This window comes from Condylostylus longicornis, unplaced genomic scaffold (genome assembly GCF_029603195.1).
Source record: "Condylostylus longicornis isolate FDR11 unplaced genomic scaffold, ASM2960319v2 ptg000055l, whole genome shotgun sequence".
Classification (NCBI taxonomy): Eukaryota; Metazoa; Arthropoda; class Insecta; order Diptera; family Dolichopodidae; genus Condylostylus; species Condylostylus longicornis.
Genome location: NW_026578024.1, coordinates 6662299 through 6794658, shown reverse-complemented (window position 1 = coordinate 6794658; position 132360 = coordinate 6662299). Strand labels below are relative to the sequence as shown.

The 132360-nt window shown below is 24.8% G+C and overlaps 9 protein-coding genes across 10 annotated transcripts; 3 read left to right on the top strand and 6 right to left on the bottom strand.

The window, feature by feature from the left end:
- Window positions 1-34908: 34908 nt before the first annotated feature.
- Window positions 34909-40310, bottom strand: LOC129611671 (protein phosphatase Slingshot). Of its 2 annotated transcripts, none has more exons than XM_055524931.1 (9): window positions 40175-40310; window positions 39834-39874; window positions 39582-39774; window positions 39078-39475; window positions 38940-39005; window positions 38684-38878; window positions 38355-38624; window positions 37262-38295; window positions 34909-36651 (listed from the first exon to the last, which is right to left on the bottom strand). In XM_055524931.1, exons 1-9 carry the CDS (start codon window positions 40235-40237, stop codon window positions 35123-35125), a joined length of 3789 nt encoding a protein of 1262 aa, XP_055380906.1. In that variant the 5' UTR covers window positions 40238-40310; the 3' UTR covers window positions 34909-35122. The 2 variants fall into 2 exon arrangements, with proteins under 2 accessions (XP_055380906.1, XP_055380907.1); XM_055524932.1 differs by having other exon boundaries at window positions 40103-40223.
- A 1291-nt stretch (window positions 40311-41601) lies between these two features.
- Window positions 41602-43537, bottom strand: LOC129612082 (uncharacterized). The gene is made up of 3 exons (XM_055525573.1): window positions 43399-43537; window positions 42931-43284; window positions 41602-41876 (listed from the first exon to the last, which is right to left on the bottom strand). Exons 1-3 carry the CDS (start codon window positions 43454-43456, stop codon window positions 41725-41727), a joined length of 564 nt encoding a protein of 187 aa, XP_055381548.1. The 5' UTR covers window positions 43457-43537; the 3' UTR covers window positions 41602-41724.
- A 1430-nt stretch (window positions 43538-44967) lies between these two features.
- On the bottom strand, window positions 44968-46717 carry LOC129612060 (serine protease snake-like). The gene is made up of 7 exons (XM_055525510.1): window positions 46603-46717; window positions 46294-46506; window positions 46096-46226; window positions 45926-46035; window positions 45614-45852; window positions 45398-45555; window positions 44968-45289 (listed from the first exon to the last, which is right to left on the bottom strand). Exons 1-7 carry the CDS (start codon window positions 46655-46657, stop codon window positions 45131-45133), a joined length of 1065 nt encoding a protein of 354 aa, XP_055381485.1. The 5' UTR covers window positions 46658-46717; the 3' UTR covers window positions 44968-45130.
- Window positions 46718-50698: 3981 nt separating this feature from the next.
- LOC129612065 (serine protease snake-like) lies at window positions 50699-52339 on the bottom strand. Its single transcript, XM_055525520.1, has 8 exons — window positions 52215-52339; window positions 51962-52156; window positions 51805-51896; window positions 51638-51744; window positions 51422-51574; window positions 51260-51351; window positions 51021-51187; window positions 50699-50936 (listed from the first exon to the last, which is right to left on the bottom strand). Exons 1-8 carry the CDS (start codon window positions 52270-52272, stop codon window positions 50742-50744), a joined length of 1059 nt encoding a protein of 352 aa, XP_055381495.1. The 5' UTR covers window positions 52273-52339; the 3' UTR covers window positions 50699-50741.
- A 5538-nt stretch (window positions 52340-57877) lies between these two features.
- Window positions 57878-60563, bottom strand: LOC129611734 (trypsin-like). The gene is made up of 8 exons (XM_055525025.1): window positions 60410-60563; window positions 59211-59387; window positions 59054-59154; window positions 58864-58970; window positions 58653-58808; window positions 58482-58570; window positions 58232-58395; window positions 57878-58165 (listed from the first exon to the last, which is right to left on the bottom strand). The coding sequence occupies exons 1-8, from the start codon at window positions 60459-60461 to the stop codon at window positions 58019-58021; spliced, it is 993 nt and encodes a 330-aa protein (XP_055381000.1). The 5' UTR covers window positions 60462-60563; the 3' UTR covers window positions 57878-58018.
- Window positions 60564-69298: 8735 nt separating this feature from the next.
- On the top strand, window positions 69299-70042 carry LOC129611735 (serine protease snake-like). The gene is made up of 2 exons (XM_055525026.1): window positions 69299-69551; window positions 69619-70042. The coding sequence occupies exons 1-2, from the start codon at window positions 69361-69363 to the stop codon at window positions 70040-70042; spliced, it is 615 nt and encodes a 204-aa protein (XP_055381001.1). The 5' UTR covers window positions 69299-69360.
- A 6345-nt stretch (window positions 70043-76387) lies between these two features.
- On the top strand, window positions 76388-81163 carry LOC129611967 (serine protease Hayan-like). Its single transcript, XM_055525398.1, has 7 exons — window positions 76388-77189; window positions 79463-79543; window positions 79608-79797; window positions 79879-79920; window positions 79979-80149; window positions 80239-80491; window positions 80948-81163. The coding sequence occupies exons 1-7, from the start codon at window positions 76388-76390 to the stop codon at window positions 81161-81163; spliced, it is 1755 nt and encodes a 584-aa protein (XP_055381373.1).
- Window positions 81164-81727: 564 nt separating this feature from the next.
- LOC129612047 (serine protease snake) lies at window positions 81728-83959 on the top strand. The gene is made up of 5 exons (XM_055525491.1): window positions 81728-82666; window positions 82777-82916; window positions 82978-83087; window positions 83234-83654; window positions 83749-83959. The coding sequence occupies exons 1-5, from the start codon at window positions 81940-81942 to the stop codon at window positions 83914-83916; spliced, it is 1566 nt and encodes a 521-aa protein (XP_055381466.1). The 5' UTR covers window positions 81728-81939; the 3' UTR covers window positions 83917-83959.
- A 1555-nt stretch (window positions 83960-85514) lies between these two features.
- LOC129611824 (cellular tumor antigen p53) lies at window positions 85515-91275 on the bottom strand. The gene is made up of 11 exons (XM_055525199.1): window positions 90722-91275; window positions 90577-90615; window positions 90273-90329; window positions 90040-90082; window positions 89931-89954; window positions 88136-88210; window positions 87793-88060; window positions 87489-87729; window positions 87165-87277; window positions 86694-87090; window positions 85515-86632 (listed from the first exon to the last, which is right to left on the bottom strand). The coding sequence occupies exons 1-10, from the start codon at window positions 90754-90756 to the stop codon at window positions 86735-86737; spliced, it is 1251 nt and encodes a 416-aa protein (XP_055381174.1). The 5' UTR covers window positions 90757-91275; the 3' UTR covers window positions 85515-86632; window positions 86694-86734.
- Window positions 91276-132360: the final 41085 nt, after the last annotated feature.

The window sequence follows — 132360 nt, the reverse complement described above, 5'->3', positions numbered from 1 at the left end:
CATTTAATATAATCATATTCCACCTAAATACTACTCCGATTTATTTTCCTTATTCTATATTAAATGAAAATAACCGTTTGACAGTCAAAATGTTCTATATTGAATATTAATCGAGAATTTTATTTATATCATAAAAAATATTATAATTTAACATACACACATATAACCATACATAATACATATTATATGGTTTAAATTAAAACTAAAAACAAGTAGCAGTAAGAAAACAAGAAAAACACAACACTCACTTTCCACACACTTCGAACAAATTTATTAAGTAAAGTTCATATTTAAATTTTCACAAGAATTATGAGTATATTTTTATACACTCACTTAATAAAAATATGATGGTTATCGCTATATTTGCAAAATTCAACTTAATGTCAATACAAATAAAAAAAAAATAAAAAACAAAAATGTTTGAACTATATTAAACAGTTATATTTGAACATAAGAAGTATACCTATACATAAATACGAGTATAAATAAAATATATGAGCCTCAATATGAGCCTATACTAAATTCATAAAAGTATACGCGATATTTGGTATACGTATACAAGTTAAGCTATAAGTTCAAGTGTTGCATTTTATCACGTCATTGTCTCGTCTAACTGTGGCGTCAAAATAAAACTAGGTTATAAGAAAAAATATAATTATATTGTCTGTTTTATTCTTCTTCATATCAATTTATAATTATGATTTATAATAAATTTTAAAATTTAGAAAAGTTAATTATTTTAGTTCTATGTAAAGAAATTTTCAAAATAATTAAATTTTAATTAAATTTTCATTTAAACTCATATATTATTGCTTCAGTTTTTATTCAATTTTAATAACACAAAAATAATTTGGTATTACGGAGAATAGTGGTAAAAAAAGTGAAAGTAGTTTTAGCTCCGTAATGTGAACATTATTAAACCAAAAATATTACAATTTCTTATTTCAAAATTTGCTTATTTAAATTTTTATTAAATTATTTATTTAAATACCATAAAATTGTATAATATGGGCAAATAAAATTATATTTGTATATTTTTAAAATCAAATTGTGAATTTTCAAACCGATATTGAATAACACAAAAAATTTCTGATTAAAAAACACAAAATTCACGAAAACTTAGTAAAATCTTGAAATATAGAAAAATTTAACTTTTAATACTGAAACAATTATATTTATCGGTTTTAGAACACTAGATGTTATTGTGATTTTTAATTCGTATTGCACAGCAGCAGAGACATCTAATTCTCTTTCTAAAAAAATTCCTCTATTTAAAAAAATTTTTCTAATAAAACCACTAATTTGTAAAACAGCACATTTCTCTTTAAAAATTTTAATTTTTAAATACAAGCCCTTCTTACAAGTCTAAGTAATCTAAGTAATGAAAACGATATATTGAAATAGTTTTCTTATTATCATATAATTTTGCATATATTTAGGAGTAACTGTGAAAATAAAAATTTAAATTAGCTATAAAAATAAAAATTTTCAAATAATTTATACTGATAGCTTAAATGTATTCCACATTAATTTAGTTAAGACATAAGGGAATACATACTTTTGTGTAAGAGGGCAGTTATTATTACATTTTCGCTTTTATAACAGTTCGATTGAGCTTGAATAAGGTAGATGAACTATAAATTTACATTTTCCAAATTTTCAAAGATCATAACAACGCAAAAGTTACATGAGTTGCAAAGAAAAGAAGACAGATAATTTGACCACAGAAATGGAAAAACAGAGTGGAAGTGAAAATTTTTCGAAAAATATCAAGAACATTGCTAAATAAAACCTTAAAATATTAACTGGGTTGCATATTTACCTAGTTCGCAAAGGCACTATCACAAAAACAATTTAATTATATCGAAATCAATTCCATTTTTAATTGAATACAAAATTTCGCTTTGATAAAATTCAAACAAAAATCGGTTTCTTAAAACAATCGATCAAACGTTTACAAAATCGTTTCTATAATCAGCAATCGTTTAGAAAACTACGTTTTTTAGTTATTTGTCTAAAATTACTAAAAAATAGAAAAAAAAATTCTAATATTATTCCTAACAAATAAATTTTATAGCACTGTTTTTTTGCACATTCAAATTTCGAAGCAAAAAAAAAAATTAAATTGAATAAAAAACCAAATAAGTAGCAACAAAAAAAAAACAAAATTGTAAATTTAAACAGAAATTCTTTTATTAAGCATAGAACAGAATAAATAAATAGGAAGTGTGTGGACTAATGTGCAAAATTTTAAATATTCTAGTGTTATTAAAGCGCCATACAAGCATTGTTTACCACATACTACACATACTTAATTATATCTTAGTTTTACATACAAAAATACTTACGCGTTTCGTGTTTAGTCCATGTGAATTTTTGCAAAAAAAAAAAAAAAAAGGTAATTTTTAACATAAAAAAATTTTTGTTCCCCCCTTTTAACATGGCATTTTTTTGTAAAAAGTAAAAGATTTTTTATTTTCTGCTGTTGAATATTTTAAAGTTAATTGCTTGAAAATTAATCTTTACTACTATTTCTTTGTATATATACAACAAGATTACATACACGCACATACACATTAAAATTTGCTGATATTTGAATTTGTTAAAATTCTATTAGTTGTTAATAATATGAATTAGTTGTTTTATTAAAATTTATGAAGCATTTATGAACTTGTATAAATAAAAAGTATCAGTTTTCAAATTAAATTTAAGTGATCAGTTTATACTAAAGTACCTTAGATTTGCTCTTACAATAGAGTTTAAGGAATATTATTTTCAAATTCAATATAGTGACGATGATTACAGAATATTAAAATTTGAGATAATTAGAATTTGAATTGATAAATTATTGATGTTACATTATTGCATGTCTTCGAATTTAGTAGCATTTAAAATTACCTATTAATGCAAGATGAGCATTAGGACTATATTGTATGCTGCACAAACCAAAATTCCTCAATTAATCAATTACAAATAAATGATAATATTTATTTCAAAATAGTCTGGTTTTGCATAATTCTAAAATAAATGTAAGTGTAATAATCTATGCTACTAATTTTATTAGTTTTTAGAGTTTTGATGTTTGAGAAATGTTTTGGAACCAAAATAGAATTTAAATACTTTTTTAAAGTCTTTGCTCCTCCAGTTATGGATCATAAATTTTTGTATATACGTATACGTTACCTATATATTAATAATTTTACAAGAAAATCCTACCTAAGAATTTTTCTTAATAATTCATTTAATTAATGGTGTACACCTTCTTGTTATATTATCACAATGGATCTCTTATGGAATATGGAAAATTATAGAAATTATTTTGAAAAAAGTATATTATAATTAATAGGATAGAAGAGGTTCAGAATGAATATTGCAAAAAAGAAAATTTCATATAAAGAACAAGAGCAAAAGTGTAATGTACACCTCAAAATGGAGACTTAAATATAAAATTAAATATGATAATATTTGCATGCCAAAAGGTAAAATAGTTTAAAATTACGTAGACATGTTTTTAAAAAAGTCAAAAAAGTCGTCACGGTGAATCTTTCATAAAATTGTTTTCTGAAAAAATTCTTTAAAATTAAAAAAATTCAAAAATAAATTTAAATCAAACTAATGGTTTTTGGACCAGCACTTTTTCTTTGAACTTTCAAAAGCAACCTTCTCACTACATTAGTATTCAAAATATTTTCAATTACATACCAAAATATATCAGTTTATTGCGTACATTTGGGATGACCGAAAGAAAAAAATTGGAAGAATCATTAATAGAATAGAATTGTCGAATTCGACGGTTATGTGAGCGAGTTATGATAAGTATTTATATTTTTTTAAGCATGATATTTACCGTTTACTTTCTAATTTTCTAGAAATTCGGAAAAGTTTGCAGTTTTTTAAACTTAAGGAACTAAAAATTCAAATTTTACTAATTTCGAGAGATGATAACTTTGAAAGGAAAAAAAAATTTCTTCTAACGAAGTTAGCTATGATATATTAGGAACTTGTTACTTTTAGAGAGAGGGCACGGTGAATTACTTTTAGAAGTAAAAATGTTTTTGTAGACGACGGATGAACGTACAAACGTTGTGAAACTAGTAAGCACTTTTTACGCCATTTTGTTTTGGAAAAGCGCTAAAAATTTATTTAAAAGTTTTTTTTTAATTAATTGAAAATTATTGAATAAACCCCATTTGAAATCAAAATATGTTATAAAATTGCCAAGCTGTTTTTAATAAATTGTGAACTCATCAACTTGTTAGGTATTTAAAATTTCAATTAGAATCTTCTTATTCTTAACAATTTTACATATTTATATTAAGTTTTCTTATGTGTGTTGAATGTGTTGTACTCTTATTGTTGTGACTGTTCCTACGAGTTTGCAGATCTGCACATATCGCAAAATTACAGTTTTAAAAATATTAAAACCAATTTTACTTGAGAATAATTTTTTTCAGACCCGTGCTTTACGCAAAATGTCATAATCACGCATCACTCCTTCAATTCAAGGTCAAATAACACTCGTAAATCACAGTTATTTAATATGCAAAAATCGTTATATAAATTTCAAATTCCTCAAATAAAGTTAAGGTAATCAATTAATAAATTACTACTTTATTTTCTAAATGTGATCACATATGCATAAATGGAGCCGAAATTTTAATCCTTGTAAATTTAACCAGTATTTATGATACTTAATATATAATGTTTATGAGAATTTACGTAAAATAATAAAGTTATAAAATTTGTATTTAGTTGTAATTTCAATTCATTTCAGACAGAATTTAATGTCTTTATATACGACCAGGGGACCTACATTTATTATATTGTATTTATTTTCAATGTGAAAGTTTCTACAACAATATTATGTGTGTATTGAAAATTGTAGGTGTGATTATTAAAAAAAAAAACAATTTCTTTAACAGTCAATTTTTATTACGGTTATTGTTATTATTACAATATTATTGTATGGTATTTAATAAAAAATTTTATTTAACATCGTAAAATATTAAAGAATTTTAAATTAAAATACTAAATGTATTTGCAGAATTTATAATTCAAAATACCAAAAGAAAAACAACAATTATTATAATATACGTATCCCAAAGATGTCATTAACAACTTTTAAAGTGAGGTTTATATCCAACATGATATCACTAATTTGCATATAAACCTCACTTTAAAGTCTTAAATCTGTTCCTGTGTTAATAACAAAATTCTTAGAAAACAAAAATCATTGCAATTGATCATTGCAAAAGAGTTGTTTTCATGTCTTGTTTGTGTAATACTTATAAATGAGATCCTGTTGGAAAGTTCATACTCCATATTTTGTACTAAACTAAAATATGACTCAAATTAGCAAATATAAGAGACCTATATTATCCTCTCGTAAGTATTCTCTTAATTATTCACTCTCTTTATTATAAGAGCCTTATATTTAACATGTAGTCTATAATTAATTTCCCATTATTTTAAAGTTCAGTTGTGCAGCTTCAAAACTTAAATAAAATATTTTTCACAAAATTAATAAGAATTTAGCATTTGAAATATTTACTGGCATTCTAATTTACTTTTGGTCATTATTAAATATAAAATAGTAAAAGTGATAAACCACTAATACTTTCGGACCATGCATTTTGCGGCTGCCTAAACCACGCTAGCAGTCCCATTCCATGAATTTCAAGTGTTGATATAACTATTTTCAAGTGTTGATAACGCTCAAAATATGACAAATTCCCGTGGTCTTATTATGACATTAACAAGAAAAAAATACAAAATAAAGAAGAAAACAAGTAAGTAACTTACATCATCGCATATCGCCAATATTTTTATTGTATAACTGCATACAATGTGTGTATATTGGGTACTTAATTTGAAGAAGAATTTCCTCGATTGCATTAAAATTTTTTTAATATAACCAACCAAATTTTATTTTTTTAAATTTAAAATTTTTTTAACTATTTCCAATATACAAGAAATTTCAGTGCTTTTTACAATTTAATTGCAATAAGATTACAGAGAATGAGAAATGTGAAAAAAAAACAAATTGATTTTTAAGAGATGACACACATTTGCACTTAAATTTTGCAAGTAAAAATAACTTGAAAGAAATTTTAAGGTTACAATATGATTGAAAAATTGTAAACAAAGGAATTTTATAGTCCATTTTTATTAGTATATGCATTCAACATTTTACTGCTTAAATGTAACAGTATGCTGCATGATATGTGCATATTGTACATATATAATGCACATGTAGAAAAAATATCATTGGCCTAGGTCAGTTTTAATATTAAATTTCAAAAAAAAAAAAAACAAACTAAAATTTAAATAGTATTGATGAGTTTATGTCAAAGTATTTAGAAATAGTGTGATGATTTTCTTACTTGCAATTTTGAATTGGGTTTTTAATACGTGAGCTTTCATATTAAAATTGTAAAATTTTGTAAAATAAAATTATTAAATAAAGTGAAAATGGTGTGTGTTACATAATTTCCAAAAGAAATAATTATATAGTAGTACCTGGCGCTTATCATAGCGCCTACGCATTTCTAAGAACGAGGAATTTCATTGTTTCAGTCCGGATTCACCATACATTTAAACTAAATTGTAAAATGCATCTCGGCGTTAGCGTTATTTAATTAAAAATGCAAATTATGAATTTACAGATTAAAAACTTTGAATGCATACTAAATAGTTTTGAGGATTTCTTTTAACAACACGCTAAATAAGTTCCTAGTTTTATCGAAAAAATTTAAAACATTTTATGGCAAAATAAAAATTAAAAAAGAAAATTAATTACCAAATTACAAAAATTTTAGAGCATACTACCTTGCCTTATCCTATATAATATAAAATAGCTTTCAACACACGAACTTACATAGTACTAAATATTTTAAAAATACTATTATAATTAAAAATTTATCTAAATTACTAAAATTTTAATTAATAGCAACAAACTTTACTTGTTAAAATTTTATTAGACCCAAATGAGAATTTAGTTTAATTCCACACGCAATTAAGAACCTATTTGACTGGTCAACTTTAAAAAGTAATTATCCTGTAATATTTACAAAGAAGATAAACTGTTACTTAAGGCAATAAAACTGTTACTTAATCAATAAAATCATAAAAATAATATACACAAAATAAATAGTTTAATATCTACTTTATTTAATTAAAAATATATTTTGTTAAATTAATTTATACACGTAAAAAATCCTATGATAATAAAACTAATAAAAAGGTTTCAGCCGGTATAAACCGATCATGTTGTAAAAATCTCCGAAAATGTTAAATCTTTATTTTAATTCTTAGTTATTTTAATTTTATTCGAATCAGCCCAGTATGATGTTTATTATTCAATTTTGGAAAACTCATACGTTTTTATAAGATATTAAGCAGTACATTAAGCTATTCCTAACAAAACGGAGAACTATTTACATTGTTCCACAATTAAGGGCATTTAATACATTCATGCTGTATAATATTCTCAATAATGCCCTAGTCTACAACAAGAGAAGTATAGTTACGCAACAATAGTCAAATTTATTAGCTCCAGCAGTTGGCTTCATATTTTTGTATATGCGGTCAAATCAAATATTGATTGTAAGATATTTAATCAATATTTAAATTTATATAAAATAGTTTTCATTTTTATAAAACAGGATTTCTATACAAAATAGCATTCCATTTACAGCCCGAAGTACCTTTAAGTGTTATATTCCTATAGTGGTTTCGAAAGATGTAACTGCCTTCGGCAAAGTGCGGCTCATTCAACTTCAAAATGTGGCCCATCATACTACTTGCAAGCGAAAAATTTATTCAATTGCAATTTGAATTCAATTCAAAAAAATTCAATCATAGATAATAGATATTGGAACATAAAATTCGATACAAATTTATTATTTGTCAAAATTAAACTCAGTTGAAAATGTAATTTTTCTTGTAAGTAGGTAATGTAAGAAACTTGAGCTGCCCATATTCATACTCACATAGTACATATTTCCTCATAGGCCACGAAAGTTTACCGACAGCTGAGGTATACAAACAGAAAATGCAACTAAATCATATTATTCTCTAATGGCAACTCTATAATCGTAACTAAATTTGAATAAATATAATAAAGATTTAGCTCATATCAACACTATAACAATAAATTTCATACCCTTAAATTTAATGGACGAATACTAGGTTTTTTTTTTTACAATTAAAAAATAAAATTTCAACGTTATTACAATCAATCAATTAATCAATTATTCAGAAATTTCTTTGAAATCTTATAAATTGATATAAGATTTCTAAGAACATAATAATATAGAGAATTTTAAATCCTGTACAAAATTCATTTTAATAAACAATATTAAAAAGTTAACATGTCTTAAATTTAACAATAATTATTTTGAAGATCAAATACCCCAATTCAAATTAAACAGTTTAAGCTATACTATACGTCATTGATTTTTCTAAAATTATGACATTAATATAGAGGTAAACAGGTTTCTAATTTTTTTTAAAATAATAGGTAGAGGTTTTTTTTAATTTTACATAAGACGCGCCTGAATAAATCTACCGCATCTCGCATGTATTACATAACAAATCGATATTTTTTTTATTCTTCTCTTATAAACTTAAGTATAAATGTTGTCTTAAATACCTACGTGAGTACAACAATAAAAAAAAATTTCACCTCAAGAAATTATTTTGATGGTAGAAATTTTTCCAAGTAAAAGCATAATTAATCAATAATATTGGTTAGACTTATAATTTTTATAGAAAACAAAATTCTAATAATTTTTTGAGCAAATTATGAAAAACAAAAAAAAATATAATCAAAATTCTTAAATTAAATATTAAATCATATAATATAAATAACAAAATACAAAAAAAAAAATAAAAATAAACGAAATTCTGAATCATTAGAGCTATAAGTCGCCAATTACATGAAACTTATAAAAATTGAAGACCGGAACTTTAAAAATCAAACTTAAAATTCATTATAATTATTGCAAATAGTTAGATTTTTTTTATTTAAGGATTTATGACATCAATTCTTATTTATTATTGTTATATTCTTTTTATTTTTTATTTTTCTAAACAGTCTATCTAAGATTTTAGTATTTCATGAATGGGAAAAGCTTTTTGTTTTCATTAATTACTAATGTGGCGCTACAAAAATTTTATTTTGTTTTAATTTTATAGTTTGATTCATAAGGCCGCCACTATACAGTTTTTTTCTGAATTGATTTGTTTAATTTAATATTTCGATGTTAGAAAAATAAATTGACAAGTAAAATTTTATTACTTACATTTAACCCTTATAGCAAAATTGGTATTAATAATGAGGATAACATTCTTGCTTCATAAACATGAAGATGTTTCTGAGCATCATTCATCCATATTGTAAAAATAACAGATTCTAAACCGTTTTTCAAGAGCCTCTTATGCATATTATTTTTATAAAGAATGCTGCTGCATTAAAACTTTGCAGAGTGTTATGGCCACATTCTTAAACAAATTAGAAATTTAACTTGTCAATGTCGTATGTTTCGATATTCTGATATGATTTTAACGTTTGACAATTTACATATTATGTCAAAACTAACCATCTCAATTACAATTTGTGCATAAATTACAAAAAGTTAAAAATAAGTGGGTTATGACTGAAAAATATAAAATTATTTAAATGCACTACCAACTCGTAACTCTGAATTTTGAAAGTTTATAAAAAGCATTGACTTTTTTCTGGGCGCTGTCTGCTCTTTGCAGGTCTTCCAAAACGGTTATTAAACAATATGGAATTGAATGATTCGTCAAAATTTCTACATAAACAATATGGAAAGGAATATTCCGCTAAATTAATGAAGTTTTTACAATATGGAAGCCACCTTTATTTTTAGCTTTTTTACTTTCTACGATATTTTGATCAACATTAAAAATTTGCGTGATACGTTACATAAAGTCTTTCAGTACTATAATAGATCGGTTTATCCAAAATTAGTTTAAAGTATTTATTCTATTGAATTCGCAATGCGTTCACATAGCTTGCGGCAATTCTCCAACATCTGCTAGTGAATAAAATCACAGGCAAAATAATTGTTTTGTACAGACAAAATAATTTTTCTGTTGAGTAATTTTTCTATGAATGCAGACTTCTAATAAAATTGCTAACGTTTTTTAAAATCCCGTATATGTGATTTTTAAATGTTAAGCGTTGTTCCACTGTAACGCCGAGGTACTTTAAATCCTTTTGCCATGGAATTTCATTATTTTTCAGAGTTACATGTCTCTAAGGTAGACCGAAGCTTTTAAATTACTTATAATGCGAGAACTTGCAAATCACTATACATGCCATATTGAGAAATTTTAAAAATACAAAATTCTTCCATGTTCGTTCTAAACAAATATCAATAGGTTTTTATAAATGGAGGTCATATAAAATAATTTGAAAAAAAAGTAAGCAATATCTTAACAATGCTAATAATAGTTTTTAATTAAATAACATTCTTGTTAAAATCATATTGAAAAATCATTTTCAAGTTTATGGCACGAATGCTTTGCATTAAACAATAAACAAATTATTGTTATGATAATTATTTGCACTTTACTGACAATACCACTTAGTGCCTGTATACTTATTTTAAATTGAATCTGTCTTGTGATCTTATTTTTATGATGTCTTTAATATTTTTTTTAATGTTTTTATATATGATGCAGGCATAACATAATTTTATGATTTTTGATCACATTCCTTTATAGTCCAAGTCGATTATAAATTGGCTTTTCCGCCATCAATAATTTAGATTTCTTTTGTTTACATCTATAAAAACATCTTAAAATAATTGTACAAGCAAAATGATCCTTGATGTTTTATAGGGCATAATAATGTCTATACTCTTATGAAGACGCAAACAAGATGTGTTTTTTTTTAATATATTAACTATTGTGATAATAACGATGATGATATGGTGCAATTGTTAATAGCTTTTTCTCTTTTTTAACGATTAAAATATAAACTATTATAGTAATTGCAATATTTGCAATATTTTCCGTCATGGATGCAATCTAAAAAAAAAATAATAAAGTATCCAAGGGAAATTTTATGTTTACATACTCACTTAAATATTTCAATATTCAAATTTTCCTCTTCTAGAGTATGGAAGAGAATAATATGCCATAAGGGGTGTGGGAGTACTTCGGGTATTCTATTTTGACTTTCAACCAGCAAAAAATTAGAGTTAATTTGAATTAATTTGCTGTGTTTCGTACACATGTTCCAATCAGAAAATATCAGTAAGAAAAAGTTTTGATTATAATGGACACTAAGGTGAGTGCGACCCAATCTACCATCTATGTTCCTTGTTTAATGATTAAAATTGTTTTTGATTAATGAAATTGACACTAAATTAAATCCCAAGTCAAGTTACCGCTTCTAAAGGGCACTATCTTTATAATTTCTGCATGAACATTTCATAAAACACTTTCAATTAAAATTGACATATTAGAAGAGTTCTTCAAAGAATCAAACAATGATATTGTCTTGTTTCGATAATGGACAATAATATTGCCCATTTACAAGAATTGAGTTTTATTTGGCCGCTTTTTGAATAAATTGAAATAGCACACTTCGAGTAGGAATCGAGAAATAAAATTCGTTTAATACCTTTGATCTCTTGAACTTCGTTTCTTGTTTAAAACATTAAATTTACAATATTTTACCAATTAATAACGCTACTATTTCAATATGTTTGTGCATATGTATAATCTTTGCAAGAATGCTGTTAAAGATGAGCATTTAACTGATTTTATATTGTCTAAACATTCTCTATAAAAATAATAACTATCAGTTTCGTTATAATAAACACATATGATAAGATAATAACTATTTAAAAAAAGAATGGATAGTTTACTATCGAAACTGAATTTGTCCTTGAAAAATAATAAACGTTGTAGAATCTTCAATTTTTTTTTTGCTTTACATGTTTTGCGTTTTATTCTGTCCATTTGATCTGTCTAGCCAATAACACATAGCTATAGTTACATATATGTATGTACAGTATACGCTGTATTCAATTTTCAATTAGAAGCTTCTACTACATCACCGTAAATATCTACTAAAAATACTAAATAATTATTAAATTTTTTGTTTTCTTTACATTGATGATTTTAAAATAAAATCGAATAGATAAAATATGTGGAAGAAGGAAAAAACACTTTTTGCTGAAAATCTGCCAACACAAAAAAATTATAAATTTTAGTTTTTATATACAAATAAATAAATAAATTACCAACTATAAAATATTAGCAAAATTTCATTAAAAGAGACAAAAAATGTTTATTAATCAAAACAAAAAAAAAAAATTCTAAATTTATTAAAAACTTTCAAAAAATTTAATTCTTTTACTAATTATTCAATTTATTTGTTAAATAATTTTTGTTAAAATAATTATTTTTAAACCTTTATAAACGGGACAAAATAATATGCTTATAGTGTCCGAAGTTATTCATTGTTCAAAATTCAAATTATTTAATTTTAGGTTGTTCATCTAAGAACATGGGCAATATCTCTTAACTACTGAAAAATGAGATCCAAGAAACGTAAAACTAAAATGGCTCTCAATAGCTTAGATCTATGTCCCGAAATTTAGTGCAACAAAGCTCCAACAAACATAAGATTTATCTTCCTAGGAAATAAGCCTGTTCAGCCTAAAATGTTTAACAATCTGAAAGAACTAAAACAATCCTGGCCCTTTAAAGTATATCCGTGGAAATAGATATGGGTCGGTCCTTGCAATATCAATTCGAATTGGCAAAGTTATGGTAATGGGGCGGGTAGATATGATGAAGCTATAAGAACGGGAGTTTTGTCTGTCAATTTAAATCGGTGTTAAATGTTTCGGATTAATGAGACATACAAAATGCTCCTACAGACATAAACCTACGAAAATGACGGTTGAAAATGCCTGCGTACTGGGGCTGAAACATGGTGAACAGGGAACTGTTTAGACGTTAAATCGGCATGTTAAACTGTAGTTAAGCCTATTTACTCAGACGCCAGAAGAGTCTATCCATCTATAACGACAAGTTCTCGTTACTGAGAATTGAAAAGAATGAAAACGATCTCTACATTTAAATGACATCTAAATTCAGTAAAATTTTGCCAGCAAACATTATGTTTTCATACCGACACCACTCTGATACACAAAGTATTGGCTACGGTAGGCTTTGAATTCGTATTTTCACTGTAACATTTATAACATTTACATTTATATACGTTATTATTATATTATTATTCACAAATTTTTAAATTCTACCCTAAAACTACTAGTGTTAATATGTGTTTTTTTTTTGTTTTAGGTAGCTGTCATAAAGAAATCAATATTTAACTAGGTGCACAATAATATAAACATACAAGTTTACAATTTGGAATACAAAAATATCTAAACACATTTTGATTTTCTCTTCAATAAAATACAAGTTTCCACAAATAAAATAATTTATAATAGTTCTAATGATCATCAATATTAAAAAATTTTTATGTAAAATTAAAAGGGGTACTGCAGACGTGTGATAAATTTATTGATTCAATGAAACTTTTTAAATAATTTTTCGATATTTAATGGTGTTGATTATAGCTCACTTTACGTTATTGATCAGACAAAAAATCTAAAATAATATTAGAAAATTGGGGGAAAAAAATGCGGAATATTCTCGCACATTCTTTTGTTTCAATTTTTGTTTTTTATTCTTTTTTTTTCGAAATCATATTTTAATTTTACTAATTATTAGCTAATAATGATAATCGATTCATCGATCAATCAATTAATTAATTAAGTTTTGTTTTTTACATATAAATGAGCAAATTTTTCAAAGAAACAAAAAAAATTTAATTTTTTTTTTCTAAAATTATAGTAGAACTCTGGTTTTATGTGGCTAGATACTATTTTATAAAAATATTTTTACAATTTTAATTAAAATATTTTAAAAATTTTTTTAAAATCGAAATTGAAAGAATTGATAACTTTTAAAATAATGTGAATTAATGAAATATAGTTCACAATATTTAAATTCCTGTTTTTTAGAAAATAACCTAAAAAATTATTTTTATTTTGAATTTTTTACGTCATGTTTGGTTTAATTTCGAATTTTTTTTATAGTATCGTTGTTTTATTCACATAAAAGAGCATTGCTTATTAAGACATCTATATTAGGATTATGAAAGCTCAAATTTTATGAATTATAGTAAAAGCGCCATCGCAGTAAGTATTATTAAATTATTTTAAGAAATTTTTGGTAGGAATTTAATTAATTGTTTTGTTTTATAAAATTTATATAATAGATATTTCAACAATTCCATAAATTTGACAATATCAAATAATATTTTGTCAACCATCTTAAATCGTATGTAAAAATACCAAATCGTGTAAATTTTTTAATAATTTATAAATAATGAGTACCATGAGATAATTGTAAAATTTTGCTAAATCGGATGTCTATAGCATTAAACGCACTTAAATAGGTGATTATTAATCTCATTCAATAAATTAACTTTAAACTTATTCGGTTATCAAATGACGCTCACAATAAATAACATTCACAATTGTTATAACCATTGTCACAATAGAGTGAGCTTCCAAATAAAGTTTTCGATAACACCTTATTATAAAATTGTAATTATTGGCCTTTTTTTACAACATACATACATACATATATACATATTTATGCATACATTTATATTGCTGACCTTTTGATTGTTAATTTAACCAAAATTTTATTTAAATCAAATAAGTTTTTACTACAACATACCTTCAATACTGTCAAAAAAACAAAACTGTCAAATGAAAACGGTACTTGATTTTAGAATTACTTTACCTACATTTTTATTGCCTACATAATTGTAATTTAAAAAATAATGTTCTTATAGCAATTGACTACATTTTCTTTGATTTTTTTTATTTTCTCTGACAGTTTTTTTTTTCGAAATTTAAAACCCCTTGGTTATTTAGTTTTTTAAGGTGTGATGTGGTGTAAATGTTATTCTTTTCTATATATATTTTATTAAAATAATTAAATATTCAAAATGAATGAGAATCAGAGTACTTGAATATCTTTAGTTTGCTTCTGATTTTTATGTTCTATTGAACTATTCTTGTGCGGGTATGAAAAACAGAAAAAAAAAATTAACCGAGTTTAAGTAAACATTGCGATTTTTTTTTCTTTTTTAATTTTTGTCTGAACTGTTATGATTTCATTCTTAATTTTCATAATCAACTGTTATTTATATAAATAAATAAATATAAAAAAAATTCTTTTTACTTTTTATATAAATAAAAATTATTAGAAAAAAACATCAAATTCAAAATTGGCTGGAGGGCGCTTAAGTTGATTGACCGTTTTCGTATAAAGAGAGGAAAGATGTTATTTTAACACTTCAAGTATTTACTAGACAAAAAAAAGAAGTAAAAATTTTGAAGTACCAAAACTACTGAGGCTTGTGTTTTCTTTTACTTAATTAAAAAATTTATAATAGAAATCATATACGTGTGTGTGTGTGTGTGTGCATAATTACTTTAACAGTTTTCAGCAAACAGTAAGAACTCTATGTACTCTGTGAAATACTTTATTAAAATATTATAATTGAAATTTGCATAAAATCTTATAAAATCTAATTTTAATTTTTTGAAATTTTTGAATGAAGATTTGAATGAACAACGGTATTATTTCAGAATTATGTTTAATATACACATTTGTAATATGTTAATTATTAAAAAAAATTAGACAAGATAAGTTTAGTTTACCCCAGCCAAGCATTCTTATTTAATAATTATTAACAATTTCTGTTAACCATTATTAACAAGATTGAAAAAGATTATTGTTTCAACTTCACATCCTGAAATTTTCATGAATGACTGTTAAGTGTTAAAACTCATTGTTTAATGTAAAAAATCAAACTGAATATAAAATTATGTAGATATAGATTATGTTTTCGGACAACACGCAATCTCTCTTTATACTAACTATGGTAACTCCGTACCTTCAGCTAATCGGGGACACCAGTAGATTATTAAGTTAAATATACAACCTCTATAATATTAATGAAGGCAACACTGCTAAGGAAATACAGGTAATTTTTAAAAGGAAATAGGCTCGTTTAGGCTTTATAAGGCTCTTTTGTTTATTAAGTGTTTAAAACTTTGGCTATTCCATTACGATACATGTAAGCACATAATATAGATGTTGCAAAATCATAATTTAAAATCATTATAGAAAAAATGATGTTCAAACTCAGAAAAAGCAGGCATTGCAAAGCAAAATAACTTTATAAAAAATTCGCATTAAAGAATTAGTGGTTGTTTAGTAATTATTTTAAGTGTATATGTGTACACCGACATTTTTAATTTACTAACTATTGACTACTAACTATTATTGTCTTAGCTTTTGTATTTTAAGATGAACAAAACAAAAAAAGTGTTTGAGAGACAGCTTTTAATTTGATAAAAATTTCTGCCAAATCATCTTTCAACACAACCGCATTATATGAGCTTCTAAACGTATATAGATGTCTAAACTTAAAAAATAATTTTTTTTTTTAATAATTTTTTTAAAAAACAAAAAATAATTTTTTTTTTTTGTATGTTTACTTCATTGTTTTATTTAAAGAACGACCTTGACTTATAAACTTTCACATTAAAATAAAATTCAATATTTTTTGTAAATATTTTTGGAATATTCTAAAAAGGGTGCAATTTTTTTTTTTTTTAAAAATATAATCACATATGAAGTTTTTATTTCCTATTTATGATAAGGTTTAGTAATGAACTCATTGGTTTATGAAATTCTGATAGAAGTCTTCAGTATAAATACAATCATAATTTCATTGTTTGGATAAAAATTTTAATTAAAATTACAACACGACATAAAGGTATTAATAAGTAATTGAAAAAAATTCTGTGGAAAAAAAATTGGAAATATAGAAGATAAATAAATGGTGATACTTGTTTTATACAAAAATTATGAATAAAAATAAAAATAAAAACCTTTCTTAATGTGTTTTCATGCTTGCGGTTTTTCTGGTGTATGAATTACAATTTTTGAGATATTCGCGATGATCGCGCGATAAATAATGTCCAGAGATGCACGCTAATCAAAATTATTTTATTTACTGAATTTATAATATTAATGAGATTTAAGAGTCGAATAGGGTGGGTGTCTGTAGTTCTCAATTTGAGCTTAAATTTTTAAATTCTAATATTTAATTAATATTAATTTAATATATAAGAATTACAATGCAAAACAGTTATGCTTTAACACCATTCTTAAAAACTAATAAAAATACTCTACCCTGGAAACTGAAAAAGTAAACGCAAAATGCCTTTAACTACACATTTCTCTTAAAATATACGGAAATCAAAATATAGTTTTTTTTTCAAACTAGAAAATAAATTGAAGAAAATCATACGAATTATACGGAGTCCAATTAAAGTAGTGCACAAATTGGTAAGTCCCTCCAATGGACTTACCAATTACTTAACAGGGCACTGTGTTTATAGCAAATCGCGTTGTATGTAAACTCCCAACTCATTGAATTTGAAATCCTATGTATTGAAAATCATTAATAATTAAATTGAGGAAAATTTCTATTTTCTCACCTAAAATTTTTATTATATAAATTAGTTTCACAATATCGATTCCGCAACTTATTTTACATATCATCTTCATACGTGCTTATCAATATTAAAACAATTTATGTGCCATATTAAATTCGTTGTCTCAAAATTTCTTAATGATTTCATTTTGCTTATTTTTTATAATTACAAGTGTATTTACATTACGGGCCCATTCATAATAATTATTATAGGTCAAAAATTCTTCTAATACTTCATAAACTTCATGAGAACTGCTAATAAAATGCTAAAATATTTAAAAAAATTCAATTGAGAAATTATTATTTGGAAAATTCAATTTTATGTCAATATTTTTGAAAAAAAAAATTTTTTTTTGAAGACTTCCCTTAAGCGTAATCTTGAGACATTTTTTTTTTTTTTGTAATTTGCAAAGTGTTTGTGAAATTAAATTAGAAAAAAAAACTATTGTCAAAATTTTCTAAACCAGATCTGTTCTCATTTTAAGTTTATACAATAAAAAAAAAAATTCACAATAGTTGGGAAAAAAAAACTTTTTCCTCTTCTATTAAAATCTTAAATACACACGCAATTATTATTCCCTAAATTACGAGTATTGTACAAATTTACTTAAAAAAAATAACAAAAAAAAAACGAAAACGCTTTTCAAATTGATTTCTTTTGAAAATAAGTTCTCTTTTAAGAACTGTCACTTATTCAACATTTTTTTTTTTTTTTGGTATATAAAGAGTTAAGAAAACAACTTACTATATCTCACCCACAGTACTTTAGTAAAATAGTACACCACATTCATAACGTACCAATATGACAAAGAAAAAATCAAACAAAATGAAGACACGCAAAAAATTCAACTCATATGTGTAACAAAAAAAAAAAAAATATTTAACAAAAAAAATAACAGAGTAAAAACAACAAAAAAATTAACACAATCAAAAATGGGTCACTTATGGTTAATTCTTCTGTAAATGTTTTAAAAGCTACAGTTTTTTTCTTCTTCTCTTTTTATACCTGAAGCAAAATTTTCACTTTACACAATTTTGCAAATATAACCAAAAAAACAAAAAAAATCAGAACTTAAATACAAAAATTGTTGAGGATTAATTGAATATTTTTTTGAGAAAAAAGAGTGATTAAATTTTTTGTTCTCCACTCATGAGACACATATACCTGTCTGAGAACTTTCATATTATAATAATGACACTTTTGTCTCTCAGATTTTGCTATATTTAGAAGTTAATTAATTAAGTCTTATAAAATAATCATCTGACTTGGCAATCCTATTTCGCATATCCGGTGCAAAACCCCATACAAACAGTTTCTTTTAAAGAAAAAGAGTACATGGATTTGGTTTTTCCCTTAGCGTCACCATATTTTATAGAGACTACAAATGAAGGTAAAATTTTTCTGTTTAATATTCTTCTCTCTGTAAAATTTCACTTTGAGGCCTATATTTTGAATCTATTAATTTTGTTTGGAATTTGACTTAATTATAATTAAATCAAATAGACTCACATTGTATTTTTACTTCTATAGGCATTATTTTATTTTAAATGAATTTCAGTACCGAGACAATTATATCTAATATAATATAAACAATTAAAATTAATTAATTTGAGATAAATTGCACACCTTTTTATCGGTTTATTTGCAAAATTGAACCAAGAATATTTTTAATAAGCCGACATAATAAGCCCTAGAAAAACAATTCAAATACCTTACAAATAATACCTTAGAGATAAAACATTTACTAAACACAACATTTCAGTATACAAAATGTACTTTTAATTTTACAAATTAAAGACATAGTGTTAAATAGTTGCAATAATGACAATAACAATATTATTACAGTAATTAGTGAACCATAATTATAAAAATGTTAAGAAATTCTTTAATTTATTTATAGAAGAAGAATAATGCAAAATCAATATTTAGGTAAAAAATCACGTTTTCGAAGAACAAAATTAAGGTGTTTTAACAATATTTAAAATTTTTTTAAGTAGTAAAATTAAAAATATTTTTAAAAAATTTTTTCAAATTGATTTTGAATAAATTTTCATAATTAAATCAAGTGTGCATATTAATTTTATTCTTAAAGTTTCCTGTTAATTTTATTTGTAAGGTTAAGCTCAAAATTGTTCAGCTTTGAAATTTACTAAACAGAATGATTAAAATTCTATGTATGTAAAATAGACTGGGTTTATTTGAACAAATAGTATACATATTGAAATTATTTCAGGATTGAATACTGGCTAAATTGCAAAATGAACTTAGAGAATTCAAAAACTCGTTAGAATTACTGATAGAATTACTGAGAATATACGACTGCGCAGTGATAATTTTATTGTTACAAATCTGGTGGAGCTGGTAACCAAGTTAAAATTGTGCTGCTAATATATTGAAATTTCTGGGATCATAAATAATTTCAAAATATCATAAAGATTTAAAAAATATTTTTTTTATTTAAAAATTTCTTATTATATTTTTTGGTAGTTTCTAGTCATTATAAATAAATATCCAAAACCGAAATTGTATTTTTAGTTTTAGTAAAGGAAATAAAAGAAATATAATCGATTCATCCAGTTTTCACACAATATTTCCAAAAAAAAAAAAAAAGCTTGCGTTTTGCATTATTTACTTTTCAAATTTGGGACTTTTAAATAATTTAAGAAAATATTTTATTTATAACGACATACCTTAATAGTGCCAAATATATTAAGTTACATGAATTGTATTTGCTTTAACAATTAATTTTATTCTACCTACCTTTATAAATTTGTTAATTCATGTAACGGTAAAACTGCTAAAAGTTTATTTTTCCAATTTTTAAAAAGTGTCATTCTTTTGAGTTTTTCTGGTTAATTTTAATCTTTTTTTTTCAATTTATTTATGGAATGAATTGCATTACCAATACTATTTACATGAAATTAAAATGAAATAATCAATTTAAAAAAAAATATTAAAATAAAATATAGCTAAATAAATAATAATAATTTTTGTTTTTGTTATTATTGTTATTCTTTTCTATTTTATAAATTATAAAGTACAACAATAATATAATATTAATATTTTAGACACTTAGGTCATAAACCTAAGCACCAACCATTAAAGTAAACACTAAATACATCATAATAATCGATTGTAAATTAATTTCATCGATAATTCAAATTCAATCAATCGTACATAGTTTATTTTGTCGTTCATTTTTATTGTAATAATAAAAAAGAGAAGAAAAACAAAAAACTTGTTTTGCGACCTTTATTAATACTACATGTATTATATGCTTGCATACATACCTATATACATATTATTTAATATTACTTTTACACGACCTTTAATAATGAGTCATTCAATGTCATTGCATATTATTTTTTAATTTGATTATTTTTATATATTTACGTGAATTTAAAATAAATTTTATATTTTATCGGCAATCCTGCAAATTATGCAAGGTATTCTCTTTGTTGATATTTTAAAAACTTAAATTAAATGTCAATTTGTGTTGAATTTTGAGACAAGAAATAACAATTTTAAGTTCATCTTTAAAAAAATTTAATAATCTATTAGAAGTTCATTCCGACAAATATTAAAATATTTATTAATTAAGTGCCAATATACTGGATATTGTCAAAAATCTCAAAAAATTTTAGTTTGTAAAGCACCAATTTAAAAAATTTGTGAATATTTTTCAAAAATAAAATATTAGTATAATTAATAATACAAAAACCCATAAATTTTACTCATAATACCATTTTAGCCCTGAAAATAAAAAATAATTAAAAATAAATTAATTAATTTTTTTAAAATATAATTAAAAAATATTTTATTTTTTTGTAATTTATGCAGCTTTTTTTTAATTATAATTTTAAAATTGCCAGAAAATTTTAATTTTTTAGTTTTGTTTTTTAGGTTAACAGGGCTCCTCCACCCTTTCTGAATTCGTGAAAGTTTTATATCTCAAAAGGAGGTGCTAGGGAACTAATCACGAGGGACCTATCGCTTGAGTGAAGTTAATATATCTTTCATTCATTGTCTTTCTAGTCATGCAATCTACAGTCCGCAAAATTGTTAACTTACATATAACAATTTCTTGTGAACTGTTTGTATTAAAATTAAAATCAAAATTTCGTTCTTATGATACATGCCTTTATATATAGTTGGTCATTCCAAAACAATAAAAATTTTAATTAAGTTTTCACACGCGGGATTTTAATTTGAATTTTACTCTGTCAAATCTCTAACAGTTCTTTTTGTTAAATTGCTAATTAGATCAAAACATTTCTAAAACCTACACATAATTTCAAATTTATTTAAAGACCCTTTAATATTTAACTACAACTATTTGTGACAAACTCATTTCAAAACAACATTTTTCTATATATTTTCTATTCAATTATAAAGTGTATTCTAATCACAAGCTACATCTTTAATTAATAATTCAAATATATTAATAAAATTCTCTTGTTCTATAGAACTGAAAAATATAATTTATTGAAATATAATTATTTTTGAAGTACATGAATGTTCTACACAGCCACCACCTGTTCATATTAGTGATTCTTTTCATATTATTATAGTTGTACAAATTAGTTACAAATATTTTTAATTGTAAGTTTTAAAAACAATCATATTAATCTTAATAAAACAAAAAAAATATCATTTCAATCTTTGATTATACATAAAGAAGAGAAAAAAAAACATAATGTAAAAACAAATACAATGATTTTATCTTTTATGTATGAATTTTTCTATAAAATGTTCGATTCATTTCAAGAGATGTCAAGAATTTTACCATAATACTCGTATAAAATCATTGATAAAAAATATATATGAAGAAGAAGCATATGAAAATTATTATTAGCATTCAATATTCTTGTTGGCTAATAGTCAAACACATACACATTCCCTGAACTCGGATATAAATCTATGACATCTCTATTAATTTTATGAATAAAGAATTCGCTATGGTTTACTAATATTATAAGAGTTATTTTTATTTCAATGTAAAAATTATTAGTAGGCAAAGTTTCCATCTTAAGTCTTTTGTTTTTTATTTTTTATTTTGTGTTTTAAAAATAGGAAGATTTTTTTATTTAAATAAAAAAAAAACGTTTTTCTTTCTTTATTCTTGATTTGTTTTGCGATTTAAAACAACAATTCAATTCTTTGAGTCATCAGATATGGTTAAAAAAAAAAAACTTAGTGATTTTGCAAATCATTTATTTAAAATAAATGTCCATTTAATTTAATTTTAATCTAACTCACTTACAAACTAATAAAATTGAAAGTGCTCTTTAAAAAAAAAATATTATCAATGAAAGTTTTTTTATTACAAAATTTTATCAATTGAATTTCCGATATTAAAAAGTTATTGTTATTACAATTTCATTAATTTGTGAATCACTGACAAATTCGACGTGCAGGTATCAAAGAACCGAAATGTTTAACCGAAAAAGACTTTATATTTTTAATTTATTTTATATTTGTATAACAATAAATAATAAATCCGACAAATCATACGAAAGATCGAACTATTAATCTCTATAGTATGATTGACCTTTAACTTGCTTAATTGAAAACAGAAGACAACTGTTACTTGCTTCATCATAAACTATGACAATTATTCGTTACAAAATCCTAAGTGTCATCGACATTTTTTAAGTATGCATGAATTTTAAAATAAAAAATTTTATAGTCTATTAACAGTACAAAACTTAAGCGCAAAATTTCACAAACAAATCCCTATACATTATAAAAATATTCACTAAATCAAATCCTTACTTATTTAAAATTTTTGCTAAAAATTATTTAATTTTTGCAAATCCTCATTCATAAAAATATTTAATTTACCGATACGAGGTGTAGAAGATGAGAATTTAGGATGAGCACTTTCCAGGGTTCGCATTAATTATATTATGTATGCAATCACTTTAAAATTCCTAAATTTTAATTAGCCAAAAATATGCCCAATAGCAATTTTATTTTTAACAAAATTACATACCTATACATAAAATTATGTGAATCTCTTCTTTTGATTCCGGTGTACACGCATATTCTACTCAGGTACAATCACCATGGAATAAAACTTAAGAAAAAAAAATGTTTATAAAAAAAGATGATAACGAATTGTTCTTTATATTTTTTTTTTATTTCTTTGACTTCTTTCCTATGTTTTTTCTTTATTTTCTGAAATTAAATTAAGAAGAAGAAGCCATCTCATATTATGATCCGAGATTGAATTAACAATACTCATATAATGTAAATTTAGAAACTTACTAATAAATTCCATCAGAATGAAAAGTGAAGTGTTGTTGTTGTTTTTTTCGAGAAAATTAAAATCTCTTCTTGATTTTTTTTATTGGAACAAATTAAAATGAATGAAGAGGATATAAGCAAAAAAAACAAAACGTAAAATATTGTGGTTATATTAACATATGGCAGCATACTTAATAACTGATTCATAATCGAAGATTCGTCACTGTTTTACAATCGTGAGAATTCAGCTATACTTTCGTATACAAGTATACTTACATATTTCTCGTTCTTATTAGCTTTTAACCAACTATTAAGTTGTCAATATAATTTTATAATAATAGAATAGTGTTAAAATATATTTAGTGTAAAAAATAATGAATTAAAATTAATTAAATGTAGTTGTAATTCAATGAAATTAATTCTAAGAAATTTTAATGCATGTGAATGAATTTTTTATAAGAATTTCATGGAAAGTTTATCTTTCAAAATGAAGATTTTTACAATTATTCTAATGAATTAAATTGAATATTAATTTTATTTTAATAAATCTATTAGTTTTTTCGATTATTCATTATTAATATTATTATAAAATTCATTAATTATAATTCAATTATTATAATAACAAAAAATTGCAGTTAAATTCTAATAAATTTAACAAATTTGTTGTGAAATTATTAGCGAATTTTTAATTAAACTTAGTAATCCTTTACGCCTAATGGTGGCAGCACATTTGATAGAAAGTGAAATAAACAAATTTGTAGACAAACAGTTAAAATCAAATAGAGGGCAATTAATTAAGAGTCAATGCAAATTAAGTAATATGAGTGTGGTGAATTAACTAAAATGACGCCACTTTGTGACAATTGAAATTTTAATCTAAGTACAAAATCATTTTGTTGAATTTTTATTAGTATTCCTTAAATTAAAACTAATAAAATTAAATTTTCAAATAATATTTGTCAATTTATTTTAATTTCATATTTTCAAAAATTATTTTTAAAATATTTACGATATTTATTTTTTGACATCACCATAATAACGCTCACCATAACGACGGCCATTCACCATAATAACGCTCTAGTAAGTATTTACAAGGCGTAGAATTTTGAAAGTTTAACATTTTCGAGAGGAAATCAAATTTAAAATATCAAAATTTTTTACCCCTACAGTTTTATAAAATAATTATCAAAACTTTAAATGAAATAATTGAAGGATTCATTAAAAAACTGTAAATTAAGCTGAAAAACAATGGGTAATTCGTTTAGAAATCAAATTGAAATTTTTTGAATTTTGAAACCAAAAATAAAATGCCAAAATTCACAATTATAAAATTTAGATTTTCGTATGTATAAAAACATGAATTTCTCTAAAACGGCACCAATATAGTTTCCGAAATTTCAATAAAAACCCAACTAAATTACATGAAAAACCAAGATATACAACTGACTAATTCATTACAGTTAAATTAAATATACTCAAAATTTCCGAATGAGTAAACAATAATTCTCTTTACTGCAATTTTTTATTAATCCTTTATAATTTAATTTATGGCTTTCTTAACTTTATAGCCTTAATACTCAATTGATCCTTGCCAATTTTAAAATTTCCCAATTTTAATACTGTCCTTAATTTGATAATAAAAATAATACAATAAATAATTTATTTTTATTATAAAATTCTTGTTCTTCTGTACCTGAATTTTTTGCATGTATATTTCATGTAATCCCAAATATTCTTAATTCAATAATATTCATTATACTAATTTATTCCTCTATATATATAACAGTTCAAAATTTCAAAGAAAAACTGAATATTTAAGAAAGAAAATTTAAGGTCATCATACAATTATATTTAAATAAAGCTATTTAACAGTATGTGTAATCTTCAAATTAAAATTCTAAGAATCTGGTAACCTCTTGGTCATTAAACGGATAATGGTCATCTAAATCACACCTTTATTTGCTAAAATTTAATCTTATTATGAATAAAAACAAAAAGCAAAGAGAAGCAAACGAAAACTGTGAACGGTTTGCTTTACAATACTTGAGTCTAAATTATAGAATAATTTTTAAAACGTGTAAATTGTAAGTCAAAAAATAATATGAATAAATTTTAATGTTAACTTCTAGATATTTAATTAATATACTATTTTTAGTAAAAATATAACAATTTAGTGTTCCATTATAACATGTTATTAAATTGTATTTCTTTTCTATTACACTACTTAAGTATCATACTAGCTTATATCGCATAGGTTTATTAAGAAAAAGAAAACTCAAATTCTTTAATTCATTCTTTAATTAATTTTATGAACAGTGAAAGAAGATATTTTAAGAATGATAAGAAATTCATAATATTTTGGATTCGGTTGCCTCTTATACACAATATATGTAGAAATATAAATGCTTTTTCTCCATCAATCCTATGATAACAATTTATGATGTTCATGATGTTTATGATGTGTGAAATTCATAAAAAGAAAGTTTCTAATAAAAAAAATAATAATTAAAATGAAAACTGCTTTATAGTTTCAATATTAATTGATAATTATAGTGATTAAATATATATAAAATGAAGGTATCATAAATATAAAAAGAGCTTTCTATATGACATTTTTAGAATCACTTAACATCTATAAAATAAAAGTTTAAGTAACTCTAATCATAAATCATAAAAATTTATCTTTTAGCTATAAAAGAATAATTTATACATTAAAAGCTATATAAACAGAAGAATTTAAGTGTACATAAATAAAAATAATAAAAATTTTACAGCCTAATATTCGAGACATGCATACTAACCTATATAGTTGATGCATTTGTGTAAAAGGGTGGTAATTAAATGCCTCGGAAGCAATTCAAAACCAATTAAAAGCAAAATTATTAACAATTCCAATCGCAATAATTACTTTTAAATTTTAATAACACTTTTACTAGGTTAGTGCTCAAAAATTTATTCAATAGGCAGAAATATATGAGTAAATTGTTAATTCGACATCAGTATCAAGCATAAATATTCACTATATGAAAATTCAACTTAGAGCCTGGACTTAGGAGTACTAGGAGTGTTAGTAATTTCACAAAAATTAAGACTATTAGCGATTAGCCTGCTGCAGTTTTTTTTCTTTGCGATTTGCAATTGAAAGTTTATTGATATTTATTGTTTATTGGTACTCAATATCGAATATTTTGGATGAATACACTTATGGGTAATTACTTAGACTGTTACATTAATATTTTAATTTATAATATTGTATTGTATATTGTACACACATTAAGTATAGTTTTTATAGTAACCTAGATTGTAGATTGTAAACAAGAGGTAACAGTAGATCGCGACCACGTAAAGGATCTTCAGAATTCTCAAATGATTCTTGCCCATTCCTAGAATTTTCTTAAGACACTTTTGGTCATAAACTCTCAGAAGCTCAGAAAAATTTCTCCAAGGCTCCGACCATCTCCTTTCCTATTCCTTTCTTACTTTTCAACGAATAGTATGTTTATAGTAACTTAACTAGGTTTTCAACCTGGGACCCTTCGGTTTAAGTTGCTTATGATTATTATGTGAGTTATTTATGTTGTAATTTTTATCTGTTGTCTGTTTTATTTGCTCCTGTTATATGATAAGCTATAAAAGTGATAAATTCTAATTGATTATATTAGAATATTCATCAATAATTAATAGACTATATTCAAAATGAGTTTAATTTTTAGAGCCACAAATACTTCGCATATATAGAGAAGATAACTTGCTAATAAAACTCTAAATAATGAAGAAAATCGCAATAAAATTTAATTTGAAAGAGTTATATGATATTTGCCCATATTGTGATTCAAGTAGCCATTTTTATTTATGTTATAATTTAAATAATTTTAAGAGTTTAGAAATTTTTTTATATATATACATAAATATTTGGAATATCATTAGTATTCTTTGCATAATTTTAAATCTTCCCATATAATGTTTGTAGATAAAATGACAATAAACTTAAATTACATATTCATTTAAATAAATATTAAATATTTGCCCTCTAGGTCCACTCGAATCATTGCAATTACATTTTTTGAACTTTTTAAACAAAAGACTTCTACCAAAATTAGTATGAAGAAAAAATCTAGAAATTCAACTATAATTGAGTATTTCGTTGAAATTTTTTTTTTTTTAAATAATTGCGTTAAAATTCTGTCAATGACCTTTAAAATGACCGGTGCAATTGTTATTTTTACAAAAAAAAAAAAGAAAAACACAAATTCCAATTTCTAAGATAATAAAAAAATTTTCAACTTTCTTAATTGTATAATTTTCAATTTCATATTTGTATGTACTCGTAGGTATGCCGCGAAAAGAAAATGAAATTGCATTCATGTTTTACTGGAAATTCTTGAAAAAGTACCAAGTGATCAACTTTTATTTTTTGTCATCATAACTTTTAATCTAACTATTATAGCAGAGCGTATAGCTACTAAAAAACGAGTTCTTTTGTATTTAATTGAAATTGCGATGAATTCTATATTTTCTTTTAAGAAAATTTCACTTTTCTCACTCACCTGCTATATTGAAAATGTTTAAATAACTAAAAAGTTTTAGCACAATTTTTTATTTTTTTTTTCTCTTCTACTTCTTTTTTACACTTAAAATGCCGCTTTCCTTTATTTTAATTCAAAATATTGCGAACACAGTAAGTACACTTATAAAATTAATTTTTATTAATTTTTTTTTTTTTTTATTGTAACATCGAACTTTAAACGGTGAATTGTTTTTTTTTTTTAGTTTTTTATGCTTTTCTTTTAGAACCTGATTTTCTTTCTTTCTTCTTTTTTTTTGACAATTTTTCTATTACCTACCGGCGATTAAAAGTGAAACAAAAATGGAAAAATTTTTCTACTTTTGTTTCTTTTTTGTTCTTGTGTTTATTTTTTTTGTTTTATTGAACTAATGAAAAGAAAAAGAGTCAAAAACCTCATATGTGACTAAAAAAAACTGAATTGTGTCAAAAGAGTTATAAAAAGAAAAAAAGCGCAATAAAAAAAATTTCAACTGTAAAGAATATCAAAAAAAAAAAAGCTAAAAAATTATAAAACAGTTTAGAAAAATATAAAAAAAAATTAAGAAAAAAAAAATTTTGTGTTTTTTTAATAGTTGAGATAAGGAAATAAAAAAAAAATTTATCTATGACTACTAGATCGAATTTAATGATTACAATGAGCAACTCTAGGGTAGTTTCTGTACTTCAATAATTACAACAGAATGCAAAATAATTTTATTTAAATAAAAGTCACCACTATTTTGAGACCTTTATGAGTGTGGATGCTATGTGTATGCTGCAGGATTTTTACATTTTACTTGAAAACCATTCTACTTTAATTACCAGTAGAACCTTTTCTATAATAATAAAAGACATATCGACATTCCTCCACGATACAAATCTCCTAGAAAAATCAATTCAAGTCTCTTGTTCAGCGGGTCACTTACAGGCACCCCCGAAACCAGCTCCAATCCACCAAAATTATTTTGAAAATATAATAATATAGCGATAATGGTTAACTATCAAGTTATTATTAAGTTATTAAGTGTGAACTCTATAACTGAAATATTTACTTTAATCTGTCATTTGCCAATTACAATTCTCATCCTTCATTGATACAAATACTGAGACAACAGTCAACCATTGTTGAAAAAATGAAATTTTCAAAATCGTTTCAATTCTACGTTCATAATATCTACAGAACCGATATCAATCATAATACCAATATTAATTTTGTATCAACACAATATACAAATTAATTATTCATTACAAATAAAATGCGATCATTTACTTTTTTTTTATTCATAACCTTTTTTGGGACAAACTCGTGGTAAAAGATATAAAAACTATAAAAAGAAAAAAAAATATAAATACAAAATAAACTTATTTTTTTTGATTAATTTATTTCGAGTATATTATTAAAATTTTAGTCTAACCTTACTGTAAACATAAGCGATGTGTTAAATAAACATAAGAGGTGCATACATATGTATTTCAAATAACTTGAATTCTTTAGTAAGAGAACAACCATTCTCAAAATTTCTGCATTAATAGCAGTAATTAAACAATTAATTATTCAATCAAATCACATTTCTGACAATTATGTCAAATAATTTTACTTTGTATATAAATCATTTTAAAAGAAAATATTAGGATACTTTTAGGTGAATATTGATCACTATGATTTCTATGATCATAACATCGCTGTCAACATTAAACTGAATTCTCTCCATTTTTCGCAATTCTCATTACGATAACTCATTTTCTATTTTGCTTTATAAAATCTAAACGAGTGCTAACAACTTCTTTCTTAAAATATAATTTAAACAATCAAATAACATCACATAGTAAATTGACTCCGATTTGTTAGCTCTAATTTGTGTGTTTAGCATATCATTATAAAGTAATTTGAAACTTTTTTTTATAAATTTTTATATTTAAATGTCAATACGAGTACCTATGTATATGTATGTATAAATTTCGAAAAATGTCTGTATATAGACATAAATGTTTGTATATACATGTGTGTCACTATTATTATAGTACACCCTATATATATATAAAGTATATTTATAACGATTTATTTCTAATGACATAAAACTCGAGACTTTTATTACCTACTTATTTCGTTATTATGTTATAAATGGTGTGTACCGGTGCAAAATAAATTCTAATTTTATTTTTTATTTTTCTTCGATTTTTTTAACATTTTTATTTTTTATATATTCTACGTATATATCATAATGAATGTATAAAATGTATTAATTAAATTGAAACAAATTTGCTAAAATTTTATAAATTTTATTGTTTAAGAATTTAAGACTGTGAAAAAAAAATATTAGATTAAATTGAAGATTGATAATAGAATTTTCAATTATAAAAAAGGGAATTTAATACATTTCTGTATATAATTATGTATGTACATACATATATGATATAAAATTTGCAAACATATTATTTTTAATATGAATTCGGACGAAATTTGTACTATGAAAAATTATTTAAAGTTTTAGAATATTTATTAAATTTTATAATATTTCCAAACAGGCTATTGAAAGTCCATAACTTTCTATAACTTGAAAAAGTGTAACTATTACCTACGATTACAAATGAAGACACGAGTGAATAAAGGTGTCAACTACAGTTTTTGTAATTCCACAAGTTTCGAGTAAATTAACTTGCTTTCAAAGTAAAATATTTCAAAAGTGTGACATAACACTTCTCATAAATAATAAGCTATCTGTTAAACTGAGTCACTTTCTCAAAAATGGCTTTTTGCATATGAAAGATAAACATATAAAACTTCTATTTATGCAATAAACACATTTTCGTAAAAATTGTAGATGGCACCTTCATTCACTTGTGTCGTCATAATTACGACTTTTGCATGAATGTTTGACGTACGTTTCATTCCCCTGGCTAACAAAGCTCGCTGTGTAAACAAAGGTAATGGTTAGTTCAAAAATTTAAGATGTCATAAAAAAATTTTAAACCATTTTTCATATCTTTCATTATTATTAGAAGAATTTCTAATAAAAGTGAATAAATAATGTGTATATCAATTAACTGACCTATATAAATTTTTCTAAAATTATTTTGCATATAAATATACTCTAATGTTTTATTAGTTTGACTAATTGAATTATTATTGAATAAAAGTTACTCGTGTAGAAAATTAAATGTCACATAAAATGTAAATAACGAAATGTCAATTATTATAACACTTTATAACAAAAACAAATTATAACATAAAAAAAACAAAAACAAATATTTTCATCCTTGTCATTATAATTTAACTAGTTAGCTTAATTGTTATATTGTTATATTCACATAGTTTACAATATTTGATTGGTAAAATTATTTGTTACAATTTTTCAAAAGTAGGTTAAAAATTTGGAACAAATACATTTCATTTCAAAGGTTAACTGCTATACTGATATACAGAAACCCTTATTATATCAATTTAAGACCGATCAAATTAATTGGACATTTTAATTTTGAATTGATCCAAAAATTAGTCAGATCTTAACACATTATTTTCAAAATATAAAAGTATGTATGAATGTAAACATGTAAAATGCTTTGGTTCAAATTTACCTACAGCATCATCATTTTTAATTTTAGAAAAATTTTTTGACCGTGACATTCGTTTAATGCAAAAAAAAGAACAATAAAGAAAAAATATTTTTATCATTTTCTTATTAATTTTGTTTTTAACTTTTTCTATTGTGTGACAGCTGTAATTAAATATTCAATAATTTAAAAAAATTAAAAATACCTACATATGTATGTATAAAGATTCATCTCTGTCCTCCATCATAACACTATTTTTATTATTATCTTTTGAAAAAATGTCGAATCTGATAGAATTGTAATTTGAACAAGTAAAAAAAAAAATGTAGAAAACATTTCAAATGTCACACGTATAAACCGTGAACTTTTTTTAATTTTATTTCTGTAACTGATATTTACATTTTTTTATTATTATATTAATTGCACAGCACAATTAACCAATAATAATAAATTAACAATTAATAATAACGCATACCAATTAATAATTTTTACATTAGTTTATAATAAAAGAATAATGCAAGATGCAAATTGTCATATTTGCATTATTAACACTTAACAGATTATTGACACAGTAACAGATAATTCATAAGTTTATAACATAATGCTGGAAAAAACAAAAACGTGATGTTTTATTTTCAATAAAAAATAAAATTTTCATTTCAGAAATCGAAAACAATGTTACAAGCTTTACCGATTTATAAAAACTAAATTTAATCATAAGTAGGTAGGTAAGTAATTAAAAACACAAGACATTTCAATACTCTATATTTTGTTTACCATCGTCAACAAAAAAGAAATCTTATGTGAACAACAAATAACCGATCGCATTTATAAAGGGTTGCATAAGCTTAAATAAGAAAATTTCCTTTAAAAATTTAGATAAAGATCATCTTTTGTGATCCAACTTGACTGCAAATTTTTCCAGATAATTTCGTTAGCAACTAAAACTCAAATATTAAATTTCAAAAATTTACCTCAATTATTTCCTGAGATGTTGTTAAATATGTAAGACACCGGTCCATAGTTATAGTTCTGTTTCAGAACCTTGATGTTAACGAAACATTTACTGGCTCATTGTTTTAATAACCGGACTATATATATAAAATTTCAATTAATTTGTTTGATTATTTCGATATAAATTCGGCCCATAATAAAAGTTTACTTACATGTAATTTACATAATTGTTGATATAAAGACGATTTATTAAATTATATTCATACGTACATATTATAGACATTGTTCATAAACGCAATACTGCAATTATTGCGTATTCATAACCCATTAATTATTCATAACCCAGCAATAATTTTTGTATTCTGGAATATTATCATTTTTGCATCGCAGCAATTCTCAGACATTTGAAAAATGCAATGCAAAAAAATAGCATTTAGCTAATTTAACTGTCTTTAAGTTACCCTATCCATCCGTGATAATTTAAATATTTTTTTGGTAAGTCAAAAAATGTTCATGGACAGGTTTGATTTGCAACACTTCTTTATGAACATAATTAATATAGTGCAGCTTTCACTATAGCAGCTAAGTATATAGCGATTTTTTGAGCTATAGCTAAGGCCTTATATTATGCTATAGAATTAATTTACAAAAATAAAATAAGAAAAGTTTATTATTAATAATAAAGAATTTATACAGAAGATTAAAAAAATTATCTAACTGAAGAATTACGAAGAGTCTATTACGACTTTTAATTCTAACAATTACGGTATGATAAGATGGTCGTGATATTTAACCAAGTCAAGAATATTCTATATTTATTTATAAAAAATACACAATACGTAATTTTATATTACAAAATAAAATAAAAACACACAAATATTAAAGGCTATTATTTATTTCAACAATCATTTTATTTATTTAACAAAAACAAAAATTTCACTACAAATTTCGTGAGTCGTGACAATTTTTCTATTTCCCATACCGGATCAAAATAAAATATTAAATAAAAGTAAAAATTAGAAAAACGAAAACAAAAAAAAATTAACATTTCATTTTGAACTTTTCATTGATAAAAATATTTGCCGTTGGTACATACATAGGTGGTGATAGTTGGTTATTATTAAATGTTATTATTAATTTTTAATTACAAACATATGCACATTGATAACTTCACTGTTCGATCATTTATAATGGTACTCAATATTTATTTTACTATATTAATTAAATTCAATAGATATTCGAGAATTCTATTCAAAACTATTCAAATTCGCGTGAAATTTCAACCACAGACAAAACAAAAAAATAATTATTAATAAAAAAACGCTTCATGTAAATATGTATACGTATTTGTATGAAGCTTTTGTATATCCTTTACAGCCTCGATCACTTAATATCAATGTTTCATAGTTTATTAATAACTTTAAGTTTCTTAGGAAAATGAAATAATTCTTATAAACGGAATATACGTAGGTCCTATTGGTTTCAAAACAATTATACATAAATTAAAGTTATTATTAATCAATTTTTTGAATAACTTAACTATTCAGTTGTGTTTAATAAAAAATAAATTCAAATTACAGTCATCTAATTTTTTTTGCTTCCTCCCATTTTCATTCTACTCAGTTTTAATCGTTTAACCCTCGTCCTATTGATTACAAAGGACGTTAAATAACGAATATGCAAATTAATTTTTGAACTTTCCTTTTATTCAAGTTTAATTCTTAAATGAAAATTTTAAAGAAAATATGGACAGGAGGTCGAATATAATCTTCAGTAAGTTAATAATCTTAATCAATTGATAATTACATATTTAAAAATCTTGCATTATATAGCCAAGTGGACAAGAATTGTGCGTACCGTCTTGTTATATTTCATAAACATATGGGAAATGGGGAAGTACATACTTACAATCCCTGGAAAACCTATAAACATTTATGCATAAATAATTGAAAAATAAAAGAAATGTTCTTTTAAAAAGCAATAATTATTAATTTCGATATTATAAACGTAAAAATAAAAGAATTACATATAATTTATATACTTATATACAATTTTTTGTTTTTCTTTAAGATTAAAATAATTATTAACTTAATAAAAAAAACACAGAAAAATTACAAAAAAAGTTTTTAAATCAGTTGGGTTGTTTTGTTCTACATGATTATTCATTAGTTTTATATTTTTACATTGTATGATAAGTAGGTGAGTTACAAACTTTCGGTTTAGGTAGCCTGGTAAGAGGATGGGTACGACCGTGCTGTTGTAATTTACGGCAACTTAATGTCATGGATATTTGATTATTTGTTGAAGATGTTTTAAATAATGGACCAGGTGGTGGTCTACAGTCGTTATTATTAATAATTTGTTTATTACTATTATTGCTATTATTACTATTATTACTATTACTACTAGTATTACCAATATTGCCAATATCTGATGGTTTGTTTGTCCTACTCTCATAGTATGAATGAGGGCGACCACGGTATAAAGTTGATGTCGATGATAATGAAGATGTTGAAGTCGATGTAGATGATGAAGATGAATGATGGTGATGCTGTTGATTGATTCGAGATCCAGTATTATGAAATTGATATTTATTAACTAGACATTTAACACTTAAATCATTTTGTTGGCTATCTTTACTGTATTTTAATAACCTAGAATTGTCGGTGGAAGTGTTTCCTGTATTAGCAGTAGTTATATTACTAGTGCCAGTAATCGATGAGTCAGTCGGTGAAGGTGATGTTGATCCCTTAGTAACATTCGACGCCCCCCCGCTTCCTAAAGAGCTAAGCTCCTTTTTATTAACTTTAGCTTCAAAATTCTTTTTTAAACTTTGAACATTATTTGGTAGTCTTATTTTTTCAGCTCCTATGATTGATGTTGACCGATTTAACTTTCGATCCGTTGATTTTTTTAATGATATTGGATATTCTGGTGCTGATACTGAAAGTTGTTGATTAGTCGAATGTTTTAAAGAATAATCTGCAATTTCACACTCGCTAAGATATTTTTCTTTCCCTCCAGCAGATAAAAAATGTGATACATCTCTGCTAATAAATGAATCAGACTTTAGCTTAGTACGTTTTCCTGGAAAAGTTCTATCTATACTGAATGTTGAAGCTGTATTTCTATCGACCGCAATGTCTCGATCAAATACTTGCCCTTCAACTATAGCTGGATTGCTAAATCGGAAATTTTTTCTGTTTGTATCATATGAGCCCCAAGAACCGTTCCGCGAAGGTAAAATTCGACTAGCTGTTTCAAATGAACTAGAAGACAAATATCGTGATGATCTGCTTTCAATTTTATTCCGTTGGGAAGATATATGTGATGAACTTGTATCGGTTGATGCAGAGTCTATACTGCACGAACTTAACCTATTATTAACATTAAAAGCATGCTGTTGTTGATTTTGTTCTAAAAAGTTATTGTTATCAGTGTTGGAAGAATTGTCTTGATTATAAATAAATGTTGATGATATTGAACATGAGGATGATATATATTGATTAGATAACTTATTATCATTGCGAGTAAAATTTGCTGTATTAGAATCATCTGATGTGCTTTTTTGAAATGTACTAGAATATAATTTAGATGGCTGGTGAATGACCTTTGACGATGAAGTCCAAACCGGTCCTCTAAAGGGCGCAGTAGGCGATATAGACGTTGCCGATATCGGGGCTACTTCTTCTTGAACTTTATTTTGATCTAAAATTTAAAATTCCTTTATAGATTGTTGAAAAGAAATAAGAATACATTCTGATAACATTTCGATTTTTGGTTACATCGCTATTTTATTTTTGTTAGCATGAAATGGTGAAAGCGAATAAGTTTATGAAATGTGGATGCTTTTACTTTTTCAAGATTGTATGAACGGAAATAGTGAAAGAACTTTATTAATGGAAGAAGAAAATTTTTACAAAATTCAAACCAATTTATTATTTGTTGTTTTTAGTTACAATTAAATATGAAATATATAAATATATATATATATATAATTATAAATGAATTTCTTTTTGATAATTTAAAAGGGTTATACAATTCAAAAAGCTAAATGTTATCTTAATTAATTTATTGAAATCTTCTTAAACTGAAGACAAATTCAAAAATTTTAGTTTTTAGCAATCAATACAATTATTAAAACTTGGTTAGTAATAGTAATATCAAAAAAATTAGCAATAAAATACCAAAAATACGCATTAATTCAAAAAAACTTTGGGTTTTTTAAATAAGCTTTCAAACCTATAGTCTTAAATATTTCGAAATATTCTATATCCAATCGACAAAGTAGGAAAATTTAATCATAACTTAGAATTACCTGCATCGGGATGATTTTGTATGGGCTGTAGATTTAATAAATTTAAAGACTTTCTATCTTCTTTAGTTTTCCTTCGATTGTCAGGTTGATTGCTACTTTCAAGATCACTTACTAAACTTTTTACGGTAGGTTTTGTCACTGTGGTCATCCCTGTAGTTGTCGTGGATGTTGATCCAACTCGAGCAGATGTTGTTGTCGAAGAAATCGATGTAGATGAAGATGATAAAGTTAAAGTCGATGAAATCTCAATTCCAGAATTAGTTGAAGCTGTTGATTTTTGAATATGCAAAATTTGATTTTGGGTAATACTATAGTTTTGTCCATTAACGTCAGTATGACGAACATTTTTTTGAAATTCTTCATTGTTAGCACTTTCTGGCTGTGGTGTTAAATTTTCCAATGATTGACTTTGTTGTTTTAGTGTCACGATAGGGTTTTGAACTATTTTGGGTGATGAGCTACTTGATCGTCGAACGATTTTGCGATGAGATTCTTTACTACTACTCCTACTACTATTATTGCTACTTAAATTTGAATGTTCAACAGCACACAACGTATTTTTTGATGATCGATTTAAAGCTTGTATTAATGGCGTGGGCTCACTACCAGGCAGTAAACGAGCATCCTTCACCGCAGCTTTTAAATTCGTTTCACTTTTACTGCGCTGTAATTTTTCTTTATTTTTCATAGCATCTAACATACCCCGATATGTTTCTAATTGTGTTAAAAAATTTTTATTAGGTTTAATACAGTTACGTTTTGCTTTTACGAAGTCCAATGCATGGTTGAAATCCCAGTTAAATGCTTTCATCGCATAAGCAACAACAACGGATGCAGACCTGCTAACACCCATTTTACAATGAACTAAAATTTTTGAATTATTTTTTTTAGCTTCTGATATAAATTTGTAAGTATTATCCCAGTGTTTTAATAAATTAGTTTTTTCATCATCATAAACCCGAATATTTAAGTATTTAAAAGTTCCTGGAAAAAAATTATCGATTTCCCTTGTTACATTTAATATGTAGCTAACCCTAAAAATATTTTCCATCATATGAAAATAAATTTTTTAAAAAATAATACTAAAAATTACCCATTTTTTTGCAATTCTTCTAAATTACTCGCGTTCCATTCAGATCCTAAATAAACATGCTCAAATATCTTCGTCGGTGCGTCCATTTGTCCTAATATAACTAACATTTCTTTATCAATAAAAGATTTGTATTCATTCAAATCCATATTCAAATGTTCTTCTAAGCGGCCTCTAATGTACTTTGATGTAACTTCATCCAAATCAACAGACATCATTATTTCTCTTAGTTTCATTTTAATTATTTTTTCAGCTTCCTCTTTTTGGGTTGGTCTATGACATTAAAAATTTAATAATTGCAATAGCTTTTTATTTCAGTAAAAATGTATTACTTGTTTCGTATGGCATCGGGTGATGGTGGACGCACACTTTCCAACGAATCCATTGCATTCCATTCATTCAAACAAGATCTATCGGAATCCACAATTGATTGATAATACTGTATCCAGTGATGGGATGGGCCCCCAGGATAAAAATTATTTTCACGAGCTTTCTTAGAAACCTTATGAAGAGATTGCAAAGCCGACCTTTAAGAATTTAAAAATTCAATACAATATTTTTTGTATATAATATTAATCTTTGATATACCACATAGCTTGAACTGAAACCGGCTTAAAAATATGTGTGTTTCCAAATACGCTAATACTGAATCCACTGATAATAAATATATCAAAAAAAAGTAGGCATCAGAAACAGTTTTTTTTTCAGAATAGGTACTTCACTTACCCGTCACCATCTAAGTGAATTGTAGTATCAGCTAAAATAGGTAATACTAAACCTATAGTAGTTTTTTCATTACAATCTATTCCTAAAAGACATGATTCTTCAATATCTTTATAATCACAAGAAGGTTTCTTTTTGTGTTGCGTAGTGGTTGTCCCAGCTGCCGCACCGGCTCCTGCTATCACACCGGCTTCTTTTGCTTCTGTATCAGAAACGGTTCCCTTTTCTAGTACATTCATTGTTAAATTAATACTTTTATTTTGTTTATCTAATTTTGTATCAGACTCTTTATTGTTACTACGTAACTTTTTGAATGATCGATGATTGTTTTGAAAGTAAGAACGTGATACTATAGCTAAATATCTTGTACGATTGGGACGCTGTGACTCTAGTCTAACAGCCTTAAAAATAAAGTTATAAAAATCACATTAAGTTTCTAATGTTAATATTTTTTAATATTAGTTAATTTGTAGACTAAATTCTAATAAATTTTTAATATTTGTTTACCATTTTTAGAGTTTCATCACGTCTGAGCAAAATGAACATTTGTTGTAAGTGCTGCTGAATATCAGAGCTGTTACTTTGAACACTATTTGTTGATTTTATTGATTCTGTACTAAGACGTCGTTCCATCGTTGTAGATGGCAACTCCTTTGTAGGAAGAATTAATGCTGTCCCTTTACCAGCAAAGAAACATTCACTACAATAAAATATACTATTAAATTTAATCACATTCAATTTTGTATTTAGTTCAAATACCTATCCCCATTTTCATCTTCGCTTTCTTCCTTTTCAATATCCTGCAAAGTTAAACAAAAAAATTATGAATTGTTGGTACTAAAACAAATCGAAAGTGTAAAATTTGTTATGACATTTGGCTTCTTTGTGTATATATTTTAAGGAGGTGGTTGCTTGTCTAGTTTTATCTGAAGAAGTTTGATATAATTTTGTCAAAATTTAATTTATATTTCTTTATGAATTATATGTTTTTATATTAACTAAATATATATTTTTAAAAAATTTTCCACCTTAAACTCTTTTTATAGTGAATAAAACCGTATTGTTGGAGTTGAAATTTTTTTATACAAAATTTTTATTACCGATAATGAGCAATGAGGTGAATTAACTACACTTGGCGATCGTTGAATAGTAACTAATGCCATTTAATTCCTATAATAATAATAATTTAAATATAAATTAATTATAAAAAACTAATTTTCTTGATGCCATTGCCATTTTAAGAAAGAGAACTATAAAAAAAAAAATATGAATGACATTTGTGACGTTTGACAGTTTTCTATTCTTTTTTTTACTCGACAACACTAATTTTAATGTGCGATTTTAATTGTAGTAAATTGAAGTGTCATTAGTAAGACAAAGCACGTGCTTTCACAATTTTATAAAGTCTTATTTTATAAATAATGTTATTTGACATATATTTCTAAAAAAGATTTAAATTTAAGTTTTATTGCTTTTTTCTTTAATGAATGAGGATTTTATAGTTTTAGTGTTATAAAAAATATTTATTCAAATGTCAAGATTGTATTTTTTAATCTCCTTCAAAAATCATTTTTAATTAAAGTCTTTTATTTTTAGTTTGTTTAACACATTGACAAGATTTTATTTCGGCGTATTATTCTAGATATTCTCACATATATTTGTGTTTCATTGACACATATATTTATGTTCACAGTGAATAACGGCAGAAAAAAGCAAATAAATTAAAAATTTTAACTGTGAAAATTTTGACATTTTATCAAACAAAGTGCAGGTTATACTAATCTCTCGTGATTCATAATTTTTTCGTGAATCATAATGTCAATTTGAAAGAAAACGTAGAATTTTCGCTCTATAAAATAACGCAACTATATTAACAGAATTTAATAGAGCAGTGCTGCCGCTTATTTTAATTTTTTTTTTAAATTAATTTTCATATGCTTTTGACAACTATTGAAATCTGTTCTTATACATTACCGTAACAATACAGATGAAAAACATTTGTAACGTATATAATACAGTATGTAAGTAAATTAAACATTTCAATTTCTTGTAATTTTATATTACAATTTTAGTTTTTAGTCAATTTTAGATTCTTACATATATTAATTATTATTTTGTTTTTTAAAATGACATATGATAAAAATCAAAATATCTGAAAAAATATTGGAATGAATATTAACGTGAAGTGTAAATAGAAAACTCTTTAATTTCTTTCAACCAACCAAAACAAATTAAATAATGAGGAATGGCTCTTTGTAATTTTATATCTAATAATCTAATAGAAATTAGAATTATAATTTACTTAAAATACATAATATAAGTATGAAATAATTTTGACTTACGTTACAAATGTATAAGTTTACATAATAGCATTTATTTTGAGACGGCAATAGCAAAAACATAGTGATGTTTATCGTAAAAATTAAATATTATTTTTATTGTGAACACAAACCATTTGAAATGAAATAGTTTGTGTTTAAAATTTTTACGATAATATCCATTGAATTATTTATTATTTGTTTTTCATAATAAAACCAAATACAAATACCTTAATATCTATACACATCATTTTTATTTAACTAGAATTTTAAACTATATTGTAACGATGATGGTTTGATTTTCAAAACAAGTATTTAGGTTTGCCAAACAACTACTTTATACAACAAATAACAGGCTGTAAACCTTTAAAAGTAAAAATTTCAGGACGAATTGCTTGATTCTTAAATTTCGATATGGCTGTTGGGCAATCTTTAAATTGACTTAAAATACCTTGTTGTTCTTCTGTTGTACAAGTAATTTGTTCTGAAAAAAAGCAGGCAGGTATATAATATATATTTTTAATAAAATATAAATTTTACAATGTTTTACATTACATAATATGTAATTTAAGATTAAACATTAAATATGCAGGTGCGTAATACTTATTCTAACTCAGAAACTGGTACCTTATACTTAAAGGCTAGGTAGTGTATTAATCAAAACATTTTAATTAATTCTTAAACTATTGTTATGTAGAATATTAAAGCAATATAATATGATGTATATCGATAATTATCTTTTAATATAGATATTATGTAGGCATAGATGTGTGAATAGTACAAATTAAGCTATAAATTTAAGAAATTAGAATTAACACATTACGTCCCGTGTGCACACATTTGTGCTTTTCATTGAACTTCAAGAAAATCCCGTGTGCACACATTTGTGCTTTTCATTGAACTTCAAGAAAATCCCGTGTACACATATATGTGCGTTTTGTTGAATTTGAACTCAAACATCTTTATAAAATAAGAGAAAACGCCTTTATAAGATAACTAGCGAGGTAACGGTTAATTTCAAATTGTTTTCATCTGTAAAGTTAAATAATTTCGTCTGATCTCAAATTTCTCAAGAACTCTCTCACTTGAGTTCTCATTTGTCCCGTAAGGTCACTCTCTCACATGGGGTTTCATTTGCCCTGTATGATCTTTCTTTGTCTATTCTATAGTCTCCCGTGGTATATTATATAAGAACGATATATTTTTAATTTGCCCCGGTACCAGAGGAAAGTTTTTTAGAAATAACGCCGGGAGGTAATGTGTTAAAAAAAAATTGTCATGATTAATTTTACAATGAATTAATATTTTTTTTCGGTTAACACATATGTATATAATACAGCTAGATGCATAGATAGCTTGTTTACTATTGTATAAAAAAAACATTATACCTTATGTTTATTAGATAAAACTAAAATAGTTTCTATAATAAAACTATTAAGTGCAAAGAAAAAACTTTTATAGAGAATGAAGCATCACCGACAACCATCATCATTAGCTTCTTTAATAATATTTTAACTACTGTTACAATTTCGTCTCACCTAATTGGAAATAAGAGGGTTCTTCTAATTCACTTTTTTCAGTTGTTATTTGTTTTTGAGAATCCGTTTTTTTATTTTGATTTATTGTAAAGATACTTCCATCCAAAGAATTCTGGTATTCTATTTTAGATTCGTCATTTATTTTATTGTAAATTGGATCATTTTGAATGCAACAAATGATTGGTTCAAATTTATCAAAATAATAAATTTTTGGATAAATATTAACTTCCTTTAAGAATGCTATAGCTAATTCACAATTTACAAAACGTCTAATAGTACCCTTATACCCATCTTCTTCACAAGGGTCATTAATGTTAAATGACAATTCGCGGGGAAAAATTATTTTTCCATGAGCTATTTTAAGAACAAATAAAAACATTATTACTCGTAAATAAATGCAAGTGTAATTAAATTAATATATTTTTTTTTCAATTTTTGTTTTTTAATAATAAAATATTCATAACTAACCATTTGTATCTATGAAAAACATAAATGAAATGATGAAAATTATTAAAAAAAATTTCATTTTAAAATGTTTTCAAATTAAAATATACGATTATTAAAAACAAAATTAAACAAATTTTGAATTAAAAATGTGTGCTCTCAATATAACAGCTTTTATTATACTGAGTGTTGAATTTTAATTATATATGACTAATTATCAGAAAAATGTAGATGAGATTTTAATTTTTGCATTTTTTTTTTCAATTTTTTTACTTTTTGTTCATCGCTACTCAATGAAACATGATTATGGTTAGATACCTTTAAAACCAAGAGTATATAGAGAAATGAACTGGAAAAAAAGAAAAAAAAATTAATTAACTTGCAATAACGAATTGCTTTTGGAGAAAGAAAGAGAACAAGATTATAATAATAGAGAATTCCCGGAGATTGATTATTTTAATAGGGTAGCGTGTCACAAAACTTTACAGTGTGATAGAAATAAAGTTTAGACATTAAACTATTTCTCGCGATATTTAGGTTTTTTAGGTTCTACTGGTTCTACTCAATTAAAAGCTCTTTTTTGGAATGTTTATCAAAATAAAATTTCAGCGACTCTGATTAATTATTCATTTTAATTTTTTTCTGTATCTGCCGAGATTCACTAAAAATGACGTATAACACTTATAAATGTATGACGTACCTGTACGTCACATAATGAGCGTCGGCGATTTAAAAATATTGTGAGTTGAAAAAATGAATTAAGAAAAAAAAAATCAGAAAATATTAAAAATATTTTCTTATGATTATCAGATTTAATTCTGCAATAAAAAATAGAAAGATGAAACTGGTTATGCGCTTTTATTTTAAAGAAACTTCTTTGGTAATATTTGTAATGATATATAAATATGTATATATGTATGTAAATAAAACAGAAACTAGTTATTTTATATGAATCTTTACAAATGCTTTAAAACTTGTTCAAAAAATTCTTTAAATACAATAATAATTATGTTTTTTAAATCGCAATTGAATGCAAGTTGGATTTAATCAAAAAGCAATTTGATTACAATTTGTTCACAATGGTGACGTTTGTATGCTAAAATTAATCATGTAAAAAAAGAAAACAAATTTTTCTGACATACATACATAGTTTAAAATTGAATACTTTTACCGGTCACATTGCACACAACAAGGCAGGTTACATAACCTCATGATATGCGAAATATAGTGTGATCACAACAAATTTCGTTGAAATTTGGATGATCATAAGTTTCGTTGAATTCGGATGTCATAATGTTAAACACTTCGAAGAGCCAAATTAATATATTTCTAGATATGTTAACTAAAACTTTAAAATATGAAGTTGGTATTTAAAAAGCACTTTAATATTATTATTCCAAATTTTCGCTAAACTAGTCAATACACCTTGTTTTCGGTTATGTGCTGATCACATCAGATTTTCTCATATATGAAACAATTTAGATACAGCGGTCTGCACGTCTCTTTGGACATTAAAAAAGTTTAAAGTTATTATACTATTATTTTACTTAATGAAATAATCTATACAAATAAATGTTATAGTATTTGCACAAATATTATTTTACAATGTTGCCAAATAGTGAATATGGGATACTACAAATCTTCTAAAAGCTTTAAAATTTAAATTTTAATACTTAATATTAATTATTCATTTGGGCCAACTAAAAAAAAATGTGTTTTTATCCGAAAGTATGATTCCTAAAATCTATAATATGTTTTATTTCCACACAATTGATTCAATCCAATCCAAATAAGAGCTGATTCTAGTATATATACTTGGGATTTGTCCGGCACAACCAGAACCAGAAGATGTTATTCCAATAATATAAGGTAATTTCAAATCTGTTTTAATTAGAATTGGACCACCAGAATCACCCTGAAAAAAAAAAATTTAACATATTTATATATTTTTTAAATAGGTTCTAAGTTACATAAATATGCAAACATTTTCATATATTCATTAATCAATATTCAATATATTCACCTGACAAGTATCTTTAATACCATCTGGATCTCCAGCACATAATTGTGAATTTATTAATCCCAATGGAAATTCAGGTTGTGAATTATAATATTTATTGCACCGATTATTTTCATAAAAATTAAGTTCAACTTTTAATAAATCGTTTGATCTTTTACCAGCTAAATAATAAATAAATAATTTTATTTTAAATTAAACCAAAGTCAACAGAAAGTTTACCAAATTGAATATGTCCATAACCAATAGCAGTTCCTTTTTGATAATTTTTTACATCATTTAATTGCCATAAACATGCTGGTGTGTGAGTAGAATTGTTTGCTAATTTCAATATTGCAATATCATTATAGTTTTCTCTATTTTTATAAGAAGGATGTACATGAATATTCTGAATAGGAATATTAATTGTATATTGATCATCTAAACGATTACCACCCGTTCTGACAACAATAGGAGGAGCACTGTAAACGATATTTTAATTTTCATTTGAAATAATTTTTTTAAATAAAATTTTAACTAATTTCGTGTACATACCCTCCTAAATTAGTACAATGAGCTGCAGTTATTACAAAATTGTTTTCAATTAAAAATCCACCACATTTAAATTCTATTTCATTGTTATATTTTTGCCAGCCAATAGCCGCCTATTTTATATAAATTTATTAATAAAAAATATAAAATTTAAAAATTTATAAAATTATTACCATAAAAGGAAACTCTCCTATTTCAGTTAATTCACCTCCTACAACTTCTGGGTAAAATATTTGTTCACCATTAATAAAATTTGGTCGTGATGTTGTAGTGGTGGGTTTAATTTCATATATATCTTTACATCCTAAAGTAATTTAGTTATTTTAATATCAATAATTTAAAAATATTTTTAAAGAAGTGTTTTGTCATACTTCTGACACTGATTCTCTCGCTTGGTTTAACATTCAGTTGTGTTAAAATACTGTTTAATGGACAACAAACGAGTGGTTCAAATCCTTCAAAGCTACAGATATCAGGTTTAATTTGATTATGTTGTAAATCATATTGAACTTTAAAGCAAGAATGAATACTTGTACATTTTCCTTGTTCATTATTCCTTGATATTTGACAATCTTGCAATACAACTGTAAATATGGATAGGAATATTAGAGTACTTGAATATTACAATAAATTTTTGGTATTTCTTGTTAAAAAATTTAATATTATATACTTGTACCTACTTAATTCAAAAGTATTTGAGATAATTCCTAATATAATTAATTTATAAAATAACATCTTAATTAATAACTAACTATTATATTCGAAAAATATTTAAATGTCTTGCGCTTTCTTACGCCTCTTATATACTAAAATTAATTATCTTTAAAGGTAATAAAAATGAAATCTGATAAAACAAATTTTGCTTTTTTCTTTAATAAAGTGATAACTGCATTTGGTCTAATTTATTATCGTAAAATCAAGTACAATAAAAATCGGTAATGGAATGTATATCGGTTATAGAGGGAAAAAACTTTTTTGGTTCATTACCTAAAATTTATGAAAGAAAATTTTTTTGTAACAAAATCAACCAGTTTTTATGAGACAATAATTATAGCGAATGTTTTTACATCAGCGACATCTGTGATTACATGGAAATAAAATTGGTTACAACGAATACTTCTGCGTGATTGGACATCTAGTATTTTATGTAGGTAGCAAAAATAATTATGGTCGTAAACTTTTTGCTGTTTAACAAAAAATATTTTTTTTTTTTGTTAAAGCAGTAAATGTCATAAAAGTGGAAAAGTAAATACCTAAACCAAATACATATTTCTTAATTGTATACCGGTTATAATGAAAATCGGCTATAACGTTCATTTTTCCGTTTGAGTGTACGTTATAACCGATTTCTACTGCATAACTTTATTTCTCTCGTAGAAATAACAAATGATCAAGCTATAAGTAAATTTATTAATAAAGCGTATTTAGTCATTAGAGTCATTCATTAGTCTGATGCGTTGTATATAAACAAAGATTTTTTTGAAGTTTGTATATAAAGTGTGTTTAAACTGATGCGGAAAAAATTAGACCAAATACATTTTGTGTAAAAAGCATCACATAAATTTTTTAATTCGAGAACGAAAAATTTAAAAGAAATAATAAAAAAGTGAAAAATCAAGTTGAAATCAAGTTCAATTTTAAATTCTTCTTTATTGTGAATCGTTATACACATATACTGTATACACATATACATGTAGTAATAAGAAAGTGATACTATGAAAAATGTACTAAAATGATATTTAATTATTAAGAGCTGATTTGAAATATTCACTATTATTAGTACTCTATTCGAAACATAATGCACTGTTTTTATCACCTTTTTCAAATAAAAAAAATGTAAGAAAAGTGCTTATTATTTTGAGACTGGTTGCCCGTTCGTCTGTCCGTGTATCTGTTTACAAAAGTTTTACGACTTTTTAGAACTTTGAGATAGAAAGCTGAAAATTTTTATCTATTCAACCCTTGTAAAAGATACAACCATTCAAAGGATTAAAAATGTCATTTCTTGAATTTTGCAAACGCAAAAAGATAGTGCCAAGTTTCTGCTACAGTGACACAATTAAATATTGATCGTTACCAAAAATACGTTTTTTCTTTCACACTCTTGATATGGTTTTTCTTCTATAAACCGGTAAGTGCGAAACTTTAATAGCATCCTCCGCCTTCAGCCGAGCTATGGCTTCTTGAAATTCGTAAAATTTAAATTTTCCAAAACTACAAGCTTTCAAATTTAATAAAAGCGAAAAGGTAGTGGTATGCCACCAAAAAGTATAATTACTTTTCTTAATTCACTAACTTAACTGTCTAATTCAATCATTCTGTTAAAGACTTTTCACCTACGTTGTTTTTGCTCATCCTAAATGTATGCAATTATTTTATGCTGTTTGGTATAAATGAATGAAAATAATTTAAATAATGGTGTAGACTGTAATTTGTTATTAAAAGCAATATTTGTATTTGTTTGGAAAAGTGCTTCTTTACAAATCATTGGTTTGGTCTAGCTTTTAAAATAGCTATGAAACATAAATTTATAATTTTGTACAATAACTACTCATATTTATTACGTAAGGCGTTTCATTAATAATTATTAGAACTTATTCAAATCAAGTTTTGTTTTAAATTTAATGAATAAAAATTCACGGTTTAAGCTCAATTTTTTTTTTCATATTTGTGGAAGATAATATATTTATACACAAGACAAAATATATATATATAAATTAATTAATGTTATATATGTAAATTGTTGACACTGTCAACGACACGGTATTTTAATTTTATCAACTTCTAATAAGAGACCTTGTTTATTAACAGAACTTTTAAAATGCTACACACCATTCTTGATGACATTTTCTTATTTAAATTTTGTAATTTTTTTCGTTTCTTTTTAAACATTTATATTCTTGCTATGTACAGATCTATAAAAATTGAATAAATTATACGTCACATTAGGGAATTACCTGACTTTTTCATGTGAGTATTTTTCTTATTTTCTAGAAAATATATTAATTTTTTTTAATTAAAAAGAGTTATAAATAGTTTACAGAAGAGTGATAATATGCAAATTATAAAAAAATATCTCGTGTATTTCATTAATGACGAATCATTATAAAAATTTAAGCTGTTAATTTTTTATACTAAATTTTTTATTAAAATTTCTACACAACATTGAAGTAGTTTATTAACCAAGGTTTGCACATCAAACATATATTTGGTTTGATTTGATCAAAGTTCGATGGTGTTTGATTTGCAAATGTGTGCAAATTTTGTTTAAAAAAAATTTATAAAATTCTCGATTAAGTTTTAAAAATTTCATCAACTAAATTCCCTACAGCTATTAAAGCGAATAAATCTTTACAAAATAAAAATTGGAATCGAAAAGTTAAAAATATTGTCAATGATTTTCTTTGGTACTGCTACAATATTTTTTTTTGGTCTTTCTTAAAATCATATCCAATTTTTGCAAAAAACGGAAAAAGAACCATGGATATTCTTCGATAATTTAGAAACATACTAACCGAGCGGATTGCATACAGTAAGGGGTGATAACACTAAATTTCAAATGTTGATAAAATTTCGGGTCAACCTATAGGTTTCCAAGAAAATCAGATGCCAAAAACCAGACTTTTTCTGCGATCGCAATTCATATATGAGTTCACATAGAGAAAAATAATTACACAATTTCCTTAAAATTTGACACTTTAACTTTGGTTTTTAAAACAATAAACTGTTAAAATTTTTGGGAATATAAGGACCCGAAAAGCGAACTTTCGGTAAACTAGCAAAATACACTTTGCGATCTGTTAAGTGCTGTGCCGATCATATCAGGTTTTTATACTCTACCCTACACCTTTGTGAAGGATATATATTAACTTTGGTACGGCGAGTTTCTGCGGTATGGACATGTATATATATTCTTGCTCAGCGTTAATTCTGCATTGATTTAGACATGCCTTTCCATCCGATCGTACGATAACTCAAAAACGAATAAAGCAAATACAACCAAACTTTCACAAGTTGTTTCTTCTATGCCAAGAATGTACCCTATTGTTTGATAATCGAACTCATTCGGTCGATGGGTTCGGGTGGTTGCCATACAACTCAAACAGATTATATTTCATATATTTCAAAAGCTAATAAAAATGTCAATATGAAGTATATTTTACAGATGCTCTAGAAACTTACGTGGCATAGTTGCACTGATCCGGGAAGCTGCCATATAATTTCAAAAGCTAACTTTATATATTGGCTAACTTTTAGTCCCGTGTTCAATTACATGTAGCACATATTTTTGAAGATTTTCTGAATGGTTTGATAGGCTCGAGTAACTTAAATGCAACCTTGAAAGTTAATTCTTAATATTTCAAAAATAAATTTTTACATTCAGATTGTCAAGGTTCAGGGTATAATTCAGTTAGTTTAGACAGACTGAAACGTTTTTACTTAAACGTCTTCATGTAATATTTACACAAAAATAAAATGTACTACAACCTTATGACCACTCCTATTCGATTCGCTTCGGGCAAAATTCAATGATGTTATTTATTATTGCTTGATTGGTAATGGATTTTTTATTTTTTTGCAACTGAAAAATTCAATTGAAATTTATGAATCACACAAAAAATTGTATAACTTGAAATTAATTAAAATTTAAAAAGATATTAAAAATTTACTGCGAAGTTTGGGAAGTTGCTTAAATTTTAAAATCAAAATCAAATTTAAAAGTTTTAAACAATATTATTGTAGTATAAAACACTCTTAAAATACTTTAAAAATTTCAAATATTTTAGAACTAATCTTAAGACTATTTAAAGCAATAATGTTAAGAAATTAAAAATTTTTCATCTTCATTATTTCCTGGCCAAATAACAGATTCAATCCAATCGATATAGGAACTTATATTAGTATAAATTCCAGGTATTTTTGTACCACAGCCTTGACCGTATGAAACTATGCCAACTATTCTAGGACTAAATGTGAGACTACTTTGTAATAGTAGTGGTCCACCTGAATCACCCTTTATCATAAACAATTAAATCCAGAAACAAAAAATTTGTGGTTACGATATATGTGTACCTATATATTTTTCAAAGAAATGTACCTGGCATGTATCTTGAATTGCAATTTCCGTACCATTAAAATGTCTTGTATTCCCTTGGACACATAACTGTGATTCAACGATTGGTTGATTTCCATATTCTTTAACACATTCACTATTATCAATTATTTTAAGATATACTTTCAGCAATCTTCTTGCAAAGGCGCCCCCTAATAACAAAAGATTTAATGTTAAACTATATAATGTAAAGCTAGACCATTGTATAATTACAAATTATATACCAAATGAAGTTGATCCGTAACCCATTGCTATAACATTTGACTGATATGCTAATTCTAACTTTCCAAAAGAATATAAACAAACCGGAGTTTCACTTAAAAAAAAATAATTGGTTTTAATTTGGATTTAAAATTACATGAATTTTTCTTTATCTTTATATTTACTCAACATGTTGTCCTAGTGCTAAAATTGCGATGTCATTCAATTCTGTATTACTTTCATAATTTGGATGTATAATGACTTTTACTACCCGTATAGGCTGAGTTGCATTATCTGACAGTGGATTTCCTCCAATCCGAACCACAATAGCAGGTTCTCTATTTAAATTAATGTATGCGTAAGACATATGATATCACAAGATTTTTTTTTTACAATTATACCCATTATATTTGGCGCAATGTGCCGCTGTTATTACATAATTTCTTTCAGCTAGAACTCCACCGCAATTGTAAATAGGATTTTTAGCATCACCATATCCAATAGCAGCCTACATAAAACTAATTTATAATAACAATGTATTATTATATCTTAATAATAAAGAATGTACCATAAATGGAAACTCATTTGGTTCTGTTTCATATCCTGCTACTGCACCAAAAGCTCCTTCAGGTATTTTTGATGGATAAAATTGTTCACATTCTAAAATAAAAAAAAATCTGTTAATTATAATTATTTTACCGGTGTTTTTTTAACTCTGTACTTACTTCTCTGACTTACACGTATTGTAGATCTATCAAATACTAAGATTGGATTAAATGGAGGACAACAAACAAATAATTCAAAACCGAGGAAATAACAAATTGTTGGCCTAGTTCCATTTTCTTTTAATAGGTTTTGGGCGGTAAAACATTGCGATAATGGAATACAAGGTTTATGACATTTAGTCTCTTGACTAATTACTATAAAAATGTTAATAATTATTTGTAGTTGATTTAAATTTTATTTTGTCCTTATTACCATAGTCAGCAACGTGCAACAATAAAGCGATAAAAAATATTCTTAAAGAACGAATCATTTAGATTTTTTGTAAGTATTTAAAAAAATCTGTTTGAATTTATTTTAAACCAAAACCCATAAAGGTTAAACTGATACTAAATTTTAAATCAGGCAAAAATTATACAACTGATATAAATATTAACGTGCTCTACTCAGCTCAAGTCATAAACTGAGATTAAGTCTCTTTTTACTCTTCATAAACAGGTTTCCTATTTTTATGGGTGTGTGCGTATGCTTTGTTTAGTACTTTTAGTTTTTTTTTCTCTCTATCTAGTTATTGGTGTATAACTATTAATGATAAGAAAAACAACCTGTTAAGCATTAAGTAAAGTGCGATCTTCTCTCAGATGTTTCTTTTCTTATTCTTTTTTCATTGAGCTATTGAACTTGAACATTAAGAATTGAGAATATGTACTTTTAGAGATTAATTTTATTTTTTTTATTACATTATAGTATAGAATTAATGTTGTTATGAAAATACAACAGAAAATTAAATATCCTGTGAAATTTTCTCTCTCTGGTTTACACTATTCATATTAATTAAATTCATCCACTGTTAAAGTTTTGTTGAGAAAATGTTCATTTTTAAACGAAAGATTTTCGTCACATTGGTTTCACTTGAAGAGCATGCCGACTTAATCAAATTCTCTTGATTTTGTAGAATAAAAACAATTGAAAGAAGGAATAAATTTTCTTTATAGGCGAAAAAAAAGTATATTTGCATTATCATGTAAAAATATAAAATTAAACTTTAAATGTTAATTGATGACACCTGCTCATATTAAGCGACTATAAATATTGGCTCTTCATTATTTTGTGGCCAAACAATTGATTCAATCCAATCAATATAAGAACTAATATTTGTATAAATTCCAGGTATTTTTGTACCACAGCCTTGACCGTATGAAACAATACCAACCACACGAGGTTTATATGTAAGAGAACTTTGTAACAATAGGGGTCCTCCTGAATCTCCCTGTTAAAATAAAAAAAAATTAAGATTTTTTGCATTTTTTTAATTTTTGTTTTTCATAAAAATCTTACTTGACATGTATCTTGTATAACAGTTTCCGTATTATTCAGTTGTCGTTCATTACCTTGTACGCATAGTTGTGATTCGACAATTGGTTGATTTTGATAATCTTTTTTGCAAACATCGTTCTCAATAACATTTAAATACACTTTTAACAGTTTCTTAGAAAAAGCCCCACCTTTGTGAATACAAAAAATTAGAAGTAAACCAATTTTTAATGATTTTTAATAATTATTTTACCAAACGATGTTGAACCATAACCCATAGCAATTACTTGCGAATAATATTCTAATTCTAAATATAGTCCCTGAGGTTCATTTAAGCAAACCGGCTTTTCACTAAAATGTATAATAAGAAAAAATAATAATTTTGTTTCAAAAAATATATTCCTATATTATTTACTCAACATGTTTAGCCAATGCTAATACTGCAATATCGTTTAGTTCCGTACTGCTTTGATATTTTGGATGAACAATTACTTTTACTACCTTTATAGGTTGTGTTGCATTATCTGATAATGGATTCCCTCCGATTTTCACTACTGCTGCTGGTTCTCTTTAAAGATTTTTTTTATAAAATAAGCCTATCATATGTAATATGTGTGTAATGTAATAATTTTGATTAATAAATGAAATATACCCATTATAGTAGGCGCAATGTGCTGCTGTAATGACGAAATTTTTCTCAACTAAGATGCCACCGCAATTATAGATAGGATTGCTAGTATTTCCATAACCAATTACAGCCTGGAATTATGCACTTATAGATATTACATAGAAAAGCTATAAAATTTGATAATTTACCATGAAAGGGAACTCATCGGGTTCAGTCTCATATCCTCCTATTGCTACAAAAGGTGGTGGAGTTGGATAATATTGCTCACATTCTATATGAAATAAAAAGCTCATTAATTAAGTTATAAAAGAACAATTTTTAAAAAGTACCATGCAACTGTTTTAATGAAAGTTATTTATACAAAATTACTTTCACTGTTATTTTCTTTAACATTACCATACCACTAAACGTGTATTTTTAGAGTACATTTCCGAGTACTTACTTTTCTCACTTATTCTTAATGGTGGTCTATCGTCTTCAAGTTCTGGAATATTTAACGGACAACAAACGTACGGTTCATAACCAATAAAATAACAAATAGTCGGTCTAGTACCATTGTGCTTCATTATTTGTTGAGCTGAAAAACATCCTGAAAATGGAGTGCAAGCTTTATCACAATTCGCCATTTGACTTGTACCTGTATTATAAATTATTTTAATTAATTTTATACAATTATTACGTTAATTAACATTAGATTCTTACCATTTTCAATAAAATATAGAAAGCAAAAAATGAAAAATATTTTTATTAAAGGAATCATTTAAATTTTCGGTTTTTTCGTCTTTTCCAGTTATAAAGTTAAAGGTTGAGAACATACTAAAAATACCATCTAAATTAAACTTCTACAAAAAATTATAGTCTTTTGACTGCATCTTAAAACTCTTATCAAACTTGTTTTTCTTTTACTGGATATTTTACGATATTGTTAAATATAATGTTGATATTCCAAGTTCAACACATTATTTGGTTCTCAGAATATGTGATGTGCATGTGTATGTGGTATTTCTTCATTTTTTTAAGTAGGAGTCTGAGAAAATATTGAATTGCTTTTTACTCAAAAATAAAAAAAAAACTCATGGTGGATAAAAGTTTTGAAACATAAAATCTGTCGTATTGTTTGTGTGAGAAGATATTTTGCATCGTATTTTGCTTTGTTCAAATGTTTTGAATTGTGATGGTGAATTATGATCTTGAAAGGTGAATAAAGTTTTTCAAACATAGCTGAGTTTTGCACTTCATTATTTCGAACGTAACTATGAGTATTTGCGTAAAGAATAGTTAAATGGTATTTTCTATGAATAAAATATTCAAGGTTAATTTTTTGAAGTTTTGGAAAGAAAATAAATTTTTGTTAATTGCATTAAACAATAAAAACAAATATCAATTTGCGAATTCTTATAAATTTATTTTCTGATTCAATTCGTATATAACTTCATTTATGGTGAAATTTTTGATTGAATCCATTCATAATAGGATGAAACTCTTGTATAAACACCTGGCATATCACTTTCACATGGGTATCCAAATGAAACTATGCCAATAACCATTAAAGTATTTTTCTTGGTAAGTGGTCCACCAGAATCACCCTATAAAAAATTCGAAATGTAGTGGATATATTTCCAATATATTAAAAATTTTAAAAATAATCTTAATCTCTAATTTATTATTTGTCTATAATATCTAAATAGCTTACCCGGCATGTGTCACTACGTACAGGAATCTTTCTATTTGGTAATAAAATCTGATTTGATAACGCACATAGCTGAGATTCAATAAGATCTCCATAATATTTTGAACAATTTGTTTGATTATATATTAAAAAATCTGCTTGTAATAATTTTTCAGATATATCACTATCTATTCATATATAAAAATTAAATAAATATTTTTATACTACAAAGAAAAATTATGTAATTTATTTAATTTTTTTTTACAAAAATGTGTCCTTCCATATCCAGCCGCTATTACTTCTGTTTCATCCGGTAATATGTAATTTTCATTTGGAATGCAAGCTGGTTGATTACTATGTGCAATAAAATATAATATTTAATTATATTTAAATCTTTAATGAACTAATGAAATTTTATAATATACTTGACTTCTTCAGCAAGCCTTAATATGGCTATATCATGATATTTTTGTTTCGAATTGTATTTCGGATGTTGTGAAACACTATTTATTCCAATAATTTTACTTGAATTTTTTATATTGCCACCTCCTACAATGGCATACCTTAATGGTAAATATTTACTGCAAATATAGTTTTTTTTAAACGTGTTAAAAAAATTAAATAAATGTTAAGTATATAATATTAAAATACCCATGATTAAATGAACAATGAGCTGCTGTTAGCACATACAATTTATGTATTAAAGTTCCTCCACATGCAAAAAATTTCTCAAATGGAATATCCCATGACAAACCAACCTTTGCGAGAAAAATTTTGAATAAGAATAATCTTATTTTTTACTATATTCAAAATACCATATAAGGAAAATCTGCTGGATCCGCTTCCTCACCATTTGATATCTTAAAAACAGTGTTGATTAGGTCAAATTTAACGGGTAATTGACATTCTAAAACAATTACAAAATAGTGTAAAATTCTTTTTTATAACATAATAATTTATTTAAAAAACTCAACCTTGTGGATCTTCTTCAGGACAACAAACATATGGTATTTTTCCAGTTTCTTCATCAAAGAAACAAGTAATTGGTGAAATATTCAATTCAAGCCAAGACCGAATCGCCGAAGTACAATTTCTAAAAGGAATGCATTTTGAAGAACATGGTGTTATTATTTCCGGTTGCCCATTAATGCCTAAATATAATATTTCAATAAGGCGAAAAATTTAAAATTCCGAAGTTTTAATTTTATGTTTTTATTTTAATGTACCATTTTTAAAAAATGTTAAAAAAACAAAGATTAATTGAATCAAAAACATTGCTTTTTTTTAGTTGATAAGATACGATGAGAGATGAACTGATAAAATTATATAAAAGAAATTTCTAACCGCTATGAATATTTCGATTGAAGTCGAAAACTTTACTAAATTGATAATTTAGAAAATAATGAGTATGTCCCAAAGTTTCGATTGTTTATGTGAATGTTAGTACTTTCACAAGTTTAAATACTTATGTTAACAGTGTACGTACATGATATTGAAAATATTACGCGACTTTTCGATTAACCTGCGGTAAATTTACTAAACAGCGGTAAAGAGTAAATACTCGTTGTAAAATGCAATAACCTATTTTGAGTAAACGAAAGCATTTTCATTTTGAAATTTGTATAATTGACCACCTATTTTATGTATGACAGGCAACATGTAATATTGTATCGATTGTATTTAAAAAGTTAGAACAAATCAAATGTATTGTTTGTGCTTTGTAAGCATTAAATATATTGCATAAGTTTAGGATATTGTATTCGAAATTTCCCTTTCTTTATTGTAATACCTAATACATAATATATATTGCATACAATAATTACCGCATTGCATACAGTAAGGGCCGTTATGTGATGGCAACAAGTTTCAGATATCGAGTTTTCTGAACAAAAGCGTTTTTCTATGGTAGGGAAGCGTAAATAAACTATTTTGAGAGAAATACCGATCTATCAGTCTTTCGGTCTTTCGATCTGTTTCAAAATCAAACACTGGAATATACTTTAAGTTTAAATTACAGATGATGAAATGCAAAGATTTTTATAATTTTATTCATATCAAAAATGTTAAAAAAATGTAGGTATTTTATCAAGTCTAAGGTCACAAGTACCTATAAGTACATTTACTAAAAAATGCAGGGAAATTTTAAAAGCACAAAATTAAAAATAACCCTTAATTTAATAATAAAATCGTACTTATTTATTTCAAATTAAAGGGTTTTAACTTCTTTTTTAGTAAATCAAATTTTTATTCAGAATGGCTATGTTTAAAGCTTATAAAATATAAATTAATAATCAGTCAAGAAGGAGAACAGTTTCATTTACGTACGTGCTTAAAATCTATAATTAATTTTTATTATATTGAAAAATTTCAGATATCATTATGATATTTTCTGCATTTTGTTGGGCATATATTTAATACATAATTATTTTTATGTAAATATTCAATAAATTAGGTTATTTTCGAGTTAATCCATTCGAAATATGAAGCAATTCTTGTATAAACACCTGGAAAACCACCACCACACGGCAATCCAAATGATACTACACCAACAACCGTTAGAGTATTCTTAATGACTAATGGTCCGCCGGAATCACCCTAAAAATATACAAAATACATATAAAATTTCGTGTTAATTTAATAAATTGCTAAAGTTGGAGTTACTTGACATGTGTCAGCATGAATAGGAAATGTTTTATTTGGCAAAAATACAGGATTAGCTAAGGCACATAATTGCGATTCCATAAGCGGGCCATATAATCTTTCACAAGCTGTTTGATTATGTACCACTAGATCAGCTTTTAATAAATTTTCAGATATATCGCCATCTATATATATATGTGAATAGTTTTAAATTTCAAATAAAAAAAATAAATAAATATTCCTGCAATAATTTACAATTTAAAGTTTTTACAAAATGATATTTTTCCATAACCAGCTGCAACAACTTCTGCGCGATCTCTTAATATATCATCTGGTTGAGGTAAGCACGCTGGTTGATGACTGTAAAGTAATTATAATATAAATATTTATTTCCAAAAGTATTTAGAGCTTTATTTTTTTTATTCATTTTTATTAGTAAAACCTGGCTTCTTCAGCTAATCTCAATATCGATATGTCATGATTTTTGCGTTTGGGATTATATTCTGGATGTTGGGATACTCCAATAATCCGAATAGGTTTATTACCTTTTCTAATAGATCCGCCACCTACAACTGCATATTTTAATGGTCTATAAGTACTGAAAAAATATTCTTAAATAGAAAAATTTTTTTCAATATATAAAAGTTACATACCCATTATTAAAAGAACAATGAGCTGCTGTTAGAACATAAAATTTATGAATTAGGGTGCCCCCACATCCAAAAAAGTCCCCAAATGGTGTATCCCATGACAAAGCAACCTTTTAATTAATTTATTTATAAAATTTTAAATTTACTTATGAAATTTGTTCTACACGTAGATAACATTTATTTCAAGTAATACCATGAAGGGAAATTTTTTCGGATCAGCTTCGTTACCATTTGTTATTCTTGTATCCAATTCAATATCTCTGTCGACTCTTATAGGTGTATGGCAACCTAAAACTAAAATTAAAATTTTAAAATTTTTATAATTAATAGAATAAAAATAATAATTTTACTTTGAATTTCATTTTCCTCGCAACACACATGTGGAATCTTTTTAGTTTCTTCATCATAAAAACAAGTTATTGGTGTTATATTATATTGAAGAAAGGATTGTGTTGCACTCGGGCAATCTTTTAAAGGAAGACATTTTGAAGAACATGGTGTTCTCATTTCTGGTTGTCCATAAACATCTAATATTATTTAAATATAGAAAACATATAATAAGAAATTTTTTTAAAAATTGAGCTTTAAATTAATTAATATTGTTATAATTTAGAAATGGTTCAAAATAACATTGAAAAATCAAAACGTACACAATAAAATGTATCTTTATAATATGCAAATAAACACAAACAAGTTGACATTGTTTGTAACATAGACAAATTAAAATTCAAATAAAGACGTGAGGATCAAAAAATTTTCGACACAGGACTCAACAAATTTAAATGTAAAATTATATGTGTAAATGTGTATGTTTACTCTCATTTTCTAATTATTTCAATCTACAATTACCACCTTTAAGTTTTTTTATCGAAATTATTTCAGTCGAACATGGTTCAATTATTTATAAAAAATTTGTTATAGTTTTACTGTTATACTTATAAATTTTCTGAATACGGTTTTCAAAGAACTTTTTGATATTTTGTATTTAAATATTCAATGAAATTAATTAAAGATGAAAACAGAACGAAAGCGATTTTCTGCAGCGAAATGTCAAAATTCGAAATTAACGTTACGAAATTACCCGACGGCAGTATTTTTTGACATTATCTGGACAGTAAGTTGATTTTGCTGCTTCGTTGCTGTTCTGTGTTAACAACAGAAATCGTCCGCCGTTGCTGTTCATCGCTTTGGTTCTGTTTTTACACTAACTGTTGCTTATTTCTCTCTAATATTTATAATATATATGTAATTTTAAAAAGTTTTTACACCTTCATACAGACAAATTGAGCTTTCAAATTTTTAATAATGAGAATATTTTGTTTATAATTAATGCTTTAACTTCAAACATTAAAAAGAATAAGTTTTTGTAATCTTTATTAAATAATAACCATACTTAACCATATTACAATTTTATAAATATGTATATACGTTACATATACATTAACATACACATAATTATTAATATATTTATAAATGTACGTATTTTAATTAAACAATCACACAAGTAAACATTTAGTTATTTTAATTGGAAAAAATTAAATTTACAAACCATTTGCACGAAATGTTAAATAATTAATTACAAAAATTGTTAGTAAAATCATATTTTTCACATAATTGTATTTTAATTAAGCAATAAAAATATTTGGTTCGCTATATTAAACAGGTTTTAAAAAATAATTAATAATTGCGGTTTAACTATGTTAACAAACGATATAAACACGTCGAAGTGAAATCAAAAACTAAACAGAAATTCAAAGAGAGCTGAGTGCTTGCTAAAATCGTAATTAATTTTTTTTTCGCACTTTACTTTGCTCAATTTTCATAATAAAAATTCAATTCTCTTTTTTGTTTTGATGGTTTTGAGAAGGTTATTATCACAACACAAATCAATTTCTAAAATGTTGCTAAAAAATTTACCACTTTCGTTTATAACCACAATTATTTTTGTATATATGAAAGTAATACTCGTAATCAATAAAAATGTTTTAAAAATTCTCTTTCTTATTTAATACTTAAAAAACTTATACTACTTGCGTTCCATTTACATATTCAAGCTATTCATGCTAGGTTGTAAAATGAGTAGATATATAGTTTTGTTTTATTGTTCAAAAATGTCAATTTATTGTGATTAAGTACCAAAATAACTCATTTTGCTCAAATGCCAAAATAACTCATAACATTATTGTTTGTAGCAGTGCAGTTGTGTTGATTTTTGACTACTCACGACTCATGAGTAGTTTGAAGACGCTATACTGGCAATTGTGTAATCTAATCTAGAAAAATTGAGTATTACTGTCTCTGTAATTGATTCAAACAAAATATTTCTCCTAAAAGATATTTGTCAAACCTATACGAGACTTAACATTATTTGAACAGTTGAAAGTTATAAACTGTATTACATTGTACATTATTAATATTTTTAAAAAATAAAAGTACATTTTTGAGTCCATTTTGAAGAAGTTATGAATAAAAGATAATTTCCGGGTAATTGCTAGTATTTTGCAAATATTCAGGATTTTGATGTTTATTTTTCACATATAAAACTAATGAGCGTACTCTCTTTAACTACTTAAATCTTTGCATTCGTGTCATGCAGTGAGGTGTAGCAGTATTATACACGTTTAGACTTTTATAATATTATATACTCTTAAATGGAACGCTACAATATCATAAAATTGTTTTAAAAATATCGAACATAGCATACAGAGTGTATCGAACTGGTATACTCTCTGAGATTGAATCTTAAAAATAACTATGTATTTTGATATTGTCCAAAATCATATTATTTTTGATTACTTCTAATTTAAATAAAATTTTAAGAATTTTTCTTTTATTTTGTAAAAGATCTCATTTGTATATTAAATCGGTTGTTGTAAATTTTAAATGAATTATCAAAAATAGTCCCAGTATTAATTTATTACTTTAGGTCAAAATTCGTAAAAAAATTAATCAATTAAAATTTTTTAACAAAAAAAAATATTCGAGAGAATCAAAACGAGATTAAATTTGAAATCAAGAGAAATATGCGATCAAAATAAAAAGATGACGCATTTTAAGATGTTTGGCTCTTTTTTTCTAGATACTTTTGTTTTTGTTAACATCTGTGATCTGTTATAAGTATAGCACTTATTAATTTTTAATCAAAAGGTGTAAATTGGGTGTTTATTGATAATTAAATGAGTGTTTTGGTTAACGATTTGCAAAAAAGAGAGTTTTAATTATAAATTATGAGAAAAAATTCAATTTTTTTTAAATTGAAAACAATACAAAAATATCACGAATGTTTTAGGTGTTCCAATTTTTGTTTTAAAATCATAATTGGGTTAAACGTATATTCAAAGATCCACATAAAAAATGCTTCATTTCAATTCTATTAATGGAGTCGAAGAACTTAATAAAGTAGATTTAAAGTTTTGAAGTCTTGGGGTATTGAGAAATCTGCTCTCAATTAATTAGGAATAGTGCACTATTTAAATAAATACTTATTTACCCAATACTAACCTATAAATACACAATAAAAATGGCTTTCAAATTATTTTAAGGGAAGAATAAAATTAATTTTTAAATTCATTTTAAATCTTTGTACATGTATTTATAAATAAAAAACGAAAAAAAATACATAATTTCTTTAAATAAATTAATACTATAAACTTCTTATAAAATATGACTTTTTTTTCTTAAGCAACTAGCATGGTATTTGTTCATCACCTCTAAGAGCTATGCAAGCTTTACATATATTATTAAAAATATAGAACGAATACAATAAAACTTTTTCTTGTACGCATAAAAATGTAAAAAGTTTACCTACCGAACGCAATTGATTCTATCCAACTTAAATAATTTGAAACTTTTGTATAAACTCCAGGTGCATTACCACCACATGATTGACCAAATGATGTTATACCAATTATAAATGGTACTTTCTGATTTTGTACATTACCATTTACAATTAATGGACCACCTGAGTCACCCTTTATTAAAATATAAAATTTTTTTTTGATTTTAATATAACCATTTTTTGATTGTTGTAAATAAATTTTAATTACTTGACATGTATCTCTTCCTTTTCCAAGATATCCAGCGCATATGTGACCACTAGATAATCCTTGTGGAATTATTTGACTAGGTGGAAAATATGGTGAACATTCTTGATGTGTATATGTTCGTACATTAATTTTTAATAGTTCAGATGAAAATTTACCAGCTGTTATTAAAATTTAAAATTAAATTTTTTAAAACTCTGTCGTTTTGAGAATTTTTTTTTGTTATACCAAATGAAGTTGTTCCATATCCAACAGCTATAGCGTTAGTGGGGGAATTAATACTTGGTCCAAACCAAAGACATGCTGCGGTTTGCCTACATAATATTTTATAAATTTATTATCTCATAAGTCATAATATATTAAAATCAAATATAATCACATACGGAGCATAATCTGTTAATTTAATTAGTCCAATATCATTGTAGTGATATCGACTGCTATATTGAGGATGCACAAAAACTTCGGATACTCTTATTGTTACACCTTGACCAGAATTTAAAGGAAGCCCACCAGTTTCAACAACACTTGGTGCCGATCCACCAAGACTCAGACAATGCGCAGCTGTTAAAACAAATCTTCTGTTGAATTGACAAATAAAAGAAGGTAAAGTTTATATTGTGATTCATGTGAATAATTCTAATGAAATATACTTTGAAATCAATGCTCCGCCACATTTAAAATCATAGCCTCTTCCATAACTTTTCAACCATCCAATTGCGGCCTAAAATTTTAAATTAGAATGAAATCCTTATACCTATATAATTTTATGTAAAAAAAGAAATTTGTTTATACCATATACGGAAATTCTCCAGGATATGTTTTTGTTCCACCAACAATTGTTGGAACTGCCACTCTTCCATAGGATGCTAAACGTTGCTCATAACATTCTTAAAAAGTAAAAAAAAATATAATAAATCGTCAAAATTAACATAATCATTGGAAAAAAAAACTTGTTTACTTTTTTCACTTAATCTTTGACCTGAAACTTTTTGTTGTCTTGTATCTATAGAATTACTTCTCGTTCCTATTGAAGTTGAAGACGATGTTCCACAACATACAGTTGGATTAAAACGATTATTTGCATTACAAACAGTCGGTTGTATATGATTATATCTTAAATAATGTAGTGCTTCTGAACATGACTTTAATGGTATACACTCACCCGGTTTATTTAAACTTGTTAAACAACTTTGTGCGCTACGTAACAAAATTGGTTGTTGTTGTCTATGCCTACGAGTATTTCTATGGTTTGTTGGATTGTGATATCTTCGATATTGTCCTACCGTAATGTGTTCTGAAATTAAATAAGTTTCAGTTAACAGATTTAATTTTATTAAATGCTTGTAAATTCTTACCATTTGAAATAAAAATTAAAAGTAAAAAAATTTGAAAAATTGAATTTTTTAATAAGTTCTTTAACATATTTATTATTTAGTTGATGTTATTCCAAAAAGAGTTAAACTGGATATGAAATAAATTCTTAAGAAATGTTCGAATTATATTAAATTTTGGAATATTTTTGATTAGCAAAAAAAAAATTAAAATATATGTGTATGTATGTATGAACATAATAATTTTTGTCCACATTAGAAATGAGTTAAAAAATGGATTAAAAGAATATTTGTGCCATAAACTTTATTATTTGTATCAATGTTCTTAATGGTGTAAAAGGCAGGATCGGCTTTCTATGTGTGAAAACAAAATCAAAGCTGTGAACGACAATAGCGGCCGATTTTCGTTGTTAACACAAAATAACAGCGAAACGGCAAAATCAGCTATTCATTATATTGCATATAACGTCATACACACATGGAAACAGATGATGTTAATATAAGCGCCAATGGTAACATGAAATTTAGACTATATTATCGCCGTTTGTTTAAATTCGCGTTGATAATTTCACTTTAGTCCCTTGAAATATGTACTCGTATATTTTATATGAATTTTGACAATTCGCCGCGTAAAATTTCTCATTTTGTGAGATCATTTTGAATATTGTGTTCAATATCACTAGAATTCTGGTGATATATTAGCTTAAAATATTCTCCAGAATTGAGAAATTGAACTCAATATTAAATAACAAAGGTTTTTCTGCACTTATCTCCGTTTGTAGAAATGAAAGCTCTGGCTTCTTAATACCTACACGAAATTTTATAGATTTTTTCCTTAAATCTTAACGGGATTTTTTACACGTTTCTTTATTTACTAATATTTATATAAAATTTATCGTTAATTTTAATTAATTAATTTCAATAATTTTCCTAAAAATTCCTATTATCCAAACTCACTTTAGACTAAGTTCGACTCTGTCAGGCTATATAAATGTAATTTTTTAAAACTTTTAAATAAAACAAGTTAGAAACCTCAGTAAATTAAATAATCAATAAATACACACACGATGAAAACCTGATTAATGTTATCTTTTTTATATTGTATCATCTTTTCGACTTTATTGGTTTAACATAATCCTAATTTATTAAATACAAACTCATATAAAATGAGTTTTATATATTAAATATGTTAGTGTTAGTTAATAAAAAATCAAAGTGGTAAAAAAGTCTACCCTTTCAAAACCAAAACCATTAATATTTTGACTACGTCATTTGATTGCGTGACGTTCGAAATCTCATTTGTTTTTTAAATTGACTGGTCATCGTCATAAAAAAATTAAAGCTTTTAAAAGTTTGTATTGTTTTCATTCATTCTCTTAATGAAATATAAAAACAAATAAATAAATCAAGAAGAAATATGAATGTACGAGTAAATGTCAAATAATAATTTGGTCAACTGGTTCTTATTTAAATTGATGGTGGTTGGTTATTCCCCTGTGAGAAATTACAGGCGATTGTACTTAAATTTTAATTGAATTTCAATTTTTTGATTACATCCAGAAAAATAAAATAAAGCATTGAAAATATTACGTGTTATTTTCAATATTTTTTTTTAATTTAATTGTAAGTTTTTCTACTAAAAGAACAATTTATGATACAGGTACAATTTCGAGATTTTTAAATTGGGTGAATTAAATTTTGTAAATTAAGCAAATAATGTAGTTTAGAATCTGAATTAACCTTAAATCAAAGGCATATGCAAAACTATGAAGAAGTGAATTAATTACGATGTAGAATTTTTTATTGAAAAATTGTTACTAGCAATTAAATATCAACATTGTTCTGTAAAAGTTCTGTAATAGTGTGTAGATTATAGAAATAATACTACGAAAAATTTATTGAATTTGTGTGGAAAGCCAAAATTTTATATTAGAAATGAATCTTTTCAATTAATTCTTCTTGCATTTTTCATATTTGACATCGGTTCGCTTTCCTTCGGTAAGTTGTACAAGACAAAAATTTTGATAGTTTCTAGATATTAATAATTTTGCTAGAATAAAATTTTTTACTCTTCCCTTCCGTTTTAATTTTAATTTTCAGTTTAGTTTTTGGAATTTTAATTTTCTATGAAAGCAAAAAACGAATAACGGTAAATATTTTCCTTCATAAAATATATTTATTTATCTTAATTCTTATATTTTTTAATGTTTTTTTTGCTAATTTTTGTTCTCATCCGGAAGGTATGAAATAATTATTAATTATATAATATAATATTTTTGGTATATTCACAAGCTAATATAGTACATATAAAACACTTATCATGTCTTCAAAATTACAATAAAATTGTTTGACTACATTATTCAGCAATTACAACTCATAAGCTGAATTGCGTATTAATATCGTATTGCTGTATAAGGAAAATTCAGTTTATGTGCTATAATTGCTGAATTATTAAGCGATACAATATTACTGGTATTTTGAAGCCTGCATAATTATGTAATTTGCAGAAGATTGTTTTCAACACAAAATGTATATTCACTTATTCAAAAAAATGTGTATATCTGTATGTACTTGATCTGAATTTATTTTATTTTAATATTCTTTTCCGCAATTGAAATCCATAATGTTGTAAATTTTTACTCATAAAAAAAATCCTATTTCCTTTTTCCTCTTGCATCATAACAACTAAATTTTCAAATTTTTTTTTAAACTTTCGGACAGTTTTCTTTCTTCGCTTTGGATACTTCAACAATAGAATAGAGGAAATAATATGATAAATAGGTATAAGTAACAGTAAAGGCGAAATAAAACGAGACATCACTATTTTTTATCATTATAATCCAAATTCTCGAATGTGAATTCAAAAAAAAATTCCCTAATTCTGACCCATGTAAAATTATTTATACAATTTTCCTGTGTTATACATTATGTATAAATTCATCTAATTTTGAATAATTCAGCTGAATTTAAATAAATCATTCTATATTATAATAAATGTTGCTATGTTTGTATATTAATAAATGATTGTATTACTGTAATTTTGCAACTTTCTCTAAAACAATTCGAACCAGTTTTTTCTCAAAAAAATTTTTGCCCTACGTTGTCGCTACAATTATTTATTCTTATTATAGTTTTATTCTTTTATTGTTTATAATCAAAAGGAAATTAAAAGTTCTTAATATACATAACATAATATATACATATATACAAACTTATTGTTAAAGAGGATTTTTTAAATTTTATTTTAAGAATCACTTTAGTGTGATTTGATACATTGAACGATTATCATTAAAATTATTTTATAGCTAGTAATATGAAGAATAATTTTTATTTTTATTTTTTTAATATAATTTTAATTTTTATAATACAAAATTTGAATATTTGTAATGCTAAAAAACCTAAGAGTAATTCAGATTTTTTATTTCCATCAAATAATGGCGATATACTATTTCCTAGCGATAGTTTTAAATTTCCAAAAGATGATAATGAATCTAATAAAATTGAAAACGGTATAACAGTTGAATATAATTTATGTAGACGAAGGCATCAAAATCACAATCATGAGATAGAATTAACATGTGGAAAATATCGAAATACTAAAAATGGTAAATGGTGGAAACCAAAACCTCAAAATAACCATACAGAATTAATACCAGATGGATATTCGGGTAAGATTTATGTTAATAATCTAGATATTCGGTTTAGGGAAGCAAAATTTTTTTGGCATAATATCAAATTCTAAGTACGCTACTGTACATATATGTATGTGTATATATTGTATATATTCTAAATATATATGTAAAAATTAATTCAATAACGAACTTTTGAACTTATACAGCTATTTTAAATATTTAATATAACAAAATTTTTGGTATACCGTATATTATATTTTGCAGATTTTTGATGTAATCACGTAGTTTTTATTAATAAATTTAAATTTGTATGTGTATATGTATTTGTATTACAGTTATAAGCAAAAACAATCTGTTTATGATTCGGAATGTAAATTTATCATTCATTTCAGTTCCGAATTTTTAATCTTCAATATTTCTAGTTAAGAGCTAATCATATTTCATTTTAATGTTTTTGTTGTCTACAAGATTTCGGTATGACTATATAAGCTATAATATTAAAAAATATTAAGAAAGGTCAATTTTTTATAATTTTTACGTTCATTAATTTTGTAGTTCAAAAGTAATGTTTTGTTAGCAAAGCTTATTTATTCATGTATAGAGAGTTTGTAAACATAATATACGTGTATATTATGAGGGAGGGGGGTATTACAAGTGTAATATAATTAACAATTAGACTAAACTATAAAGTAAACTTTGCGATTGTCTTTATTACGATCTAGTATCTATACTTATACACCTAATCTAATCAACTACTATATTAGTTATTGGTAACAGCTAGTTGTTTTATTGTATATAGTAAATCGCATGTTTCAGTGCATCCTGTTTACTTTAAAAATTTTATTAAAACTTAAATTTAAAAATTCAATTAAATTTTATAAAAACAAAATATTAATTTATCTTACAGGTTTTATTCCTAACCATTGGCAGGATGGTGTGAATGCTTACAAGCAAAACGGTGAACGTGAAAGAAGAAAAAGTGAAAGAAGTAATTTAATAATTTAAATTTGAAATTAAACTACAAATTTCAATGTTTGTATTGTTTTTAAAGGATATAAGGAGTATATAGAAAGTGTTTTTGGCCGTGGGAATTATGATAAGAATAAAATTTTAACTATAGAACAATTGAATGGCAGAGAAATAGCTGATCCTGGCCAATTTCCTCATGTTGTAAGTTAAAAAACAATATTTTAATATATAGATTCAAACAATAGTTTTGCGCTGTTTCTTTTTAATTTTAAGGCTGCAATCGGCACCAGACAAGATGATAATGAAAGAATTTGGAGTTGTACAGGAAGTCTTCTATCGGAGTAAGTAAAAACTTGTGGATTTTTATGCTAAATTAATAATTAAATATTTTTAAAAGAAGACTAACTTAGATATTTTATTTTGTACAGATATTTTGTAGTAACTGCAGCGCATTGTACTGATATTGGGGGGTAAGGCTTTATATTGTGTAGAAAAATTGAGAAGAAATTGTTAAAATTAAAATTAATGGAAAATCAATTTCTTTGTTTTAGGGAAGCGCCAAATTTTGTTAAACTGGGTGATGTAAATTTAAATATAAGAGAAGGTGTTGTTGCAACTCAAAGATTTCGTATTGATAAAATTATAATTCATCCAAATTATAATGCTGATTTAAATTATCATGATATCGCTCTTATTAAATTATCTAAGCCAGCTGTGTAAGATTCCATTCATATATTGGAAAACCTTTAGCCATTTAATTAATTTTATTGATTTTGATTACAGTTTTACGATTTATGTACATCCTATTAGAATGTGGCCACAACGAGATATACCATATACAATGGCATTTGCAATGGGTTATGGTGCTACAACATTTGGTAGAATACCAACTGGTGTCTTAAGTTTTTTAAATTTTACATTAATTGGAAATAAAGAATGTAATGAATCATTAGCACATATCGAAGAAACACCATATGGTATAGTTGATAGTCAAATATGTGCTATAAATACTCAAACATCTGCTGATATATGTCAAGGAGATTCAGGTGGACCATTACAATTACATTTACCGGGTTTGGAACGTCCAAATTATTTTTTAATTGGTGTAACATCATTTGGTTTGATATGTGGTAGTAGATCACCAAGTGTTTATACTAGAGTTCATTCATATTTAGAATGGATAGAAGATACAATTTGGCCAGATTAAATCATGGCCTAGTTTGCATTAAACAAATTATATATTAATAATTAGTAAATAATAATTATGTTAAGAGACTGAACAAAAATAAAGTAATAATAAAATTATTCATAAGTTTAAGAAGTTTTGTAAATAAATTTTTCTATAACTACTCAATCAAATTTGTGCCGATTAATTATTTTTTGGGTCTACATTTGAAATTTTAATTTAATTAAAAAATTCGAAAACAAACGAAATACTCATAAAAATAATATTAATTACAATTACAACAGTTCCTTTCTTTTCTATATGGTAGCATGCAGAACACGGTGATCACCATAATTTGAAAATTTTAATAATGTAAAATTTTAAATTGTGTTGCTCAATGACGTCAATAACACACAAATTAATGGTTAATTGTTTAAATAAAAATGTGTCAATGTGTTGTTTTGCTTTTAATAATTTTTACAATCTAGCTAATCAGCTATAGTTTTTAAAGCACAAAATAAAAACAAAATAATAGCGAAATAATTTACATATTAAATGAAGTATAACTACCTGGGAAAATAACCCGATTGTGGTGAGCTACTCGTATACTCTCAATAAAAAAATTTTGAAAATAATCCTTTAAAATTTTTTTTTATAATCTATTCCTTTCTACAGTCTGATTTCCGAGTGACGTGCAAACAGCACTATAAAACAAGAAATTTGCAATTTAAGTCATTTTACTTTATTGTGTACTTAAAAAAATTTTGATTATAACATTATAGAATTTGATTATAACATTGTAGAATATTTTAATGTTATATAACAAAATTTACAAACAAAATAAAATATGAGATGAAGAGATCGAGTGAATCATTTTACTCCATATTTTATTTATTAAGAATTAATAATGTTAAAAGCTTATATAACAGATGAACAATTCTTAAATTTATTTCGATTGAGTATATCAATGAGTAAACACTGTATTAAATGTGCGTTATATATAAAGTGTTATATTTGTTTTTAGTAAAATTTATTTGAAATTGGACTTTATTTTATTAAATCGGGCCTTTTCAAATTTTCAAATTATTTTATAGAATTTATTGAAGCACTATGAAATAATTTTTTGACCTTATAAATTGTTCCTATGCATACATTCATTAGAAGTTGTAAAACTCAAGGTATTCAAACAAAGAACAGTCGAACACGGTTATTTGTAACACGCATATAAACAAGACTTCTTTATACATTGCATTTTTGACTCATACATATGTAATTTTTTTAATCAAATAGAAAATTTTGAAAAAAAAAATTGCTCAATACAGATAAATTACGTACACAAAAAATGCTGCACGAATGGGTGTGAATATAAGCGTGTTTGACTGTACGCAATTTTTACATTAAAACAGAAACTAAGCAGAAAATGCAATAATATAACACTTCTATATTTAAATTAACATACGATACACTATATTACATTATTTTACATCGAGAAAAATGTTGTTGAGTACTTAACATAAATTTTATGAAAGCTATAAATTGCATCTACTTATTTTACATAATGTAAGTTATATTTATTTCATTTAAGATTAATTATAATTAATTCTAAAACTATTTTCCAAGTTAATTTAATATTACTCGTACGCTTTAATAAATAAAGCACATAAAGTTTATTAAAACTAATTTAACCAAACAGCATCCTCAATCCAGTCTAGAAATGCTGAAACTCGTGTATAAACACTAGGAAGTGGACCACCACAACCAAGTCCATACGATGTGATACCAATTAATACATATTCAATATGTTTACTTCCTTCCATATTTAATTGTAAAGGCCCACCAGAATCACCCTAATTTGCAAAAAAATTAGGTTTATTTATTAGTACAAGTATAAAGATCTCAAATATAATTAATTGTTAAGCAGTTTATTTTAAAAAAGAACTTACTTGACAAGTGTCTCGATTTGCTATTGGGTCAATAGCACAAATTTGACTATTCAAAATTCCATATTTAGTTTCATTAATTTTTGGCATACTATTATCACATTCGGTATTCGATACTAATGTTAAATTTAAATGTGTTAATATATTTGTTTTGGCTTTACCAAATTTTGTTGCTCCATAACCCATTGCGAAAACTTTTTTATATGGAACGGTATTCTGTTCCCAAAGTCGAATCGGATAAACAAACTCTGTAAACCTATATAAATAGAGAATTTTATTTCTAATTTCAATTAATGATTTCAATAATTTCAAATTACAAAGCACGGCTTGACAATTTAATGAGGGCAATATCATTATAATACGAAGATTTTGTGTATTTTGGATGCTTATAAATATCTTTAATTGTAAGACTTTGTGGCTCCACAGTTCTTTCATTCACATTTAAATTGATAGCACCAATTTTTACATAAAATGGTTTTTGTCCATTAAGTTCGGTACAATGGGCTGCAGTTATTACAAAATACCTAAAATTGAATACATATATGTATATAATTCTTTTTAATTCACTCATATAATATAACAATTTGAACTTACTCGTCAATTAAACTTCCTCCACATTGCCATTCTACAGAATTTGTTGTTGTTTTAAAGCCAATTGCAGCCATATGCGGATATTGACCAGGCTCCGCAACATCTCGACCGTCAAATTCATCAGAAGATATTTTGTGTGAAATATCATTGCTATGGTCGAAAATTTTTTTCATATATTCTTCGTACTCTAAAGGATAATAAAAAATTTAAAAAAATTGAAATTATATTTATGTGGCATAATACTTCTCTGACTAATTCGTTTCTTTGAAGAGTTGATTCGAGATTTTGTTGTGGGGACCCGATTATAACTTTTTGTAGAAGATCTTTCAACATGTTTATTTCTTGATAGTGTTGTAGGAGTAGTTATGAAACTAGACAGATGTCCAAAACTTCTAGAAATGTTTTTGGAGTCATAGTTTCTTATCAGTTCGGTAGTATATAATGATGATGTTTGACGATCATAATTATTTAAAGTGCTCTTTGTTTTAGAATCTTCATATTCCAAATTTCTAGTTGTGTTTAAATTATTAGAAGGTCTCGAAGTCTTGCTTGTATGTTTTGTACTTGATTTTCTTGTAGTAGTTGTTGTTAATCTTTTGTTGCTGTTATTTTTTGTTGTAATTTTTTGATGTTTTGTCGTAGATCTGTAGTTTTCCTCGGAATTTTCATCTGAGTAAATGTTGTGATTTCCCAAGTAACTACGATCAATTTGACTTCCATAATTCTCTTGATTAGATCGAGTGCTTTTATTCAAAAAATTTGAATTTCGATTATTAAATGGTTCGAATTCATTCTTATTTTGTTTTGTTTTCGTTGAATCCTCATTTAAAAATGTTTCATAATAGCCACCTTCGGATGGTTGAGAGTATTCAAATACTCCAATTCGGCTATTGCTGTTGGTATTAATATTTGAAGTTGTCTCTTTGATATCATTGTAATAATTTCGAGATTTTTCTGCATTAACATTCGGGTGAGAAGAAGTTTTCAAATAATTTAAAGTTGTACTATATTCATTATGATAGTGACTTCGAATATTTCTATGGAAATTATTAAAATCACTGTTATAATTCCGAATATTTCCTGTATTAATTGCATGCACATTTCTTGTATTTGAATGTTGTGTTTGAGCTTTCACGATTATTATAATTCTAATTGCTGTTAGTAGCGTTATTAATATTAAATTCTGCATATTATTAATAAAACAATTAATTTGCATTAAAACTTTTTTGTTTTTGTAATATTGTTTTTATATTCAGATTAAAATCTATTAAGAGAATTGTCATTTATAATTATTTCTAACTATTGCGCGTTCTAAACTTAACTGAACTTAAGTGTGCTATTACAGAATGTTTATATATTATACGTGAGAATTATCTTTTGCAATGCAATGCATATTTTTTATTAAATTAAATCGAGAAATTTTAGTTAAAATAGTTATGTATGTGAATGTATGTAAAAATTTAAAAATATGTTTTTATTGTGTAGGCCGGAAAGTCCAAAATATTCCGAGAGTTTACTTATATCATACATATAGCTTTTATAAGAGTTACTTAAATATGCAATTAATGAGTAATATGGGAAAGAAAAATGTTGAAACGCTAATATTACATAATGTAGAAACGCGATTATAAATTACTAGTCAAATAAATTATTAAATATTGGAATGATTAATACCCCAGACTGAAAACATTTAATTAAGGATGGCTAAATCTTATATTTGTGGTTATTGATATTCAATTAAATTGATTGAAGTAATGAAATATTTAAACAACATTTAATTAAAAGCTTGAAAAGCATTTTGTAAAAAATTCTTAAGTTCATATCAAATAATTACGCAAACTGGTCATATTTCATTTTCATATAACACTTAGGTATTAGTTAGAAATTTTAGTTAATTTGTTAGAGAGTGCGTTACGGCAAAGACATTAGAATATTTATCTTTTTACAATAGTTACTCGTATATTCATTGATTTTTTATTACGGAGGTTCAACTTTTAACATTTTAAGAAATTAATTTTAAAACTGTGTTACAATATTAAGTTTAATATCGGAAAATACATATTACGTATATTATGTTTCTGATTTTTAGACTGATATTAATGTGTTAGTTAGATAAATTTTTTAAAAAAGGTTTTTATAAAAACTATAATTAAAGTTAATATTAAAATTGCATCTATTCAAATGTGATATACTAGGATTATTGAAAATTATCATTAAGTAACAATGTTACACCCATATTATGCTTGTTCAAATATTATTTGAAGTTTTTCTATAAAACAGGAGTCAATAAATCTACATGTAAGTGAAATGCTTTAGTACCATCAAATGCCTAAAATATATTTTGGTCTGAAAATCAAGTTGTGATTTTAATCTTTTAATTATACTTTTAGTTCCTTAATTGTGTAGGTTTATGTACACACATATAAGGTTGACTTATATTATAATTAAAAAAAAATGTGCATAATATGAGAGTACATAAATAATTATATTTAAAGCACAAAAATGTAATACCATATTATATAACAGTTTTTATATAACATACTTTGTTTTGATTGGGATTTTAGATATGTAAAAGAAATTTTTACTTTAATATCGAATGAACTAAATTTAAATTGAAGTGGTAAGGCAAATCAATCACTAAATTCCAACAGTGATTACACACCATCACCACTTAAAGAACAATTATAAAGACCAATGATTCAATTCAATAATCATTCATAAAAAACTATTAATAATTTAGAAGTGAAAAAAAAATTGTAGGTTCTTAAGCTCAGACAATAATGTTTTTTTTATTCCTTATATTGAAATTTGTATATTGCAATTTACCAATTCAGTTACCTTATAACACGGTATGGGTGTAATTTGTGTATTCAATTTTTAAAAATGTATGGGTTTTGATGAACAATAGTACATACCTCAAATGAGGTAATTATTTTATTTTGTTATCCTTTTCCATCAAAAGATCAATAAATTTTCTTTTTTTTAACTTGAACTATTGATCAAAAATTCACTTTTTGTATATCATGGGAACTGGAAGCCGGACGGATATGATTAAGAAAAAAATATTTCAATAGATTTTGCCAAAGAACGTAAATAGAACAACAAAAAAGTTTGAAAAGTACCTACAACTTTTCACCCCCGGCCATATGCTGCTATTTTTTGTGCCGTTTTTTGAATTTTGATTGTCGTTTAATTTTCGAATTGATAGTTGTGGTTCCCAAGGTATCAAAACTTCTTTAGAATAATTTTGCTATATTAACATTTAAATTTTTACTTTAATCCCGATTATCACCGCTAAAAATATTTATTTAACAATTTTTTCAACATTTTTATTGCTAGTTGTCTGTGGTGACTTGCCTGTCTTGTCCACTATTTTAAAAGATTATTTTGTTTTTTATGAAAATATTTGAGTATCATATTGTTTTGCCAATACACTACTCTTTTCTCAATTATTTTTTTTCTTATTAAATTTTTTTAAAAACCTGTTGAATTTCTCATTTGTTTTTGTCTTATTTTCAAGTTGTCTCAATTCTTTATGTCTCTCTTTTAAAATTTCATATTTCATGCCTGATAATATTAATATTGATACTTGTTATTATAGAAAGTTTTGAATTAGATTTTCACACTTTATTAGCTAAAAATGTAATACTGATACTTTGTATACGAAATAAAATTTTGGTTAAAAGCTTAGTATTAATAAAAGAAATCATTAATCCAAATGCTTAGTTTAATGTTAATTTTCTAACTGAGGACATATAGCTCACTTTTCGTATAATTTTATAGAATAAATGATTGCCAAAATATTTAAATATAAAAATAAATGTTAATCATAAAGAAAAAATTTAATGTGTTCAAAATGAATAATAATTTCCTAATTTTGTGCTTAATAATATGTTTAACTAATGTAGTGGAAATATTAAGTAGCGGCAGTACTACTAAAAAGCCAGGTGATGGTAAACTTCATTTTCGTATAGCAAAATCAGCTGAAACCACACAACCATTAGATGGTAAAATTCGTGTTCGTCTAAAAGTAAATCATAACGAACCTGCTGCACATTCTGGTTCGCATTCGAATAATCAACATCATAACCCGTCCAATCAACATCACACAACACATCATCCGCAACATCAGACGACACATCATCCACAACATCAGACAACACATCATCCGGAACATCCGACAACACATCATCCACAACATCAAACGACACGCCATCCACAACATCAAACAACACATCATCCGCAGCATCAGACGGCCCATCACCCACAACATCAAACAACACGTCATCCGCAACATCAAACCACTCATCAACCGGCTCACGATGAAAAACCGGCTCAATTTCATATAAAAGGTCATGTTAATTTGTCAACAAGAAATGCCGACCCGAACCCGAAATCTAATAATAACAATCAGAAAGATAATAAAGTTCACTTCAAAAGAAATACTCATACAAATGATCGTAATAGCCCTAAAGTTTTCCAAAAAAAAGATAATAAAAAGAATTCTTCTAATAATCAATCAAATCATAAGCCAGTCAAAGTAAAAGTACATATCAAAGTTGTTCATAATAAGAAAACAATTCCACCTCCACCGAAAAAAGCTCATTGGAAACCAAAACCACAAAAACACGATGCAAAACCATCTTCTAAATTTTCAGGTGCGTACAATTAAAATAACATTCACAAATCTCATAAAGCAAATTATTAAAGTTAATTAGAAATATTAAAAATTGGGGGACAAATTTGTGGGATACTTGTATTTTTCAATTATTTTAATTCAAATTTAAAGTGAGTGAGTGAGGGACTTTTTGTGCTGTTTTTTAATAGGTACTTGGCCATAAAAATTAGTACTTGTTACAGGATTGCGGCGACATTACAATGTTTTAAACGAATATTTCGATAAGAAAAATTCGGCATAAATAATGTTATATTTGAATTCATACTTTATATTACAGGAAGGCTACATAATATGTATAACATAGAACACTATATACCCATTTACATTAGCTCTGTTTTTAAGACAAACATACATACATACATATACATATTAACTTGAACTAGTTAATTAACTTCCAATAGGTGGCGTATAGGATTGATAATGTTGGAAATTTGAAAACTTACGTTATCTACTAAATTTTATTTGGAAATAAAAAATTAAATAATTTCTGACCATTCACTCGTTATGTAGAATTTTGATTGTTTTTTGAACAATTTTTTTTACGAAAGGTTAAAACTCAATGATTTTTTGCCTAATAAAAAATTTTAAAGGTTAAATAACCTTTTTTTTGTATAGAATAATCGAAGATTCTATGTTTTTATTGTTGTTATTATTATTATTAATCATTCAAAATAAAAATATTTGTTATGAAAATATTAAAGAACCCTACATTTTGAATGTACCAGTACTTAAATTATTTTCATTCAAAAATTCAGTTTATCAAAATGTTTAAATTTCACAGAAGAATAATATTAAATGTGACGTATGTAGACACAAAACTTGTTTGAACTAACAACAATTTTATGAAAATATTGATTGATATTAAATAATTAATTTTTTGTTTATAATGTCACAAAATACAAAATGTCAAATGAAAATTATGTACTTACATAAATGTATGTGTACAATCGATTCAATATCATAATTGACTAATACGCATATTAATTTGAATACAAATTACAAAATAATTATTGGAAAAATGTTCATAAGTAATAAAACAACAGATTTAATGAGGTAGACTAGTTGCAAATGCATAGGTATATAATATGTTTATTATTTTTATAGATAATAAATACACATGCTCTGACGAATTTTGCAAGAAAAATGATCATTTAAAGTGACTAAAACCATTTAACAATAAACAATTACTATTTCGATCGAAAACTTTAAGGGTAATAGGAAAAATTATTAATATTTCCATAAAATAAACCGACATCTGAAGAAAAAGAAATATAACAGAATTTTGTGGTTTGTTTCGCCTTAATTATCCGTTGCATTACATATAATAAGGAAGGTCTTGTAATCATACTAAATTTTCATATTACGAAATTTTAACAGAAATTTTCAATTTAATTAGAGAAGGTTATAAACAAATTAAAACCTGCGCACTTGTATATGTAAATGCTAGTTTAAAATTTTTCACACATTATTTTACAGAATTTATGCCACTCTTATGCTACGATATACAAAGAATATACAATGTGGTTGATTACGTATTCATACTCATCATGTATTTGATTTGTTTAGTCTTTAAACACAGGCGTTCACGAAAATGCAAAGTTTTTGATGTTTATATTCTACTTTTATCGTACTAAACTTTTCGGTAAACAGAATTATTTGCTTATTATTCAATAGTTCTTAAAAAATATCTGCCATTTCTAACTTTTTTTTTCAAATATTCATAAAATATTCTTTTACTTATGTAAATTATCTGCATGACATTTATGTTCGCGTGTATTATGACCTTCGTACATACAAACATACATATTAGGTATTTGTTATTATATTTTTCGACTGCTTGAGGGAGAATTTACGGAATTAATAATAGCATTTATGAATAATAATATTCTATTGCAAAATAATATTTTGATCAATATGATCCGCACGTGTTAGTGTTTTTAAGATAAGACGTTTTTACTTTTAAATACAAGACGTTTTAAAGGCGGGGGGTATGATAAAAAGAAATTAAGAGCTCTAGCTCGCTAGGTCATCTGAGAACTATATTATCAGGGTTTAAAAATTTTGACTACAAAAAAAACAAACTTTAACTTAAAGGTATTTAATAAATTAACCAAATGGCTTCGCTGAGTATGAATCCGTTGAATTAATATAGTCGTTCTTTCAGTCTCGAATATACATATGCATATATACATATATGTACATGCTTTTAACAATGCATTAACACAACGAATTTGAATTTTTCTATTTGTTAAGGATGGAAACCAAAAGAATTTGGTAATACTACCGATGTTATTGATGAAAATGGTGATGTAGCAAACCGAACAAGTGAATTAAGTGAGTAAAATAATTATTGAATTTCTTTCCAAATTTTAAAATTTTACTTACATATTTTTATAAGAATTCGGTGAATATATGGAAGAGATATTTGGTGAGGAAGGTTTTCGTGATAATGTTTTATTAACACCAGAAGAATTAAATGGTCGTACATTAGCTGATCCTGGTGAATATCCTCATATGGCTGCTATAGGAGTTATAAGAGATTATGAGGATGTTATTGATTGGAAATGTGGTGGTAGCTTGATTTCAAGGTGAATTAATTGTTTTATTTTTATTTAATTAATTATAAAAAAAAAAAAAATTTATTTTAAATTATAATATTAAATTTTTAGACAGTATGTTCTTACAGCGGCACATTGTTGTGATTTTGGAGGGTAAGTTTAAATTTAATTAATTATTCGAAATTTTATGATTTTATTTAATTCAATTCAGAGAACATCCAACTCATGTTGAATTAGGTGCTATTGATTTAAGAAAAAAATCAGGAATGGATGAAGAAGGATCCATGATAGAAAAAATTGATGAAGTTATAATTCATCCGTATTATAGAGATGAATCATATTATTATGATATTGGATTATTAAAATTAGTAGAAACTATAAGGTATATATAAACGAACTTTTAAAAAGATTTCAAGTAAAAATTTACGAAATAAAAAACTGAAAATGAATTTGCTTTTAAATGGAATATAGATTTTCTTTTAAAATTCGACCAGTTCATTTATGGCCATTGGAAAATATACCATATCAATATGCTTTTGCATGCGGCTATGGAGCCACAACTTTTGGAAAAGTTTTCACAAATGTTCTTACTGAAATGAATTTAGACTTAATTGGTAATGAAGATTGCAATAAAGAATTACCACTTTTAGAAGAAACTCCTTTCGGTGTTCTGGATAATCAAATTTGTGCTAAAGATTTAGATGGAATAGTAGATACTTGCCAAGTAAGTAAATGTAAACTACTTACAGAAATTATATTTTTTGGGTATGTAAATACATATGTACAGGTAGGCGTTCCAAATGTTCGGTGTAGAAATCCAAACGATTAACGCGTATAATTTGAAAAATGCAAATTTATTATTAAATTTGAACTTGAAATTTGTGTTTTTTAATGTTATTATTAATCCTAATGTTTAATACATATTTTAAAATCTTTAACTAGAAACAGCAATTACATGCTTATTCACTAAGTTAACGAAATTTATATGCCTCTGCTTCAATTGAGATTTTTTTCTATTTTTCATCATTTGTTCTTCTTTTACACGCAGTTCAAGATAATCAAAATAGGACTCATATTATATCAGAATGTGTTGACTTAGTGTATTCCAAAATCAATTTAAATATTTTAACCAAATCTTTAATTCATTTTAAATTAATTAATATTTTTTTTACTTATATAGGGTGATTCTGGTGGACCATTACAATTGAATTTACCAGGTAGAAGACGGCCACGTTTTTCATTAGTTGGAATAATTTCATATGGTGTTTTTTGTGGCAGTTCATATCCAGGAGTTTATACAAGAGTTTTTTCATATTTATCTTGGATTGAAAGTATTGTATGGCCTCGAACTTATAGTTACTTTAATCCAGATTTTGTTTTCCAAGATCAATCTTAACAAAATTTATGCATTCATAATATGTGAAAAATATAAAAAAAATATTTTATTTGTAAATACATATGTATGTATGATTTATTCTAAGATTTCTAATTTTAATACAATTGAATGTGAAGCTAGTTTCATTTTTAAATTTAATTTTTTACATAATCCTTTGAGTAAGTAGTAAAATATCTACTGTAATATATTATGATTCAACTTAATATCGCTTAAAAAAGTTATATAATTAAGAACTTAAAATAACACATTTTATGTAAATATTATTTGTTGATGTGAATGTGTTGGTGTTTGCATGAATATAGCCACAATTTAAGTACTACATGCACCTGTTTAGTTAAGTTGATCTCATTTTGTTCTAGGAACTTTTAAAGGAAGGTAATAATATTTATTACAATTCCTAATTATAATAGCCGGTTACCCAAATGATATTCAAAATAATACTGTACATACATACATACGGTATGTTTGCAAAAATGTTTTGCATTTGATTCTTGTATGTAGATAATGCCCTTCATACCTGCCATAAGAATAAAAATAATCATTCGTGAAAGTGTCATAAAAATAACAATAACAAGTACATACATAAGCAATGTTTTATGTGTACCTTGTGGCAAGTGCAAAATAAATATTTTTAACTCTAAATGCATTTTTATTTTAATTCACTTCCGCAATTTCAAGAATTTTACAAAAAAAAAGGAAAATACCTAAGTGGCTATAAAATAATAAACTTAATATTTCTAAGACCAGATGATGCCCTTAAATTTTATTCATAATGAATGAAATATTTCAGTTACTATTATTTACTCGAAGACATGATACATGCCAAAATAAGAAAAATGATTTGCTTCAGTGTATTTTTAGTTTTAAATGTCATATCATCAAGTAAGATTTTAGCAATGGAGAATACTGCAGAAAATACAGAAATTGAACAAGAAAATTCAGTGATAAATAATAGACAATTATATCAAACATATACATCAACTAAATTTACAATACCAAAACGGCAAGCTATAATTTCAACCGGACAAATATTTACACCAGATGCTTTTCCAAACTATCATGTACCAAGGAATCAACAGATTCAACAATATCCATTTTTTAAGCCAACTAAAACTACACAAACTCAAAAATTTAATATTCAAAACTCAAGTAATACAGGAGGAAAATTTGTTTTTCCTGATCAGCTTGAGACATCATATACTGTAAAGCAGACAAGAAATTCACAACGACAACAACGAAAACTTCAGCAGCAATATAATAGAGATGCTATCAAACCAAATTTTGATAAACCATTGGGTTCGGCCTGTCAAAGAAGAGTCGATAACAAAAATGGTTTTTGTTTATTTGCTCATCAATGTTTACATATTGTTCGAGAGTTTCGAGTTCATGGCATTCAATTAGATATATGTTCATATCAAGGAAGTGTTCCGATTATATGCTGTCCACGTGAAAATAAATTTATTAATGAAAACAATAACGAAACACAACGGATTAGTGCAAAAAGTTAGTTATTTAATGAAAAGTTATTATGAGTTACATACATAGTTTATATATAATTTAATTTTAAAAAATTATTACTTTATGTACGTATTTTGTACTTATATCGATTGTAGAATGTGCAGAATATAATAATTTTGGAATGGAACTATTAAAACCTTCTGAACGAGCAAATCATTTAATTAAAAAGTGTGAATTTAGTGTACCACTAATTGTCGGAGGAGAAGAAACCCTTCTTGGTGAATATCCGCATATGGTATTAACATTTTTATTTACAAAAAGAAATATCGGACTAATCAAGTAAATTTAATTTTAAGGCTGCCATAGGCTGGATAAAAGAACAAGGGAGTATAAGTTGGGCTTGCGGCGGTAGTCTTATAAGTGAAATTTTTGTACTGACTGCTGCTCATTGCACTTCTTTAGGTGGGTACGTAATTTTAACTTATTAAAATTTTGTTAAAGCTGTTTATTATTTTTCTTCTTCTACAATTATTTCTTATTGAATAGTACATATTTATTTTAATTTACATTTTAATTAAACAAATAATTACCTTATTTTAATTTACATTTTAGAAAATCGCCAAATTTAGTTAAGCTGGGTGCACATGGAATCGATTCCTCAGTTGAGGATGTGAACATTCAAATATTAAAAGTTTCTGAAATAATCTCATATCCAAAATATAAGAAAGAAGAATATTATTATGATATTGCATTGATTAAATTAAATAAAAATGTTTTATTTTCTAAATACGTAAGACCAGCTTGTTTATGGTTTCGATCTAAAATTGATGATGTTGAAATTGTAACAGCAACTGGTTGGGGTAGAACACGATACTTGGGTCCAAGATCAGATAAACTTTTAAAAGTTGATTTGAAAATGATTGATAGAAACAAATGTAATGAATTATATAAAAGGGAAATTAAATTACATAGAGGCATTACCGAAAGTCAATTCTGCGCTGGATATCTCGAAGGTGGAAAAGATACATGCCAGGTAATGCAATGAAATAAAAATAAAAATTGTAAAATAGTAAATAACTTTATTAAGTAATTCCAATTTAAAAATATTTACTTTTTTCTTCTTTTAGGGAGATTCTGGTGGACCAATTAATGTTCATATGGGGAAATATAATTGCATTAATTATATTATTGGAATAACATCATTTGGGAAATTTTGTGCAGCACCAAATTCACCAGGTGTTTATACTAAAATTAATTCATATCTTGATTGGATTGAAAAAATAGTCTTCAAATAACAAAATATAAATTATTTACATCTTTATATTATTTAACATTCAGTTTTCAATAATGACGAAATTTAGTATTGCAATAAAATTGAAATTTACTTTAATTTACTGAAACCTAGCAAAAGTATATACTAAATAATATAATTGAAATTAGAGCCGTAAAAATTATTATTAAATTCAAAATAAAACACATAATTTTATTTTCATAAACTTAACCTAAATATATTATTTATTTCTGTAAAAAAAATTTAAATGGCAATTACAAAGTGTATATTCCTAATATTATATTAATCAATTATCGAATACAAATTTAATTTATAAATGTTTCAAGTTTTCCTTTAAAAAAACTTTTTAAGAAATAAAAACATATTGAATAGTATTTTTCAAAATAAATTTTGTAAGGATTTGTTCATTTTCCATTATGCATGTGTAACATATTTCGAAAATATTCTGAAAATTTGTTTATGAACTTTCTTATATACAAATGAAAATCGTTTCATGTTTTCTTTTTAAATCAGAACTTATGAAGTACATAAAGTAGTTTTTATACAATAATCAATAATTTTTATAATTATTAAATAATTTTATATTTTTAAAGTTCTTATATTGAAAGTTTTATATTTAATAAATTCTTATACTTAAACTTTGTTGTTTTTTAATTCTAAGGCACTTACTATTTCTAAAATTTCTTTCAAATGTTTAAGAAAACTTTCTTATAAAATTAAAATTTATTCTGGTAGAGTAAAGTAAACAAACAAATGTAAGTAAAATGATTTTTTATTTTGTTTCAAATCTTTAATATAAACTAATATTTTTATGATTATTACTAATTATTATTGATAATCTTATAATAAGAACTGGAAATGTGTGTCATTAAATTGAATTAGAAAAAAATATACATTCTTATATTTGTTTATAAAATATTAAGACAAAAATAATTATTCCTTTAATATGCATTAAAATATTTTAGAAAAATGATTTTTCTAAATTGTTTTTTTACGTATCTGTATTACTTACTTAATTAGTATAAAACTTTCAAAAAAAATTTTTATACATTTTATATTTTTATTGCACTCGCAATAAATTTTATTTTTATTTTATTAATTCCTAATATAAGAATTTATTTTATTGTACTCTTATAATTATTTTACATACAACTGAAAAACTACAATTGATTTATAAATTAAAATTATAAAATATCAAATTTAATGATAGAGGTTTTAATTTAAAAGGTAATTATAAAAATTAAGAAATTTTTCTGAAATGGTTTATATAATGTGGGAAGTATTTATTAAAAAGTAGAGTATCAACCATAAATATGAATAATAATATTCATATTTTACTAAAATGAACAAATATTTCAAGTATAATTAATAAGTAATAACATTTCTATTTAAATTTTTTTAAAGTAAATCACGAAATTTGAAATTACTTATAAAAAAAATTTGATAAAATTTCTTTTTTTAAAAATTTTCATACAATGACAAAATTGAAATATTTTCATTTATAATGTAATATACCCAAAAATTTTTGCAAACTTTTCATTTAAAATTAAAATTTAATCACAAATGACCTATCAAAAATTAAAATTTTTAATACTTTAAATATGTAAAAATTTTTAACATGAAAACTTTAATTAAGTTTTTGCTTTTTTTAATGTTTAACATTTTTTTACGCAATTATACATATGTATATGACACATATACATATGTATACAATATACAAAATTAATAAAATGAAATACCAAAAATACGAGTATTACTAAATACCAAAAAGAAATATCAAATTTTACAAAAATCCAGTTGTTTTTCAAATAATATGTGCTTATACAAATATTTTGTTCTTTGATGAATTTAGTGAGGTTAAATTTTTTTTTAAATATAATTAAATTTGTTTTCCTTATAAGAAAAAAGGTGACAAAATTAAAAATTTTCAGTTAATTTCATTTAACCCTTTTATTATTGTTAAAAAGTACATAAAAATTTGTGCTAATGTTTTTGGTCATAAACAACATGAAAACTACATGCGGATAATACAAAATATTATTAATATATTTTGTTTACCGTTCTTTATCTGAAATAACAGGAAAACGCCGTTAAAACAAAGTTTCAATAATACAGAACACAGGAAGACTGGAAGACAAACTTTAATTACATCAATTTTTTTAATTAAATAGAATCGATAAATTTTTTTTTAAAAAAAAGAAAAAAAAATTTTCAAATGAAAATGTTTCACATATTCTTAAATTTGTATCATGTTTTTAACAGGATTTATATTATAAATTTATATCTCATGTGTAGAATTAAGAATCGATCATTTATTGGTTTCCAACAAAACAAACATTTTTTTTCGATAAAGAAATAGCACAAAATTAAATATTTAAAAAAAAATACGCAAAATAAATGTAATATGTAATTTATATGTATGTACATATATATACATAGATATAACATAATTCAATAATAAAAGACAAATTTCCTATTAAAACTGGCTTCAACAATATTGCAAAGTAATTATATACTTTAATAACTAAATTTCAACCTAAATTATGAATACTTCATATTATATGAAATGGCAGAATATATTATATAAACATATTGCTTTAAACTTATGAAATATAAATTGAAGTTTCTTTAACTTAAAATTATAGTCAAAAGAAAATTCTTAAAATAAATGTAGCAAGATAATTCTCTAATCCAAAACAAAAAAAAAAGTTTCAACTTTCCTAAAAGTATTAAATTTTTATAAGTATGAAAAATAATTACAATATAACAGTAAATAAATACCTAAATTATATGGTGGTAAACAGAAAATATCCAATTTGTATTTATTTTTCTTGTAATTTCCTTAACTCGTCCAAGTATACATTCCACTCAGAATTTAAAGGATTTCGTGAAATTTCACCGGCGATGCAATTATATGCATGTTTGACAATTTCAAGAGCCATTCTATCATTAGGCAAAGGTAATGTTAAGGTTACGCCACCGTTGGGGACAGCTTTCAATGTTACACCTAAACCAAAAGGATGTTGCATTGGGTATTCCATTTTCACGGGATTATATGGAGAATTATTATCATCTGAATTAGATGGAGATGATGATGATAGCGGTGGAGATAGTATACTTGATTCAGTTTTAATTTTGAAAATTTTTCCCGGTCGAGGTCCCATTTCCAAGAGTTGTGCTATACGAGTTGAAATTTACAAATACAAATTGTACTTTATTGTAAAATTAAAACAATTTTTAATAAATTTTTACCTCGTTCTGCAGTGCGTTTTGCGTTTACGTTCTTTTGTTCCTCAGCGGATTTATCTCGTTTTGGGCAACTACAAACTTTAATATTTACAACCTTTTTGGATAAAATTAAACCCCTACAAAAATAAATTATGTCAGATTCATATTATTAACTTTTCTTCAAGAAATGTTACGTTAAAATATTTACAAGAACAGAAAATATCGAAAATTCAAACAATAAATTGAAAAAAAATCTTATTTTAATTTAAAAATCAGGGACTCAAAAAATCAAGTAGAGTTTATTTAATCAAATTTATAGAAACTTTTTATTCCTTCGAAAGTTCTTACCTCACATTTTCCAAATAAAATAAAACAGCTGTCTGTTTTCTACCAACGCACGAATTCTGGCATACAAATTTTAAAGCTATTGACTGTTTTGCCATATTTTTATCATTTGGGACGACACTACTCAATGGTATCAAAACAGAAAGGCGATCTTTAATATTTTTACCATTTTCATTTCCACAGTACTCAGCACGAGGATTTTCTGTTCTTATAATACTGAATTTTTTGCTGTCAGAAATAATTCCTGAAAACAGAAATTACAATTCGTCAAGTTTCATACTTAAAATTTATTTTAAATTCAGTTTACCATTTTCTGCAAAAATATGATTCTGACAACGTGTCACTGGTGAACTTATTTCATCAATAAATACCATCATAACACGCAAAAATAATTCAAAATCAACCGATTTATGTTCAATATCGATATGAAATGTTTTATTTAAATTTATGAAAATTTTTTGTAACTCTTTTGAATAATACCAATGATTTTTTTTTAAATTTTCTGGTTCATTCACGAGTATATTAAACTTCAAATTACCGGTGTCATGTTCCATTAAGTCAGGAAATACATCCTTCTACAATTGAATATATAAAAAAGCATTAAAAACAAAATATTCAGTAAATTTAGCAATTGAGAAAATAATACAAACATTATGTTCTTCAACTAAACTCTCTTCTTTCTTAAATACGTCTGGGGAGTTCACAATATGATCAATATCAAAATTCTGTGGAAAAAATTTTATTTGATGATTTAAATTTGAATTAAGTTCATAAATCTAATTTTTAAATTTATAAATTATTTAAATATGATTTATCAATTAAAGCTCAGCAATTAAAATGCAATTAATCTTAACCTGCCTTCGAATATCAGTGTTATAAAAAATTACATATTTTTCCAAATAAATTCATGTATTATAAATTAAATTGTGTTAAGAGAAGATATTTCATGTTTCCATTTGATTTCAAATAGAAAATAAAAATAAACCACATTTTACGCATATTTTTAAGAAAATTACAGTTTTAGTTTGCACAATTCTATTTCAATGCATATATGAATTAAATTTATAGACCCGCTGAAAAATTATGAATATTACAACATTTTTTATTAAACTTACTATTAAACTCTTGCATTTTTATGGGTTAACACCATTCGAGTATATAAAGTCTATTAAAGAATTCAAAGTTACAAATTATCAAATGTTTAAATCAACTGTGGTATGGGTATGGATATTTGTTATTTATGGAGCATCAATTTATAATGGAATGAAGTATCGCAAATATGTTTTAGAAGACAGATTGCCTAATACAATTTTAGGAGTTGTTTATGCTTACGTTAGCTCCTTTTCAGCGTTTTTCGTATATTTGTATCAATTATCCAAGCTTCGGAGGCATGCAGAAATTTTTTCGGAGTTGAAGAAACGTCGAAATAAAGCTGTTAAATTTATAAAATTTCACAAAAATGAAACAAATTTAAGTAATAGCAAAATTTTTGTATATTTTCTGAAACTTGTAATTGTTCCTCTAATTTATTTTATGTGTTTATACGTAAAATTTTGTAACGATCCTTTAATTATTTATTTTTACGCTTACAATTGTTTGTCTTCGCCATATTTAATTCGAGTTGCAATACCTACTTCAATTTATGGTGCAATGATGTTATGTAAACATTTCATGGACATTTTAAATAAACATTTGAAAAAAGTTGTGTTAGATATTAATAATTTAAGTCAAAAAGAAAATTTATCCGAAAGTAAATATCTGAGAATGCAAAAATATTGTGAGTTAAGCGATCGTATTGATTCAATATCAAATCAATTGAAAAATTTAAACAAAATTGTAGAATTATTAGCTGAATATTTAGATTTTCCTATGATAATTGGGTTATTATGCGAGTATTTTATTATTAACTATCAATTTTTCCAAGTTTATAATTTTATTTTGGATTACGCTATTACAAAACAATCTCGCAAAATTGCTGATGGTCTTTCCTCATTTTTTTGGGCCGCAACTATATATTTTGAAATGTTTTTGATTTTATCAGCTTTTTGGAGTTACGAAAATCAAGTAAATTGGAAATTATTTTACAATTTCATTGAAATTCGCTTTTAACCACTTTTATTCGCAGTTTAAGGAATGCTTGGTCATACTTTCAGAAGCTGATATCAATGAATCAACTGATATTCGATTGAGAACGACAATCGAAGCATTTACATTTTACGTTTTAATGAAGCAACCAAGATTTACTATATGGGAAATGTTTCCCTTGAATTTAAGCTTAAATCGAGATGTAAGATTTTCTTTGTCTTCATTCTAATTTATAATTATCATTATTGATATTTTCAGATATTGCAATCAACTATAAATTTCATGATAATATTTATACAAGGCGACTTAGCAAATAGAATTGAAGAAAAGAAAAAGTTATTAATTAAGGATTAAACTTACCCCAGCTCCTAGCAAATCCGAACTCTACAAATTAAAAAGAAAAGATATTAATTAAGCTATTTGCATCTTTTTAATTTAAAAATTTGAATAAAAATGTAGAAAAACTTACGTTTATAGCATATAGCAAAGCAGAATCTGGATCTATCTCGACTCTAAAAAACAATTAAAGGAATAAATTTAATTCCGTGCATTGTATTCTCATATTTCAAAAATTGCATGTGTAATTAAATGCAAGTGTTTTATATGAAATGTAGAAGCATTTTAGTAGAGTATTCATCCACTTCGTTTAATAGATTAGTCTATAATAGTTGAGGTATTTTCTGAAAATTAAATAGTACTTACCCAGGACTAAGACAATCATCGTATAGATTGCCAGTCGATGTTGACGGCTCATTTTCTCTAAAATTTTAAAAAAGGCAAGAGTTAAATTACTGTTAATTTTAAAAAATCAAAAAATTTATAAATACTTATGCAGATTCTTTTCATTCACATACGTGAATACATATTTTTTTTTTTGTTAAGAAAATGCATTCCATATTCATGTGCTCCGTTAAAATCCTAACCAGTTTTTAGCTTGGGATATTTTATAAAATGGTTTAATTGGAGCAGCTAATAAATAATGAAATAATTTTAAAACTACACTTACCTATCAAATAAATCCATATTTTGATTATTTATGGAAGCACTAAATTAATTATGACCGATTGGAAAGAAAAATAATATGTTAATGAGAAACTCAGTATTTATTTAACACTTTATTTTGAAAAAATCAATAAATTTCAGTATCTTACTTTGAGTTTCCTACGAGGCTGTCCCCTTGAATCATATTTTCGCTTTCGATTCAGCTTATGCACCCAAGGAATCTTTAATATAAGTCCTTCGTTCTTTTCTCCTTAACTAATTCTCTTTTCACATCTGAAGGTTTGTATCGTGAATCGGCGCCTTGTCAATTTCTCTTTATGAATTATGGTTTTAAGGTTAGAGTGCCCTTTCTTCAAAAATTTTAATTTAGTCTTTAATTTTACTTTTTTCATTAAATTAATAGCTATTTTTATTATATTTAAAATATACTAATTATAAAATTTTGTTACAGAACCCCCAAAATTACAATCTCAGCACTTTTTTCTACTCTGAATGATTACATTAAACATATACACTTTTCAAAAGACTTTGTTCGACGCAAAAATTTAGCCAAATCATTTATATTTTAAGCACCAAAACTTAAAGAATTAATAATATATCAATTCACAACTCTTAACACTAATTATATTTCAATTTTATTTTTAATTTAACCGTATAAAACCAGCAATTATTTTAGAGAATAAATTTTTATCGACAAGCACCAAGCAGACTAAGATTTAATTTACTTTCCGAAAAACTGTTACGAGGATCTGTCACTTTGAAATGCACCTGTGGATTATGATGGAAAAGTGGTGAAATACTTTCGAGACTCAAATTAAATCAATTCATTTGACAGTACTAGATTTAACATAGCAGGTTTGCCAAACGAAAAAAATTTCCCATATTACCGTGAATTAAAATTATTCAAACTGGTTAACAGGGAAATTATATGTAACAACAAATAAAAAGGAAAAAACATTGAATTTTATAAAACTAAAAATTTTTCACTAATTTATGAAGCAATATTAATAATTAATTAATAAAAACTTTTATTATTTAAACATTTCCTTAAGTGTGTTATAAAATTATTACATAATTATTATTAAATTAAATTTATAATAAAAAGGAAATTTAAACGTCAACGAAAATTATTTGAATTTTAAGTTTAACTGATTTTGGGGAAAAAAGTGAAATTTTTGTTTGAGAATATGGGATATGTACATAGTGTTCTTAATAAGATTCTTACATTTCAAACTCCAAGCTTACGAACTTGCTCTTTTACTGCAAACCTTACATTTTGACTGGATATAAAATGGACATTTTGAAATTTTTTTTGCAACGTTGAAAATAATAATTTTTTTTTCTTTATCAAGTTTACATGTGAACAATTGATATTTACCTTTTCATACTTTGATTACTTTGAAAACGTTTTCCCATTGGAACAAAATATTTGAATATAGTAGGTTAATGTCAACTAACAAAACTTTCAACCTCGATTAGAAAATCTAGTCGGAGAAAGTTTTCTTTTATAAAAATTTTGTTGGTTTTTTCAATGGTTTCTTTTTAAAATAATGTGAAATTTTAAGTAGAGTTTAATTATCAAAAACTGTCAAAACAACAAATATACATACATATATGTATATGTATGTAATATTTACATTACATGACAACAAGTTTTCAAACATGAATGTATTTGCCATTTGTCCAAAACGGATCTTGAGCTTCTAATATTTTTTGATACTGAAGATGTTAGATAATTCAACATTTTTAGATTTCGAAAATCTTGTATAACCTCATATTTTGAAGATTTTGACAGTTTAATATAATTTCTTTTTTTTAAATTTTGATAACATTACAAAATCTGAAAATTTCATATTATATTAATTTCAATCTTACATTTTTATTAATTTACATACATATCTTAATTCATTTTCATCCAACTGCATCTCTGCTTCTCTGTTAAAACATTTTTAGTAATTTTGAGTACTAGTTAGGCAATTTTCATGTACATACATATGTATGTACAAATTTTCTTGAAAAAATAGCTACTCACTTATTACTAATGCAAAAATCGTTGTAAATAGTCAGATTAAAATTAAAATGTGGAAGCGTTCAGAATATTAGTTTGTGCTCCTGGTTTAATCCACTTCACCAGTATGACCGCTATAAAATAACATTTGAAATTTTTGCCAAAGTTCTCATCCAAATAATTCCATATTATTGAGTCCGCCTAGTGTAAAGCAATTTGTCGTCTACCAAAATACGTAATTTCATTTTCATTAGAAAACCTTTATTTTTGCTTAAGTTTATTTGCTCTAGTTTTCGTGTTTTTATCACAAATGAAGCTACAGAGTAATAAAAGAATAACAACAATTTTTTTATTTTAAACCAATATTTTACAATATGAATTTTCACTTTTATATCATGAAAAATAAAAGGAGAAAGTCACACATTGTGTCTGCAACATTTGGCGTACCTACTTTTCCCAGGACAATTTTGTTTTTCTAAAAACAAGTGGATCGCTGCTAAATTAATAATTTATCATATTTTCATTTTTTCATAATATTATTTGTTATAGGCCGTTCATCCAATTTGTATCTCATGACTTTACACTAAGTGTATTACACTTGCATTGCACGTTAACGTAATGTACGACAATGTGTACTTATCTTAGGATTGTCAACTATTCAGAAACATTTATTACTGGGCTTGATACAATCTCGAGAAAAAGAGAGATAAACGGATTAATAAATTTGTTTAATTTTACAATTAACGCAAACTATTTTTATGAATGTACAATTAAATTTTGAAAATTGATGTCTGCTTAATTTTGTCTGGTGTTACCGAAATTACGAAAAGTATTATCACATTCACTTTGAAAACAGTTTTTTAAGAAATTATTTGGATGATAAAGCAGACGCTTGTTTAGCACAGTTTAATTTTTATGTAATGTGCTTAAAAGTACAGGTGGGTAATCTTATTTCGGGGACATTAAACGCACACGGATATGCATGTGCATTTTCACTTTTTCTTAAACAGAAAATAAAAAAAAAAGGTTTTTTGTTATAATTTACAGTGTAATTTTGCAATGGTAGGACTAAAATATAAAATATTGTAAATTAAATTTATAGTTTACGCTAATGAATTGACGGATTTTCCTTATACTTTGAGTATGTAATGTACATTCATTTACTAAAAATAAAAGTTTACAAGTTCGGATAGAGAACGATAGTGAACGTATAACATCTGCTAGCCATCAGCCAATTTCAGCTTACTTTATATTGTTTATATTGAAATTAATAACACTAAGTTTTTTTCTATTTACAAAACTAATTTATACGGACAAAGTTATTCAAATATGAAATAAATTTGATACATTTGTACATATGAGGTTCACATGTGCATAAGTACATGTTTAATTTAATTACTTACATATGCACACACATATTATTGATGAGTTTTCATATACTTAATATGCATTCGGTATTTGCTTGTATGTTTGTATGTACTAACATAGTAATTTGCAACATATGTATGTATGTCTTACTTAAATACGAATTATTATGTTTGCATATATAAATTATGTATTATAAATATATCTACATATGTATGTATATAATAATAAATACGTTTACAAAGTTCGCAGAAAATTTCATGAATTGTGAGGTTTTTTTTTGTTATTAGAAATACGTTCGTTCGTTTGAAGCATTTTGGCGAATATTACATACGATACTCAAGATTTTTTCAGCCAGTATCACTTAATTTTGTGGACAACATTCAATAGGGCGAAAGCGGAAAATGCAAATTATTATAATTTGTACCAGTGTGCTATTGGTGAAAAAGCCACTGTGTAAACGCAGGTATTTATGGTATGTTGGTAAATAATAAAAAATAATTCAGTGATCCGTGTAAAATATTTTTAGCGATGAGAAACTACATTTATGTTAATTCATGTACGGCACATATGTTTTTCAAAAATTGAAAAAGAATTCAAAAATATTTTTTTGCGCTGACTGTAATTCACATTTGAATATACCAAATGCCATTGTTAAAAATAAAAATCCTGCATACTAATTTAAGATTTAGGTCCCATCAGGCAAAACAGAATTTTTTGAACCGATATTGAAAAATTTTTCTAATAAACAATGTACCTACAATTAAATTTTATGTTTGTATGTAATTACAAAATTCAATTTCATGAATATAAATAATTATTTCTAATTGTATTGCATATTAAACAATAATGAAAAAATACCTATTAAAAATAGTGTTATCACTTAAAAGTGTTTAATAAAAATATTTTCAAATTTATTGTTTACATTTTCCGCTCTTATGTAAGATTACAGCAATGTAATATTAATACATAGTTTTGGGTAATCATTTCTTTAATTACATTTTATTGAATTTTCTTAAATAATCATACATAATGTTTACACACTGTTATACAAAAGAGTGAAAATTCTAATACAATAAAATTTTTAATAAAATCCAATAAACCTGTACCTACAGTTTTCATTTAACTATAAATTTTTATTGTAAATAAAATTATCGTAAATATTTACATTTAAAAAGTTTAAGAAAACAAAAAAAAATAAAAATTTTCAATAGTAAAAAGATCATTCAACCCTCATCTTCAAAACAAGTTCAACACACGTTTTTTAAAACAAAAATTAACTATAAAAAAAATCGACTTCATTGCATACTTGACATATTCAATTCACGTTGTAATTTTTGATATTGTTTTTTATTATAGTTTTAAAGTAAGAAACAACTGAAAAAAAAAATATTTTTTATCAAAAGCACGCACTTTCATTTATACATATTTGAAGTATTGAATTGCATTATTGCAGTTTGTCTTTGTAATTATTGATGCGCTGCACTTCTTTTCATTGTAAAAGGAACGTTTTTCTATCCAGATCCTTTAAACACATAATATCGTATACATACTCGTACACTGAATAAAATTTTCCTTATAGAATTTTTCCCCATTCTTGTTTGTTTTTTTATTTTCGTTTTTTGACAACTTAAGATGTTTTTATTTCCAGTTTTTTTATTAAATAAAATTTAATATATTAACATACATATGTACATATGTATATATAGAAAAATATAAAAATATTAATAAACAGAAACATGCATGTATGTGCGTGTTTATATAAATTACAAAATTTAATATGAAAATAAAAATTGTATACGTAACAAAGTTGTCCTAAGAAATTCTAAGGTGGGTTTCTGCTTGTTTTAATGGCAATCAGATATCACCATAAATCTTTATATTTTTGTTTCGCTTCTTATATTGCAGTGATCATTTCTAGTTTTTATATTGTTATTTTTATTAGTTTTTGCTTTAGATTTTCATTTACATAGTCTTATGACTGTATTATGACTAGAATGAAAATATATGATTGAGCTAATAATTTGATTATAAATAATTATAACCAATATTGAAACCAGCTAATCGCTATTCAACACTTCAAAAACAAAAAAGGAATTGTCGCCATTTTACTCTTACACAACCTGACTGTAAATCAGATGAGAACCATTATTAGACGACTGTCATCAAATTCAGATTAACAGTCTGATCGTGCAGTATCTAGCTTTTTTATTCATTTTTTATTCACTTTCTAATCAGAATTCTCAGTATTTTCTAATGAATGTTTCACTTTTCCACTAAGATTAATTAAAACTTTTCCATTAAGATTAAAGAAGAAATTTTGTGTACATTTTAGAAAATAGAGATATGTATGTAATAAAAATCTTCACACTCCAAAAATTACATTATATAAATATATGATAGATACTCATTCATTTTCTTCTTACTTTCCGAATAAAAGAGCGAGATAGACGATCGCAAATTTTGGATTAGATTTTTTCGTACATTTAATAAGAGTATCTGTTTTATATACTTAATAACTACAAGAAAGTAAATAATTATTGCATGAGAGTAATAACAGTATATAAAAGAATATATTGTAATAATAATTAGCTAAGGTAAATAATTTTTATTAAATTACGGTTAATATTATAGTCTTGTAGGTGTATAACAAAATTCAATAATTTTATGAAACCTGTTCAGTTATGTATAGCAGTTTGAATTCGCTGCCAGTTTTCATACTTCTGACAATTAAAAGCTGAAAATGCATAACTTTAATTTAAAATATTTTTTTTTGTGTATTCTAAACTGAAATTAAATAAAAGCACAATATAAAAATAATTTATTCTTAAATAATATATGCACATTATATACCTACATAATACTTAAAAAATACATTAATTTAAATACATAGAAACGCACATAAATAACAATTAAATACTTAGAAATATATTACTGTACTTGAAGCAACATTTTATATACATACTCGTAACTATATATGAGCTATCATAAAAATCATAACAATCATCATTATATTTTCATTTTTATATGTTTTATGTTAATATGTTAAGATCTTAGGCATCATTTGAGGTCAAATTGCTCTAAAAAACAATGCTAGCGTACAAATAAAAATAAACTATTAGAGTAGATCGTGTGGTACAGTGTCACTTACTATTTACAAATTAAAAAAAAAATTTTTTTTCTTCTTTTTATTTTTTGTTATTAAAAAATATACAAATAAATATAATTTTTATAATAGTTTTTGCTCCTCTTCATCATTATTATTATTATGGTATGTGCGAGTGACGCTTATCTAATTTTAGAAATATATGCGCATCTACATGTCATAAAATATAGAATATGTTCATAACGGTATAATAATATGCTCTTTTCATAAAAAATAATAATAAAAAATAAAAAAAAAAAAATATGTATTTTAAGTTGGGGGTCCTTGGACTGATTTGAATGTCAGCAGCTTAGAAATGAAGAATTATTAAAATAGAAAAAATTAACAAAAAAAAAAGAAAAGAAATTTAAATTGGAAACGATACTATGGCTTGGTTTTCATTTCTTATACATATATACATACATTCATACATAGAAAATGTTTAAGTTTTTAACATTATTATTTTTTAAATTTGAAAATATTTTGTTCTACTTCTTATGTAATTTATATAAAATGCCGATATTATAAAGTATAAATAACATTAAATGTTACGGTAGGAGTTATTAAAAAAAAAAGGCAAGGAAAAATATGAAAAATTTGGAAAATTGGAATTTTTCTAAAGTTCGAATATTCGTATTTCCGAATGTAAATAGAAAATTAAATAATGTATCTCATTTTAAATCTCTCTATCTTTTATGGAACGGAAGTTATAAGCAAAAAAAACCTACTAATAAACCAGGTGTGTTAAATATTCCTGAATAATTTTCAAAATCCCGGTATTCGGAGATCGATGATATTTTTTACATACAAAAGTTTTACCCATTTCCAACACTGTAATCGGTGATACACATATGTATATTGTTGCATACCTTTTTGAATCATCCAGTATAAGATTCAACATCTTTTCCATTATGCGTGCTTTTATATAGCTTTATTTTTAATAATTGTCTCTCTTCCAAGCTAATACCAATTGATGCTTTAACTGCGTTCTTTTTGTACTTTAACTTTTTTTCTAGTGCACGTGTATGAAAGTTTGTATTATTATACTCGTACTGGATTAGAGCGTCTGACTTCTGTGTATTAAGGTATTAATGTTCAAACTCTTGGTCTACGGTATGACAAATCTATTGTTATCACTATTTCTTATCACAAACCATTTCGGTTACCATTTCGCAAGGTGGATTTATTTTTAAGATGGTTATATTGTTCTCAATCAAATTGTGTATTTTAAGTTTATACAATGCGAACGTGCATTTCATCTACACTCTACTTCACTTTTACCGTAAAATATATATAAATACATAATAACATCTATATATGTAAGTAATTTCCTCTATTTTATTATTGTTATTTTTACAATATAAAATGCAATTGCATAGTGCACTTGTTTAAATTTGTTTTTTAAATGCAAGTGATTTTTAAATTTAGAATTATTAAAAAAAAAAGGAGAAATAGAGAGAGCATAAAATAACAAAAACAATTTCTTATCATAAATTTAAATCACAAGGATTTCATTTTTTCTTTTCTTCTCTATTTTTTTTCTTTTCTACATATGCATTGTACATACGGTTACGGTTTGTGATATCTTTAGTTTTCAAAAGAAAAAAACAGTCACATCACAAGAAACATTAAAGAGAGTATGACATAAAAATTACAAGAACAAAAAAAAAAAAATTGTCGCATGTGTGTTATCTCAAAGATTGATTTTGAAATATTATTTCCATATATATACTTACTCTCATACTCGTCGTATATATTTGATGACGTTAACAAAATAAACAATGAATGATTTGATATATACTTGATCTTTATTCGATTCTTCGATTTTGAAATTGATTTATTGCATTTTTGAAAATTAGATATACATAGGTGTAATATTTGTTGGTTACTAAATGACTGATTACTATTTGTAGGTGTTATAATGTATATATACATATATATGCAAGAGCAAAAATAATATATTAAATTAAATTTTATATAATGGGGTATGTGTGTATAGGATCTACAAAAGCAACAATAATATAAAAAATGAAAGAATGGTTAAAATACCTGGTACAAAAATATATAACACTTTTATAATACCTTTGGATTTTTACCTTGAATTATACATTCGATATATAAATTTTATTTGATCAAAAAACACTTATTAAAATTAAATTTTGTCACAAGTCTATGTGCGTTTATAAGAAATTTTTGTGTTCAAATTAGATTGTGTAATAGACATCCTTTGGTTTTAAAAAAAAATTCATAGAGAATTATTTGTTATTATATATTTGACTATGAGTTTCACATAGAAAGTTTGCTTTATGTTTATGGTACCAATATAGTGCTTGGATTATGTGTATAAATATGTGGGTTTTGCTTCGCAAATAAGAAAATTATTTTCAGTAATGAAATTTATATGCATTTAAATTTCTTTGATCAGCTCTTATAAGAAAACTTTAGAAATTAAATAGAGTATTTTAGTGTGTAGAATTCGCAAAATGTGCGAAAACAATTTTATTGAATTTTTAAAATAATTTTAATAACATATTTTTTATCAAAATTCTGACTGAAATTACTGAAATTATTTAAAAAAATTGAATTTTTTACACAAACTAATTGCTAATCATTTTAAATTATAAAATTTAGCCATGCTTGCAGGCCTATTGAATCAAAATTATTATTAATTTTACTTTCATACAGCTTACTTTCAAAATTATATTGACTATAACTCTCTTGTTTTACTGTATTTATGTAGAAGTTTGTACTGCTTTTAACCTGCCACATTTTAGAATTTATATGGATCATGATTTATTTCCAATAAAGTTTTAGTCACAATTCATGATCTTATAATCACTTCATGCTTAAGGAAATTCACAATAGTCCAATTTTCCTTGTTTGTCCTACTAAAAATATACTGTGTATAACAATTTTAACTGTGTATAATAATTATAATAAATGTACGAGTAGGTCTATAGGTGCAATATCAATTTTAATATTCATAAATGAAATACACATATTAAATATAGTTCAATTCCCAATTTAAATTTAAAACTAAAATGTTTAATAAAATATTATTAAAAAAAAAATAATATTTTGTTCTTTATGTAAAATGTTCTACAGAAATATAATTTTTTTTCTTTTTGCCTTTTAAAATTCATGATCCTTTTTATTTACAAAATAAAAATTAGAATATTAATACAATATGTTTGTATATGGTGCATGAATATGAAATTCGCTGGGGGTAACAAGAAATATTGCATTGAATAAATTTATATTTACTATAGATAATAGGCTAAAATTTAAAATACATGATGCGATATAAATATAATCATATTTGTTTTTCTTTTCTACTTTTTTTTTGTTTTTTTTTTTTTTTTTGGTGCAGTAAGTATGTTTGTTTTGCAACTTTACATATAATATCATAAAGTAAACAACACTGAATCATCATGATTAATATATAATATTATCAATATCAATGTTATTATCATCAGGAGTAAACAAAATGTAATTTATATAACAGTTTTTTCTTTTCAGTATATTTATAAAAAAAATATTAAAAATTAAACTAAAATAGAATAGACTATCAATTCCGGCCTTTTGTCTGTTTGATCTAGCGTCAATTTGAAAAAATACTTACACTTGTACTTACGTATTTACTTTAGTACTTAGGAATTTATGCCTTATTTTGGACTCAAATTAAAATTGACATGCACTGAAGTGCACTAGAAATGCTAAATGCACTTGACTTGTGATTCGGACTAAATTCGTATAAAATTCGCACTTCGTATAAAATTTTTAAAAATCTTTAATAGCACGAAAGCATCTAATTCTGCTAAAAAGTAAAAACCCTAAAAATATGCAAAATATAAGAAAATAAAAGCAAACAAAATTTTTGTACAAAAGTACAGCAGCTTTTGAAGCTCTTAAAAAGTGAATGACTTTTTTCAATTTGCTTCTCAATAATGAGATTAGGTATGGTAGCATGGCTATTACGCTACACATATGGAGCATAGTTTCGTCTCATAAAGAGACCACTATAAAAATATTGAGAATCATACTGGGAAACTTATGTTTAAGATGTTAACTTCTTAGTTATACTCGTATACTTAAATCATTATCGTCATGATATTTTTACACGAAAATGTGCTTGTTTTAAGATCATTGATTTTCTCGCATTACTTGTTCTTTTTAATATTAAATTCACGTATATTTATTGTATGTATATGTGAGTGTTTATATAAATTTATGTAAATATTTAGTAAATATGTAAACCAAAATATGTAGAGATATTTAATACATAGAAAATTCTAAGTAATATAACATAGAAAACTATGAATTTTTTATTTTTTTTTTGTATTAAAAAAAAACTCTTAATATTTTTTCTTTGTTATTATTATTTTTCTTATTATACTTAATGCATTTATTATAGAAATTCTGCAAGATACTTAATATACATGCATGCTATATATACATATATATATATATATAAATATTTATGTAGATACATATGTAAGACTTATTAATGGAATGATATGCATTTTCTTATTCCTTAAAGATATATTTTATATACTTACACGTACATACCTACACGTAGGAGAAAAAGGAAAGTGATATACACAGTACAGAATAAAATAAAATTTATAATATGAGAATATGTTACCCTTAAAAAAGTACATCACATCATTTATATTATTTAGCGTCATCCTTATCATCACAGCAACAAAATAATAATACTCGTAATGTCATATGCATAAATATTAAAAATACACTCTCATTTAATAGAATAGATCATAAAAATAAAAAATCAATATTTAGTGAATACAAATACAAGGCGTCCGAAACGTGGTAGTACAGTTAAAGCAAGGTGATAGAATGGCCCCAGACGAACTAAAAATATCCTCCGAAATTTTAGTTTTTGGACTCTTCTTCACAAGTTATATGGTTTCAAAGTTGAAATTTCTGAAAACTGTCTAAGTTTTTTCATTAATTGACAGCTTGAGAAATATGACAGTTAAAACCAACTTTATTTGCTCATATTTCTATAAAGCTTGGTAAGCCTATTGTAAAAAAAGCATTAGGCTAGTAACGTGTAATTTATGAGTAAATGGCGATTAATGAAAAATTTTTTAAAAATTTTGATTTTCAAAAAAATATATCAAAATATATCTGAAATAAAAAAAAAATCTTCAATATTGTTGATACACCGCTATAGAACAAGTGATTCGATAGGGTATAAATTATAATTTTATAAGTAAATAGAAATTTTAGAATTTTTTTAATAAATTCTATTCTATTGAATAGAAGTGTAGCACAAGTTTTATAATGAAGTACGCTAACTACATATTGAAGCTATAAGAATTCAACAACATTGTTAATATTTTATTACACATGTGCATCAATATGCACATTGCATGTGTACCTATTTTAATATATTATGTTTATTATAAAAATATAATATATACACAAGACATACACATATAGGCTTAAATAAAATGTGTTCTGCAAATTACAATGTTGAAATCGTAATTTTCATTATAATTATGTTGATTTCTGTTAATATAATCATTTGGTTTATGATATTGATTATCATAGAAATATTTGTGCAATTACTATATACGCACATGAAATAGAAGAGTAATAATTATAGTTAAAATATTTTAAAAAAGTATTGTAGTTAAATTTACGAGAAACTATATAGTGGATTTATTTTTCATCTATGCTAGAGTAACTGAATATAATAAAATTCTTGTTATAGAGAACTACTCGTATTATATGGTTTATGTATACAATTACTATAGTATATGTTAGAATGTGGAAATTTATTTGATTTTTTTGATTCACTATCAAAAAAAAATTTAGATAAACTGTGATTTCAAAGATTTATTGCCATTTCTTTTTTACGACCGAAAAATTGTTTGATTTTTTTGCGTAGGAGACCGAACTTTTGTGATTCCCTACGATCTTTTGTGAGTTTTATACCTGGATTCATTAGCTCTATACGCATAGACCCCTGATAAATTGCATTATTGTAACTGTGTAGTAATTTCGAAAACTAAAAATAAAAGTTATTCACTACCTGATGCTTTATTAATACTATTAAATTTATGTAAAAAAAAATAAATAAAAATTCCAAAAGTTATACAATTTGAGACGCATACAACCACTCTTATGTTGAAAAATCCGCCCAAAACCCACCTATTAGTATAGGATTTTATAAAATAAAGAGATAGTGGAAAGCTTTGCAAGCAGACTTTTTAAATATTCTCGTACTTTTTTTATGTTGCTATAAAAATGTTTTGCAAACAATAAACGATATCAGCAATGCTCATATTTTTTTAGGGCAATAATTTTAAATTGTGCTAAAAAACAAAAATTTTAAATGTCCATACATGCAGGTAGAAGATTGAAAAAATATGTTAACAATAATAGTGAAGGCATTTTTATTTTTTTAACAGGTGCTAGAGATTAATGAGTTTTCTTTTATTTATCGCCTAGACCAGAGTATTAACTGTTCACATATTGTCCTTTTTGTTTCAAAATATTTAAAATTCTTTCTATATAACGTTATCCTTTTACATTATCACTTTTTTATTTTTAAATTAAAAAATATTTCCGCTTCGTTTGACGACTACTATAATTCTGCATAAATTTATATTTCAATTTCAATATCGGGAATTCTGGTTGAATTGCTCGTACAATGAAATTTTTTTTATATTTTTTATGTCATTTTTAATTTGTGGAGTATATAAAGGAGTCTGTTTGTTGCTTTTTCAATGACAAAATAGTTTTAGTTTAGAGTTTTCAATCAAAAAATATATTTTCAACTAAATATTTTAAATTTAAAATGGTTTTGATTGAAATATTTTAAAACGATTGAATTTGCTTTGAAAAACTTTTTATTGTATAGAGACAAAAAAAAAAAAAAGAACTCGTTTTAGAAGGATTTAATTCATTGATGTAGAAACCTTTTAGTTATAATTTTGATTTTATTTTTGCATTATTTCATTTCTGCTCTTCTATTTGTAAATTTCTTTTTTTAAACGATCTTATTTGATAATCAAAATTAATTTTATAAAATTTAAATGACATACAGAATTTGATGTGTACTGAAGGGACTGCAACAATGTAAAAATGAAAATAAAAAATTTAGATCAAAACCAATGATTTGAAAAGTAGTACTCTTCCATTCAACAGCAATAGTGTGGTTTTCATTAGGTAAATATACTGTAAAATATTTCAAAATATTGCATATATTTAGGATGAGAGAGAAAAAAAATTGAAGAATCGTTAGTTTTATGTTTAGAAAATATATTTGGAAAATCTTGCAGTTTCGGAATTATAGGGTGTTGAAAGTTCAAATTTTACAAATTTCGAGTCTTTCAACCAAAGTGAACATTATGTAGTAAAACGTTTCGATATGGTTCTTAAAACTATAGTTTTATAAATTTTGATTAGCCTAGTTAGAATATTTTGTCTAGACTCCGTAGCTTTGCGAGATGACAATTTCGTTTCTATTATTTTCTATTATAAATAAATCTTACAATATATATTATATTTAGAATTTAAAATAAACTTAATGTACATATGAGAAATGAAATATAGAAAGGCAAAATGAAAACAACTTCCTTGAAAATTTTGATTTTGTTCCGAAAACATGCAGCCAAAACTTAGTTAAATTTATTGAGCATAGATACAAGACGAACAATATACTAAATTTCGCTTCTCCTTTTATTTAAAACTCGCAGTGTTATACAAGTTCATATTCTTCATATTGCTTGTAATTATTTATTGATAGCAACGCCCCTCTATTCTGAAGATCCTTTTCTTTTTCCATATTTATAAATAAAGAATTAAAATCCTTGGATTTTTATTTAAAAATATTTTATGTTATACTAATGAAGTGTTATACATTTTGGTTATCTCTAAAACAACATCTTGTATACTTTTAGTATTTCAATAAATAATTTACAGGGCTACAAAACAAAAAATTATTATTCAATTTATTATTCAACTTTTTTCACGTACCTAATTATAAATATAATAAAAAAATTTCTTTTTTTTCATTATATAAATAAAATAAATATTATTAAAACTGTAATTTTATTAAAAATATTTGCTTTATAAAAAATTTGGTACCTCACTTATACATAAACAAAAAGGAGATAACGAATTTTATATTTATTTTTTGTAATTTTTAAAAACTTAAGCTTTTTTGTTACTTTATTTATTCTAAATTACTCTATATGCATATGAGATTTATTTTCAGTATAAAAACTAATTTAGAATATTAGAGTGCTATATAGAAAATTGAATTGAAATTTTATGTAAAAATAAAAAAACTAATTACAAAAAATATAATTAAAAATTTTATATTTTGGAAACTGTACTTGTCTATGTACCCAAGCAATTATTCTTCAGTTCAATAAGCTCTATACAAACCATGAAGAACATGGATGTACAAAAAAGTTACCTTAAAGTTATAAATAAAGTTAATGAGCAAAGTCCTTATTTAAAATTTCAAAAATAAAGATTCTACATTTGCAAATAATAGAAAGGATCCTTGTGCTTTTTATTTTTTTATTTTTTAATCAAAATTCAAACTTTATTTTTAAATTAATCTTAAAAAATTAAATTTAATTATAAAAATATTGTTATTTTAATTACATATAACACAAAAACTTCATATACATGTAAGGCTTAATATATGTAAGGTAAAATTTCATCCTTGTTTTAACACCTATTCACTTATCTTTTCAATTAAAATAATAATATGAAATTAAAATAGGAGAGAAACAAAAAAAAAAATAAAAAATAAATAGCATATATAAAATTTTTACTCCTTTTATATTTAAAAATATAATTATTCAAATGTTATACATGGTGAATGTGTTTGTGTGTGTGTGTATTTTTTTATTTTATAAGATTTTTATTAATATAAATGGAATCGTTTTAATTTCCTCATTATTTTCAACTCAAAAATTCATAGCTCATTTATTAATAATTTTCATATTTAACTAAAAATATTATAAGTACATATTATAATATGTTATACGAGCATCCTATACATATTATACTGTTATACATGCACAGAAGTATATAGGTACATAAAAAATGTTAACACTTTTTAACTTTAAATATAATATAAAAATCTTAAGTATATACAAAGATTTTATTATGATTATGCAATATATTTCTTTATATTAATTATTATATAGCATATATATACTTACAGTGTATGCATATGTACATAGGTACTTGCAATATATGAAGTACTTTATACATGCACACTTTAAATCAAATTGAAGATATCATTATCCTTATTGAGGATAATATTTAAAAAAAAAAAAAGCTGAAAAAAAATAGAACAGATTTTGTGTAAGTATGTATGTGTTTTTTTTTTATTTCATATATAAAATGTTTATATAATTTTTTTTATTGAATTAATGAACTGCAATTAAAAAGTTTCTTTAATACAAAAGTAATATAAAAGAAAAAAAAAATATTTAATGAAGAAGACACCAAACACATAAAGTGAACAGATTTTTTTTCGGTTTTTTTTCTGTATGTCTATTAATTCCACCATTTTATGTTTAAATTATAATATATAAGGTGTTTAATTTGTGTACATAGGTAGGTATATAAATTTTTAATAATTCGAAGTACAAACGATATACATACATACATAGGTAGGTTTTATTTAAAATTATTATTCAATATGATACTGAGGAAACTTTCATACAAATATTGTATAAGAGTTTTCTTTATAAATTTTATATTAAGTAATATACATACATATGTACAAATAGAATAATATTATTAAAATATGAATATTAATTTTTTTATTTTAATTTTTATGTAACAGGTAAGTATTTTAACTATAATGTTATAGAAAAAGTAAAAATTTATATTTTATTGTTTGGTGTTGCCAAATGTACCGAAAAATTAATTTTAAAAACGTGAAAAATGTGTGTTGCGGTCAGAGCATAACAGACTCTAAAGCGATTTTTTTTGTTTGGTGAAACTGTTATATAAAATTATGAGAATGTCTTATGAAAGACTGACTTAACCCAAGATTTGATCAATTTGTGACATAGCCAAAGTTAATTTAATTACAATATTTCCATTAAAATCGGTTCTTCCGGAATTGAGATGCAGACATCTTCACGATTACGATTTTTACGACGAACACTTAGTGTTGTCATTTTATAATTTCGCAATGCAGTAAGATTCTGGTATTGTAATATTGATATTCTAATATGCTTGGTCAAGATATCTTTGATTTAACAAAAAAAAAAAACAGATCCGCCGAAATGAGGTTTTTTCAAATTTTTTGAATATATTTTATTTTGTATAACTTTTTAAAATTTATCATAATTATTTTTAGTTTTTAAATTTCGGACGGTTAGGTATAACAATAAAGCAATAATGTTTCCTATTGTTTTATTTAAACACGGATTAACCTTTTCAATGTTCCAAAACCGTGAAAAGTAATATAAAATCTGTTCTTTAAATAAGTAAGCAGTTGAATAGAATATTGTTTCAACATCTTTCCAAAATTGTGATTATTTATTATTCAGTCAGTAAACTGATAGCATAAAAAGTATGTTTGATAAACGTAATAAACTTGTTAGGAATTCAATATAATATGCAAAACTCGTTATGAAATGTTTGATTACTCTATAAACTAAACTGTTATACACACTTTATTACTGATTGTAGGAGCCTAAACTAAAGTGAGTGCACTAATAATATGAGCATTTCACCTTTTTGATTCGATTACAAATTTTCATTCATTAAAGTTCTCTCTTTTCTTTTAAGAAAACTATTATATTGGCAGCACTAATTTTTCAAATTTAATTTTCTTTTCAAAATATTTCTGACTTTTCAACCTCTTATTTGATAGTTTTTTTTCTAAATTATACTTTACGAATTACATACATTTATTTTGGAATATTATTGTACTTGTAAAAAATATTTTTTTTTTTTGAAAATATTTTACATACTTAACTAAATGTATAAACGGTATTGTATGTATGTGTATGAAGAAAGCATTTATTTTGATTATAAAAAAAAATTTAAGGAAAAAGTGTCCACTTAAAGAAATAAAATTTTTACATTTTACTAATGAAATGATTTTAGAAATAATTTTAGTTTCTTCTACATATTGCAGAAAAATGAAAATCAAATAAAAGTAATTGATAAAAATAAAAAATAACAAAATTTTCAGTTTGTAGAGAAGCTCATAAAAGCTCACATTAGAATCGCTTATAATATTTGAATTAAATTTATTTAGATAATTGGGAAAATTGAATATTTTTCAATTTCAAACTGATCTCAACATATCCAGGATTCTATATGAACAAGAATCAAGTCAAATTTGTTTTCGACGATATCGTATATTCAGGTAATATACGGTATGTTTTGATTGTGATAAAAGTTGTAGTTGTAATATTATCTTTTATGGAATTGATTTTAGATTAAAATATAATAATTATTAGTAAACCCTTTCCTATCAGCCCCTTGCTCTAGAAAGATGCAGTTTTATAAAAAAAAAATAATTTTAATATCCAGAACTTGAGACAGCTAAAGAATTGCTTTCTTAACGGTGAAACAGTCTTGGCAAATTTCATAATAAGAGAATGGCTGTTACAATTTAACTTTACTACTTTTGATTTACAAATTTTCGATATATGTTTTATTTCAGGCGACATGTTTATAAATTTTACAAACTCTCTGGACATTATTGAATAGTTTATTTCATTAAAATAAGCAATTTTCTATCTTTCTCCCTTTTCCTGTTGGCGCTTATAATATTTAAATTTTTTCTTTTAATTTTCGTTTTCATCCTAAATGTATGCAGCAATATAAAATAGTTTGGAGTGCAATCTTTTTTTTTGAAGAAGATGTTTACATTTTTTATGGCAAATAAGGCTATTAATTGCCTTGATTCGAAATAATTACTTTAATTTTAAGTAATCTTGTATTATAAATATTCTCAAATTGAGATTGAACATAAAAAAACTGTCCTAAGGTTCACGTACTTAAAAAATATTTCTCTTATTTCTTCTTTCTCTTTGAAAGTAAGTGAGATCACTTAAGTAAATGATATTCAATGTTATAATGAAACTGTAAATATTATAAGCTACTAAAAATTATGCTTTAATAAGACGCTAAGTAATTATTGTCCTATTCAAATAAATTCATTTACTTGCATAATCTCAAGGGGAAAACCTCAAAGTTGTATAAATATAAAAAGTGTATAAGTATAATATTATAATAATATAAAAAGGGTATAAAAGTTAAGTAATAATGAAAAAATAAAAACAAAACATGAAAAAAAAAAACGAGTACACCTTTTTTTTTCTCTCATTCTTTTCTATTTGTGTATGCGTACAATATATTTGTATGTCTGTATAGAAAGAGAAGAAACGATAAAATTTTCACAAGGTTTAAGAAAAGGACAAAAGAATTTTGGATTGTTATTCTAATATTTTTTTTTCTTTTAATTTTATCTTCTCTCTATTCTAATGTATTTTTATGAAATTGTAGTTAATGTTCACCTTAATTACTTGAAAGTTCATCCATGCAAAATTATTAGCAAACAATATTATATTTCTTGTATATTTTCTATCCTTGTATCTAAGCTGGTACCTTTAGATTATCATTTTAGTTATTTGAGCTTTTTTTTCTCTTTGAATTGTGTACTTTATATGCATATAGTAAGAGTTTATATAATTTTTTTTAGAAAACTCTTCTTTTAATTTTATAATTTTCATACTATGTAGTATGGAAATCAAGAAAAATAGAGAATAATTTTGAAGTCGTTCGTTTTATGAATTCTATTGAGTTTTTCGTATATGAGAAAAATATTCCATACACTGTGAAAAATTTTTAATACCGGAAAATATTTTATTGTATTTCAAGAATTTCAGGTAAATTTTGTATTTAAGGCAAACACTTTAGCTATAGACTATTTTGGTACAAATTACTCATTCTTGTTTATAGAAGCAAAATCATAGTTTTCGATTATAAATTTAGAATTTGTATCCAATCAAATAGTTCGTGAATTTAGTAAGGAACGGTTTGGTAATAAGGAACAGTTGAAATTTGAAATTGAATAATGGTCTACAAAAATATACGAATTGTAATTGGTAATGCTACTGAATAAATTTTTACTCAATAAGTCAAGATAACAGCAATTGCAGTTAATTATCTTGGCAAAGGGAATTTTCTGTGTCATTTCAATATTAATTGTTTTGATAACTATTAATAAATTTAATTCAAATTATATAATTAAAATTTAATAATTTATATCTTATAATTTTAGGAAATTTCTTTATAAAACGTGATTATTTAAACTATCCCAATAATGAATTTATTTAAATAACATAATTTCTTAATAATACTTTTTTAATTACATTAAGTAATTTAAAAATAATGTGTGCAATTAAATTTTATCTTTAAATTTTATATATTGCAATTTAATTATATTACATATATATGATATATTATTGTAAAATATATAATTAACTTGATTATACGTTTGATATACGCATATATACTAGTACATATACTTTTAAAAATATTAAAATTCTACCACATACGAAATAGAATCACTAATTTTCTATAAGAATCTTATAGAGTTCATTTATTATACTCGAATTTTTTAGAGTCTCATAATATTTTTCAATTCTATTGAAAACTAGGGGTGAAAGATTATTATGATATGATGCATTTTGACATACATAAGGAACGATATTTGATATCAAATCAACTCAATATAATTATTATGCTCTTAAATTGGCCTACTTTCATCAATTATACTAATTTTTATATAACAATTAAAAATATGTGATGATATATACTATTATGAGTGTTATACATAGATAGTATGTGTGTATATAACGAGGGTAACAATAATATTAAATGCCTGTAAGTTGACATATTAATATTAAATTACCATAGAATATACGAGAAATAATGTTTTCCGATTTTAATATGCTTAAGCTTTTTATACATGTAGAATATATATGTTCATTTATTAAATAACGTTCAACTCTTTAATTTATTTAAACATCATTTTATTTTTTTCTTTATATTATTTGTGGATTTAAAAAAAAATAAGTTAATTATATTTAAATTGTTTATATTTCCATCAGAATATTTGCAGTGTATACTATATTAATTGCCTTTGTGAATAAAATTTTCAACCTTTTCATATATAAGAACTATTCTATATGTAGCTGTACTTTTAAAATATGATTTTTTTTTTATAATTATTTAAAATATCCGCTCGTCCATGAACTATTTTCATTTTATTCTTTTTTCTTTAGTTTTGTTGAGTGAAATTTATTTATATATATAGGTTAGTTAATTTCTAAATGATTGTTATGTAAATTTATCATATATATTAAATGAGATGAATAAAGATTTTGTCCAACTGAAGATGGAATAAAAGTACGCAACTGATATTTGCATAATCTCTTACTTATTCATATATTCTTCACGAAGTGCGTTTTTAAAATGTATTTCGCATCACCAGAATTTTGTAATTTGATATTACGTTTTTATCAAATAACGTTATATATACTATGCTCAAAAAGTGTTGTGACCAAGTTTTGTAGTTGAAAAGTAAAGCATTTTCTCTTAAATGTCTTCCATTCACTTACTGAAATGGCTAAAGACGAATATTTTTTAGGGATGGAAAGTAAACCCTCCTTCGTCTAATACGAATAACAGTTGCCATCGAAATCTTTTCAATTATTTCTCTTTTAGTTTCACTAGGTGTTCTAGTGCAGAAGTTATTAAAGTTTTAAAATTTCGATAGGTGAGTAGGTAGGAGGGCAGACTCGTCCATCAAAATTTTATTTTATTTTGTATGTCCCGAAATATCAGTAACACCTTCTCTGCCAGTTTTAAGGCCAAAGACTTTTGCGGGGTGGGAAACATGATTGCCAAAGATGATTACTAATTTTAAAACAAAACGACTTAAGACCTTCCTTGGCTCAAAAAATTAATATTTTAGGATCGCCTTTTTGTACTAGAAAATGGAAAAATATTGAAATTATACCAAAATTTACATTGGGAATAATTTTTTCCCCGTTTTATTTTTTATATTAGAGTATAGACAGAGTATAATGTGTTAAGAAACGATTAACATTAAGAAATATTATATTTTGAATTATAATATAACAAAATGAATTATTATATGAGCATAAAATTTATATAATTGTAGTATATATAGATAATGTATAATAATAAGTGAACTCATTCACTTATGAATAAAATAAAAATGAAATAGTAAGGAAAAGTTTTAATCGGTCTGAACATCATACAAATATTTCCAAGGTCCATAAATATGACACTAAAAAATTAGAATTACAATCAATAATTTGTAGTAACACCTCGAATTGCATACTTTTAGGATGAAAATACTAATTTAGATATATACACAGTCAAAAGCGACATACTATATAACATAATATAATATTCGAATTACACTGTTAATTATGTAAGTTAAAATAAAAAATTAAGTAATTCTAATATTTGATAGAGCTCGGTAATGAACAATAAAAGTCGTTATTATAATATAGCCCTTTTTATCAAATTTGGCAAATTTTATAGAAATAAGTTGCGGAAGAACTTATTTCTATAAAATTTGGAAGAAAGAAATCGAAATGTTGTTAATTTCCAGAAAGCCATTTTATGAAGAAAGCTGAATATTTATATTAAAATGAATTTTATTGAAAAAATTATAAAATCATTCTTTAAAATATCGTTTGCCAACTAGGGTTAATTATAATGGACGACAAGCCGACGAAAAATTTTATAACATCCCAGATAGTTGTATAAAAATTTCCTGAAATTGGTTCTAAAAGTTGAGAAAAATTTTAAGTTTCTACGATTTTGTACTTGTTTCTTTAAAATTACAAGCTTTATTAAGTTTGTTCAAAAAAGAAGGATTCTAAAAGTCGGCGATAAAGGGAAATGTAGCCTTTATACAAACAATTTGATATTACACAGGTTGACTTTATCAATTTTGGTTAAAATCACAAATTTTTCACTGATAATGTTTTCACCATCTTGCAAAATTCATTTTTACAAAATTATGTGTATATGCACTTATATAATATGAATAAAAGTTTAACACAAGGATAATAGCACATTTTATTTTCATAATATTATTCTTATAATATATAATTTAATTTATGTTATTTTTTAATTTGATTTAATATGCACATATTTATATTTTAAATAAGGTAAACTTTTCAAAGAATTAAAATAAAATGTTTTGTTTCTTGTCTATAAAATTATTATATGAGAAAATTAAATAATGGTGATGACTGATTATGATGTTAGTGATGACGATGATGATTATGTTGATAAATGATGAATTATGATTCTTTTGTAGTTTCGTTTTCTCTTTTGTCTTTTACTTCTCTTTATTTTTTTTTTTCTCTTCAACAGTTTATATCATTTATGTAAACACTTATTTTCTACTTATTATAATTTTATATTTGCTATTTATTATAAATGTCTACATTAGTGTACTCGTGTGCACATATATTATATGAGTACATATAATTTAGTGAATGATTATGCAATGCAAGGTACCCAAGAAGGAAAGAGTTCGAATATAAAAGAGACTAACATTTTATTTCAATTTTTATTTCTTTCATTTCTCTCTTTTTTTTTGACATTTTAATATGATAGCTCTAAATAATGATGATGAATAAATTGAATCTAAAATGTTGTGTAATTATAATATATTATGTACATATATTATGTATTTGGATGCACTCATTACAGAAGGAAGAAATTATTAAAAAAATAAAAAAAAATTTATGAAAATATTTAAAATAATTTTTCAATTTTGTATTTTATATGTAAAGGAACAGTTATACACGCTTTTTATTTCAAAGTTTTAATAATTTAATATTAAAATGAACGTTTCCTCAGAAAAAAAAATGTATAGAAATATTTTCAAATGCTAATCTAAATCCACCACTTATATGAAAAGAAAAACTTAAATTACAGACATCCTTTGATATCCAATGATAATTTATTTTTTAAGTTTATTTAATATAAGCAAGTTGTGCGAATTAAATGGGTTTTATTTTCATTGTTGAAATTCTTAGTATTATTAGTAAGAATATATAAAAATTACCAAACTCAAGGTGTAATTATTGACATTATTAGAATTTGTTTAGCTTTTGTATTCAACGCAAATTTTCCTGCCTTGAATACGTAGGAAGAATGAGACGTTAATGTGCAATAAGTTAAGCTGAAACTTTTAAAAATCTTTTATAAATTCTGCGGCAAATAGAAAGAACATTGTAAATCGAAAGTCACAATTTTTAACTAGAATCATGTCAATATCACAGAACTAAATAGTACTTATCATAAATCGCAATTTGGTGGGGCTTTGGTATATTGTTTTGTAATTGAAAATATCGGAAACTGCCTAAAAAACTGAGATATCGAATTATCGTCTTGTGATAGCATTGAAATTATGACATTTATACTAATACAGATACGGTTTATGGTTATATTTAAAAAAAAAGGTTTTATCGTATTTTTTTAAACGATATTATGATGTTTCGTGTTAAAAATTCTATTTGACTGCATTTTATTTATATGACAAAATATACGAGTATTGTATACTAAGAACCCCTCTGATTTACTGATAAATAGCATAATTTTTTATAGTTACATATAGGAGTCATCGCGTACATAGACTGCAACAGCGAAGTAACACAAATCATCAATCAAGAAATCAAAATTTAAAGAAATTATTTCTTAAGAAAAAGTTCATTTCTCTGGCTTGGAAATTGTCATTTTTCATAAATTATAAAATATGTAATATGGAAAAAAACACATGAACTCCAAAACTATGAAATTTTGTGAAATGTGTAAAGTTTCAGTTATTATGTAATATACGTTAAAGGTTCCTGAATTGAAAAAACTCTAGTGATGATGATGATGAAACTTACTAAAATATTAATTTTGTAAACAATGTTATTGTTGGTAACATTAACATAACACTATGATAACTGAAAATTCTTCTAATGTTAATTATTGTTGAGTTATAGGAGTAGGTTCATATTATTTAAAAAAATTAAATTTTAAGAAAAATTTATTTAAATCTTTATACTCCTTCGTATTAATTAATAATATATTTTTCTTTGCATCAATTTCCCTAAAAATTACTACATAATTAAATTAATTACTTATTTAAATATCGTATATTATATAATATGTATATAAAATATAGAACCCTTCTCAAAATTTTGACCGTAACAAAAAAAAAAATTAAAATAATAATTTCCAATTGGCTACAAATCTCATAAAATTCTAATTCATCATAATTAAACCATAAAATTATTAGTAATGATTTTTGAAAGTCTTAATGAAAATAGATTTGTAATTTTCCATTTTCCCAATTTAAACTATTTAAATAAACAATATACATATATGTACATAAGTGTTATATAAATATTCATTTATTCTTATATACTTATAAACATTCTTAATCATAAATCAAATAAATTTTCTTATAATAAGAAAAATGGTTACGCATACTCGGCTTTCAATATTTCATGTAAAAGAAAATATAATTAAAATTAATTCTTAAATTTGAATTTTCTAAAAATAAATAAATTATTTTTGCTTAAATTACAAATATTAAAATATTTGGAAAGGTGAATATGTAAATTTTATTAATAATTTATAACATTAACATTAGAGTTTTACGATTAATCCTTATAGTTTCACACAAACTTACGTATACCGTAATTTTCCAAAATATTTTAAAAAAATATTGGAAAATGAAGAACTTTATACGAGTATGAGATTGTTAAATAATTTTTATGTTTTATGTATAACAGTTTTTGTAATAAATTGAATAATCCTTTGAAAGTCCTTGCTTCTATATCCTTATGGTTTTCAGAAAATACAAAATTTTTTATGAATTTATAATTGAAAATTATTTTCCAATTTTGAAAATATTGAAATTTTCTATTTAATTAAAGATGAATATTAATTAAAAATTTTATAATAAAGGTCAAAATTAAATGACTGATGATAATGAGATTATTATGTTTTAGTTGTCATTTTATAATTCGTATAATTAATTTGACTTTATATTCTAGTATGTACAATATGGGTTAACACTATTATTATTTGAATAAAGAGAATATTTTTATCATTTTTACTCAGAATTGCTACATTACTAAAATTGAGCACGTTGTCATATTTTATTAAGTAGGTTCCAAAAATTCTTATAACAAAAATATGATGTTTTTCATTTAAACACGAAATCATCTTATAATTTTTATGAGGAAAAATTTCAACTTCCATTTCCCATAACCAAATTGTAAGAGTTTCAATTTCTAATTGAAAAATTTTTGAATAGATGTTGTTGGCTTACTTAGATAGACTCCACAAAAAGGAGTCTAATGAATTAGGAACAATTCCAGACAACATTCATTTTGAGATTGCTGATAATTGTGATAATGTGTGACCGAATCTTTGAAAATTTCGATTTTCGCATGATAGTCAGAATACGTGCTTGTGTGGAAATTTAGAAAACGTAATTTTTCAAATAAAATTATGAAAAGCTATAATTTTAATAAAAATAACGAAAAATTGTAAGAAAACGATCCAAAATGGAATTAGAATCCCATATCTGCAGGTATCTTATAAATAAATTTACTTCTTAAATCTTCAAAAGAATAGACCTCGCATGCAATATGGTCCTTACTTTTAAAGAGAAAGAATTCAATATTTTATAAGAAATTAAAGTAATCTACTTTTTTAATTAATTCCTTGTTAATTATCTGGAAAGTTTTTAAAAATGTATGCTAATTTTGTTGTAATTTAAAATTCTAATCTAAAAGAATATTAGACTAAAATATCTGCTAAATTAACCATATATGATTTTTACATAAAACCTATATAATGCATAGAAATATTAAAATCTTTTTATTATTAATTATTATTAAATTAAAATTAATTTATTTTTAAACCAAGAGGTAGATGTTTACAAATATCTTAAAGTAAACCTCATAAATTTAGTTCAAGCACTCTATACATCCATATATACATACGCTAAGCCAAATGTCACGCAGTTTAAAATATAGAAAAAATTAAGCCATGAACCTTGCTGAGCTGATATAAACATTATGTGACTGATTTACTGGCTCATTGGTATGACATTCGGAAAGACTCGATCAGAAGGGAAACTTTTGACATCTGTAATTTTACGAATCTGAAATTGCTCTTCCAAGTCCTTTCTTTTCATGAACTGGATCTGTGAGTTTTGACAATGTCTTTAAAAAGAGTTTATCAAAAAACTGTCACAAGACACGTAGTCCTATTATGCAAATTATTTTAACATTGTTTCAATTGAAGTGTTTAAATAACATAAACATGGCGTTAAAATTAATCAAATCTTTTGACCCGGTATGAAGCTCACCTCATCATTTACATACTTATATTATGAGAAAATAATATTGGATACAAACACGTGCTAAACGCTTTTTAATACTCCAGGAGTCTATATAGCTTGTTTTAAATGTGATGTTAAAATTTTCTTTTAAATCCTAATCCACATAGAGAAAATCTGAACAATATAATTAAATTAGAAAACAATCAGAATCTTTTAATGTTATCAACAAAACTTATTTAAAATCTTACTCAAAAGAGTTTTGAAGAGAACCTCTTTGACTATAAACTTAAAAAACAAAACACAAAACAAAGAATAAAATTAAAAACAAAACTCTCTGAAAACAATTTTTGTTTTTTTATAGACTGGAAAAACAAAAACAAAGAATATTAAAAAAAGAAAATCAAATTACAATGGCCGCGGGAGGTGATTTTTTTAATGTTTCTCGCTTGAGTACAGTAGCGACAAGTCGAGAACACTTTTGTCGTACACATCTATTTTTTTTTATCGTATTTTCTTATACATACAATAAATAATTTATTACCGTGTGTATCTTTAGAAAATTAATAAAATCTCTCATATTTTTCTTTTACTGATTTTTCAGTTTATGACATGCTCTTTTCCTTTACGTCGATTTCATTTTTTCTTAAATAGTAAAAGAAGCAACAAAAAAAAGAAATAAAACAAAAGTTAAAATAAAAAAATTAATAAAATGGAACAAAAAAAATATGATAAAGAATAAACAACAGGCAAAAAAGTGAAAAAAGGATAAACGCTTCAAGGCATATTTTAAAAGATTCTAAAATTGAAAAGATGATGAAGACGAAGACGATGATGATTAAGAGACAACAGAAAGAAATATTAGGCAAACGGTAAAAAAGAGATTTTCTATAATTTTCTCTCCTCTCCTATGTTTACTCGTATAAAAAAAATTATGATTATACAGATAAAAAGTAATAAAATAGAAAAAAAAAAGCAAATTTAGAAAAATTCTTTCTTAAAAATTAGATTATATCATTATGGTCCTTAAGTGTATATCCTGCGTATCCTTTATTATTATTATATTTTTTTTTGTATTCTTTTCTGTCATAGAAAATATGTGTGTATTATTCTATAGAATAAAATATAATAGACAAAAAAATAATAATAACAAAAAAAGGAGGACACAAAATAACAAACATGAAGGACACAAAAATTGTTCAGAGCTATGAGTAGTAGCACTCATATTCATTCATAATAGACCATAAACTCATCATAAAGTCATTGAACTGACCATTATTTAGTGTCCTTTTTTTCTTTTCATTTCACTATTATTATATTACATACTTTTTATTATATTGATGAACGTGTGTGTGTATGTGTGTATAAATATTGAAAATTCTTTAACCTTTTTTTTTATTATTTTTTATGTTTTTCCTTTTTGTCTTTTTATTACATCAAAGAAGAAAAATATTTTGTTTCTACACACTTGTATATGTACTTACATATAATTATGGCTACTATATACATAAAATTATGTTCTCTGCTTTTATATTATGTTTGTTTGTACATATGTATGTATGTATAGTTTACATAATCTAATAAAATTGTTGGTATAGTTTAAATGAGCTAATATACCAAACTTACATATATATTATACATATATTTGTTATGCATACATTATGAATACAGAAGGAGAAAAAAAAAAGGATATTATGTGTCAAAAAAGGACATAAGGCATCTGTTGCATAATATAAATGAAAATTTTCTAAGTTGAAAAGTAAAACTGCTTTCTTATGATTTTATATAGACAAAAATTTTCCAAAAAAAAAATAAAAAAGAAAATTTAAAAGAAAAAAAATTAAACACATAAACAAAAAAGAAAAATGTTAAGAAGCAATAAAATGTAGTTGGTCAAGCTAATATTAGGTGTTGGCAGTTATATTTTGATTATGTGAATAAATAATCGGCAGTGATGTGGAGGAAGTTAGGAACATTTTCATAATGGAAAGCAAATACCTCAGGTCAAACCAATGATATATATTTAAATAGTTTAAATAGTTGAATTTCTTTACAAAATTCGTATTGGGTTATGTAATTGCATATATTTAGGAGGAGAATAAAAATTAATAGAAGCCTTGACCTAAAAAGATAATTATATATGTATACATACTTAATTCGTAGACATGGTAACTTATATATTCCAACAGGAAGACATTTTCCATTCCATTTCTGTTTCTATATGAAATTCATAGCTCTAACGAAGCTGGTGGCTGACAATTAGTTTAAAAGAGTTGACCCACTACATCAAAATATGAAGTCAAAAATAAATTTTTAAAATTTGTGGTTTACATACATGACTTAATTGGCCATTATGAATGTAAAGTAATTGCAATATTGCAATGCAAAAATATTACCGGTATAAAAGGCATATTTCTTTCGGAAACTATGTTATTTTTCTTTCAATAAAAATCCCTTTATATTGTTTTTTTTTCTTTAATTTTAGTAATATAATTTTGTGAGATAAAAATTATGTCCTTTTTAACAAATTTCTAGTCTCCTTTTTTATTTTTTGTGTGTTTTTTCTTTTTGTTCATTATTGTCATCATTTTAAGGCTTTTTTACTTAAATTTTTTGTTTGTTTTTTTGTTTGGATAAGTAATTTTCCAAAAAAAAAAAAATTATTATGGAAAAAAACAGGAAAAAAAAATTTTTTAATGAATGTTATTTTATAGGGTTTTATAGGATATTAAGAATATTATGTAAGCAAAAGTAAGAGGCCCTAAGAATTAAACAACAACAAATAATAAAAAAAGGACAATGCATATAATTTAGAACATTATTTACTATCCATACTTGAGTGAATAGATATTAGGAAGAGAGAGAGAGAAAGAGGCTATAATATTTAAGAAAATGTTGACATAATTTTTTTTTTATTAAAATTTTGTCTACATTGAAATTAGTTAAGTTGGATGATATCTTTCATATTACATAAGTATATTGTATTATTAGATAAGTTTTATTAAGTAAAAGAAAGGTTTATATATAGTGTAACAATTGCAAAATAAGGATAATAAATAAAAATTTATTAAAAATATCTTCACATAATAAAAGTTGATTAAAAATAAAATTATTATTCATATTAGTAGTTGTCATATTTAAAATATATAGGGCAATGCCCATATACATATTTGTGACTATTAGGAAAACTAAGGCCGAATCGTTCCATAAGAAACGTAAAAATATTGCAAAAATGAATTATAGTTTACTCGAGAACAATATTGTGGTGATCAGTCGCATTTTACATAATATTTCTATATGTATATGAAAAAAATATGATGTGACCAGTACAAGACTGAAGGCATTTCATATTTCTGAGTAATACTTATGAACTAGCGAAAGAATTGCGCAAAGTCGTGAAAATATATTCTATTTTTTATATTTATAACACTAAATTTAAATTTTGAGAATATTTCAAAGCTTCTTTTTGTCGTACCTCCAAAAAAAATGTAAATTTTTTGAATAATAAAATAGGTAAATTATAGACTTAGACTGTCGTAGAATTTATTCCCATATAATATGTAGTTAAACGACGTGGCGTTATTAATCACTAATTATTATTAAAACACTTGTGTTCCTTATAGTTAAATTCCTTTTTAATCATATTATGTTAAATGATCTTCATTTTGTTAATTAATGCGATATTTTATACATGTGAATATGAAAATTAATTAAAACAGAGAGTCTAAATGGTTAGGATATGTCGTTAAGCAAAAGTTATTACAGTCAATAAAATAAATATGTTCACATTTAATCTTACAAAAAACTTAGAAGAATATTGGAATTGCTAATTTTATGTATTATTATTTTGTTACATAAATTTACATTTAAATATACACATGTATTATCGTTGATCTAGCAGTGAAATCGTCACTTTATAGAAGAAAAACAAATTTTTTTATTATTGTATTGCAACAGTGGTCTCTCGTTTAAAGTCTATTTTTGAAATCGAAAATTTATGATTTTATGTAAAATGAGTTGAAGCTAGCTTTAAAAACTTAAAGCGAAAAAATGATAGTTAGAATGAAGATCTCTTACCTATATCAAATTTTATTATATCACGGTGAATTTACGCGACGGATTTGTGCATTTGCTTTCAAATGCAATTTATGCACTCTTTTCTTTTATACTTTACAAAGGAATGTTATAATGTAAATGTAAATACAAGTCTGTTCCTCAAAAACTTGCCACTCAACTTTACAATATTTTGTTATTCGAGAAAATACATGACGCCTCGCTATTCTCCTCTTAATTGCGATATAAACCAGTCCTTTTGTTTGCATTTTGCTGAAACTATATACCTAATTCTCATTAAGGGTTCAAACCTAAGAGTTGCCCACTCAAAATAGAACCGTAATCAAGAATAATGTGAAAAAAAATTTAAAACGCATTTTAAATTCATTGAAATTTAAATTTTGAATTATTTTCACATTTAATTCACTCGTATTCAAAAGTATTCGTTATTTAATAAACTACTAGTTCATAACGAGGGGCATTGAAATGATGGGCATAAAATTACAAATGAAAAATCTGTACGGAACACTGTGTATACTTAAAAATTTTATATTTGACGGTCACGATTTGAAACAATATGCATTCTTATTTTTGGTAAGTAGCTATATTTAAGTAGTAAGTATATTTAATAATTTTAAGTCTAGCATATCGCGCATAAATAAAAGAAAAAATAAACAAAAAAAAAAGTACTGTTGCACTCTTCTTCAACCGTTAATGTTTATTTCTTGTTTTTTTTGTACAAAAATTTTTAATTGTAAAGCACAAAAAAAAGCAGAATTTTTTCACTTTTATATTTTTAAAAAACTCTTTAAAGGTCAAGTTATGCTCACCTTTATGCTACACAGACTCACATATGAATTTTACCATATGTTTTTGGCAATTTTATTTCAATGTTAAATGACATATCAATTTACTTTATTTCATTCTCACTTACCGTATTATTGCACATGCCATAATAAATTAAAATTTATGATCTAAATGCAAAATAAAAAAAAAAAAAAACAACAATTTTTTTTTTTTCAAAATGAAAACGCCCAAAACAAAAATAAATTTTTTTTTTAATATTTATTTTTTTAGTAGCTTAGAGTATATCACAGGAAAATAATTGTTATTCAATTTTAATTTCATATATATATATATATTCGTTTTATTTATATACATAGAGGCACTTATATATAGGCACATACAAATATTTTTAGATTTGGCCCCCCGAACTATTTCATTAAAACACGTGCAGTAAGTACGCTAAGAATGACTTCAAAATGCAAAACAGAACAGAATTTTATTTAAATATTTTTTCTGTTTTATTTTTCAGTATGAATTATAATGCAAATGCACTGCAAAAACAAAACACAATATTTTCTAAATTATATAAGGGAAATCGAAAAGGAATCAGAAGCAATTCGAAGTTTTAAGAAGAAAAAAAAGATAATAAAATGAAAATTAAGATGAAAATATCTTGACGGGAGTGGAAATTTATGTATGTATGTATGTATGTATATAAAAATATATTTATAAAAAATGAAATAGAAAATAAATTATTGTAACAATTTGAATGCAGAAAATGTACGCAAACGACAGTGTTAAGAGAGAGAAGTGATAACGAATTCGCTTGATGATAAAAATAATTTGAATTGCGGCTTTTGTAATAATTGCTAAGTTCGGAGTGCATAAAAAATACTTCTTTAATAAAGAAACCTTTACTATTGCTAAAAGAGACTAATCTAAATCTGACAGGATTTCGATTTCATTGCAAAAATATTTTCAAACAGGATTGAATGTTCTTACTGGATGAATTGTTTATTAAGAACGACTTATGTGGTTCTGTTCGGATTCAAAAAAATTTTGCTTACTCCTGTTTTAAAAAATTTTTACTCCTTAAAATAAAATTCATATTTTTAATACCTTACCTTTTCATTAGTACTTTTTTTATTTTTTAGGTTAATCGCAAATTTTTATATTTTATTTGTATAACATTTGTGATATTGCTTTATAGTACTTAATAAAAAGAATCCTTTTGAATGCTCTATTTAAAATTTTTTTTTAAAATTAAAAAAGCTGAAGAAATTCTTTTGTTGCAATATTCTGTTTGAATGTAGTAAAATCTTTTTCTAATATTAATTTTTTGCTACAATTTTAATTATCTAAATGATAATGTAAATTATTTTCGTATTTATTGTTCTACAAATGCAAATTATGTGAAATATATAAAAATAACGTATAGATTAGCAGAAGCTGATGTCTTTTAGACACCATAATATAAGTAGCAGAAAGTTATATAGAGCAAATAATAGGTTAGTTATAGGCCAAATAATTGAATCAACTATCAAATAGTATTTAATATTGTTCACTTATTGCATTGTAAGCTCTAAATTTTCACTGTAATTTGATATTTTATATTTTTTTTAATTTATTACATATTTAATGAATAATAATAAAATTTTAATTTCGGTTTTTAATTAGCTTTCATTCACTTGATCATCGTATTTTTCCCACATTTTCCTATATATCCTTTTTATATATACAAAATGTAATTTTCTTTATACAACCATAATTTTCATTCTTCAAATAAATTTATTATATTGCTCGTTTTGTATCATATTACTTATATATACATATGCATATTAAATATTGAAATTTTATTTAAAAAAAAAAAAACAAAATTAGGATCGGAACAGTAGTAATGTGCACTTGTAACCTCAAATAACCTTTAATAAATTCAAAATTAAAATAAAATTTCCTTGCCCAGCTGGAGATAAGTATTTTTATTTTTCATCTTTAGCATAATATAGAGTATATATGTATGATTGTCTACATGTATATTAAATATTGTCTATTTTATAACTAATTTTTCTTAAACCTAAAAGTGCTGTTTTATTTCATTTAAAAGGTTATGAACTCATTCATAAATATTCCGAATACTATATTAAAAAAAGTAAAATAATGTTCTGCTACTAAATTTATATTTATACATATGTATATGCATAAAAGATTCATCTTTAAAATTTTTTAAAATGAAAATGAAATTAAATTTTCCGAAAATTGTTAAAATTGAAATTAAATAAAACCCAAAAACTGTCCAAAAAATAAAAATCATTCTTGGATATTTTAAAAATTTAAGATTATGGGAAACAAATTAAAATATTAAAGTTCAAAAAAGAATATATGGAAGAGAAATATACATAGGAAAGAAATGAATAGTTAGGTACATACCTTGCGTAATTTTCCCGATTAACTTTGTTTTGAAAGTTTTAAATTTAAAATGAGAATTGCTTAAAAGCTAAGCCAAATTGTGTCAAATTTTAAAATCGTGTTTTAGTCTTCTGAGTTACAATTTACATTTTTCAATTTAAATGGTAAAAATTATGATTCTGTGGAAATTTGCTCTTGTAACAGGAAAATGGACAATTTATTCGGAAAACTTTGCAGTGTAAATAGGTTTGTATTGCTTACTGATAGAAAAAATTTACAATAAGAAGGAAAAACCGCAATTAATATGAATTGATTTTGAAATTTGGGACATTTTCTTTACGTAGGCAACACTTTTTCGCATTTTTTAAATTCTAATCATTTAAGTATTGCCCGGTTTCCATTTTTTTCTCTCCAGCGACGTCTACTCTTTGTCTATTAGGCAAAATTTTTCAAAAGTGTTAAGTTTATGTACTTGTTTCGATATTATTCTTTCTATTGAATATTGAAATAGAAAATATGTTGACATTTGAGAAGTATTTCCGTGTTAACACATAAAGTTTCCCCCTGCAATTAACTAAGGAAATTGTTAGAAAATTATCTCCTTTCTCATTGATTGGCAAGTTCATTTACTTTTTGCTCATGTATAAAATATTCAATTTATTATCACTCTCTTCGGGGGCACTAGATTAAACTATAGTGAGGTGATAAATGTCGTTTCAGCTATAATCTACATTTAAAAGCAAAGTTTGTACCCTTTTAACATATAACATAAGAGAGCAACTAAAAACTATTTCCAATTGATATAGAATAGCCGGGAGAGTATGTGAAAATAAAATATGGACATATGGATTTATTCAAGTCCTTTTTTTTCTAAAAAAAAAGGTTTGTTTAGTAAATACAATTATATTATAGACAAAAATTTTATACCCAAATCATCACAGAAATAACAAAAAAAAGAGAAAATTATGTAGGTAGGTATGTTAATGAATAATGTCATAAAGTGTCAAAAGTAATAGTAATATATTACATATTCACTTGTCTCAATTTAAAATACCTAATATGGATACATTCTAAATACAAAATATACTCAATATACAAGTATACAATGTGTGTGTGTGTGTGAAACATGTAAAATCTAATAATAACAACAGATGAGTTGAACTATAAATGACAAATCTATGAATTCATAATATTTTTATGTCCTTTTATCTGTATACCTAATTTTTGTCTTGTTATAAATTTTTTACTTATTGTTAGGTTACAAGTGTTAAAATAAATTCTTATGAATATTTTATGTGTACATATTCAAACATTTACCTAAATTAAATATAGAGTATGTAAATATAAGTATGTAAAATGTATTTACGTAAATATTTATATATACATATAAATGTATATATGAAAGTGTTCATGTAAAAGATTGGAAAATGATAACAAATTTATCTTGAGAAGATCCTTGAATTATTTTATTTTGTGTTTGATATATTTCATCTATATATATGTATATGTATATATATATACATATATGTGCACACAATCAACCACTTAGTAAAAATAACATAATAACTTAAGAAAATATTAAGGTACTTAAAAATATTTGAAAAAGGGAAAAAATGTAAGCGTTAATGTGATTGTGAATATTAAAAGTGAATTGATTTAAAAGGATAAGCGACGTAGGACACATGATTTAACTCAAGTTATCGCTTTATCGAAATTTTAATCTTGGGATTTGTTCTACATATTTAATATGAAAATGAAGATCGAAATATTAGAGCTTTGTTGCAAAAATATTTTTTTAACTTTTTTTCTTAATCAATTAATCAAAAAATTTTAAAGGTTTCTGTTGCACCAAGGCTCAAAATACTCGTAAACTTTGTACTAATAAAAAAAGTATTTTTTTAAAAGTAAAATTTGTTGGTGCAATAAGGCCCAGGTTTCACTTTTCGTAAAAAACTTATAGGTTAAGCAACGTGCAGTTTTGAGAAAATGAGACCATGGGGGAAGGTGTTAGAAATATTTTTTAAAAATTTTTAGCTTCCACGTAAATATTTCGTCAACTAAAAATTTATTGAAATCGATAGCGTTGCTAGAAAAACATTTTCCTGTCCATTAAAATGTGGTCACCTATTTTATTTTGTATCCTGTCTTTTCTTTCAAGCTAAAAAAAAAACAAATTTAAAATTTGAATTCTGTTCAGGAAGGAAAACTTTTATGCTTAATAACCTGAGAATGAGGAGGAGAGTACAGCTGAATATTATATATTGAACTCATTTTGCCATACTACTTTTGGAATTCCAACGAAAGCTATAATATGTTTAGCTACAAATAAAAATCAGTAGCAAGTGAGTAGGAAATGATAAAGAATAACTACTAAGAAAAATATTTTCTATGTATTCTTTTAGTTATATTCTATAGTAAGATTGTTACTGAGTAAAACAGGCAGACTGACAGTCAGTTACTCAAGTTATAGAATTACGATAAGAATATTTAAGGTAAGGTTTTAATAGTTTTTAGTTTTTTAACGTTTATAATAAAACTCCTTAAGACTGTGTAGTACATAAAAATTTTTAAATATTTACGACATCTACGAGTATAACACATAATATGTTTGTATGTATGTAATAATGCTGATTCAAAGTGATAGTGTTACACACTCATATTAAAATTTTAAAACGGTGATAGAATTAGAAAAAGTCAATATAATTTTTTATGGTTATTAAATTTTTGAAATATGTTTTCATTTTACTTTTTTTATTTAGTGGTTTTTAAAGATTAAAATTTTCTGTTCTTCATTTGGACAAAATTTTCCTTTTAATGACAAGTAGCTATCTAAAGACGAATAATATATTAAAAAACAATTGATTTCGTGAGATACTGGAGAGTATACGGTTTTACACCATGTACATAGACCTGTAAGTGTATGTAGTTCAAAAAGGATAATTTCTTTTCATTATACTAGGTATTTCGAGAAGAAAGCAGTTTATTGATGAAAAGGTAATTGACCTTTCAGAAAAAATGGAAAAAAATTAAATAGTTTATATTATTGAATTATCTAGGGACTTATAGGACATCATTGTGTTTAATTTTACAATTATGAATACATCTGCTTAACTAAAACGCTAGAGATCTTAAAAATAATTTTTAATTAAGAAAATATTGTGGGAAAATTTAAAAAAATGTCCAAATGAATGAAAGAAAATAAATTATTAATTAATAAATTTCTTATTTAGGTTATCATATTTCACCAGATTTAGGTATTAGATTCCAAGGTTTTCAAGGAAAGTTAATTACACTTATTTAAAATGTGTTTAGGAAATGTTGTATAAGAATATTTTTCATTAATTTGTCTCAGAATTCAAAATTACAAGAATTTTATTTATCGTATATTCTGGTCAAGCCAAGGATTTTTTAGAACTTACTTATTGCATAAGTTCAATATTAATGTAATATTTAATCAAACATACAATTTTTATTGGAATGACAACATAATGTAAATCATGGTAAATTGCAGCCCCGAAAAATATGCAAAAGATAAAATGATATAAAACACATTTTTTTGTATGAAATTGAAAATGTTTTAAAATCAATAAAATTTATACTCATACTTCATACTAAAAAAACAATAACGAAAAAATCATATGAAGTCTGCCTACCTTATATTTCGTAATGATAAACCTGTCAGATTTTCGACTTAAAGAGAACCATTCATTTTATTTACCTAAAGGTTGCCTTTTCGAACCCGATATGATAATGATAAATCTGAAATTGGTATATAACACATAGATGGAGATATATAGAAGGCTTCTTAAAAGAGATAGAGGCAATATGTATTTGACATTTCATATAAAGACAACCTGGTTTTCACAAAACAATAAAATTGAAATGCTAATTTGAATGTCGGCCAGTCTGAATATACTTCTCACTTATATTATTTTTTTTTTAATTGAATATTTTTTTATTTTAAACTTTTGAAAATATTTTAAAAATTAAATTAAAAAAAAATTTCTATTTTAATTTTTTTTACAATTATTTTGTAATGTGAAAGAAAAATTGATTGATATATGAAATATGCATGTGTGTATAATTTATTTTCACTTCACACCGTGCTGTGTTCTATGTGAGATTTTTAACTATAGTTAAAGACACTGCTAAAATTGAGATTTTTAATATTTTAAATTACATTTACAGTTATCTGTTTGATAACACCGGATTTTAATTTGACAAGTGTCTAGAGTACCCACGATCAAATTGTTTATAATCCTCGAAGTTACAATCAGTAATATATGAAGCAATCTATTGATGAAGAGTTCGATTTTCCAATATTTAAAAAGTATTCGAAAAATTCTCTCGATTTTTGGATATTGGCTCGAATAATGTGCAGGACTAAGAACCTGCATTCATTCGAATAAGCATATTTTCGTACTGTATATGCACCTATAAACTCCTATTGTATTTACTGTTATAATGTTATGTACATGTTTATTACATTTAACATATAAATTTACATATGCTGTTAAAAAAAAACAGAGGATATAAAGGACACATGTATGACATGATTATGAATGAATGAATTAAAAACCCTTTAGGTCTCTTTTCTTTTATTTTAATTCAATTTTTATGCAAAATACATGTTTGAATTTCGTTTATTTTCGCATGTAGGAAGAAAAAACAAAGAAAAAAAATATGAAATTTTTGTTTTTTTTTTTATATTTTTATTTTTTTGATATTTTATGATGAAATATCACATTATCCTTTTAAAAATATTGAATACAATTTTATTCAATTAAATATTGAATGAAGAAAAAAAAAATTAATTTTATTTTCTTTATGTAATTTAAAAATTTTTGTTTTTAAATATTTACAATTAAATAAGGGAAAAGGAGCAAAAATAATGTTTGATGTGTCAACACTGTAATATGCGCAAAAATATAATATTTAAGAGTTGGATGGCAGCCAACTTCAAAAAAAATTTTAATAGCCTGAAAATTACTTTAGAAATTTTTTTTTAAAAATGCTGGTCTATGTTATTTATCTCGTTTGCTTGCGTACTATTTGAATAAAAAAGTTCTTTAGTCTTGATAAATTTATTTTTTTTAAAGTGTTTGCTAGCTTTTTAAAGTGCCCGAATAAATTCCTTGGAAATTGTGGACAGTTTATCAGCCACAACTTCCGATAAACTAGATCGAAACTGGTGCTGTAGCTAAACAAACGCGCTGCAGAAGATTTTTTATTTCAATCATAAATCACACGCGGTTAGAAGGACAAGAAGAATTTTTTAATCAAAAGTATAATTTGTCTTTTAAATTAACTAGTCCACTAAATGTTTTTTTACAAATTGAATAAACTTTATTAATAATCAGCGTCTCTATACTCTTTATATTCTCAAAAAGATTTGAAAGAAATTGAGGAATGAAGCGTTTAATACTTATTATACACACCTAATTTATTAAATATACAATTCTTTTAAATCATTATAAAAAATTAAATAAAAAAAGAAAAGAACACGAAAATTGTACAAGGACATTCTGTTATTATTTTCTGTTATTAAGGTTAATAAAATTAGCAATCAATCAAATCCTTTCAGATCCTGATTTTCATTTCGATTTTCTTATGTTGTTCAAATGTGCGTGAAAATCAAAATCATTTTAACGTTTTGTTTATTTCTTATCCGTTTTGTAAAAAGTTAACCATCATTCGTTTTTAGCCATTCTTACATTATTATCGTTTGTTTTTTTTATTTTATATTTCACCTATATTATATTGAATTAATTTTATTTTCTTTTTATTCCTGACATTCAATAACACGACAAAAATTACGATTGTATTTTTTTTTTTTGCATGAAGGGAAATAATATTTCACATTAGGTATATGGGACGTTAACACATACTCATGTACATATGTACGACATTATATGTGCCTATTAAAAATTAGTTACAAAAAATAAGAAAGTGAAGGTTCTTTAGGCTATGAATCAACAATGTAATATAATCAGATGAAACGCACATTTATATAATAAAAAGCACGCAAAAGTTGAATTGTAAGTTTATTTTTTTTTATTTGAAACTATATAACACTTTTATATGCAGGAGCAATAATCAAGAAAAGGACGAACGAACAGTGGTGAAAAGGTGGATATATGTAGATATGTTAGTATATGTTAAAGGAAAGTTTTTTTTAAATTGGGCTAAATTTCAGTTGCGTTGTGGTGCGTTGGGTTTTTATAGGTTTTTAGGCTCCGTCAATTTTGAATGTACTGAACCTACATAAAATTTTAAATATAAAATATATAAGAGTTTAACTGGTGTAATAAACTCAATAGGTTTATGTGAAGTTGGAAATTTTTTGTAAATTTATTGATAACAGTTAATTGATTTCTTATGTGATTTTAGTGTTATTAGTGTAAATACAATGAGAACTTTTGGTATTTTTATCGATTACAAAGCATACTATAGGCTTCTTAATTAGTTGTCGCATTTTAGCTTTCCAAATGAAAGTTGCAGCTGTTTATTGCATAAAAATTTACGTGCCACTGTCTTTCTGGCAAAGACACTGGAAATTACTGCAACGGATGTTTGTTGTGGATGGTTATGTTTTTGTATCTTTTTGTCTCTTATGTAGAAGAAAAGACGAATCATTGGAACTTTCTTTTACGATAGTTTGGAATAACTGTCGAAGGAATCTTTGGAACACCATGCATTCTATATATTTACCTATATGATTTGTTTCTATATTATAGAAATTTTAAATAAAAACACAAATTTTGATTAGTGTGATCTTAACTTGTTAAGTGTTAACATTTTACGTTTTTCGTAATTTAATTCGAATGAATGAACACAGTAAATTCTCATAAAATGACAGAATAATTTGAAAATGATTAAAAGCAAAAAAAATTTTATATATCAGTGCGTACGAATGTTCGAAAACTATTATAAATTTACCATTCAGTTTTTAGTGCTATGGAATATATATCTTATATCTCAGCTATATATAAGCGTCAATTCGAGAAGATTTGGGTTTGTCTGCTTAGCAACGATGAGTAAATGTCACTTAAGCTGGCAATTAGAATAACAGAGTTTTCGCAAACATTAGTTCTGCACAGCTGCCATCCAACTCCAAAAGTAATTTACTCATATCTTAGAGAGTAATTCAAACAGCAATCAAATCTTGCAAAAACTATGTTGATAATAGGATAACCGTTTTAATTAAATTTTGTTGGAGTTGTAAAATTTTTGCAAATAGTGCAGGTCGTATACAGTCTTTTGCAAAATGTAATTCGTAGATCGTAGATTCTAAGGGAACCAAGTGGGACATTAGTAACCCCCCAAGCCACCGTAGCCATTTTTTGATTTATTGTAGCCCCCCACTCTCCCGTCTATAATATCCCCGTCCCAACCACAAAGCCGGAGATATCCCTAAGGGAGTTGGACAACAGTTCCCGAACACTTAGGGACCCATGTCCAAGACAATTGCGGCGCCGAGCAGCCAGTGCCGGACAGTCGCAGAGAATGTGCACGGCGGTCTCATCGCCACCCCCACAAAATCTGCACAGGGGGGAGCCCGACTTCCCCAGCCTGTGCAGGTGGTACTTCAGAA

Bases quoted from the DNA above. Each gene is read 5' to 3' on its own strand.
- LOC129611671 (XM_055524931.1), bottom strand. From the start codon at position 40,237: ATGGCATTAGTTACTATTCAACGATCGCCAAGTGTAGTTAATTCACCT. The intron at 39,476-39,581 runs GTAAACAAATAT...TTTATTTTTAAG, and splicing joins GTGATGAAACTCTAAAAATG to GCTGTTAGACTAGAGTCACA. The intron at 36,652-37,261 runs GTAATTCTAAGT...TTTAAATTTTAG, and splicing joins ACAAAATCATCCCGATGCAG to ATCAAAATAAAGTTCAAGAA.
- LOC129612082 (XM_055525573.1), bottom strand. From the start codon at position 43,456: ATGAAATTTTTTTTAATAATTTTCATCATTTCATTTATGTTTTTCATA. The intron at 43,285-43,398 runs GTTAGTTATGAA...TTCTTAAAATAG, and splicing joins GTTTTTCATAGATACAAATG to CTCATGGAAAAATAATTTTT. The intron at 41,877-42,930 runs GTGAGACGAAAT...GCTTTTTTTCAG, and splicing joins ACCCTCTTATTTCCAATTAG to AACAAATTACTTGTACAACA.
- LOC129612060 (XM_055525510.1), bottom strand. From the start codon at position 46,657: ATGTTATTTTATAAATTAATTATATTAGGAATTATCTCAAATACTTTT. The intron at 46,036-46,095 runs GTAATAATTTTA...TATATAAAATAG, and splicing joins TAGGAGAGTTTCCTTTTATG to GCGGCTATTGGCTGGCAAAA. The intron at 45,853-45,925 runs GTATGTACACGA...TATCGTTTACAG, and splicing joins CATTGTACTAATTTAGGAGG to TGCTCCTCCTATTGTTGTCA.
- LOC129612065 (XM_055525520.1), bottom strand. From the start codon at position 52,272: ATGATTCGTTCTTTAAGAATATTTTTTATCGCTTTATTGTTGCACGTT. The intron at 51,745-51,804 runs GTACATTCTTTA...AGTTTTATGTAG, and splicing joins CAAATGAGTTTCCATTTATG to GCTGCTATTGGATATGGTGA. The intron at 51,575-51,637 runs GTATAATTGTAA...TAATTTAAATAG, and splicing joins CATTGCGCCAAATATAATGG to AGAACCTGCTATTGTGGTTC.
- LOC129611734 (XM_055525025.1), bottom strand. From the start codon at position 60,461: ATGATTTTACTAACAATTTTTGTAATTAATTATTTAACATTTCGTGCA. The intron at 58,571-58,652 runs GTTTTACTAATA...ATTACTTTACAG, and splicing joins AGATTAGCTGAAGAAGCCAG to TCATCAACCAGCGTGCTTAC. The intron at 58,396-58,481 runs GTAAAAACTTTA...ATATATATATAG, and splicing joins TTATGGAAAAATATCATTTT to ATGGCGATATATCTGAAAAT.
- LOC129611735 (XM_055525026.1), top strand. From the start codon at position 69,361: ATGGAAAATCAATTTCTTTGTTTTAGGGAAGCGCCAAATTTTGTTAAA. The intron at 69,552-69,618 runs GTAAGATTCCAT...TTTTGATTACAG, and splicing joins AAATTATCTAAGCCAGCTGT to TTTTACGATTTATGTACATC.
- LOC129611967 (XM_055525398.1), top strand. From the start codon at position 76,388: ATGAATAATAATTTCCTAATTTTGTGCTTAATAATATGTTTAACTAAT. The intron at 79,921-79,978 runs GTAAGTTTAAAT...AATTCAATTCAG, and splicing joins CATTGTTGTGATTTTGGAGG to AGAACATCCAACTCATGTTG. The intron at 80,150-80,238 runs GTATATATAAAC...AATGGAATATAG, and splicing joins AAATTAGTAGAAACTATAAG to ATTTTCTTTTAAAATTCGAC.
- LOC129612047 (XM_055525491.1), top strand. From the start codon at position 81,940: ATGAAATATTTCAGTTACTATTATTTACTCGAAGACATGATACATGCC. The intron at 82,667-82,776 runs GTTAGTTATTTA...TATCGATTGTAG, and splicing joins ACAACGGATTAGTGCAAAAA to AATGTGCAGAATATAATAAT. The intron at 83,088-83,233 runs GTACGTAATTTT...TTTACATTTTAG, and splicing joins CATTGCACTTCTTTAGGTGG to AAAATCGCCAAATTTAGTTA.
- LOC129611824 (XM_055525199.1), bottom strand. From the start codon at position 90,756: ATGATTCAAGGGGACAGCCTCGTAGGAAACTCAAA. The intron at 88,211-89,930 runs GTAAGTTTAATC...TTTTTTCCACAG, and splicing joins CGGATTTGCTAGGAGCTGGG to AATTTTGATATTGATCATAT. The intron at 88,061-88,135 runs GTTTGTATTATT...ATTCAATTGTAG, and splicing joins GTTTAGTTGAAGAACATAAT to AAGGATGTATTTCCTGACTT.